General features: G+C 40.9%; 1 protein-coding gene across 1 annotated transcript; it reads right to left on the bottom strand.

The window, feature by feature from the left end:
* Positions 1 to 59,400: 59,400 nt before the first annotated feature.
* Positions 59,401 to 127,904, bottom strand: LOC131478742 (histone-lysine N-methyltransferase PRDM7-like). The gene is given in 7 exon segments (XM_058659315.1): positions 59,401 to 59,549; positions 59,552 to 59,604; positions 62,585 to 62,652; positions 63,358 to 63,629; positions 63,826 to 63,933; positions 64,653 to 64,809; positions 127,557 to 127,904. Coding segments are annotated over 7 exon segments (1,155 nt in total).
* Positions 127,905 to 144,179: the final 16,275 nt, after the last annotated feature.

Here is a 144,179-nt window from a genome sequence, read left to right as displayed (position 1 = left end):
ATGCTTTGGAGTACTTTAAGAATTGATTAGGACAACTCTATACCAGATTATTTTTTATATATTGCTGTTAAATCAAGTTGCAGAATAAATTCTTTCCTCTATCTCTTTTAAAATAAATGTTAATTTGCTTATCTCTTACCACACCCATCTTGGCTAAGGGACAGAGATGGGACTGAGAGCTAGAGAAAATTTAGGCCCTGAGAGTGGTTTGCTGAGATTAAGCCAGAAGAAACAGGGAGAGCAGGTTAGCCAGAGGGCTAAAATGAAGAAATGGAAGATTTAAGCATAGAAGATCTCTGTCTCCTTGCCATTGCAGAAGTGGAAGTTATCTAACATGGAAAATTTGGAGGCCACATTAAAACTCAGATACCCAGTGAAGATAGGAAACAGAGACCTTCAGACATAGGGCAATGGGATTGAAAGAAAAGGCAAGAGGGTGGACAGAAGGATAGGTGGCACCAAGGACTGCAGGTGCAGGAGGATAAGATACAGGTTTTTTAGTGAATTGGAAATAGCAAAAAGAAGCCAGAGAGATAGTGGAAGCATGTGGCACCATAGTCCTGGAAAAGGGTGCTGGGATTTCCTACTTCATGATTAGAAAACTAAGGAAAAGACAGAGTAAAGAAGGAATGGTAGTTTCCCTCCCAATTTTTCTGAATGCATACAGTTGTTAATTTGATCTTGGAGTATATCTGACCCAGAGAGCCATTGAATAGCCACATGGAAGAGCTAGCTAGGCAATGCTGAGGCCGATTCACATTTTAGAGCCATACTAGAGTTTTATGTTTTAGGTAATGAGCAAATTCTGAGCAAATTTGCCCAAGGGGCTAAGGAGAGGAAACATGGCTCCCATGGTTAACACTCAGAGCAATGACACCAGTGGACCCAATGGTCAATGGAAATGACCCAGTGGTCAGGGAAATATTTAACCCAGTGGTCAAAGGGAAAAAAAATCACTCTCATAAATGGTCATCACCCTCTGAGTAAGGGGTGAGCCGAATCCCAAAAGGCCTCCTGTGTCCAATGCTGTCACTTGTCTGACTAAAAGGCCCCTGGGGGCGACCCAGTGATCCAGAGAAGAGTGGATCAGTGGTCTGGGAAACAGAGGAGATGTGCACCCAGCTGAGGTTTACAGAACTGATCATCTCAAAGTGGAAAATCAGACCTGGTTGGGGAAGTACAAACATGCCAAGCTGCACCCGGATCTCAAAGCGCTGAGGAAAGAAACCCTTCTTAAAACAGTGTTCGAATGCAAAAATTTAGCATTCAGAAAGATGGAGAATATGATTGGTAAAGTGTGCTCCATGTGGAGATGGACACCAGCAGCATGTGTTTGGGTTGTGTCTTTACTGAATGCAGGCAGAAGTAATGGATTCTGGAGCTGGCAGGTGGAAGCAAAGTCTGAAACTATCTGTGTCTCCCGTCCTGCGGAAGAAATCACCCGATACTGGAGAGCGTTTCAGAGGCACTTTTATTTCAACCTTCAGTTCCTTCTTTGGGGCAGAAGCCCCTGGCTTATATATCCCTCCTATCCGTTAAATCCGTTACCCAGAAGCCTTCAGTTAAGTCAGTTAAGTCCGTTATTTCCGTTACACAGAGAACCTCCTCACCCCTCCCCCGAGGCCCCTGGCTATCTCTCAATCCTCCAATCAGCTTACACGCCTGAGGCAAGCAGTAAAGGGCCAATCACAGGACACTTCCTGAAACCTGTCTCCAAGAGGAAGTAGGGTCCAGGCTCTCCTTAGGGCAGGGCACAGGTGCAGTGCTCCCAACAACTCCCCCTTTTTGTTTTATTAAGCAAGGGACTGTGCCTGTCTTAGGTGTTCCGAGTCCAGGCTCTCCTTACCCGTCATGGGCAAACCACGTGGCTAGGAACGTGGCGCCTGTCTTAGTTGGTAAAGCCTTTTCGGATACTTACCCGTCTCTGACTACCAGTCCAACATGCCTAGCCAGATTTCTGGGGATTCTCTGTTGTGAAGGGCAAGCACAGCTTGCACTAGCAGCCGCTGTATGAAGCGTCCGCTGACCCCAAAGAAATAATTAATAAGATAAGGCCCAGGCCTACTATACCGGCCCATTGGCGTGCAAAAGAAAGACCCTTTAGTATCCAATTTGTCCATTGCTCTACCGTGGCAATCTCTACTTTGGTGCTATTTATAGCGAATAACTCTCTGGGCAAATTCAATGCTCGGGACCCATTGGTGACAATAGAAGGAGTAACACACAATCCAGGTAAATGGAGCTTGTACACATACATAAATAGCATTATAGATAACATCACAACTGCAATTAACTTTAACATCTTCCCATATTCTAGAACTATTACTACTATAATTACAATTTTTTATCACTACCTTATCAATAAATGCAAAAGCTGATATATCTGAACATCTGTCCCTACTGGTGCACAATACCCAAGCATTCCAGGGCAGGGCAGATACAGATTGAACAGGATTACCATATGTATAATTATATCGAACTGAACATCCCGAGTCCCATACAAATAAACCGTGTAAATTATCAAACTAAACATCTCAAGTCCCATTCAAATAAACTGAAAGGCTTCTAAATAGATCAGCTGCAAGTTGGAAACTGAGAGGACCTCAGATAACATGTCCACCTGTTCTTAAGTCAAGTCCACTCAGCAGTTTATGATTAGCAAGCCAGTCCAAACATGTTGGTTAAACTGCTCCTGTGTCTGAAGAACCACAGAGATCTGCCACGCCAGGGCGTACACAGTCATAACCTCCGGTAGCTATTGCTGTTACAGTGGCAGCAGTAACCCTGAAGTCATACTCTGGCCGCAGGTGGACTGACAGGTCGTTTTCTTTAACTGTCATCAGTCTGGGAAAATAGGTGGGCACGCACATCACCACAGCCAGTGGGTACTCGGTTGAATTCCAACATTCTGAAAGAAAGCAATCTATTCCACAAGTTAAGTTAATCTCTACCTGACTAGCATTGCTAAAAAGAAACACAAACGTACCTCAGGCACACAGGAGTGGGCCTAAAAGAAAAGCAATGCAATTAACCACTGCCACCATGCTGTCAAAAGTATCATTACCTGAATAAAAGTAAAAGCAATTCTGCAACTGGCCTCCAAAAATCATGGACATTGCTGCTTCCACAGCAGAAACAGAGGCTTCACCTCAAAAGAATTCATGGTTATACTCCGCATAGGATTTTAGTAGGAATACTTATGTCCTCTAAATGTACTGTTTTTATCTGTGAGAAAATTTTTGGAAAAGGTAAAAGAATGGCCACTATTCCTAAGGTTTAATTAGTCAATACAATGCAGGGTGACGGTACAGTAGAATAACTAATATTAACACTCACCTGAAAAAATAATAACTAGCTTGTCCTTTGGGGATCTATATTGATCCCTATTCCCCCTTTCTGTTTATATAGCATAATTTTAATTTTTTTTTCTACGCTTCCATAGCTTTATTGCTTCTTGGCGCCATGTTTTAGCCTGTTCATACACTAACTGCTTTACCAAAGGCATTGCTGACTCCACCTCACCAAAAATTCTAGAGGCAGTTTGAATAAGTCTAGCTACAAAATCAACATAAGGCTCATTGGCTCCTTGAATAACCTTGGAGAGACATCCTTGTAGATCCCCACTGCCTGTTCTAAATTCCACTGGGGGTTTTCTGCAGCAGCATTACGCTGCGCAGTGTCTGAACAAAACTCTTGGTATGTCACCTTCCAAGAAAAAGCATGGGCAAAAATTGAGCTATTTATAAAAAGAGCTCCAGACCCCCAACAGCTGGGGTCACACACCAGACAATCTGATAGTCTGGTTTAAGGAGAAACTGGCAGAAAATTTCAGGACCTAAATGCTTAACAAATACTGATATATAATATATAAAAGCCTAATATACTTGCTTGTCCCGTCGATCTTCCAATTGAAATGCCATCATCTTGGCCACTACCCGAGCTTTCACAAGACTCAGCAGCAGGAGCTTGCCGTACAAGCCTCTCAGGAATCCATCTCGGACCATTTTCGTTTTTTGTGAAAATATAGACAGATCCTTGTCTTCAAATGAGGACGGGATCTGGGCCTTGGGTCTGAGGTACCAGGTTGCTTACTCTTACAGGGTTAATATAAAGTGAAAAGTGTCAAATAATAGCTTTACTAAACATTTATCCCAAAGGCCTACTTCCTGTTATAAATGAGGCAGGAATACAGGTTAATAATAAATGTATCAATGATATAATATACTTTAAAAAATAATTATTAGTAATTTAAATTACATAAATTTAAGAAATCCATGTTAACTAGTAATCTTATTCAAAGTAAATGAATTTGTAGCAAAGGTTTAAAATCACTTAGATATTTTTACAATCCTATCAGAAAGCTCTGGGAGTATCTGCAGAATTCAGAGCTCAAGGCAACCTGCTTTTGCTGTTGATATGCAAATTATATGTATGCATTAATTTACCTGCTTTTTAAAATGTTTCCTACAGGAAGTTCAAACTTAATTCACAAAAGCTAGAATATTTTCTGACCAACAAACAGACAGTAACACATTATAACAATTTTAAGCAATTTATACAGATGACAAACATTAAGACACACATGTGCGCGCACACACACACACACAAACACATGCTTTTGGAGACTTAAAAAAAAATTATTCTCAATCAAACTTAGTAATAGTAGTGTTCTCCAGAAACCAGTAGCTGAAAAATCATCAAGTAAATAGTCTTGAACAAAGACCTTAAGAAAGAAAAGTCACCGTTATGAAATCTTTTCACCATTGCAAACTAAAATTTAAACCTTCACAACTCCATGGATGTATACAACAGTTTGACACGACAAAATTTTACTACATTTGGCAATAATATTAATCCAATCAACCTGATTAACTGTCTCCACAAAACGGGAGATAAATCCATTGGCATTCTTGAGGCCTCATAAGAATACCAAGGGAAACCCTAGAATTGGAAACTTTTGGGGATGCCCCTTTAAGGATGGCTAAAAATATCTGGAAGAAGGTTTTTGTTGTTGTTAGTATAACACATTATAGGTTAGACTTCGTTATTGACATGAAATCATCACTCAAATACCTTTAAAACAAATACAAAATCTTTACCAATTTAAAGCAGTGAGAAGTTTGATAACCAGCCGAAAACACAAGAATTATTTTAAACTCTAAAAATGCTTTATATAAAATAAATACCACATTAATTTAACTTATACCTTGAAATAATTTAATAGTGAATTACAGTTAACTTCTATAACAAATTATTTGCAATAAAATTTTATATTTTTGAAAACATCACAAATGCAACCTTAAGAATTACAAGAGATAAAATCATTTTTTTTTTCTTGACCTTTTCCTTCGGATCATACTAAAAAGATATTTAAAAGGTAGAAAACCAGGCAACAGAAAACTTAGGGTCAGGTAATGGAGGTCTGAATGAATCAAAAAGCGGCCACCTGTAGCAATATAAGGCCTGACTAACAAAATCAGCATCCCAAGAACTACTATCAGAGCAAAGCATTTAGCCAAGCTTTTAATGGTTGGAGGATCCTCAGAAGACTCACTTCCAGAGGCCTCTTCCTTATCCTCCGAGTTTGACTCTCCTGACTCACTTAACAATCTCTGCAGCAGGTGCTGCATGTGCACTGTGGAGGACAAATTCCCCATTGCTCTAACTTTTCTCTAGTCACTCAAACGTGAACCTTCTTGTCGCCAACTGCCAACCTTTTTATTTTTGTTTTTGTTTTTCTTGTGGCTAACCTGCGAACCTGACGTGCACGTCCCCGCCTAGTGCGGTTTCCTGAGCAAAAGGCTCAGTTGTAAACTAATTCCCGCTGTAAGCGGCTCCCTGAGTGATCTGCTCAGCTACTTACCTTCCTGGTATTCCAGCTAACTTCTGTCCGAGTCACGGTACCAGATATCTGTGTCTCCCGTCCTGCGGAAGAAATCACCCGATACTGGAGAGCGTTTCAGAGGCACTTTTATTCCAACCTTCAGTTCCTTCTTTGGGGCAGAAGCCCCTGGCTTATATATCCCTCCTATCCGTTAAATCCGTTACCCAGAAGCCTTCAGTTAAGTCAGTTAAGTCCGTTATTTCCGTTACACAGAGAACCTCCTCACCCCTCCCCCGAGGCCCCTGGCTATCTCTCAATCCTCCAATCAGCTTACACGCCTGAGGCAAGCAGTAAAGGGCCAATCACAGGGCACTTCCTGAAACCTGTCTCCAAGAGGAAGTAGGGTCCAGGCTCTCCTTAGGGCAGGGCACAGGTGCAGTGCTCCCAACATGAAACAGTCTGTTGGAATTGGATTCTCAAACCAACACACAGATGGAGATGGATTCAGAGAAATGCTAATGGGTCTCAGATGTGCAGGTGAAAATAGTAATAGCCAGATCACAATGGATTCTCACGGATGGTTTGGGTACCATTAGTGGCTGAAGACCCTAAGGCCAAGCAGCCAAGTGCCGAGGTGAATCAACCGGACATGGCACCAGTGTTAGTTATTTGAAGCATTGACAGTTCTTAAATTATTACATTGTTATGCTTAGCTAATTCCCTCAGCCAAGTTTTTACCATGAATCTAAAACACAAGACATAACAAAGCACTTTAGGAGGCTTACTTTGAGCAGGGCAGGAATGGGACAGAGACGGTGGGAGAGAGAAGAGAAAGAGGGGGGAGAGGGAGAGAGAGACAGGGAGATACCTGGAGGTGGGGGCTTTATGTCATTCCGATGAACTCACAAGTTATGGGAGGTGGAGATTGGGAGGGATTGAGGGCAGTTCCCAAGTGCATTGGTGCCTAAGACTGACACATATAATTGTCTAAGGATGATCGGTAACGGGTTGGGTTGGTGGACGGGCTGAGAAAATCTTTCTTCTCTCCTCTTCTCTATATATCTGACTTTCCAATCAAAATAATTAAACCTTTAAAGACAACAATAGAGTCTGACATGGTAGCTTTGCAGCTAGTATCCTCAGATTGCATGCACTGTGACCCCATATGGAAAATAGCCCTGCTTCTCATCCAGCTCAATGTTTGTGGCCTGGGAAAATAGCTGAGGACTGCAAAAAGCCTTCGTATCCTGCACCCAGGTGAGAGACCCAGAAGAGGATCCTGGTTCCTGGCTTTGGATTGGCACAGACCCACCACTTGGGGAGCGAATTAGCAGATGGAAGATCTTCAACTGTGTGTCACCTCCTCTATGTACATCTGGCATTCAAATGAAAATAAAATAAATCTTAAGAATAGTAAACAGAGTAGAATTAACAATCTACTATCATGTGATCCCAGAATTTTCATTTACTTTGAATGCGCATGTGTGTGCTTGTGTGTATTTATCTCAAAAGATCACTGTATGCATTTATTGCATACATACATTCAAGAAATAACAATATCCATATACTGTCACATGAACTAAGGGAAAAACAGCAAGGTTTTAGAGGGTTATCAACTGCACTTGTCTTGGATGAAGAAAAAATAGCTAAAATATTAAATATCTAAAAAATTAAAAAATATTCAGGCATGAAAGAGATACAGAGAAAGACCAACAAGGTTTTAGAACAAGTAATGTACAATGCAATATATATTTGCAAGGAAAAGCAATCTGGATGTTTGGTCACAACCAAAATCTAGATGGCCCACTTATCTTTCAAGGTAGGTATATTCTATTTCCAATTTTGACAGTGGAATGGAGGGCTTCTTGGATTTTACCATAATTTAAATATACATTGCGAAGTTTGAGTTTAGGTTCTGAACACAGAGTATGTTTAGCTAAAATATATATATATATATATTGGGCATGCTCCGACCCATTGGTGTGGCACAGGCAACAAACATGGAAGTCATGCCAAGTGATGTTGTGAGGAGATAGCAGAGAGATAAGTGGTGGGAGAAGAGAGCAAAGGAAAGAGACAGTGATGAACTGCTTTTTGGTGGGAGAGGGCCTGGGACCATTTTTGCATGGCAGGTGACCATGAGGGAAATGTAGGTATTTTCGGTGGGAAATGGGAAAAGTCAGCAGTTCCTTGGTTTGCACATGGCTTGACTGTGATGTGTCATCTAGGTGAATGTAGATCTTCTGCATAGATTCAGCATTTGAAACATTTCTGAGTGGAAGTTTCTGCTTGACATCAGCAAAAAAAGTTTGTAGGCTAGTGAAGCCCTCTTGTTGTTAAAGGCCAGAGTGAGGCAGGAATAAGAAATAGCACTGGGACTTGGTCTGGCATTTGAGTTCCAACAGTGTCCAATTTGTGATAAGTTTTCTTGTTCTCTGATAGCCTCAGCTGCTTCATGAGTTGCTTCTGCTTGGCCTTACATTCCCTGTACCTGTTTAAAATATGTTTTACCTACATTTGTAATACTGATTTATATTTTAAAATTACTTTGCCTATATGTCTATATTAGGTATATTTGTAAAATATACCTATATTTACATATTTCTAAAAAACATAGCATTCTAATTTTATGAATAATGCAAAAAACAATCACTTCGATGTGAGTGCAGGGTCCCAAAGCTTTGGGCTGTCCTCTCCTGCTTTCCCAGGTCACAAGCAGGGAGCTGGATGGGAAGTAGTGCTGCCGAGATTAGAACCGGCACCCATATGGGATCCAGGGGCTTTCAAGGCGAGGACTTTAGCCGCTAGGCCACGGTGCCGGGCCCAAGGAGCCTTAATGTTAAAAGTATATGGCAGAAGGCGGATAAGAAATCACATTTACTTTTAACATATTGGTTACTCATTACTATGTCAATTAATTCCATAATGATGTAAATTTTTGCTGATGGTATGTTGGAGCTTTTAATTGATCGGGATGATACTCTGCTGGCTCTGTCTTCAGACCAGAGAGGGTATACCTAAGAAGCCGTTGAACTTGACTAGACAATAAGATGCTGGACTCTATGTTTGGTATATGCTTGCCATGGGGGAATCTCAACTGAACTTGAACTGTGGTTATGCAACAAGGTGGAGGAATCCACCATGGTGGGAGGGTTTGGGGAGGGGTGGGGAGAATCCCAGTACCTATGAAACTGTGTCACATAATACAATGTAATTAATGAATTTAAAATAAAATTAAAAAAAAAGTATATGGCAGAGACTTATTCAGGAAGATGGCCGACTATAGAGAGCTGGTGTAGGGCAGAGTGGGGACAGAGGGGAACCGATCCAGCACAGGAACAAACCAGGAGACACAGAATTGTGGGGATAGGTGTAGGAAGGTCACTGGAGTTCGCTGAAGTAAGAAGATCTACACAGCGTGGAGAGACAACTGTAAAAAGGAAAAAAGAGGAGACAGCACGTCGCGAGAATTTTGGTGATTTGCGATTCCAGTCAGGGGGAAGACGGCAGAATCTTAGCCGTTCCAGGGAGGACAAAGGCTGTTGGAAGGACAGGCATCCACACCGACAGAGGCACCGACCACTGGAGTGCAGGAGACCCTTAAGGAGGCTACTGGATTGAACAAAGGGGGCATCAAACCACGAAGATAAGCAGGGGGGGGGGGTTGCCCAGAAATGTGCCTCCCAGCAGGTCAGCAGCTTTGAGAGAGTGCAGAGGGGACTGGAACTGCACTCTGGGACCGGGGTACAGTAATCCCCAACTCAGCTCCGAATGGTTGACTAGCTGCAAGAGACTCCAGTGGAAACTGTTGCTGGGCTCAGCCTGAGCACTAGGAATGGGGCAACATTCGGCAGAGCCTCCCTGGACAGAGGTGCTGGCTGGTGGGAGCACGACTACATGACTCCCATAACTCTGCTTCCAACGGTGGAACACCTTTGAGAAAGTGCAAAAAAAAAAAAAAAAAAAAAAAAAGAGAAAGAAAAGCCTGTAAATGGGGCAGGGCAGGACTGTGAATTCGAGCAGATCCCCTGCTGTGCTCAGCTCAGTAGGAGACCCCGAAGCAAAGCCATTTCTGCAGAACTTTGGGGCAAGTTCTCCCAGCCGATAGAAGCTGGATGCTGCTCAACAAAGCCTGCTGGCCTGGCAGCAGAGTCGCTGTAGTACATCTCCCAGTGGGACAACTCTTTTGAGTGGGAATTCCAGGGAGAAGAACTTGATGGATCTTTCCAACCCAGCCTAGGGTGTAGATTCCAAACCACAGGAGGCACGGGCCCAAGACAGAGACCCCCACAGTGTGCAGCACGGGTACCCAGCCCAAGAGGCAAGACGCGGCTCTACGGACCTGTGGCCTGAGGTGAAACAGAGGCCCCAGCTACACGCGGCTCCTGCCCCAAGCCCAAGAGGCAAGACGCGGCTCTTCAGACCTGTGGCCTGAGGTGGCACAGAGGCCCTGAGCCCAAGAGGCAAGACGAGACTCTGCAGACCTGTGGCCTGAGGTGGCGCAGGGGCCCCAGCTACACGCGGCTCCTGCCCCAAGCCCAAGAGGCAAGACGCGGCTCTTCAGACCTGTGGCCTGAGGTGGCGCAGAGGCCCTGAGCCCAAGAGGCAAGATGAGACTCTGCAGACCTGTGGCCTGAGGTGGCGCAGGGGCCCCAGCTACACGCGGCTCCCACCCCAAGCCCAAGAGGCAGGACGGGGCTCTGTAGACCTGTTGCCTGAGGTGGTGCAGAGGCCCTGAACCCAAGAGGCAAGATCGGCTCTGTGGACCTGTGGTCTGAGGTGGCGCAGAGGCTCTTAGCCCAAGAGGGAAGACACAGCTCAGCAGAGTCAACTAACCGGGAAGGAGGCATGGAGCAGTGTGTGTCCCAGAGGGGCAACGACTTTGAGTGGGAGCTGCACAGGGAAGGCCTGGCACTAGGGCTGGGACATAGAACTTCCTGACCCGGCTTGGGGCTATGGTCCACAAACTCTGAGCAACAAGCAGCTGGAACCTCCTACTGTGCTTAGCTAGAGCCCCAGAGTCAGTGGCACCACCCAACAGATCTCCTGAACCGGGAAGAAACACTAATTTGAAAGGTATGGTGAAAACTTCCACAATCTGTCTATTGTCTTTACTACTGAGGAAGTGAGAAGTGACTATACACATTCTGCATGTACTGTTCGAAGCCAGCCCTGCTTTACTCATCCTCTAAATTTTAAATGGAGGAACATAGTTTCTTTCTGCAAATCAAAGTATTTGAAAATTCCATTTATCACTTAAGGGATCCATGTGATTTATACTGCAAAATCATACACTACTTACTGAAAAATAATACTTAAAAAGGAAGATATCCACATGGTACTTACTGCATAATCATGACAGTATATTATCAAACAAGCATATGAAAACTCCTGGGATTCTTTAGCCACCTGAATCTAATGTGGTTAACGCACAAAGTACAACTTGGACAATAACTTTATGTTTTGTATCTTGGCAGGGTTTTAAAGAATATGAATAACAACTCAACATTACCAATAGAGCTACACTAAGTTACTAAACAATCCTGCAAAAGAGTATTCATTCTGCCATCATAACAGAATTGTTCCACAGGAAGACATTAGAAATGTGTTCTGTCCAGAAGTTAATGGCTTAGAGAACAGTTACCAATCAAAATAAGCATCTGGCGATATTTAGTGTGCGATTTGTTTGCCGTGAGACAAATGACATTTTTCTTTTTTATCTTTGTTTGTGTGTGTCATATAAAAGCCACTGGTGAATCTCTCTTTGTCTCATTTGCATCTCTTGCAGAATGCAAACTTTCACTGATTTTCACTGGATCTTACGACTTTTGCAAATAATATTGTGTATTTGATTGGCACATATTTCATGGGTTACAACAAATTATTGTTAGTAGAATGTAGAACTAAGTCATACAGTTCAATATGATTTCAGATTTGTGCAGCTAGCCGAGTATGGATACAGCACTTTGAATCTCTGCAAGAATTGATCCTATAGCATGGGTCCTGACCCTGGATAGTAAAGGTGCCCCATTTAGAGTGATATTGCAACCCTTAAGACAACATTCGCTGACACATCAGTCATGAACTTCAGTTTCATGCATGCTTTTTCTATTAATGTTATCTTTTGTCCTATGGTGTACACGCTAACAACCCTGAACTAGTGCCCGCACATAGTGAATCGGCTTACAAGTCTACGCTGTGACCCTGCACCATACAATGACTGCTACACAGTTACTCTAATCATACTCCAGAGGGGGGAAAATGGCCAACCATGGAGGGCTGATGTAAGGGGGAAGGTAGAGAGAGAGGGCCAAAAAGTGCCAGAAGAAGGAGCAAGTGCAGTTAAAAATAGTATAAGTACGTGTGCGAACCTCCCAGGACACTGCGGGATCAACAAGATCCATGCAATCTGGAGAATAAACCAATAACAACAAACAAAATACCAATGCAGTGCTCGACGGCTCGGGCAGCTCGGCTTGTCGGTTCGAAAAGGGTGAGTTAAGAACCCAGCAGCGGAATGGCCGGCTGGAATTTTAACTGGAGTATATACAGGCAACTTCAGGAAATCGTTGCACAAAGCGCCTCCAGTGGAGGCTAGAAACTGCAGGAGTGCTGACCTGTAGCACTGGTGGTGATATTAATAACCTTGGCGGGACCCAGGCAAAAATAAGGGTGGCTACCTAACACACACTCCCCCATAACTAAACGTCACGGTACTGGGAGGGCATTAGGATCCTGAAGTGCAGTAGCCAGCAGCTGTGGCAGTGAGGGTGAAATCCCCAGGATCACAGCTAATCTAAATTCTGGGCCAACCCAGTCCGGGAAAAAGAGGTGGTGGAGCGGGGTTCGCCAGATCCCGTGCCTCAGACAAAAAAACAAAGCAAAGCAAAGCAAATCAAACCAAACCAAACCAAGCCAAGAAAACAAAAACAACAACAACAAAATCCCAAGAGACGAGACCCAGGCGACTAGGCACTGAAACCTGAGGCTCTGAAACCTGAAACCCAGAAGGAAAACAAAAAAACAAAAACTCACTGGTCCAAAAGGGAAACAAAAACCTAGGCCAGCAAGACTGCAGGCCACCCACTAGGTGGCAACAGAGGTCAAGGGTGAGAATTCAGCAACACCTTGGGCCACAAATATGAGGCAAAATAAGAGAATTAGAGAAGTAGAAACAGCTAGCGCCACCCCAAAAAGCCACCATAAAGCCTGGTCAATCGCAGAAATTACAGATGAAGAAATTGCAGGCGTCTCTGATAAGAAGTTCAGAAAAATAATTATAAAACTCTTCAGAGACAATCAAACAATGGGACGAGCTCAAAAATTTCAAAAACCACATAATCACAGAAACAAAATTACTCAAAAACGAGATCATAGACTTGAAGCACAATGTTGAGAACTTAGCCAACAGAATTACAGCAGCAGAAGACAGGATATCCGAATTCGAAGATTCTCAGAATGAAAGCAGGCAGATTATTAACCAACTAGAGTCACAACTACACAAGGTGACCAAGATGATCCAGGAGATGAATTACAACATCAAGAAGTCAAATATCAGAATCATGGGGCTCCCAGAAGGAGTGGAAAGAGAGACAGGCATACCACCAGTACTTGAGGAAATTATTCAGGAGAACTTCCAAAATACCTGGAACATGAACCCAATCCAAATTCAGGAAGGTCAGAGGTCTCCCCACAGGGTTGACCAAAATGATCCTCCCCAAACACGTGGTAATCAAGTTACCCTCCAATGAATGCAGAGAAAGAATCCCAAGGTTAGCACAAACCAAAGAGAAGCTTACATTTAGGGGCAGGACCATCAGAATCACTGCTGACTTCTCAGAACAGATGCTCCAGGCAAGAAGGGAGTGGAACAAAATCTTTCAAGTACTGAAAGACAACAACTGTCAACCAAGAATACTCTACCCAGCAAAGATTCCATTTGCATTCGAGAATGAAACTAGATACTTTCACAGCAAAGAGAAATTGGAAGAATATACCAACACAAAACCAACTCTACAAAATCTGCTTAGAAATACGTTACTCCCAGAGAAAAGGAAGCAAGTCATAAGCAAGGATGGCAATCTGGGAAATCTCAATAAAGTCCAGCCACAGAAACGAAAATCAATTACCAACAACCTCAAAGATACAGGCATATGTCACAGCAAAATTATAATTTCTCAATATTAACCCTCAACGCAAATGGCTTAAATTCATCACTCAAAAGTCACCGATTAGCAGACTGGGTTAAAAATCAGGACCCACCTATATGCTGCTTGCAAGAAACACATCTAACCAGAAGAAACTCCAAGAAACTAAAAGTGAAAGGGTGGAAACCAATATTCCATGCCAATAGATGAGAAAAAAAGGCTGGTGTGAAAGTCATATTCTCAGATAATATGGGCTTCAAAGTAACAAATGTCAAAAAGCACAGGGAAGGGCGGTACATTTTGAAAGGGAGGATCCAACAAGAAACAATCGCAATTCTTAACATTTATGCTCCTAGCCCGGTTGCACCCAGCTACGTGAAACAACTACTTTTGGGCTTAAAGGGAGACAAAAATGAACATACGATAATTCTGGGAGATCTGAATAACCCACTAACACCAATAGATAGATCAACGCAGCAAAAGCTCAACAGAGAAGCCACAGAACTCACACAAACAATAGAACAACTGGACCTAGTAGACATCTATAGAATATTTCATCCTAAGGCCACAAACTACACCTTCTTCTCAACAGTGCATGGCACCTTCTCCAGGATAGACCACATAATAGGACACAAAGCAAGTTCAATTAACTACAAAAATATCAGAATCATACCATGTGCCTTCTCAGACCATGACGGAGTGAAACTGGAAATCAACAACTCAAAATGTCCCAGGAAACACGTAAACTCCTGGAGGCAGAACAATATGCTATTAAACGAACAATGGGTCAGAGAAGAAATTAAAGACGAGATCAAAAAATTTATGTAAACCAACGAAAACCCAGATACAAAAGTCCAAAACTTATGGGACACCGCCAAAGCAGTATTACGTGGTAAGTTTATTGCAATTAACGTGCACGTCAAAACCCAAGAACGGCAACAAATGCAGGAATTAAGCACACACCTCCAGGAACTGGAAAAGCAACAGCAGAAGGACTCCACAAACAAGAGGAAACAAGAAATTATCAGAACAAGACAAGAACTAAATCAGAAAGAAATTAAAAAAAGACATTCAGAAAATAAATGAATCAAAAAGCTGGTTCTTTCAGAGGATAAACAAATAGAAGACCCACTGGCACGATTGACAAAGAAAAAATAAGACAAAGCAAGAATTAGCAGCATCAAAGATGAAAAAGGCAACATAACAACAGACAGTACTACCATTAAGGAATTAATTAGAAATTATTAACAAAGAACTATACACCAACAAATCCAATAACTACTTGGAAATGGAAAGATTCCTAGACTCCCACCACTTACCAAAACTTACCCCAGAAGCAACAGAAGACCTGAATATACCCATTAACAAATCAGAGATTGAATCAGTGATTAAAGAGCTCCTAACAAAGAAAAGCCCAGGGCCAGACGGCTTCATTACAGAATTCTACAAAACATTCCAACCAGAGCTAACCCCAATACTCTACAAACTGTTCAAAACAATAGAAAAGGTAGCAACTCTTCCAAACTCATTCTATGAAGCCAATATCACCTTAATCCCCAAATTGAATAGAGAATTAACAGAAAAGGAAAACTACAGACCGATCTCTCTGATGAACGTTGATGCTAAGATTCTCAACCAAATCCTAGCCAATAGAATACAAAAAACATCAGACAGATCATTCATCCAGACCAAGTAGGATTCATCCAGGGAATGCAGGGTGGTTCAACATATGGGAATCCATAAGTGTGATACACCACATCCAAAAACTGAAAAACAAAAACCATATAATAGTATCAATAGATACAGAAAAAGCCTTCGACAAAATTCAACACCACTTCATGTTCAAAACCCTAACCAGGGTGGGGTAGAAGGAAAATTCCACAATATAATCAAAGCAATATATGAAAAACCCAATGTCAACATCATACTGAATAGAGAAAAACTGGAACCCTTCCTACTGAGATGTGGAACAAGACAAGGCTGCCCACTTTTCCACTGCTATTCAACATAGTCCTAGAGGTACTTGCAGAAGCCATAAGACAAGACAAAGAAATCAAAGGAATCCAAATGGGAAATGAAAAATCAAGCTTTCACTATTCAAAGACGACAGGATTCTTTACATAGAAGAACCAAAAAACTCAATACAAAGACTCCTAGAACTCATACGAGAATTTGGCAGAGTGGCAGGATACAAGATAAATGAACAAAAATCAACAGCCATAGTGTAAACAAACGGCCACAAGATGGAAGAAGATCTAACCAACAAGCTACCACTCAAAATAACAGAGAAAAGCATGAAATATCTGGGAATAAATTTAACCAAAAGCATAGATGATCTTTATGAAGAAAATTACTAAACACTCAAAAAGCACATAGAACAAGACTTCGAAAGACGTAACAATATCCCATGCTCCTGGATAGGCAAAATTAAAATCATCAAAATGTCTATACTTGCAAAAACAATATATACATTCAACGCAATCTCAATCAAATAACCTACAGCATTCTTCATTGGACTGGAAAAAATGATCCAAAGGTTCATCTAAAAACAAACAAACAAAAAAAAACCATGAATAGCAGGAACCACTGTGAAGAACAAGAACATAACAGGGGAAATCACAGTACCAGATCTCTGGACATACTATAGGGCAGTGGTTATCAAAACAGCCTGGTACTGGCACAAAGATAGAAAGGAAAATCAGTGGAACAGAATAGAAACAGCAGATGGAAACACACACAGATACAGTCAATCTTTGACAAAAAGACAACAATCCAGCAAATGGGAACGTCTGTTCAATAAATGCTGTTGGGACAACTGGCTGATAGCCTGCAGAAACAAAAAGATAGACCCACATCTCTCACCATACACTAAGATCAAATCTAAATGGATAAAAGACCTAAACCTACATCCAGAAACCTTCAAACTTTTGGAAGAAAATGTTGGAAACACACTGCAACACTTAGGAGTAGGCCCAGACTTCCTAAAAAGGACTCCAAAAGCACTAAAAATTGAGACCAAAATAAATAATTGGGACCTCATCAAACTAAGAAGCTTCTGTACAGCTAGGGAAACAATCAACAAAGTAAAAAAAACAACCTACAGGGAAATCGGGTGGAAAGATGGCTGACCACAGAGAGCTGGTGTAGGGTGGAGTAGCAAAAGAGGAAAACTGACCCAGCAGAGAAACAGGCCAGGAAACACAAAATTGTAGGGAGAAGAGTGGGATGGTCACTGGAGTTCACTAAAGCAAGAAGATCTACACAGCGTGAAGGAATTGCCACAAAAAGTGGGAAAGAAAATACAGCACGCTGCAAGAAACTTGGTGAGTCACGATCCCAGGCAGGGGTAAGGCAGCAGAGTCTCAACGGTCCCAGGGAAAACAGAGGCAGCTGGAAGGATAGGCGCCCACATCGACAGGGGCACCAGTACACTGGAGGGCAGGAACCCCGAGAGGAGGCTACTGGACAGATCACTGGGGGCATCGTTCCCTGCAGAAGTGGAGGACAAGCAGGGGAGATTTCTCAGAAGTGTGCCTCCCAACTGCTCAGCAGCTTTGAGAGAGTGCAGAGAGAACTGTAGCAGCGTTGTGGGACTGGGGCTCAGAAATCCCCATATCAGCTCTGAACAGTGGACTGGCTGCTACAGAATCCAGTGGATCCTGTTGCTGGGCTCAGCCTGAGCTCCAGAGGCTGGGTACTCAGCAGAACCTCATGACCTGGGCAGAAGAGCAAACTAGTAGGGGCACGGCTGCGTGCCCCTCACAGCTCTGTGCCTCTCAGGGATCCGCTTCCACTTTTGAGAAAGTGCAACTGAGAAAGTAGCTTCGTATAGGTGCCAGGGCTGTGAATTCGAAGCAGAGAACAGACACTGCCTCAGGCAGAATCCCCTGTTGGGCTCAGCTGGAGAGGCCAAACCAGAGCCGGCTCAGTGGAATCGGCCAGACAGGTTCTCCCAGCAAGAGCCCGCTCAGAAAAGCCTGCCTGCCTGGTGGCAGGAGGGTGTGATGCACCTTTCAGTGGAGCAGCACTTCTGAGTGGGAATTCCAGAGAGCAGAGTTCAGTGACCCTGAGGCCAGAAGAAATTTCCAACCCAGCCCAGGGTTGGGGATTTCAAGCTTCGCGGAGCAGAGGCCTCTGCTGTGCTAACTTCAAGCCCTGAAGGAGAGTCTCGGCTATTCACTGAGGCAGAAATCCCCGCTGTGCTAGGCTTGTGACTCGGAGCCGAGGTGCGGCTCGGCGGAGTGAATCTCAGTTGGGCAACGCCTTGGAATGAGAGCTGCAGGGGGAGGGGCCGGCACTAGGGCTGGCCCACAAAGCCTCTGACCCAGCTCAGGGCTGTAGATTACAAACTCTGAGATGCAAGCAGCTGATAACTCAGGCAGCACCCCCTGCTGTACTCAGCTGGAACCACAGAGTTGGTGGCACCACCCAACAGATCTAGTGAACCAAGAAGAAGCACAGGCAAGCAGGGCAACAAGGCAAAACATTTTTGAGGTTTAGGCTGGGTGTAGAACTGCAAGCTTTACAACTACACAGAGCAAAGACAAGAAGTCCAAGGTTACAAATTCTTTTTTTTTATTAATTATTATGCATTATGTGACAGTTTCATAGGCTCTGGGAATCCCCCCATCCCTACCCCACCCCTCCATCCTGGTGGATTCCTCCACCTTGGTGCAGTATTACAGTTCAAATTCAATCAAAATTCTTTCCTTGAAAACGTATACCAAGCATAGAGTCCAGCTACTTATCGTCCAGATGGGTTGAACAGTTTCTTGGGGAGACCATTCCTGGTCCAAAGTTAGAGCTGGTAGAATATCATCCCAGTCAATTAAGAGTCCCAATATAACATTAACAGCAATTTGTAACATTATGGAATTGACATGATTTTGAGTAACCTGTATGATAAAAAAAACACAAAATACAAGTTCTTAACCACAACCTATGATTTGCTCATTGACATTTCAATTTTAGTTTGTATACTATCTGTGTCTCCCGTCCCGCGGAAGAAATCAACCGATACTGGAGAGCGTTTCAGAGGCACTTTTATTCCAACCTTCATTTCCTCCTTTGGGGCAGAAGCCCCTGGCTTATATATCCCTCCTATCCGTTAAATCCGTTACCCAGAAGCCTTCAGTTAAGTCAGTTAAGTCCGTTATTTCCGTTACACAGAGAACCTCCTCACCCCTCCCCCGAGGCCCCTGGCTTATCCAATCAGCTTACACGCCTGAGGCAAGCAGTAAAGGGCCAATCACAGGGCACTTCCTGAAACCTGTCTCCAAGAGGAAGTAGGGTCCAGGCATCATCTTAGGGCAGGGCACAGGTGCAGTGCTCCCAACAACTCCCCCTTTTTGTTTTATTAAGCAAGGGACCGTGCCTGTCTTAGGTGTTCCGAGTTCAGGCTCCCCTTACCCGTCATGGGCTAACCACGTGGCTAGGAACGTGGCGCCTGTCTTAGGTTGGTAAAGCCTTTTCGGATACTTACCCGTCTCTGACTACCAGTCCAACATGCCTAGCCAGATTTCTGGGGATTCTCTGTTGTGAAGGACAAGCACAGCTTGCACTAGCAGCCACTGTATGAAGCGTCCGCTGACCCCAAAGAAATAATTAATAAGATAAGGCCCAGGCCTACTATACCGGCCCATTGGCGTGCAAAAGAAAGACCCTTTAGTATCCAATTTGTCCATTGCTCTACCATGGCAATCTCTACTTTGGTGCTATTTACAGCGGATAACTCTCTGGGCAAATTCAATGCTCAGGACCCATTGGTGACAATAGAAGGAGTAACACACAATCCAGGTAAATGGAGCTTGTACACATACATAAATAGCATTATAGATAACATCACAACTGCAATTAACTTTAACATCTTCCCATATTCTAGAACTATTACTACTATAATTACAATTTTTTATCACTACCTTATCAATAAATGCAAAAGCTGTTAGATCTGAACATCTACCCCTACTGGTGTAAAATACCCAAGCATTCCAGGGCAGGGCAGATACAGATTGAACAGGATTACCATATGTATAATTATATCGAACTGAACATCCCAAGTCCCATACAAATAAACCGTGTAAATTATCAAACTAAATATCTTGAGTCCCATTCAAATAAACTGAAAGGCTTTTAAATAGATTAGCTGCAAGTTGGAAACTGAAAGGACCTCAGATAACATGTCCACCTGTTCTTAAGTCAAGTCCACTCAGCAGTTTATGATTAGCAAGCCAGTCCAAACATGTTGGTTAAACTGCTCCTGTGTCTGAAGAACCACAGAGATCTGCCACGCCAGGGCGTACACAGTCATAACCTCCGGTAGCTATTGCTGTTACAGTGGCAGCAGTAACCCCGAAGTCATACTCTGGCTGCAGGTGGACTGACAGGTCGTTTTCTTTAACTGTCATCGGTCTGGGAAAATAGATGGGCACGCACATCACCACAGCCAGCGGGTACTCAGTTGTATTCCAACATTCTGAAAGAAAACAATCTATTCCACAAGTTAAGTGAATCTCTGCCTAACTAGCATTGCTAACAAGAAACACAAACGGATAAAAGCAATTCTGCAACTGGCCTCCAAAAATCATGGACATTGCTGCTTCCACAGCACAAACGGAGGCTTCACCTCAAAAGAATTTGTGGTTATACTCTGGATAGGATTTTAGGAGGAATACTTACGTCCTCTAAATGTACTGTTTTTATCTGTAAAAGAATGGCCACTATTCCTAAGGTTTAACTAGACAATACAGTGCAGGGTGATGGCACAGTAGAATTACTAATATTAATACTCACCTGAAACAATAATAACTAGCTTGTCCTTTAGGGATCTATATTGATCCCTATTCCCCCTTTCTGTTTATAAAGCATAGTTTTAATATGTTTTTCTACGCTTTCACAGCTTTATTACCTCTTGGCACCATTTTTTAGCCTGTTCATACACTAACTGCTTTACCAAAGGCATTGCTGACTCCACCTCCCCAAAAATTCTAGAGGCAGCTTGAATAAGTCTAGCTACAAAATCAACATAAGGCTCATTGGCTGCTTGAATAACTTTGGAGAGATATCCCTGTAGATCCCCACTGCCTGTTCTAAATTCCACTGGGGGTTTCCTGCAGCAGCATTATGCTGCGCAGTATTTGAACAAAACTGTTGGTATGCCACCTTCCAAGAAAAAGCATGGGTAGAAATTGAGCTATTTATAAAAAGAGCTCCAGACCCCCAACAGCTGGGGTCACACACCAGACAATCTAATAGTCTGGTTTAAGGAGAAACTGGCAGAAAATATCAGGACCTAAATGCTTAACAAATACTGATATATAATATATAAAAGCCTAATATACTTGCTTGTCCCGTCGATCTTCCGATTCAAATGCCATCATCTTGCCCAGTACCCGAGATTTCACAAGACTCAGCAGCAGGAGCTTGCGGGAAAAGCCTCTCAGGAATCCACCTCGGACCATTTTTGTATTTTGGGAAAATACAGACTGATCCTCTCCCCCAAATGAGGACGGGATCTGGGCCTTGGGTCTGAGGTACCAGGTTGCTTACTCTTATAGGGTTAGTATAAAGTGAAAACTGTCAAATCATAGCTTTACTAAACATTTATCCCAAAGGCCTACTTCCTGTTATAAATGAGGCAGGAATACAGGTTAATAATAAATGTATCAACGATATAATATACTTTAAAAATAATTATTAGTAATTTAAGTTACATAAATTTAAGAAATCCACGTTAACTAGTAATCTTATTCAAAGTAAATGAATTTGTAGCAAAGGTTTAAAATCACTTAGATATTTTTACAATCCTATCAGAAAGCTCTGGGAGTGTCTGCAGAATTCAGAGCTCAAGGCAACCTGCTTTTGCTGTTGATATGCAAATTATATGTATGCATTAATTTACCTGCTTTTTAAAATGTTTCCTACAGGAAGTTCAAACTTAATTCACAAAAGCTAGAATATTTTCTGACCAACAAACAGACAGTAACACATTATAACAATTTTAAACAATTTATACAGATGACAAACATTAAGACACACATGTGCGCGCACACACACACACAGACACATGCTTTTGGAGACTTAAAAAAATTATTCTCAATTAAACTTAGTAATAGTAGTGTTCTCCAGAAACCAGTAGCTGTAAAATCATCAAGTAAATAGTCTTGAACAAAGAGCTTGAGAAAGAAAAGTCACCTTTACGAGATCTTTTCATCAGTGCAAGAATGCGAATTTTAGTCTTCCCAGTAATATAGCTATCCTAAGAATATGTAGTGAACAACCAGATACAACTGTAGAGCTAAATCATTAAAAGTGCAAACTAAAATTTAAACCTTCACAACTCCATGGATGTATACAACAGTTTGACACGACAAAATTTTACTACATTTGGCAATAATATTAATCCAATCAACCTGATTAACTGTCTCCACAAAATGGGAGATAAATCCGTTTGCATTCTTGAGGCCGCATAAGAATACCAAGGGAAACCCTAGAATTGGAAACTTTTGAATTCTTGGATGCCACTTTAAGGATGGCTAAAAATATCTGGAAGAAGGTTTTTGTTGTTGTTAGTATAACACATTATAGGTTAGACTTTGTTATTGACATGAAATCATCACTCAAATACCTTTAAAATAAATACAAAATCTTTACCAATTTAAAGCAGTGAGAAGTTTGATAACCACCGAAAACACAAGAATTATTTTAAACTCTAAAAATGCTTTATATAAAACAAATACCACATTAATTTAACTTATACCTTGAAATAATTTAATAGTGAATTACAGTTAACTTCTATAACAAATTATTTGCAATAAAATTTTATATTTTTGAAAACATCACAAATGAAACCTTAAGAATTACAAGAGATAAAATCGTGTTTTTTTTTTTTTCTTGACCTTTTCTTTCGGATCATACTAAAAAGATATTTAAAAGGTAGAAAACCAGGCAACAGAAAACTTAGGGTCAGGTAATGGAGGTCTGCATGAATCAAAAAGCGGCCACCTGTAGCAATATAAGGCCTGACTAACAAAATCAGCATCTCAAGAACTGCTATCAAAGCAAAGCATTTAGCCAAGCTTTTAATGGGTGGAGGATCCTCAGAAGACTCACTTCCAGAGACCTCTTCCTTATCCCCTGAGTCTGACTCTCCTGACTCACTTAACAATCTCTGCAGCAGGTGCTGCATGCGCACTGTGGAGGACAAATTCCCCATTGCTCTAACCTTTCTCTCGTCACTCAAACGTGAACCTTCTTGTCGCCAACCGCCAACCTTTTTATTTTATTTTTTTTTATTTTTTCTTGTCGCTAACCTGCGAACCTGACGTGCACGTCCCCGCCTTATGCGGCTTCCTGAGCAAAAGGCTCAGTTGTAAACTAATTCCCGCTGTAAGCGGCTCCCTGAGCGATCTGCTCAGCTACTTACCTTCCTGGTATTCACCAGCTAACTTCTGTCCGAGTCACGGTACCAGATATCTGTGTCTCCCGTCCCGCGGTAGAAATCAACCGATACTGGAGAGCGTTTCAGAGGCACTTTTATTCCAACCTTCAGTTCCTCCTTTGGGGCAGAAGCCCCTGGCTTATATATCCCTCCTATCCATTAAATCCGTTACCCAGAAGCCCTCAGTTAAGTCAGTTAAGTCCGTTATTTCCATTACACAGAGAACCTCCTCACCCCTGCCCCAAGGCCCCTGGCTTATCCAATCAGCTTACACGCCTGAGGCAAGCAGTAAAGGGCCAATCACAGGGCACTTCCTGAAACCTGTCTCCAAGAGGAAGTAGGGTCCAGGCATCATCTTAGGGCAGGGCACAGGTGCAGTGCTCCCAACAGTATACAGGACCGGCTGCTATATACCTTAAAATGGCTATAAGGTGGCATTCAGCTGTCTCGTGTCTATTTCATTTTAGTATTTAGACATTTGTTGTGTTAAAGTATAATTTTACTGATCTTGGCTGATTTTAGGATAATTTAGACTGGGTTGTAACTCTAAGAAGACATTTGTCAACAATTAAGGTGCACAACATTTTTTTGGGGGGGTGTGCAGGGAAAGTCCCCAAAACCATGATGAAGAATGACTAATCTTCGTGTCCCACCCAGTGAGGCATGAGCCAATCCATGCCAGCTCTTTCCTGTCAGATTCCAAGCTCTACTTTTTGTTGTTTGTCTATTTATTTTAGGTTTTTTTAGTTTGTATGATTGTCTGTTTGCTATGAGGGGTTTTCGGAGCGATCCTGATGGTCATTGCAAGGGAGGGTAGGGGTCCAGAGGTGGATCCAGGCTCGGACCAGAGAAAGCTCTCCTCCCTGGTCCCGAAGCACGTTTATTGTTCTTCTGCTTCTGCGGACCGCTCAGGGCTTCTGGTTGTCTTTCCGATGATGTTGGTTTCTGCACGGTAGTGTTTGGACTTCTTCCATCCCCTTCGGAAGCTCCGGTTCGGAGTGGGTGACCTCAGAGTACTCGGCCTCCGAGGGCATCCAATTCCCTGTGGCCTCCTTGGCAGTTGGGCTATAGTCCTTGTTGCTCGTATTAATAGTTTGTGGTGAAGGTCTGGGAGTTTTCATGGTTGGGATCCAGGCTTTCTCCTTGCGACATGCTCCACCCTGGAGTGCCCCCCTGCTCCACGCACATGACCTCCTCCTTTTAAGAGGTTGTCAGGATCACACCCGATTCCCCCTATTGTTTAGTGCCGCTTTGAATCTGTTGTTTATGAATTACCAGATTTGATCTTGATAGGCTATATTGTACTTTTTCCTCACTCTTTTTATGGTCCTGAAAAGTTTCCCTGCATTTCCCCCCCCCCATTACGGATTAACATAGCGTATTGAGGGTATAGCAGGTTTTACAATTTTTCGATGTAGATCTTAAGTATTCTGACATTAATTGTTGGTTTATAGATTATATCACATTATCTTATTGTATTGGATACAGGTTGTTAGAGATTGCAATAACATTACAATATACAGGTACTATCTTTCAGGTTGTCATCTTATCATCTCAGATTAATGCAAACATGTGGTATTTAACCTTTTGGGATTGGTTCATTTCTCTTAGCATGATGGATTCCAGTCAGGCCCATTTGTCCACAAAGAACTGCATTTCATTTTTTTTTTAATAGCTGAGTATAGTATTCCATAGAGTAGATGAACCATAGCTTCCTTATCCAGTCTTCTATTAATGGGCATTTTGGTTGCTTCCATGTTTTAGCGATTGTAGATTGTGCTGCTATGACGATAGCCGTGCATGTTGGTTTCTTGTGTAGGAGATATTTTGGATATATCCCTAGGAGTGCTGTTGCTGGATCATATGGCATGTTGATTTTCAGTTGTTTGAGTATTTTCAAACTGATTCCCATAGAGGCTGTACCAGTCTGCAGTCCCACCAGCAGTGGAGAAGGGTTCGCTTTTCCCCACAGCCTCGCCAGCAAGTGTTGGTTGTATTATGTATGTGTGCCATCCTTACTGGAGTTAGGTGGTACCTCATTGTTGTCTTCATTTGGATTTCCCTTTTTGCCAGGGAACTTGAGCATTTTTTCATATGCTTGTTTGCCATTTGGGTTTGTTCCTTTGTGAAATGTCTGCCCATTTCCCGTGCCCATTTCTTGAGTGGCTTGTTTGTTTTGACATTTTGGTTGTTTTGTAGTTCTTTGTATATTCTGGAAATTAGCCCTCTGTCACCTATGTCGTGCGCGAAGATCTTCTCCCATTCTATGGGTTGCTTTTTTATTTTGTTGATTGTTTCCCTAGCTGTACAGAAGCTTCTTACTTTGATGGGTTCCCAATTGGTTTTTTGGTCTCGATTTCTACTGCATTTGGAGTCTTTTTTAGGAAGTGAAGGCCTACTCCTAAGTGTTGCAGTGTGTTTCCAACATTTTCTTCCAAAAGTTTGAAGGTTTCTGGATGCAGGTTTAGAACTTTTATCCATTTAGATTTGATCTTAGTGTATGGTGAGAGATGTGGGTCTATCTTTTTGTTTCTGCAGGCTATCAACCAGTTGTCCCAACAGCATTTATTGAACAGACCTTCCAATTTGCTTGAATTGTTGTCTGTCTTTTTGTCAAAGATTATTTGGCTGTATTTGTGTGGGTTCCCATCTGGTGTTTCTAATCTGCTCCATTGATCTTTCTCTCTATCTTTGTGCCAGTACCAGGCTGTTTTGATAACCACTGCCCTATAGTATGTCCAGAGATCTGGAACTGTGATTCCCCCTGCTAACTTCCTGTTCTTCAGGATGGTTCTGGCTATTCATGGTTTTTTGTGTTTCCAGATGAACCTTTGGATCATTGTTTCCACTTCCATGAAGAATGTTTTGGGCAATTTGATTGGAATTGTGGTGAATGTATATATTGCCTTTGGCAATATAGATATTTTAATGATATTGATTTTACCTATCCAGGAGCATGGGATGTTACTCCATCTTTCTAGATCTTGTTCAATTTCTTTTTTAAGTGGTTTGTAGGTTTCCTCAAATAGGTCTCCTACATATTTGGTTAGGTTAATTCCCAGATACTTCATAATTTTCTCTGTTATTTTGAATGGTATTTTTCTGATTAGATCTTTTTCCAACTTAGGGCTGTTTGCATACACTATGGCTGTTGATTTTTGTTCATTAATTTTGTACCCTGTCACTCTACCGCACTATCAGATAAGTTCTAGTAGTCTCTGTGTTGAGCCTCTTGCTCTTCCATATAAGGAATCATGTCATCTGTGTATAATGAAAGTTTGACTTCTTCATTTCCCATTTGGATTCCTTTCATTTCTTTTTCTTGTCTTATGGCCTCACCAAGTACCTCTAGAACTATGTTGAATAGTAGTGGAGAAAGTGGACATCCCTGTCTTGTTCCAGATCTTAGTAGGAAGGGTTCCAGTATATCTCCATTCAGTATGATGCTAGTTTTGGGTTTTTCATATATTGCTTTGATTATGTTGTGGATTTTTCCATCAATGCCTACCTTGGTTAGGGTCTGCAGCAGGAAGTGGTGTTGAATTTTTTCAAAAATTTTTCTGCGTCTATTGATACTATCATCTGACTTTTGTTCTTCAGTTTGTGGCAGTGGTGTATCACATTTATGGATTTCCTTATGTTGAACCACCCCTGCATTCCAAGGATGAATCCTACCTGATCCGGATGAATGATCTGTAGGATGATTTTTTGAATTCTATTGGCTAGGATTTTGTTGAGTATCTTAGCATCAATGTTCATCAAAGAGATAGGTCTGTAGTTGTCTTTCTCTGTAGGATGTCTGTCTGGTTTTGGGATTAAGGTAATGTTGGCTTGATAGAATGAGTTTGGAAGGATCACTTCCTTTTCTATTGTATTGAAGAGTGTTTAGAGGATTGGGGTTAGTTCAGTTCGGAATGTTTTGTAGAATTCTGCAGTGAAGCCATCTGGACCTGGGCTTTTCTTCGTTTGGAGATCTTTAATCACTGATTCAATCTCTGCTTCAGTTATGTCGTTTATTCACATCGCTTGTTGCCTCTGGGCTTAGTTTTGGCAGGTGGTGTGAGTCTAAGAACTTTTCCATTTCTTGGTGGTCTTCTGATTTGTTGGAGTACAGTGCTTTGTAATAATTTCTGATTATGTTCTTACTGGTTGCAGTGTTTGTTGTTATGTTTCCTTTTTCATCTTTGATGCTGTTAATTCTTGCTTTCTCTTGTTTTTTCTTTGTCAGACGGGCAAGCGTGGTGTCTATTTTGTTTATCTTTTCAAAAAACCAACTTTTTGATTCATTGATTTTGTGTATAGTTTTTTTTGGTTTCTATCTGATTAATTTCCTCCCTTGTTTTGATGATTTCTTGTTTCCTGTTGTGTGTGGAGCTCATCTGCTGCTGCTTTTCTAATTCCTGGAGGTGTGTGTTTAGTTCCTGTATTTGACACCTCTCTTGGGCCTTGACATGGGCTCCAATTGCGGTGAATTTGCCCAGCAGCAATGCTTTGGCCGTGTGGCATAAGATTTGGAATGTTGTGTTAGAATTTTCATTGGTTTCCAAAAATTTTTTGATCTCATCTTTAATTTCTTCTCTGATCCATTGTCGTTTAATAGCATATCGCCTAGCCTCCAAGAGTTTCTTTATTTCCTTGGGCATTTTGATTTGCTGATTTCCAATTTCATTCTGTGTTGGTCTGAGAGGGTACATGGTATGATTCCTATCTTTTTGAAGTTATTTAGGTTTGCTTGGTGTCCTATCATGTGGTCAATCCTGGAGAAGGTGCCATGTACTGCTAAAAAAATGTATAATCTGTGGCCATGGGGTAAAAAGTTCCATAAGTATCTACTAAGTCTAGGTGTTTTAAAGTTTGTATTAGCTCTGTTATTTCTTTGTTGAATTTTTGTTTTGTTGATCTGTCTGTTGTTATTAGCGGGGTGTTAAGGTCTCCCACTATTATTGTGTGCATATCAATGCCTCCTCTTAAATCTGTAAGTAATTGCTTCATGTAGCTAGGCGCGTTGGAATTTGGTGCATATATATTCACAATGGTGATTACTTCCTGATTTATCAGTCCCCTCACCAGTAAATAGTGACCTCCCCTGTCTTTTTTGATGTCTGTCAGCTTGAAGTCTATATCATCTGAGATTAGGACAGCTACCCCAGCCTTTTTTTCTCATCCATTGGCATGAAATATCTTTTTCCATCCCTTTACTTTCAGTTTCTTAGAGGCTTTTCTGGTTAGATGTGTCTCTTGTAGGCAACAGATTGATGGTTTCTGTTTCAGAATCCAGTCTGTTAATCTGTGCCTTTTGATTGGTGAGTTTAGGCCATTTGTGTTTAGAGATAATATTGAGAGAAATTGATTTTGAGCTGCCATGAGTGTGTGTAAGTGTGCAAGTGTGTATTTGTGACTATTAGAGTCTCTGCCTGGTTGACAGTCCTCTTATGAATATTAGTGGGGAGGTCTTCCCATTTGCCATCTTTGATTTTGGTTTTCATTTTTTTCTCTCTGGGTTAAGCACCTTCCTGAGGTGGTTGTCTAGGGTTGTTTTCGTGCTAGTGTATTCTTCTAGTTTCTCTTTGTGGTTGAAATATTTAATTTCATTCTCAAATATAAATGAGAGTTTTGCCGGGTACATTATTCTCGGTTGGCAGTTGTTTTGTTTCAGGATTTGAAAGGTTTTACCCCACTCTCTTCTTGCCTGGAGTATTTCTTCTGAGAGATCTGCTGTGATTCTGATTTGCCTTCCTCTGAAAGTAATCTTGTCTTTTTTTCTTACTTGTCTTAGAACTGTTTCCTTGTATTCGCTTGAAGGCAGTTTGAGGACCACATGTCTGGGTGAGGATTACTTTGGGTCGAATCTATTGGGCGTTCTCTGACCTTCCTGGATTTGTGCTGGATTTATATTTCCTGTGTTCTGGAAGTTCTCCTGTATTATCTCATTGAGCACCTGTTGCAAACCTATCTCCTTTTCCACCCCTCTGGAAGACCTATTATTCTAATATTTGACTTTTTGAGGTAGTGTTTCATTTCCTGTATGGACCTATTGGCTTTCTCCAGATTTGTCTCCAACTGTTTGATGAACTGTTGCCTTTCATTCTGAATGTCTTCCAATTCTGATATTCTGTCCACTGCTGTGTTCATTCTGTTGGTTATGCTTTCAATTTTATGTTCTATATCAAGGATTCCCTTTTTGACTTGATTTATTTCTGCAATGACATGGTTTTTGAATTCCTTGGACTCTTCCCAGCACTTCTCGCTGTCTCTGATGAATCTCATCACTAGTTTCTTAAATTGCTTCTCTGGTAATTCCTCTATGTCATCATCTTGCATCTCATGTATTGAGATTAGTTTTTGGTTGTATTGGGAGTGAGTGCTTGATCTTTCTTCTGGGTCATTACCTTTTCTGATATTTCTCCTCATGGTGTTGTTGTTTCTTGCCATTTTGGGATATTAGCCTCTGACTTGCTTGTCCGGAGCCGTTGCCGCAGTGCTGGAGATTATAGAAAGTGTGACCCAGCAACTGCTGTATGGAGTGTTGGCCGAAGTATAGCTAAGCACAGCAGGGGGTTCCAGCTGCTTGTTGTTCGGGGTTTTAGGACCAAAGCACCGAGCTGGGTCAGGAGACTCTATGTTCCAGCCCTAGTGCCAGGCCTGCCCCCTGCAGCTCTCACTCAAAGTCGTTGCCTCACTGGAAGCCACACTGCTCCACGCCACGGTCTGAGTTCGTTGACTCTGCTGAGCTGTGTTTTGCCTCTTGGGCTCAGAGCCTCTGGGCCACCTCAGGACACAGGTCTATAGAGTCGGTCCCGCCTCTTGGGCTCGGGGCGGGAGCCGTGTGTAGCTGGGGCTTCTGTGCCACCTCACGCCACAGGTCCACAGAGTCTCTTCTTGCCTTTTGGGCTCTAGGCGGGAGCTGGGGCCATGGACGCGTGTAGTAGGGGCCTCTGCGCCACCTCAGGCCACAGGTCTAGAGAGCCAGTCCCGCCTCTTGGACTCGGTGCGGGAGCCGCATGTAGCTGGGGCCCCTGTACCACCTCAGGACACAAGTCTACAGAGCCGTGCCCCGCCTCTTGGGCTCGGGGTGGGAGCCACGTGTAGCTGGGGCCTCTGCGCCACCTCAGGCCACAGGTCTACTGGGAGAACTTGCCCAGCAGTCCTGCAGAACAAGGTTACAAATTTTATCATCTACACTCCACACCTACTGGCACACGTAGGACAACTCCTAACCAACTAGCTGCAACGGTGCCAGGTGGCAGAAATATAAACCCAGGTGCAAATGAAACAGCCCAACAACAACCCCACCATCACCTGCTGTCCCCAATTGAGTAAGAAACATAACGCTTATGCCAGTACCCCATACAACAGCAGCTAGATCACACCTCCTACAGATTACAGCACTGAGGGCAATGGCTGTGGACAAATAAGTCAGACGCTAAAATCCCAAAACAACAAGAAGCAAAAACACAATGAGGAGAAGTATCAGAAAAAGCAATGACACAGAAGAAAGATCAAGCACTCACTCCCAATACAACCAATAACTAATCCCAATATCTGAGATGCAAGATGAAGACATAGAGGAAATACCAAATAAGAAATTTAAGAAACTAGTAATGAAATTCATCAGAGACAGTGAGAAGCGCTGGGAAGGGTCCAAGGTATTCAAAAACTATGCACTGCAGAAATAAATCAAGTCAAAAAGGGAATCCTTGATATAGAGCACAAAATTGAAAGTCTAACCAACAAATGAACACAGCAGAGTACAGAATGTCAGAATTGGAAGACAATCAGAATGAAAGGCAGCAGCTCATCAAACAGTTGGAGACACATCTAGAGAAAGCCAATAGGTCCATACAGAAAATGAAAGACAACCTCAAAAATCAAAGATTAGAATAATAGGCCTTCCCGAAGGAGTGGAAAAGGAGATGGGCTTGCAATGGGTGCTCAATGAGATAATACAGGAGAACTTCCAGAACACCGGAAATATAAATCCAGCACAAATCCAGGAAGGACAGAGAACGCCCAATAGATTCGACCCAAAGCAATCCTCACCCAGACATGTGGTCCTCAAGCTACCCTCAAATGAATACAAGGAAACTATTCAAAGACAAGTAAGGAAAAAGGAGAAGATTACTTTCAGAGGAAGGCAAATCAGAATCACAGCAGACCTATCAGAAGAAACACTCCAAGCAAGGAGAGGATGGGGTAAAACCTATCAGATCCTGAAGCAAAACAACTGCCAACCAAGAATAATGTACCCAGCAAAGCTCTCATTTGTATTTGAGAATGAAATCACATACTTCAACCGCAAAAAGAAACTCGAAGAATACATCAACACGAAACCAGCTCTGGAAAATCTCCTCAGGAAGGTGCTAAACCCAGGGAGAAAAAATGAAAACCAAAATCAAAGATGGCAAATGGGAAGACCTCCGCATAAAAATCCATACAAGAAAAGTCAACCAATCAGAAACTCTAATAGTCGCAAATACACACTGGCACACTTAGACACACTCATGGAAGCCCAAAATCACACCCTCTCAATATTATCTCTAAACACAAATGGCCTAAACACACCAATCAAAAGGCACAGATTAACGGAATGGGTCATCAAACAGCACCCAACTATCTGTTGCCTACAAGAGACACATCTAGCTAGAAAAGCCTGTAAGAAATTGAAAGTGAAGGGATGGAAAAAGTTATTTCATGCCAATGGATGAGAAAAAAAGCCTGGAGTAGCTGTCCTAATCTCAGATGATCTAGACTTCAAGCTGACAGAAATCAAAAAGGACAGAGAAGGACAGTATATGTTGGTGAAGGGATTGATCCACCAGGAAGTTATTACAATCGTGAACATATATGCACCTAATTCCAATGTGCCTAGCTACGTGAAGCAATTACTTACAGACTTAAGGGAGACACAGATATACACACACTAATAGTGGGCAATCTTAACACTCCGCTAACAACTATAGATAGATCCACAAAATAAAAACACAACAAAGAAATATCAGAGCTAATACAAACTTAGAACACCTAGACTTAGTAGACATTTATAGAACTTTTTACCCCATGGCCACAGATTATACGTTTTTTTCAGCAGTGCATGGCTCCTTCTCCAGGAACAACCACATAATAGGACACAAAGCAAACCTAAATGACTTCAAAAAGATAGGAACCATATCATGTACCCTCTCAGACCAACCACGAAATGAAACTGGAAATCAGCAAATCAAAATGCCCAAGGAAATAAAGAAACTCTTCGACGTTGAACAATAGGTTGTTAAACGAACAATAGGTCAGGGAAGAAATTAAAGATGAGATCAAAAAATTTTTGGAAACCAATGAAAACTCTAACACAACATTCCAAATCTTATGCCACACGGCCAAAGCATTGCTGCGGGGTAAATTCATCGCAATTGGAGCCCATGTCAAGGCCCAAGAGAGGCGCCAAATACAGGAACTAAGCACACACCTCCAGGAATTAGAAAAGCAGCAGCAGATGAGCTCCACACACAACAGGAAACAAGAAATCATCAAAACAAGGGAGGAAATTAATCAGATAGAAACCAAAAAAAAAAAAAACTATACACAAAATCAATGAATCAAAAAGTTGGTTTTTTGAAAAGATAAACAAAATAGACACCACGCTTGCCCGTCTGACAAAGAAAAAACAAGAGAAAGCAAGAATTAACAGCATCAAAATGAAAAAGGCAACATAACAACAAACACTGCAACCAGTAAGAACATAATCAGAAATTACTACAAAGCACTATACTCCAACAAATCAGAAGACCACCAAGAAATGGAAAAGTTCTTAGACTCACACCACCTGCCAAAACTAAGCCCAGAGGCAACAAGCGACGTGAATAAACGACATAACTGAAGCAGAGATTGAATCAGTGATTAAAGATCTCCAAACGAAGAAAAGCCCAGGTCCAGATGGCTTCACTACAAAATTATACAAAACATTCCGAACTGAACTAACCCCAATCCTCTACAAACTCTTCAATACAATAGAAAAGGAAGCAACCCTTAAAAACTCATTTTATGAAGCAAATATTACCTTAATCCCAAAACTGAATAGAGAACCAAAAGAGAAAGACAACTACAGACCTATCTCTTTGATGAACATTGATGCTAAGATATTCAACAAAATCCCTGCTAATAGAAATCAAAAAATCATCCTACAGATCATTCATCCAGATCAAGTAGGATTCATCCCTGGAATGCAGGGATGGTTCAACATAAGGAAATCCATAAATGTGATACACCACATCCAAAAACTGAAGAACAAAAGTCAGATGATAGTTTCAATAGATGCAGATAAAACCTTCGACAAAATCGAACACAACTTCCTCCTGCTGCAGACCCTAACCAAGGTAGGCATAGATAGAAAAATTCCACAATATAATCCAAGAAATATATGAAAAACCCAACGCTAGCATCATACTAAATGGAGAAATACTGGAACCCTTCCCACTGAGATCTGGAATAAGACAAGGCTGCCCACTTTCTCCACTGCTATTCAACATAGTCCTAGAGGTACTTGCTGAGGCCATAAGAAAAAGAAATCAAATGAATCCAAACGGGAAATGAAGAAGTCAAGCTTTCACTATACGCAGTTGACATAATTCTTTATATGGAAGAGTCAAAAGGCTCAACACAGAGACTACTAGAACTTATCTGATAGTGCGGTAGAGTGACAGGGTACAAAATTAATGAAAAAAAAATCAACAGCCATAGTGTATGCAAACAGCCCCAAGTTGGAAAAAGATCTAACAGGCAAAATACCATTCAAAATAACAGAGAAAAGCATTAAGTATCTGGGAATTAACCTAACCAAATATGTAGGAGACCTATTTGAGGAAACCTACAAACCACTTAAAAAAGTAATTGAACAAGACCTCAAAAGATGGTGTAACATCCCATGCTCCTGGATAGGTAAAATCAATATCATTAAAATGTCTATACTGCCAAAAGCAATATATAAATTCAACACAATTCCAATCAAATTTCCAAAAACATTCTTCATTGAACTGGAGACAGTGATACAAAGGTTCATCTGGAAACACAAAAAAACACGAATAGGTAGAACCATCCTGAAGAACAGGAAGTTAGCAGGGGGAATCACAGTTCCAGACCTCTGGACATACTATAGGGCAGTGGTTATCAAAACAGCCTGGTACTGGCACAAAGATAGAGAGAAAGATCAATAGAGCAATAGAAACACCAGAAGAGAAACCAGACAGATATAGCCAAATAATCTTTGACAAAAGGACAAACAATAATCCAGGCAAATGGGAAGGTCTGTTCAATAAATGCTGTTGGAACATCTGGATGATAGCCTGTAGAAACAAAAAGATAGACCCACATCTCTCACCATACACTAAGATCAAATCTAAATGGATAAAAGTTCTAAACCTGCATCCAGAAACCTTCAATTTTGGAAGAAAATTTTGGAAATACTCTGCAAGATGTAGGGGTAGGTCCTCACTTCCTAAAAAGGACACCAAAAGCAATAGAAATCAAGACCAGAATAAACAATTGGGACCTCATCAAAGTAAGAAGCTTCTGTACAGCTAGGGAAACAATCAATAAAGTAAAAAAAGCAGCCCACAGAATGGGAGACGAGCTTTCGCGCATGATGTAGGTGATAGAATGCTAAACTCCAGAATATACGAAGAGCTACAAAACAACCAAATTTCCAAAATAAACAAACCACTCAAGAAATGGGCATGGGAAATGGGCAGACACTTCACAAAGGAACAATCCCAAATGGCAAATAAACATATGACAAAATGCTCAAGTTCCCTGGCAATAAGGGAAATCCAAATTAAAACATCAATGAGGAACAACCTAACACCAGTAAGAGTGGCCCACATGAATAAAAGCACCAACAACACATGTTGACGAGGTTGCAAGGAAAAGGGAACCCTACTCCACTGCTGGTGGGGCTGCAGGCTGGTACATCCTCTATGGAAATCAGTATGGAGAACATTCAAACAACTCAAAATCAACATACCGTATGATCCAGCAATAGCACTCCTAGGAATATATCCAAAACGACTGTTTTACCAGAAACCAACAGGCACTTCTATGTTCATAGCAGCACAATCAGTAATTGCAAAAACATGGAAGCAGCCAAAATCCTCATCAACAGAGGATTGGATAAGAAAGCTACGGTTCATCTACTCCATGGAATACTACTCAGCTATTAAATAAAACACAAAATGCAGTTCTTCTTGGCCAAATGGGCCAAACTGGAAACCATAATGCTAAGGGAAATGAGCCAATCCCAAAAGATTAAATACCACGTTTGCCTTAATTTAAGATGATACGATGTTATGTATAACATGTTATGTATGTTATATGTGGTGTATAAACTAAATTTGAAATGTTAATGTGGTGGTCACAGAAGGTGGTTAAGAACTTGCATTTACTTTTAACATATTGGTTACTCATTACTATGTCAAATAATTCTATAATGATGTCAATTTTTGCTGATGATATGTTGGAACTTTTAATTGATCGAGATGATACTCTGCTGGCTCTGTCTTCAGACCAGAGAGGGTGTACTTAAGAAGCCATTGAACTTGACTGGACAATAAGATGCTGGACTCTATGTTTGGTATATGCTTGCAATGGGGGAATCTCAACTGAACTTGAACTGTGGTTATGCAACAAGGTGGAGGAATCCACCATGGGAGGAGGATTTGGGGAGGCGTGGGGAAAACCCAAGTACCTATGAAACTGTGTCACATAATAAAATGTAATTAATCAATTAAAATAATAAGTAAATAAATAAAAGAAATAAGACCAAGATTTCAACTTGTGCAATGGGCAATAAAAAATTGATTTATTGAAAAGAGTGGTAAATCTGTATGCAATTGGTGGGTTATCATTATTTAAATAAAATTATAAGTAAGTTTCTATAATAAAAAAAAGGAGCTACAGAATGGGATTAGATCTTTGCACACTATATAAGAGATAGAGGGCTGATTTTCAGAATATACAAAGATTTCAAGAGAAACCAAAACATCTGAACAAACAAACTTCTCAGGAAATGGGCACGGGAAATGGGTAGACATTTCACAAAAGAACAAACCCAAATGGCAAAAAAGCAAATGAAAAAATGATCAATTTCCCTGGCAGTAAGGAAAATCCAAATGAAGACAACAATGAGCTACCACCTAACCCCAATAAGGATGGCACACATACACAATACAACCAACAATTGCTGGCGAGGATGTTGGGAAAGGGAACCCTTCTCTATTGCTGGTGGGACTGCAAACTTGTACAGCCTCTATGGGAATCAGTTTGAAAATACTCAAACAACTGAAAATCAACATGCCATATGATCCAGCAACAGCACTCCTAGGGATATATCCAAAACATCTCCTACACAAGAAACCAACATGCACGGCTATCGTCATAGCAGCACAATCTACAATCACTAAAACATGGAAGCAACCAAAATGCCCATCAACAGAAGACTGGATAAGAAAGCTATGGTTCATCTACTCTATGGAATACTACTCAGCTATTAAAAAAAATGAAATGCAGTTGTTTGTGGTCATATGGGCCCGACCGCAATCCATCATGCTAAGGGAAATGAACCAAACCCAAAAGGTTAAATACCACATGTTTGCCTTAATCTGAGTTATCTGTGTCTCCCGTCCCGCGGAAGAAATCAACCGATACTGGAGAGCATTTCAGAGGCACTTTTATTCCAACCTTCAGTTCCTTCTTTGGGGCAGAAGCCCCTGGCTTATATATCCCTCCTATCCGTTAAATCCGTTACCCAGAAGCCCTCAGTTAAGCCTTCAGTTAAGTCAGTTAAGTCCGTTATTTCCGTTACACAGAGAACCTCCTCACCCCTCCCCCATGGCCCCTGGCTATCTCTCAATCCTCCAATCAGCTTACACGCCTGAGGCAAGCAGTAAAGGGCCAATCACAGGGCACTTCCTGAAACCTGTCTCCAAGAGGAAGTAGGGTCCAGGCATCATCTTAGGGCAGGGCACACGTGCAGTGCTCCCAACATGAGTTGAAAAGAAGACAACTTGGAAAATAGTACCTGTATGTTGTAATATTAGTGCAATCTCTAACAACCTGTATCCAGTGCGAGAACATAATGCGATATAATCTATAAACCAACAGTTAATGTCAGAATACTTAAGATCTACATCGAAAAATTGTAAAACCTGCTATACCCTCAATACGCTATGTTAATCCGTAATGGGGGGGGGAAATGCAGGGAAACTTTTCAGGACCATAAAAAGAGTGAGGAAAAAGTACAATATAGCCTTTCAAGATCAAATCTGGTAATTCATAGACAACAGACTCAAAGCGGCACTAAACTAAACTAAAACTAAATAATACTAACTAAATAATACTAAACTAACTAATACTAAAACTACTATATCAATGCATGAGGGGGGAATCGGGTGTGATCCTGACAACCTCTTAACAGGAGGTCATGTGAGTGGAGCAGGGTGCACTCCAGGGTGGAGCAGGTGGTAAGGAGGAAGCTTGGATCCCAACCATGAAGACTCCCAGACCTTGACCACAAACTATTAATACAAGCAACAAGGACTATATCCCTGCCGGAGTCCAGCTCCAACCTGGGTTTCGGACCTCGGGAAGGGTGCGTGGATGAGGTGCAGAAAGAAACAGACGGGACACTAAGATTCCATGATGATAGTGGACAATGCAATAAAGCCGTCCGCTTTATTTATACAGAATCAATCAAACTCTGGCTCAGACCTTTTACGTCATGATTAAATGGGTGTTTCTAAGGACAACCCTGCCACCTGTTTTACACAAAAACAATAGAAGTTCCTACTACAATTCTTAGTCTACAACTTAATCTTGTATCACAAAGAAAAGGAGAACCTAAAGATTAAGGAAAGAATGAAACCCTAAATACAGGTCCCTTGATTAGCATAAGGTGAATGGGGACAGCCAAGACAGTAGGAATAATAGAAGGCCCTTTTGTAAGACATTATTATTGACATTAACCTCCAAGCTCACATTGTGTAAAAAGCCAGTCTCACAGTAGCAAAAATGCCTGGACAGATTAGAATTCTTTCGCAGGGTGGTCCGGTCCATGCAAAAGAAGGTGGAGCTGCATCCAGGTGGCTATAGATATCCGCTAGGCCCTGCCTCAGCGAGAGGTTCCTTGCGGCCCTGCCAGCAATGGAACAATGTCTTCACACCCTCGTGTCCCCCACATCCACTGCACGGACCCCAACATATCCCAACTGCCAAGGAGGCCACAGGGAATTGGATGCCCTCGGAGGCCGAGTACTCTGAGGTCACCCACCCCGAACCGGAGCTTCCGCTGGGGATGGAAGAAGTCCAAACACTGCCGTGCAGAAACCAACATCATCGGAAAGACAAACAGAAGCCCTGAGCCTTCTGCAGAAACAGGGACCAGGGAGGAGAGCTTTCTCTGGTCCGAGCCTGGCTCCAGCTCTGGACTCCCACTCTCCCTCGCAATGACCATCGGGATTGCTTCGAAAACCCCTCATAGCAAACAAACAATCATCCAAACTAAAAAATTGTAAAATAAATAGACAAACAACAAAAAGTAGAGTTTGAAATCTGACAGGAAAGAGCTGGCATGGATTGGCTCATGACTCGCTGGGTGGGACACAAAGATCAGTCACTCCTCACCATGGTGTTGAGGATTTCCCTGCACACCCCCCCCCAAATAAAAATGTTCTGCACCTTAATTGTCAACAAATGTCTTGTTACAGTTACAAGCCAGTCTAAATTATCCTAAAATCTGCCAAGATCAGTAAAATTATACTTCAACACAACAAATGTCTAAATACTAAAATGAAATAGACATGAGACAGCTGAATGGTACCTTATAGCCTTTTTAAGGTATATAGCAGCCAGTCCTGTGTACAAACTAAAATTGAAATGTCAATGAGCAAATCATAGGTTGTGGTTAAGAACTTGCTTTTTTTTTTTTTTTTTTTTTTTTTTTTTTTTAACATACAGGTTACGCAAAATCATGTCAATTCCATAATGTTGCAAATTGCTGTTGATGTTATATTGGGACTCTTAATTGACTGGGATGATATTCTACCAGCTCTAACTTTGGACCAGAAATGGTCTCCCCAAGAAACTGTTCAATCCATCTGGACAATAAGTAGCTGGACTCTATGCTTGGTATATGTTTGCAAGAAAAGAATTTTGATTGAATTTGAACTGTAATACTGCACCAGGGTGGAGGAATCCACCTGGGGGAGGGGAGGGGTAGGGATGGGGGGTTTCCCAGAGCCTATGAAACTGTCACATAATGCAAAATAATTAATAGTAAAAAAAAAAAGAAATGAGATATGGGCATCTTAACTGCAAGGCTGGACATTTGCATTGCAAATGATCTTAAAATCTGTTTTACGTTAAAGGATGCAAAGAGAACTTGGTTTTTCAGTACATATATCACATATGAAATCACTCACAGTGGCACTGTGGGCTGCATTGGGCTAAGAGAGGTTAGCCAGTTCCTTTCTGGAAGGGAGCACAAAGCAACCATTTTGGGTTTGTGGGCCATATGTTTGGTTGCAACTACCAAGCTTGTCCACAGTAGCCTGATGGTGACTGTGGACACAATGTAAAACTTCACAAAAACAGCCAGCCAGCTAATTCTGGCTCCGGAACTACAGTTTAAGGACTCTTGAACAAAAACATAGTTTAACAGTAGTCTTATTTTTTCATCTCACACCCCCGCCCGCCTGTGAAAGAGGTTTTTTTTTTTCTTTTTTTAATATTTATTTATATATTCTTTTTTTAATATTTATTTATTTTTATTACAAAGCCTATAGACAGCTGTATAGCAGCTGGGGCTGAGTACAAACAGAAAACTGAAGGGTCAATGAAGCAATCATAGGAGGTGGTTAAGAACTTGTGTTGTTATAATGTATTTATTACTCAATACTATGTCAATTAATTCTATAATGTTGTAGAGTGTTGTTTATGTTGTGCTGGGGCTCCTAATTGATCAGGACGATATTCTGCCAGTTCTACCTTCAGACCAGAGAAGGTCTCCCCAGCAAATTGTTGAATTGATCTGGACAATAAGATGCTTGACACTCTTTGCTTGGTATATGATTACAACGAAAGAATCTTGACTGAATTTGAACTGTAATACTGCAACAAGTTGGAGGAATCCACCAAGGGGGAGGGCATAGGGAGGGGATGGGGGAATCCCAGAGCCTATGAATCTGTGTCACATGATGCAATGTAATTAACAAAAAAAAAAGCTTAAAAAGTTTTCCGTCACTCCAGTGAAATTGGTGGTATTCAGTGCAAGAAGAGATGTGGATAGGAACAGCATGCTCTTTTTTCAACAGGAAGAGAAGTATGCAGGACAGGATAGGATCACATCGCCAGTTACCTGTCACTCATGTCCAATATCTAGTCTCTGAGAAACATCTCACCATTGATGTTAGCTCGATATTCCTTAACAATAACTATGTTAGAGAAATAGGGATTGCTGCGGAAGAACAACCTGATCATGATGCAATTCTTGGGAAGCTGGAGTTTGGCCACCTGCTAGGAGAAGATGGAGCAGCTCCTTTGTGGATTTCAGTGGCATGTGCAAGGTGAATATCTAGTCTTTCAGCCTTCACACGTTGCCCGTGTGTTCCTCTTTTATGCTGTCTCTGTTACTTTCTCTTGTTGACAAAGAATCAACATTTTAAAAACATAAGGCATTTAAAGGAATTAACATTTTAAAGAATTAACATTTCAAAAACATATTCAAGAGATAGAATATTTACTTGCTTTAGTTTGAATTTATTTTCTCAAGGCAACAGCAGTTATAATCTTAAGACACCTTTCAGTTTGTTTTATTGTGATGGAAGCTTCATCTCGAAAGTCTACAGGGAAGTGTTGCCTGGAGAAATTCAGAAAAGAATATGCAGAAACCTTAAATACTGTTAAGAAATACCATGTATTTATAAATTGGTAAGCAGAAGTCCTAGCGTATTTTTAAATTATTGAGGATATTGACATAAAGACAACTGACTTTGAATCTGGTGTGTTGGCCCAATAAGTAAAACCATACTTTGCATGTGCTGTGATCACACATGGAAGCTGGTTAGTGACCTGGCTGCTGAAATTGCCACTGAGCACCCTGTTGTGATCTTGGAAAACAGTACTGGATGGCCCAAAGCCTGTGACCCTGCTCCCAAGTGGGAAATCAGGAAGAAGCTTTGAGTTCTTGGCTTCAGATTGGCTAGATTCAGCTCTGGATATTGGGGCTTATTTGGGACTGAAGCATTTGATGGTCAATCTTTCATTCTAAATCTCCTTCTCACTGTAAATCTGCCTTTCCAATATAAATAGATAAATAAATAGTTAAAAGAGACTCACCAGTCTTCATATATTACTGAAACTATAAGCATATTATTATTCTGAGGCAATCATCATGCTTTGTTCCTATGATGCTACAACTGATAGAAGGAGACATTTTGAGAAGCAGCAGTTTAGCCAGTTTGTCTATTCTGCTGCTAAAACTACCAATCCTATTATGTTCACTGATAGAGGCTATTTTCTGCTGAATCTTATGGCTATTCCTAATCAGCTTAATCAACTTACTGTCTTTTATTGATATCTTGGATTGATTTTCTTGTCTATTTGCCCTTCTGTTTTGCAACTCACTGAGTTTCCTTACAGTTGCTATTTTGAATCATGCAATTGTTCTTTCATTGAGACGTTGAGAGATTTGGGAGCACTCGTGCAACCCTGTTTCTATTTGTTTCATGTGTCCTCGTCATAGTCTGCTCATCTAGCTACATGTCCAACTTTTTAGAAGGAGTTGGTTTTAGGATTCGTGAGTTTATCTCTCTTCATCATACTTGAATTGGATTGGGTTTCTTTCGCAGTCATAGGACTGCTTGTATATCAACGTTTGCTAATTTCAATGTGATGATTTTTTACCTAACAATTCCCCTAAACTTTCCTGCGAACACTAATAGTAGTCTTATGGAAGTCTGTATTCCCTTTTGCAGAAAATAGTTTGATGTGCCCCAAATATTCTCCTGACTTCCTCTCTTACACTTTGTATCCACTTGATTTTCATTTCGTTGATTAAAATATCCAGGATTCTATTTGCTAACAGGAATGAAAGAGTGCATTTTCCTTGTCTCAGGATCCTAGCATATATCTACAGATTTTTCCCTATTCAATATGATATTGAGCTACATGTGTTGAAAGTGTCTGGAGCACTGCACGTGTGCCCTAAGATGGCGCTGATACCTCTCCCCCCGAAGCTTTGCAGTACACAGGTTTCAGGAAGTACCTTCTGATTGGCCCAAAGCTGCATGCTTAGCACCTGTGCTACGCGTGATCAGAGCTATGATTGGCATGCCTGCCGCATGCATTGGTGACCTTTAAGCTGATTGGACTAGGATTGTATTTAGCGGTAGGGTTTCAGGAAGACGGGGACCAGGACAGGAAGACAGAGACAGATGGATGAACTGAGTACGACTGGGACGGACGAACAGACAGAAGTAGACTAGGGGCAACGAGGAGACTGGGAAAGGAAGCAGAGAGCAGCGGAAGAAAAACTGGAGGTAGTAGAAGTCCAGTCGACTGGCTGGGAAATGGACTGATTAGAAAAATAAAGTTGCTCAAGAAAGAGAGCCTGGAGAGTCGGGTGAATTCTTCTGCTGGACGGAAAACCCTGACAGAAAGCATTGCTTATTTTGAGAAACATTGTTCATTTCCAACTTTGCTTTATGTTGTCACAACAAAAGCCTATTATATTACAACCAATGTTTTTCCAGCATCTATTGAGTTAAGCAATGCTTTCATTCATTTAATAGGTTGTAGTCTTGTGTAATATTTATTGATCTTATAGAGGAATAATCCCTGCACAACTTTCATACATTCTCTAAGTGGGTAATGTTCTAAGTGGGTAAATGAGGGATATGATTAGCTAGTACTTGTTGAAAATTTTCACAATTCAGTTAATCAGGGATAGTATTGTGTCTAGTGTCATCATTTACACTTTTGATTAAGGTTTATGTGGCATTAAGAGATCATTTATTTGTTACTTTTCTGATTATCAATATAGGTATTAGTTTATCTTATTCATTTTTGGTTGCAAGTTGTGACGTGCTGTGTTGTTATCTTCATTCACTTCCAGGGATGTTTCAGTTTTTCTTTTGATATCTGCCATGGCCAGTTATTCTTCCTGGAGCATGTTATTGCAGTTCTCTTTCTTTGCACACTTCCTACAGTTTCATTAGCTGTTGATTCCTTTTCATTTAATCATGGTCACAAAGTAAACATTCTACAATTCAACTTTTACAGTCTTATGTATCTTTTTCCATAGTATATATTATTTCTCTGGTTTTTGATGTGTGTGTATGTGTTCGTGGGTGGGTGTGATGAAGCTGAAATATCTAAATGTTTGACGATAGTTGTATTGAATCCTTTGTCCTACTTTACATTTATTAACAGATGCTTTAAATAAGGTAATGCCATAATGTGGGTCCATATAAACCTTCTAAAAGCATTTCTCTATATTGAAGTATTGCATTATATGTTATTGAAACATGACATCATTTCTTCTATGATTTTTTTCTGATATCTGAATGACTGATGTCCGTTTTTCTCCATTGACATGGAATTTCTCTACCACCATTTCACTCTGTATCTGTGTATTTACATTGGTGAGTTGCAATACTTAGAGATAGCAAATGGACTGTCTTATTATTTAATATGTTAGGTAAGTATAATCTTTTGGTTTAAGACTTTAAAGGCCATTTGCATATGGGTTTATTATTAAAAACTAACAATCGGATATCATTGTTCCATAACCATTTCAGTACCTAATTTGTGTCCTTTGCACATTGATCAGGGAGAATTTCTTCCCACATTCTTCTTGCGAAATGATTGTAATTCTCCATTGTTGAGTGCAGCACTTGGTTAATTATTATTTGTGTCTGAATAGGTACTGGTCATTTCCTCAAGTTGTTGATTATTTTGGATTATTTTCCTACCCAATTTTCATTGTGTTTTCTTTCTGCATTCAACTGGCTGCCATAGATGTGGGGTGTAATTTTTGAGCTGGATTTTGATTTTCAGAATCTAAGTGTTGAAGGGGAAAGATGACAGTATAAGGTGCAGACAGGTTTAACTGAAGGAGAATCATTAGTAAGGGTGAAGCACAAAGGGAAGATTCCAGGAAAAGAAATCTGGCCAAGAGCAGAGGAATACCTGGAATCCCCTGCATACAGCGGAAGTGACAAGAGCACAGCAGCACAGCAGAAATCAGATATACATGTGGCAGTCAACAAACAGACATGCCATCCAAACTCCAGAGATAGTCAAAATGTCAGCAGCGGCCAGGTTAGAGATGAAATTCACTGGGAGCTTAGGAATTGAACACAGAAAGAGAATGGTCATTCTCTTGATGCTTTTGACTGGATAATGAGCAGTCACAGATGGAAAAGGTCATTTGGTATATTTGGCATGCACCTTACATTGTATGCTTTCACTTGTTGTTAGTTTATATCATCATTCAGGTGTTTATAAATTTTACCCAACTTTGTTCCAGTGTGTGTCTTGTGTGGTAATCTCTACTACACAGATGCCTTCCTCTCTGGAATTTTTCATCCTTACTGTTAAAATTTCTACAAGTGTTCTCTATTTCATGCTATTTGTTTATTTATACAAACGTATGCAAACATAGCCAAAACTGTGTTTTTGCCCATTTCTGAATCTATCTCCTATTGAATTTGACTATTTTCATCTCATAGATTCAAAAATCTTTGGAATTTGAGTTTTATGTTTTAGTAGTATAATGCATTTGTTGTGGTCAAGACATAAAATGGCATATTGAGAGAAGTGCACTAGGCTGATAAGATGGATGCCTATGAAACTTGAGAACAGTCTTCCTACAGTATCCACAGGGGCTGTGTGACCTTGAGATTTCAAAGTGTGAGGCAGAAAACTGGAGTATGATTTGAGTAACTGTGTAGGAGTCCTTGTATGGTGCAAAGTCACAGCATAGACTTGTAAGCCGATTCACTATGTGTGGGCACTAGTTCAGGGTTGTTAGCGTGTGCACCATGGGACAAAAGATAACATTAATAGAAAAAGCATGCATGAAACTGAAGTTCATGACTGATGTGTCAGCGAATGTTGTCTTAAGGGTTGCAATATCACTCTAAATGGGGCACCTTCACTATCCATGGTAAGGACCCATGCTATAGGATCAATTCTTGCAGAGATTCAAAGTGCTGTATCCGTACTCGACTAGCTGCACAAATCTGAATTCATATTGAACTGTATGACTTAATTCTACGTTCTACTAACAATAATTTGTTGTAACCCATGAAATATGTGTCAATCAAATACACAATATTATTTGCAAAAGTCGTAAGATCCAATGAAAACCAGTGAAAGTTTGCATTCTGCAAGAGATGCAAATGAGACAAAGAAAGATTCACCAGTGGCTTTTATATGACACACACAAACAAAGATAAAAAAGAAAAATGTCATTTGTCTCACGGCAAACAAATCGCACACTAAATATCGCCAGATGCTTATTTTGATTGGTAACTGTTCTCTAAGCCATTAACTTCTGGACAGAACACATTTCTAATGTCTTCCTGTGGAGCAATTTTCTTATGATGGCAGAATGAATACTCTTTTGCAGGATTGTTTAGTAACTTAGTGTAGCTCTATTGGTAATGTTGAGTTGTTATTCATATTCTTTAAAACCCTGCCAAGATACAAAACATAAAGTTATTGTCCAAGTTGTACTTTGTGCATTAACCACATTAGATTCAGGTGGCTAAAGAATCCCAGGAGTTTTCATATGCTTGTTTGATAATATACTGTCATGATTATGCAGTATGTATCATGTTGATCCCTTACTTTTTCAGTATTATTTTTCAGTAAGTAGTGTATGATTTTGCAGTATAAATCACATGGATCCCTTAAGTGATAAGTGGAATTTTCAAACACTTTGATTTGCAGAAAGAAACTACATTCCTCCATTTAACATTTAGGGGATGAGTAAAGGAGGGCTGGCTTTGAACAGTACATGCGGATTGTGTATAGTCACTTCTCACTTTCTCAGTAGTAAAGACAATAGACAGATTGTGGAAGTTTTCACCATACCTTTCAAATTAGTAAATATTAAATACTACAATAGATTTTATCCAATCCTCTGCTGATGGGGATTTTGGCTGCTTCCATGTTTTTGCAATTACTGATTGTGCTGCTATGAACATAGAAGTGCATGTTGGTTTCTCATAAAACAAGTGTTCTGGATATATTCCTAGGAGTGCTATTGCTGGATCATACAGTTTGTTTATTTTGAGTTGTTTGAATGTTCTCCATACTGATTTCCATAGAGGCTGTACCAGCCTGCAACCCCACCAGCAGTGGAGTAGGGCTCCCTTTTCCTTACAACCTCGTCAACAAGTGATTTTGGTGCTTTTACTCATGTGGGCCACTCTTACTGGCGTTAGGTGGTACCTCACTCCATGGAATACTACTCAGCTATTAAAAAAAACCAAAATACAGTTCTTATTGGCCAAATGGACCAAACTGGAAACCATAATGCTAAGGGAAATGAGCCAATCCCAATAGGTTAAATACCACATGCTTGCCTTAATTTAAAATGATATGATGTTATGTATAAAATGCTATGTTATGTATGTTATATGTGGTGTATAAACTAAAATTTAAATGTCAATGAGGTGGTCACAGAAGGTAGTTAAGAACTTGCATTTACTTTTAACATATTGGTTACTCATTACTATGTCAAATAATTCTATAATGATGTCAATTTTTGCTGATGATATGTTGGAGCTTTTAATTGATGAGATGATACTCTGCTGGCTCTGTCTTCAGACCAGAGAGGGTATACCTAAGAATCCATTGAACTTGACTGGACAATAAGATGCTGGACTCTATGTTTGGTATATGCTTGCAATGGGGGAATCTCAACTGAACTTGAACTGTGGTTATGCAACAAGGTGGAGGAATCCACCATGGGTTGAGGATTTGGGGAGGGGTGGGTAGAATCCAAGTACCTATGAAACTGTGTCACATAATACAATGTAATTAATGAATTAAAATAATAATTAAATATTAAATACTATAATAATCTCTTCCTCTTGTAAAATTTAATTTTTTTCAGTCACTGTTGTCTTTTGCTGTAAGATCTCTCTGTGAAATAATTCTTTGTTGCCATTAAATATCCTTCATTCTCATCCCACATCCCTATTTAAATTTGGGTCTGCCTATTTCTTGGACATTTCATATAAAGAAAACTCATCTTTTACGTCCTGCTGCTCTATTTCTGAGTCAGGTCCCTGCTAACGAGCATGGGAAGGCAGCAGATGATGGCTCAAGCCCTTGTGTCCTTAAATCCACATGAGAGAACTGCAAGGAGCTCTGGGCTCCCAGTCTCCTAACTGCTCAGCTCTGGACATTGCAGTGATTTGGGGAATGAAGCAGTACTTGGGAGATGACTCTGACTTTCAAATTAGTAATTTACACTTTAGAAACACAGAAAGAAACTATACATTCAACACTGAAAAGACAAATTAAAAAGAAAAAAAAAATATCTAAACAGCTACTCAATTACAAGGTTTGCAGCTTTCCAGGAAAGACACAAAGCAACAGTCAACATCCTTTCATAAGGAAAAGATACACAGAAAATACAGCAGTAATGCACACCAACCAAAAGAGTCAAGAGCACTCCTAACACAAATTAAAACTTCAATAAAGCATGACGGAAATAGAAATTCTCACACATTGCTGGTGGGACATGTAATAGTTTGCTGGTTTGGAAGAATATTAAGCAGTTTTTCCCAATGTTAACCTGAGTCTCAGCATATTCTCTAGCACTTTGGAAACCATAAATCATAAAATTTCAAAAATAGTTTGAAGATGGTTATCCAAATAACATTAAAATGTGATAGAATTTAATTCATACACCAAACAACAGGAGAAATTGCAATGCCCTTCAATAGATGGGAAAATGACAAAATCTTTTTAGTGGTTGAGTAATGTTCTGTGGTGTAGATGTTTCACCTTTTGTTAGATGTGCTAAAGAAAGAAAATACCAACTAAGTACAAACAGACCTTTATTATGCAAAGAGAAGTCTGTTCCTGGGCCTATGCCTTGTGGTGGAGGAATGCACAGAAGAAGAGAGCGTCTCAAGTGGGAAAGACAAGCAGGGTAGTGGAGACAAAGGTTTTATACCCCCACTGACATGGGTGTTGGCATCAGCCCTGCTTGAGCTCTGATAGGAGAGGGCATGTTGACCTTTGTCAAGCATCGGCCTGTACATGGCATTGGCGACCTTCGGATAGTGCCAGATCACTGACAGAGCTCACTGTGGTGTCCACCCATTTTCTGTAACCAGATAATTAGGTCATGCAGAGTTTTTTGCTTTTTGCTTTCGTTTGTGTGTTTGTTATTCAGGTGAACTGGCGTTTTCCTAATCTTGGGCACTGAGTGATCATAGAAATCAACTCGCAGATATGCAGGTAATTCATATTAGGAATCTGCATTAAGGAGAAGAACCTACCAACCAGAATGGCAATGGCAAAAGATAGAAGAAAAGACAGAGGCACTGTGACTGTTACTGAAGACGCTCCAGCAAAGGAGCATTCTACAACACAATCAGAGCAATATACAAGAAAACCAATGCCAGCATCATACTAAATGGAGAAAGACTGGAAACCTATCCACTAAAATCAAGAATTAGAAAGGGATGACATCTATCACCACTACTCTTCACCATAGTATTGGAAGTCCTTACCAGAGCCATCAGACAAGAAAGAAAAGACTTAAAGGAATCCAAATTGGAAGTGATGAGCTGAAATTATCGCTACTTGAAGACTACATAATTCTCTACATATGAGAACCAAAAACTCGGTCAAGAGACTGTTGGAACTCATTAGAGATTTTGGCAGAGAAGCAGGATACACAGTTACTGAGCACAAGTCAATGGCACTGTGTACGCAATTTCAAGGCTGAGAAAGAAATTGTAAGTACAGATCCCTTTAACATAGAAGAGAGCAACCTTAAATGCCTTAAATGGGACTACATCAAACTAAAAAAAAAAAAAAATCTGTGCAGCAAAGGAGACAGTTAACAATGTGAGGAAGTAAACAACAGAGGCAGAGAAATATTTGCACACCACACAAGTGATAGGAGACTAATATCCAGGATTTACGAAGAGCCACAGAATCCCAGGGACAATAAAAAACAAACAAGCAAACAAGTCTGTCAAGAAATGGGCAAAGGATTGAGCAGACATTTTTCAATAGAACAGACTCAAATAGCTGACTGACATATGAAAAGATACTTAGGCTTTCAAGCCATCAGAGAGATCCAATTGAAAGCCATGTTGAAGTACCAGCTAACTCCAGTGAGACTGGCCTACACTCAGAACTCAAGTAACAATACCTGCTGGCAAAGATGTGGGGAGAAAGGTAGTCTCTTTCACTGCTGGTGGCAGTGTAGGCTAATGCAACCATTGTGGAAATCAGTATGGAGAGTGTTGGGAGAATTGTAAACAAGTCTACCATATGATACAGTTCTCCTGCTCCTACGAATATACCCAATAGGAATAAATTCATTTCATAGGAATGAAATCTGCATATGTGAAGAGGATATATAAGCCTATATTTGCAGAAGCAAAATCTACACTAGCAAAGACATGGAAACAATCCAGCTGTGCTCCCAAAGAAGAACAGTTAAAGAAGCTGTGCTACTTCTACTCCATGAAATAGTATTACCTATTAAGAAGAATAAAATTATGCCATTTACAACCATGTGGTCCCAAGGAGAGTCCGTTATGCTCAGTGAAATGTATTAATCCCAAAAGAATAAATACATATGTTCTCACTAATATAAAGAAACCATCATGGAAAGCATAACTTCAATTACCTGATCCATACTGGGTTTTATTTGTTAGCTTGTTAGTTTTTGACTGTTTTATTCATTATTTTTTGCTGCATCCCATCTTTTGCTGTTTTAGATTTCAGTTTCATTTATTCCAAATACATTCTTTCCTTTTTTTGAATTCCTCACTGCCTTGTGGATTACATGGTGGAATCATTTTTCCCAAGAGACTTTTTTTTTATAAAGATTGGTTAATTTTTATTGCAAAGTCAGATATACAAAGAGGAGGAGAGATATTGAGGAAGATCTTCCGTCTGATGATTCACTCCCCAAGTGAGCTCAAGGGCCAATTCTGTGCTGATCCAGAGCCAGGATCCAGGAACCTCCTCCAAGTACTCACACGGGTGCAGGATCCCAAAGCTTTGGGCTATTCTTGACTGCTTTCGCAGGCCACAAACAGGGAGCTGGATGGGAAGTGGAGCTGCCGGAATTAGAACCGTTGCTCATATGGGATCCCAGCAGGCTCATGGTGAGGACTTTAGCCGCTAGGCCACGCTGCTGGGCCATAAGAGACTTTTGTGGTTTTTTTTTTTTTTTGGTTGTTGTTGTTTGTTTGTTTGTTTGTTTTGTCACACTTGTGTTGTTTAATCAGTGGTGGTTTTTCCATGGTGTTGTAATTGCTGTGGTGATTCCTGTTGCTGTTATTCTAATTCATACCAGTATTTGACCTTGTTTCATGGCTTCTCACTTATGGAAATGTATAGAGATGAAGTACTGGGACATACCATATCCAGATATGGGGGAACAATGCAACATTCATTCCTGCTTCCAAACAAATGGTGGACTCCCAATAAAATTATGAAAATATGTAGACAATGGGTTGCTGAACTGTTTGACATTGTCTGTACCAGCAATGCTTGGGCACACTTCAATAAGAGACTGATGGAATTATGGCATAATTATGGAATTATGGGGAAGTTTTTTTGTGCTGTGGGGTAGAATCCAAGTCTATACAATATTGAACCACAAAATTCAAAAATTTCAAAATAAAAATATATACAAAAAAGCAAAAGAATCAGCTAATGAGAAGTACAATGTTCAAGAGTAAAAGCAGAGACCAAATCACAACATAGATAACTGAAGGCTCCCCTGCCAAGGAAGAAAATCCTTTAGCACCCTCAGTGATAAATGAGGACTACATTGAGAAAATGGGGCTACAGAATGACAGTGGCATAAGAATAATCTCAGAGTTCAAAGATATTTCTTATTACAATGGGAAAACAATTAAAAGGTGGAAGCAGAGCTGGGTAAAGCTATAAAAGAAGAAAAGGTATTTAAGAAGTAAGACACACTTTTAAAAGGTCCACATAGAAGAGTTATAGAAATCCTAGAACGCGCAGAAAGAGAAGTTCTGTTTAAAAATGCATTCAATGGGCCAAGCAGCATGGGCTAGCAGCTGGGTTCCTCATCTTGGAGGCGCCTGGGGTCCCGTGTGGGTGCTGGTTCTAATCCTGGTAGCTCCATGTCCCATCTGGCTCTCTGCTTGTGGCTGGGTAAGCAGTCAAGGACTCAAAGCTCTGGGATCCTGCAGCCATGTGGGAGACCCAGAAGAAGCTCCTGGCTCCTGGCTACGGATTGACTCAGCTCCAGCTGTTGCACTCACTTGCAGAATGAATCATCGGACGGAAGATCTTCCTCTCTGTCTCTCTTCCTCTCTGTATAACTGACTTTGTAACAAAAATAAATAAATCTTTATCAAAGAAATGAATTCAATGGGCCTGGCATGGTAGTCTAGCATTCAGAATCATCATTTTTCATGCATCAAGTACTCATAGGACACTAGTTCTAATACCCACGACCCGACTTACCCTACAGCTCCTGGCTTGTGTCCTTGGAAAATGGTGAAGGATGGCCCAAACCATGCGATGCTGCACCCAGACTGGAGACCTAGAAGAGGCTCCTGGCTCCTGTTTTCGAATCAACTCAGCTACTGCCATCAGTGATGCTTGGGAAGTGAGTCAACAGGCAGAAGATCTTCCTCTGACTCTCCTGCTCTATATATTTGACTTTCCAATAAACATAAAATAAATCTATTTTAAACAACAAATTCAATGAAATCACAAATGAGAAATTTCATAAACTGCAGACAGAATGGACATTAACACCAGGAAGCGCACAGAACTCCCTACAGGTGTTTTGACCAATAGTAATCTTGACCACAATGCAAGATAATCAAGCTCTAGTCAATGGAACACAAGGAAGAAATCCTTCAATGCGGTCGAGAAAAAAAAAAAAAAAACAGATCAATTGACATATAGAGGAAGTACAATTAAATTCATAGCTGATCTCTCACAGGAGACTACAGGTCAGAAGAGAATGGTGTGGTATATTCCAAATTCTGAAAGCAAAGATTGTGAGTTCAGGATAACATCTCAGCAAAGTTTTTCTTTGTCATCTTCTCCTATTTTTTGATTTTTATTTATTTTCATTTTTGGTGATTTTTACATAGGTGATTAGGATGAATACGGTCAAGGGCTACAGGACATTGGGTGAGATCACAATTTCCACGTTCTCTCTTTTTTTTTTTTTTTTTTAATTGCTGAATCTGGAGGAAGGGAGTAGTCAAGGAGAGAAGTCACATTCAGGCTCCTTTATTGAAAAGGCAAATAAACAGAGAGGAGGAAAGACAGAGATCTTCTGTTCAATGATTCAGTCTCGAAGTGACAACAATGCCCAGAGCGGAGCCGATCAGAAACCAGGAGCCAGGAGCTTCTTCTAGGTCTCCCATGTGCATGCAGAGTCCCAAGGCTTTAGGCCATGCTCGACTGCTTCCCAGGCCACAAACAGGGTGCTGGATGGGAAGCAAAGTGGGCCACTGGGATTAGAGCCAGCACCCATATGGGATCCTGGCCTGAGCTAGTGAGGACTCTAAGCTACCGTGCTGGGCCTGGCTTTGTTTTGTAAAAATGAAGATTCTTCCACAGTAAAGAAAAAAGAATATGCCTTGACTGCTCTCCATGAGCCAGCATGATGGTGGAGCAGTGGGCAGGCCTTCCAAAACCAGAGTGTCTTTGGGAGGAAGAAATGTCTTTGCTTTCACTATATGCCTTATACACAAATCATCTGGCTCCAATTCTATGAAATTTGCGAGATTGTTCAGTGCACAGCTGTTAGCCAAGAGGAAGGAAACTTACAACTGACAGTTCAATCACAACATGCACTTTGCCCCCATGGCGATTCTCTGGTTTCATGGCCCCTACAGAGAAGAGCATCAGGATTATTTAGAAGGAGGAGCAAGTGCATGTAAAGAAGCTGCACGGAAATGGAAGCCAAGGAAATGAAGGGAAATAAGTAACAAAAAGAAATAGTGTTGGCCTATGCAGAGGGAACCTCCTTTGCAGAGACTGAAAGGAGCATGTGTAGTTCTTGTCCACGTTGGAGGATGTTCCTGGTACTCAGTGACGTGCCTTGGGAGAACACAGTCATCTCCATGCTGAAGCCTCATGCAATTAAAATGTGACAGTTCTCCTCAGCATTCTCATTCTGCAAAATCATTCTGGTACTGGGTTTGTGAGCTGATGTTTACCTAATAGAATGAATTGCCTAGTGAAATGATTCCATCAATGAATATATGATTGTCCTATGACTTACTTTAGGGTGGATATAGAATGTTGTAGTAGTGGGAGGTGGGGGGCAGCCTCATTACATGACTGGTCGGAGAATTCCCACCTCACTCACTTTTTATTTCCCAAATAACTTAACCCTAATCTTCTTTGACCATCAGCCTCTGTCACCCACGCCAAGATACAAAAACTCTACAATTCCCCACCTACGTAGCCCTTTGAGAATAGCAAGTAAGATGAATGTGTGTATTAAAGGAACTGCCTGAGAAGAGAATATTGAACACCAAAACACCAACCTACGAAAAAAAAAGTCCTAGATCCATGATAATGTGGTGATTGCCAAGTGAAATATTCCCTATTACATAGAACACTGAATCCTACAGGTGACACTACTATTACATATGATTGTATTAAATGCTACAAAAGAAAAAGCCAGACTTTGATGAAAATGTGAATGGATGTCTAGATGGGTCCAGAGGCAAGGTCCAAACCTCATCAGTTTAAGAAAAAATTCCCTAATGAAATATTTAAACTGAACGTCAAAGGATCAATGAGTACCGGATGAATAACAGTTGCTCTAGTGGTTAAGACACTGGTGGAGGGGTCAGCACTGTGGCCACTACCTGTAACTTAACCTGTAATTTAAGCCATTACCTGTGATGCCCACATCCTGCATGAGCATGGGTTGGAGTCCTGGCTGCTCTACCTCTGATCCATTTCAAATAAATATTGGTAACAAAAAATCGCTGAGACATCAAGCTCCGTATCAGAGTTCCTTCAGTATGACACAGAATGAATCATCCAGACAGAAAGCCAGCAAACATAAATTGAAGTCAAATAATGCTATCCAGCAGATGGGCTTCACAGACAGTTTCCATAATATATGACCTAATATCTACAAACTACACACTCTTCTCATCAGCATTTGGAAACATTTCAGAATTAGACCACATATCATGCCCCAAATCAAGTCTCAGCAAAAGTCAAAACTACTTTCTCACCCTAACCATTGAAAAGCTGCCATGTAATACTGTCCAAAGCTTCTCTGGGTTGCCAAAAGGAGTACTGCTTCCCAAGCACTTGTACTACCTGAGATATTCTCCACTTAGACCTGGAACTGGCACCAACTCATCTGTAGTTCTGTGCAGCCCCTCCTGGGAGCCACAGGTGTCCCTGTACTGGGTGTAGCATCTGTGTAGATGGATTCATAATTGTAGTGTGTCTACCCATGACTGGTCAGGCCCTGAAACTTTGGACCTTTTCTCACTGTTTCTCCCCAGCCCCATCAGACACAATATGAGCTCTCTACCCTCAGACACACCCATCCAGCAAATGTTACCGGGGTCCTTGCAGTCTCAGGAGCATTGGCTTCTCCTATAATTAGCATATAGGAGAGACACACACATGAATATGTGTTACTCATGATCACAGGCACATACATACATATGTCATTACAATTCCCTGACACGCACACAGGTGCACATTTCCATGACACCCACATAGTCATGAAAACACCTACATGTAAGTGCACCATACATCTGTTGGTCTTCAACACTGAAGGTATAGAGCCTGGAAATAGCAGGTGGAGGAACCAGAAAATGCCATTTCTTGCAACAATATCAGAGCCAAAGTCAAAGAGAGGCCATCATGCTTCTCTGGAGATAAGATTCCTCTCCTAAACCCAGTGTGTATTTAACAACAGGTTTCTCTCCCACAGTCCGTGAACAGATCCGACTTTCATATACCCAAAAGAAATACAGGTTTACAGCTCCATGAAGTCTTAAGGAAACCTGATCTAGAACCTCTGTCCTAAACCGTAGTAGCAGTGGTGGCGTGTAACTTGGTCTTCTGATGTGTATGCAGACAACATTCATTAGCATGAACAAAACAGGTTGGTGAAAGATGTGTCTAAGGGTCACAAGTCAACATCCCCCAAAAATCTCAGCAACACTTCTCTGTTTCTCTAACCCATTTCTCATCATGAAAGTGGAAACGTGCTTAAACATTTCTTCAGTCTGTACACTGTTGGAGAAATTCATGACTCGAATATCTCAAGACCTCTCTGAACTAAAGGCTGCTGGCTTGTGTTGGCTGTTAGATGATTTTATCTCTTTTACTCTCCTTCTCCACAAACACGCTGATTCTTCCCACATGTGTTCTCTAGTAAGCTGATGAGTGTAGTCTCAACCACACTCCCTGCAAGCATATGGCTTCTACCTTCTGTGTCCCCTGGTGTGTGATGAAATGTAACTTCTGTGTGAAAACCCTCCCACACTCCCTTCAAATTGAGAGCTTCTCCCTTGTGAGTCTTTCGGTGCCTGGTGAGGTGTGATTTTTGTGTGAAGCCTTGCCTACATTATTTGAACTCTTTGGGTTTCTTCCCAGTTTGCAAACTCTGCTGACAGATAATAATCTGTGACATATCACTGATGCCCTACAAACAGTTGCCATACTCAGCCCCTACTCTGTTTGGGAATGCTACCTCTCACAGAAGATTTGAATGCTTCCTCTGCATTCACTGCCTAGCCTCTTGTGGGATCATCCTCTTTTTCTCACTCTCACTCGAGGCCTCCACTGACTTTTGGGTGAAGGCTGTAAGAAAAAACGAATGGCCCTTATTTCTCCCTCTGCTTTTTTGTTTTCAAAATGGGTTTGGAATTTTTATGGGCCTCTCCTCCTTAACTGTGTCATGGCATCTATGTGGATCAGTTGGTGCCCATCCCCTTGAGAATGGTTCACTGGTTACAGGAGCTGTCTTGCAGATATTTCTGAGAAGTCCCAAGAGCAGTAACTAAGGATGGCATGTCAAATGAGGGACTTGTGAATGAAGACGACAAGTGAGCATAGATAACCAGGATGGATCTCTGACTACATTGTGTCTTCTAAAATAAGATGGTTTGAGGTTAGGACAGATACAGACAAGCAGCCTGGCTACCTGCTTTCACTTGGGTTAAGCCTTCCTACTATTTGTTCCTCATGTACTAGCAACAGCTGGCATCCACCAAGTGATCCTGTGTTTTACATTAATCATCTTTTTTTTTTAATTTTCTATGACAGTTTTAGAAATCCAAAAAGTCTATATCAGCAGACCTTTTCACATTTGAACCAGTCCAATGCAACCCAACTACCATTCTGTAGTTTCACTCTTAGACTTCTTTCATAGCTTAGACCTCAGGGACCTCTACCACATCCGTTGAGGATGTCCTCTTCATTCATGTTTCCCTGTACTTCTCTGTCCCCCACAGCCTTCACTTGGATCTCTGGCACTTTGTCTGAAAAGTTACTTGAGGCTATCTTCTTGTGTTGAAAAGAACTCTGATCACTCAAGGTAGAATTTCCTTCTTGACACTCTTTATGAACAGGAAGAGCTCTATGAAGGAAGAAGCCACACAACAGGAGATCTACAGATTTGGAAGAAACATTTTGTATAAGATGAGCACCTGTCAGTAGATCTGTGTTTATCAACCCAAAATAAGTGCAACTTGATGTTTTGTGTTACTACTCTGGCTAGGCAAGGGACAGTAATGCCCATTCCTGAGTCTGAGACAACCTAACTACTACTGCCTCATGCCTACACCAAGGATTGCTTTTCCTCCCTGTCACACAAATCATGTGAAAGACTATCCTCAGGTGTCCTGCCTGTCTGTATTGACCAATCTCAATGTTTGCCTATTTTCCATGCATTGGAACTTCCCACTTCAAAGTCCCTCCATTGACTGGCTAGCACTCTGACCCCAATTTCAGATACCCACTGCCCTCTGATAGGTTCACACATAAGACTCTATCAACCTCAGTTTGATGACCCAAATCTCCACAAAGTCTCTTTTTATCAGGAAAATCTAGACGGGGGAAAAGAGCATGGTGGTGAGGTGCATTAAGCTTCAGACTGCAGTGCTGCCAGTCTGTATATATGATTGCTGGACTCGTAGCTATGCTGCTTCTGAGCAACCCCCGCGAGAGTATATCTGGGAAAACATCAGACTATGGCCTTAGTTTGTAGATGCCACTATGTGCGAAACCTGAAAGAAATTCTTTGGCGCTGATCTAAATCTGGTCCAGGCCTGGTTGTTGGGGCTATTTGGGAAGTGAGCCAGCAGATAATGGATTTCTCTCTTCTATCTTTGTAGATTTTCAAGTAAATGGAAAAGTCTTTCTAAAGAGGCAAACACACATGAAAACCAGACCTAATCTGAAACACTTGGCTGTGCTCATACTCATATTTCACTCAATTGTATTATTCAGCAAATCTCCATTTCCATGGACAGTCTTAAGCACAGAATTCACATGACAACATCCCATTGAAATAATGACTAAATAGAAACATATGCCTTTTTGGGGGGTGGCAGGGAGCATGGGGAAAATGTAAAATAAACTGTTCATGATCCAGAAGGAACTTCCATAGTAGAAGAGCTGCAAAGTGACCAAGAACTTCTTTTTTTTCTTGGGCCCTCTCCAAAAGGGGTGTTGTGGGATATTTTGTGCACCAAGTATTTAACAAATAGAAGAACTAAATGAAACTGGTATCAATTGTTCCCAGGAGTAAAAGAAATAAAAAATGGGTCAGTATTAGGTTACACTGGTTTAAATCAATGACTATGACACTAGTATGCCGTAGAAGCACTCGATTGAGCTCTGTCTGCTCCATGTCCAATCTCCTGTGGGTTAATGTACCCAGGGAAAGAGCACAAGATGGTTCAAGTGCTGAAATACATGGGAGACCTAGATGCATTCCAGACTCCTGGCTCAAGCCAGTGATAGTCTCGGCACGTGCAGCATTAAACCTAATTGTATATATATATACAAATCATATATATATATATATATATATATATATATATATATATATATATATATATATATACAAATCATATATTTATATATATATACAAATCATATATTTATATATATATACAAATCATATATTTATATATATCATATGCTGATACATGATTGGCGTAGAGACAGAAAGGAATCTTCTGTCTTTTGATTCACCACCCAGTGGCCACAATAACCAGAGATGTGTCCATTCAAAGTCTTGAGCCAGGAACTTCTTCCAGGGTCCCCCATGTGGGGGTAGGATCCCAAGGCTTGAAGCCATCCTCACGTGCTTTCCCAGACCACAAGCATGATTGTGGAAGGGATGTGGAGCAGTCAGGACATGAACTGGTGTCCATATGGGATCCCAGCATGTCCAAGGCGAGGACTTTAGCCATAGGATGCCATACTATGCCCTAGTGCAGCTTTGGGGGAATAAAACAGTAGGTGGTGATCTCTCCATTCTATCTCTCTCTATCTTTGTGCTTGAGTCTCTTTATGACTCTTTCTTTCCTTTGATAAGTAAGTCTTTGTTTTTGCTAAATGGAAATCACATTTGAATTGAACTTTGGCAGCACTTACGATACATTTGACTCCTTAGAGTTGAATCACAAATATTCCCAAGGGGACTCCTTTGCTTATTTCAAAACAACAGTGCTATTTACCTCTCACTGTTGTGAGCTCTTCCTTTTTCTTTCCTTCTTTTTCTTCTCATTGCTTCCCTTAATACCCAGCTTCTGGCCATACTCATCCCCATACCATATTAGCAGCTCACAGCCTGGTTTGATGACCTGGCAGGTGTGGTAAAATATCTGCTGTGGTACTGGAAGGCCACCAAATTCTGCTCATCATTTTGGGCACAGTTCACATACCTGGGGTGGAGATAAATACTAAGTTTGCATGCTCTGTCACGTTCAAATCTCATGTGTTCTGTAATAGCCTCCACCCTTCTTGAAACCCAATTCTGCAAGAGCTCTCCCTGCAAACATATACCTCTCTCATGAGATCAGTGAACTCCCAGCTACAAGTTGTAGATACAGTGTTCATTGTGATAAACATGCTTTCTTCCTTCCTTCCTCATTAGTCATCCTCAAAACCCAAGCCCACCTAACTCCCACCTTGACTGCCATGAAGCACACAGAGTTTTCCTAAACTCCAAATTTCATTCAGTTTTCTGTTACAGAATTTGATGAGTGGACACACTGCTTACATCTAGCTTTCCACACATGCTCTACAACTCAGCTTTCCCAAAGGCAATCCTTTGGAGTCCTTTCTCTTGGATCTTTCTCCTGGATCTTGGGAGTCCAAGATCCAGATCCAGAAATGTAGAGGAGTCTTCATTGTTTCTTATCCTCTCACAGAACTGCTCACAGAAACCCTTGTCCAGATGCAGCTTCCTTCTCTCTTCCACATCCCAGGTTTGGTTTTGTTTTGCTTAGTTGATAAAGGTTAGCATTTTATTTTTATTTGAGAGGCAGAGAAGCAAAGAGGACAAGGGGCAAAAGACAGAGATGCCAGGAGAACGGGTGGAGTGGGGACACAGAAAGGACACAGTGGCAGGCAGGAGCTTCAACCAGGGCTTCCACTTGGGCACAGAGGTCAAAGATTGAGGACATTCTCTAAAATTTCCCTGGTTGCATGGAGGAGCCACTGGTTTGGCAGTAGAGCAACCAGTACTTGGGATGCAGGCTTCACAGTCACTGTCTTAGCCCACTGCATGTCAATGCCTGTCCCCAGAACCCGGCTGTTTCCTTTTTTTTTTTTTTTTTTTTTTTTTTTTGCCTTCATTGTCTCATCGATTGAAGGTCTTATGTCTGAAGTTGTTCTGACAGTGTATAATTGTCAAAAGACTAAGAAACATTACTGCCAGGCACCAATTTCATGGAATCTCCATGTATTTAGGAAATTTTTGACACTGGAAGGGCTTAATCAATGCTGATTAGAGAAAGAGTGAGTCTAATGTCCCCAGTTGATCTAGATTCCTCAACGCCCATCTTTGTGTTATGTTTATCAAGCATAGTGATTTATGTTATGATAAGAAAGCAAGAATTTACACCATCAAAGATGAAAAAGGCAACATAACAACAGACACTGCAACCATTAAGGACATAATTAGAAATTACTACAAAGCACTGTATTCCAACAAATCAGAAGACCAACAAGAAATGGAAGAGTTCTCAGGCTCACAACACCTGCCAAAACTTAGCCCAGAGGCAACAAATGAACTGAACAAACCCATAACTGAAGCAGAGATTGAATCAGTGATTAAAGACCTCCCAACAAAGAAAAGCCAGGCCCTGATGGCATCGCTACAGAATTCTACAAAACATTCTGAACAGAACTAACCCCAATCCTGTACAAACTCTTCAAAACAATAGAAAAGGAAGCAACCCTGACAAACTCATTCTATGAGGTCAACATAACCTTAATCCGAAAACCAGACAGAGAACCAACAGAGAAAAAAAACTACAGACCTATCTCTTTGATGAATATTGATACTAAGATTCTCAACAAAATCCTAGCCAATAGAATTCAAAAACACATCGGACAGATCATTCATCCAGATCAAGTAGGATTCATCCCTGGAATCAGGGGTGGTTCAACATTTAGAAATCCATAAATGTGATACACCACATCCAAAAACTGAAAAACAAGAATCACATGATCATATCAATAGACGCAGAAAAAGCTTTCGACAAAATCCAACACAACTTCCTGCTAAAAACCCTAACCAAGGTAGACATTGATGGAAAAATCCACAACATAATCAAAGCAATATATGAAAAACCCAACGCCAGAATCATACTGAATGGAGAAACACTGGAACCCTTCCCACTGAGATCTGCAACAAGACAGGGATGTCCACTTCCTCCAATACTATTCAACATAGTCCTAGAGGTACTCGGTGAGGCCATAAGACAAGAAAAATAAATCAGAGGAATCTAAATGGGAAACAAGTCAAGCTCTCACTGTACGCTCTCACCATACACTAAGATCAAATCTAAATGGATAATCGATCTAAACCTACATCCAGAAACCTTGAAACCTTTGGAAGAAAAGGTTGGAAATACTCTGCAAGATCTAGGGGTAGGTTCCGACTTCCTAAAAAGGACACCAAAGGCAATAGCAATCAAGACCAGAATAAACAAATGTTTTTTCATCAAACTAAGAAGCTTGTGTACAGCAAGGGAAATATCAACAATGTAATAAAGTAACCCACAGAATGGGAGAAGATATTCACGCACTACATAGGTGATAGAATATACAAAAAGTTACAAAACAACCAAAATGTCAAAACAAACAAGTCACTCAAGAAATTGGCATGGGAAATGGGCAAACACTTCACAAAAGAACAAACCCAAATGGCAAAAAACATACGAAAAAATGCTCAAGTTGTCTGGCTTTTAATTGATTGGGATGATACTCTGCTGGCTCTGCCTTCAGACCAGAGAGGGTATGCCTAAGAAGCCTTTGAACTTGGCAGGACAATAAGATGCGGGATTCTATGTTTGGTATATGCTTGCAATGGAGGAATCTCAACTGAACTTGAACTGTGGTTATGCAAAAAGGTGGAGGAATCCACCATGGTGGGAGGGTTTGGGGAGGGGTGGGGAGAATCCAAGTACCTATGAAACTGTGTCACATAATGCAATGTAATTAATGAACAAAAAAGAAATAGTATTTACATAGAATGTGCTTTTAGAAACTGGTCATGACATTCACAGGTCATTAGAACAAACATGAAAGAGGACATATGATGCAAACGTCACTGAGGAAATTAAAGGAAAAAGGAAAGTGATCTTGTCTTGGAGAGAAATATCCTCTGTAGTTGTAACATGCCATGGCTCTTACCTCATCCAGTTGGCCAAAGAATTATCCTTTCCATCCACGTACTCATAGCTGTTCCTGCCCTTGGCTATCTGAGTTTCAAAAAAAACAGGTTAATACGTTTCTGAAATGGGGGTAGTTCAGCAGAATTATTAACAACTCTATCCTCATGTTCTGTGACATTACATGAGTTCAACACATGTTGAGACTTTACATAGTGTTGGTACACATTTATTCTGGTTTATTTCCCTGCAGTAGAAGCCCATAGAGCAGATTGTCACTGCTTTATTTTTAACAGCCCAGTGATCTTCTCTAGGCTAATATTTATTTATTTTTTGGAATTATTTATTTTTATTACTAAGTCAGATATACAGAGAAAAGGAGACAGAGAGAGAGAGAGGAAGGTCTACCATCTGATGGGCCATTCCCCCAACTAACCACAGTAGCCAGTACTGTGCTGATCCAAAGCCGGGAACCAGGAAACTCTTTGGGGTCTCCCATGCAGGTGCAGGGTGCCAAGGCATTGGGTTGTCCTCAGCTGCTCTCCTAGGCCACAAGCAGGGAGCTGGATGGGAAGTGGAACTGCTGGGATTAGAAAAAGTGCCCATTTTTTATCTCAGCAGGTTCAAAGTGAGGACTTTAGCCACAAGGCCAAGACGCCGAGCCCTATGCTAATCTTTACAGCCTGATTGATCATGTTGGCTCAATACATGCTATAATGTGTAGAAGGACACATGAACCAGTCTCATGCTAGGCAGGTGAAAAGCCATCAGACAGGAAAGGGATGTGCTTCTTACCTGCCAGCTGTACCCACTGTCAGCTTCCTCTTCCACTTCTGTGATCTTGCCCTCAAAAGGACCAAAGTGTAGCCCCAAAGGCAGATCAGATGCCTCATTAAATACTCCAAGCCCAGCCTCCAGAATGCTCGATGGGTCAATTCGAAGTCCAGTGGGCACACTGAGGAGAGCACGATTAGGATGTCCCTTTTCCACTGGATTGTCCTTTAGAAACACGGGGTGTCCATGAGCAGCACAGCTCTTCAGGAAGCATATCTGACACTTCTCACAATCTGGAGATGAGAGTGGAAGAGATTAGGAAAGTATACCAAACGTTGCTGGGCATAGAGAGCATCAGAGGCAACCAAGTGCTCACATCACTCAGCACCCCAAGTTACCAGAAGACAGAATGATGTAAGACCAAACTACAAGTGGAATTTAAATTCAGACTATGGGATTTTTCTTTATGGATGTGCCAAAGGGTCACTTACACAGTCTCACTGAACTCAGTCTCACTGAACTCTTTGTATGTCTGACCCTTTCTTCCTTTCAAGTTGTACATCTGAAATTCTTCATTCTCATCCTTTCTTCTGAGTTCTGAGATGGAGAGACTAAGTCAGTGAAGTTATCAGTTCTTTTGGGTTTAATGTTTCAAATAAAATAGAGGGCTTTCAAGACAAGGAAAAACTGCATGGACATTTGTTTTTCATTACAATCTCTGGTTTTAATTCATTTTCCCTGAAGTTTGAATATCTATTTATTTAAACAGCAAAGAAAGACACATCTAGAGATTGACACAGCAGTTGAGAGAATCAGAGCATACAGAAGGCAGAGAGAGGTGGGGAGGTTCACTTTTTGAGTAACCTGGATAGCACCCAAATCAGTCTCAGGTCAGAAAGCTTTATTCAGTTTTCCCAGGGGGTTGTAAGACCTCAATCACTTATCTCCTCACCAAGTGTTACTAAGTTGTATATCAACAATTTGCTAGAGTCAGAGATGGGGTCATTTCTGGAACCCAGGTACTCTGCCATGGGAAACAGGCATATTAACTAGCATCTTCACTCCTAGGACAATTGACTTCTTCTCCATGAAGTGTTTGCATATACGCTAAGTAACCTGATCCCATCTTTTTTTTTTTTTTAGATCATCCCCAAAGAGCTTAAAATGTAATCATATTTCTAGAGGCTCTATTTTGTGTTGAGTGTGACCCAAGCATGCAATTGCATCCCTCACAGCTTGACCATCCTCATCAAGCCTCACCTTCTTTGGGCTTCCTAGTGGGCCTAGAGAGACAACTCCTGAAATTATTTTCTTACCAAGTTTTTGTGTAGAGTGCTGTCCTGAGCTGTTTGATTCCTTAGGATGGAACACTGCTTTCCGGCCCTTCTTTGAGCCAGTTGTGTTTAGTAAGTTTGCTGTTCCTGATGATTCCTTCGTACGGATTTCATTTGGTAAAGGCCCGCTGGACTTTCCCTTTAATGAGAAAGTAACTTTTTTTAAACTCACTGTTCAGTCCAGTTGTCCTTTGGGATTACAAAGTGTTTTCAGGTACATGGCATTCTTTAAAGTATCAGCAAACATGGGAACATATGAGGTGATTGAATACTGAAGAGAAAAGCAGTGTCTGTGTTTTTAGTGTATCTGGGGATAGATCACATCATTTGAGCCTTTTTCTTTCCAGATGGTTTTCAATTTCCTCTGCACAAATGAAAGTGGAAAAGGAGAGAGCATTTAGAAAGATAATCTGGAGAACAACATTTGTAAAAGCAGGTCGGTAGGGCTTCTTTAGGAAAGTATGTCTTATCAACCTGTGGACCGTGAAGGGAAAATATAGCAAAGCACAGACAGGATGAAATACAACTGGAGAATTTGTTGGCATACATGAGGTTAGGAAGAGGTGAAATCAGATGATTTTTCAAAAAGTAAGATGGTGATAAAAGCTGCAAATGACAATATCCTGAACATATTTGATTTGGGGATTGGATATGCTGGTGCCTATATCAATTGGCTTGAACCCAGGTGTTCTGTTAGGTACTTCTCCACAGCTACTCTTCTTGACCTGTAAATTGGCATACATGTAGCTAAAGTTCATTTTGAGATATTACATACTCATTAATTTGATTTAGTAATATCTAGAGTTCTACTACCAGTTTATCATGTTTTTATAGCTGAAACCCAAGTCATACATACATATATCATACATATGATACATATAGCAGATATATATAAGATATATATATCTTTAGAATTCCTTGGACTTGCTTTTCTGTTTCATCAGAAAATGTTGAATGAATTTTCCAGAAAATTTGGGGAAGTTCTTCATGACCTAAACTCTGCCAAAATTTTGGAGAAATATTTGTAATCAACTGGACACTCAAAAGTCACGTTGTATTGTCAAAGCAACAGGAAACAAAAATAATTGCAAACATTGGAAGGACTGCCTACTTAGTACCCAGAGAAAGAGGAGGTTGTTTTGTCCTACAAGAAGGAGGATATGAGTTTAAGATACAATTCTTTTTAATGTATGAGTGAACATAGAGGGAAGTTTAAGTTACTGCCTGTTTGATACATTCTCAGCATTAAAGCCTGGAGTCTTCAGGCTTGGAGGTTCTCTCTCTCTCTCTCCAGTAAGATTTTATGTTTCTTCGTAAGGAACATTTCCAGAGGGAAAGAGAGACAAATATTATCTGTCCACTGGATCATTCCCAAGTGATGGCTACAGCCAGAGCCAGGCTGATCTGAAGCCTAGAACCAGGAGCCTCCTCTAGGTCTCCCACGTGGTGCCATGGTCCTAAGGCTTTGAGCCATCCTCCACTGCTTTCCCAGGCCATCAGCAGGGAACTAGATGGGAAGTGAAACAGCTGGGAAATGAACTGGCTTCCTCATGGGACCTCGGGGTGTGCAAGGTGAGGATTTAGCCACTAGGCCCTTGGAGACTTTCTATGCTCTAAATAAAGTCCCTATGAAGGTGTGGACACCCACTCTTATCTCAAACACCTAACAGTACTATGCCTCACATCCCTCAACCTTTAAATGAGTGTATTTCAGTAACTGATTCGTAGGTTTTTTGGAAGGTTTAACTGTGTGTGTTGATGATAAACCTTACAAAGTCGGAAATACTGTGAAAACAACACAACAAGTAGCAATTATTTGGCTTGTCTTGTTTAAGGTTCATGATCATGTTAGCTATTATGAAAGATCATGACAGGAAGAAGACAGTTAATAGTATACGGTGTCCTTTCTTTTCTTACCTGTGAGGGACTTAAGAGGATCATTATTTATTGATTTATTATTTTCTTTTAGGGAAAGGGTTTTAAGAGCTACTCACCTTCTGCTGTCTGGTGTGTTTCTTTTTGCAGGTCATACGATGAGGTTTGGCTAGAAGGTGACAAGAAAGCTTTCATAAATATTTCCAAACTTTGCAAACTCTTACCAGAAAACAATTTTGAATCAGAGAGTAGTGATTCTACCTGTGATCCAGATGTGACATGAAAATATCTTTTAACTATCACTAAGATGTATGTGTATGTGTTGAAGATTTTTATCTTTAAAACAGACCCAAAAAAGCAAAAGAAATCCTTCATTTCCACCTCACCTCTGACTTATGTCTATTGTGTTCAATTAAATGAAGTAATTTGATTTTCAGAATGTAACTGATGAACAATTTAGGAATGGAAGAAAATTTCTTTGAAAAGAAAATAAAAATCATATGGAAAAATCTGTAGTTAGTAGCATACTCAGTTTTTAGAAATTGAAAATCTTTTCTCTAAGATCAGAAACAAGGAATGGTTTCTACATACTTGCTACTATCATTTGATCTGAAACTTTTTCTAGACAGAACAATGAGGCGAGGAAATAGTTCTCCAATTTGGAAATGAAGCAACATGTTGTCTACATTCACATTTGGCATGAGCTTACACATGGAAAACCCTGAAAATTCCATTAACAACCTGTGAGAGTCAATAAATAAATTAGCACAGTCATCAGAAAGAAAGAAAGTCAACACTTCCAATGAATTTTTGGGTGACAGTTTTAGTTGTCTGCAACATCAGCAACTCCATTCTTGAGCACTGGTTTCTGTTCCACCTGTCACTTTCACTTCATCACCTGGTGGTGCAATTGGGGAAGCAGGAAGTAATGGCCCTAATACTTGGGATTCTTCTAACCAAATGAAAGCTTCCAGTCTCTAATGTTGACCAGGTTCATCTGCACAGACTAGGGAGTGAATAAAAGGGTAGATCTCTCTGTCTCTTTTTTGCTCCCTTTCTCTGACTTTGAACAACATACACAAACCACTTATGTGCATGCTTGGTTGTAATTCTGTCTTGAATTAGTTAGTTCATGTTAATTGTTACTGTTCATACATTTTCCACTTTTTGTCTGATAAATAGCATAGTTATTGTTGTAGGATCTTAGGTCAGCAGCCTCTGACGGGCACTGTTTTGAAGATAGTAAATGGTGTTAACCAACTATTGCTGAGTTTGATCCCAAGAATGGTTTTCAGTTGCTGCTTATTTCTCCTGGCCCTCACTTTCTTTACTAGGCCTCTATTCTCAAAAGCATCAGGGTTGTCCAGGGGCTGTGAGTGCCAGCACTCATGAGAAAGCCAGTTGAGGGGGCTCTCAGAGTTAGATTACAGCAAAATCTTCCCTTTAGGCAATACACCTAGAAGGAGAAATGGAATTCAAAGCAATTCATAGCACTCCCAGCATGCACTGGGAGTATTGAGTACAGGTGAGAGGTCTGCATAGTCAGAAAACAAACATCCTTGTCCATATTCATCCCTGAACAGGTGGGACAAAGGGAGGGGAAACACACAGGCACATGGGCTGTTGCTGCAAAGGCTTGTGTGACTTGCATGCTATATTTCCACTTCATTTTTTAAAAGTAGGTCTTCTCTGACTTGCCAATCTATGCACACTATTCCTTGGAGATCTACATGGAAATTTTTTGGAAGGCATCTTGGAATGTTAGAAGACATGAGAGGTTGCTGTGTAATCACAGTGGCCACAGAAGAACAAGGTATCAGCCATGTCCTCTGGTCTCAATACAGTTGTCTACTCTGCCAATGCTAAAAGTCTGTCCTGAACCTCCCGTGCCAACCTCACTAACACAGCAATGTGCCCGAGGCTCTCACCTCCAGATTTCCCAGTGCTGAAGCTGGGTGTGTCCAAGCTTGCTTTGGCAGGAACCTTGACACATGTAATTCTGGTATCCCACTCCAACTCCTCTGAGTCTGTCATTAGGCAAGAATTCTGAGAGAGGGAAAATGCAGGGGCTTGCTGTGAGCTAGGTCCGAAAACCAGGAACCCAGCCATGGGCTGTGGCACCAGCAGGATAGTGATCAACAGGCAGGCTCTGCACTCACTGAATTCCTACAGCTCTAGACATCTGCTGTCTCAACAAAGAGAGGTGCGTCGTCATGGAAACCAGAATGTGGGGCAGACAGGCAGTTAATGGAATACTGGAATTCAGGGCTCCTTGGGGATGGGGAGGGGGCCAAGCATGTCAACTTGCAGACCTTCAGGTTTGTACTGAAGAATGATGGGCTTTCCCACAGGTGGATAAAGTTTTCGGTCTCAGGTGAAACAAGGTTGGAGTCTAAGATGGGAAGCTTATGAGCCTGACTGAATAGTATGTGCCTTTGCTACTTTGAGGTTACTGAATCCTGGGTAAGTGTATGCACTATTTGAGGCTGAGCATTTGTGTGAATGAGGCTTGGGATCTCTCAAGTTGGGCAGTTTAGGACTGGCCCTGGACTTTATTCAAAGGGCAACTCTGTGATTGGTGACATGCTGGGTGGGGGTTATTGCAGCACACCAGGCTCGAGGCCAAAGGGCTCTCTCAGGCTAGTGGACATGGTCTCTCAACTGCAAAGGACCCATACTCTATCACCCTGAGGAGATTGGTAGGTGCTCAGGGTGAAGGGGCCTGTGGCACAGGCTAAGGTGAAAGGGGTCTCACTACAATGCCACGGCCTGGGCTCTGGTCTATTATTCCTGCTCTCCCAAGTGCTGTTAACCATTGCTGTCCCCTCCTGTGACACGTCTGGGATTACAGAAAATGCCAGTATGGAGTGTTGATGTTCTGTATGGTACTGGCTCTCTGATGATGCTATGATGAAAGCAGTAGTGCTGGTTGGCAATCTAGAAAATGATGGTGCAGGGCAGAGGAAGGAGCCACGACTATCAGTCATGGTTACCTCAGCCTTGGGTCCTGTTGGCTTGGGTGGAGCTGAGTTTATTCGCACCCAAGTCCTGGCCCTATGCACAGCACATCTGTGTCCTACTCAGGGAATAATAAGACCTCCAAGAGTCAAGCTCAAGTCAAGCTTCAACTTCAGGATGCTGCATTTATGCTGGGCCTTTCTGGAACCAAAGCCAGACTTGTTTTCAATAGCTCAATTCCAGGCAGAAGCAGCTGTGTCCTGAAAAGTCAAAAGTCATGTTGTGTATTGTGTCCTGGGTATGCTGAAGCACATGTTGGCTGTTTCTGAGTGTGCCATTGTCTATGTGTGTGATGGTTCCTGTGAGTTCAGGCTGTATATATGTGGTATTTTCTGAAATGTCAGCATCTGAACTAATGCATATTCTTTGGTGTTCAGCACCTCTCCATGTGTACTGCTTTCTGAAAGGCTAGGGGCAATGTGTTAATTATTTTATTGGAGGCAGGGCTCTGAGGTAGGCACTTTCCCTTTGAACCTTGGGATTAGATGTATCTTGTTTCCTTGAATTCTGGAGACTGTGCATGTGTTACTTCCTAGGAGTGTGCGGTGATAGCTCTCACTTGTATTCCTCTGGCAGTGGTATTGGTCTCATTTTCAAGTCCTAAGCCATTAGTTATAGCATTATGATTGTATCTGTGAGTTGTGGAGTCTATTTTCTGTTGTTAATATCACATTGCCAGGTCTGTGTTGTAGTGAATGTGTACCTTTGCTAACCATGATGAATCAATTCATTAAAAATTAAAATGATAAAGAAATGAAATTGTATTGCTAGGAGAAAAATGAAAAAACAGTGAAGCAGAATAAGGGAGAGCTTTACAGTACAGAATCAAAACAGAAAATACATATATTTAATACTTGAATCTATAGCAGAAGGGGAAGATAAAGTATTAGAGACAACAAAAGATAACGTCAACTTAGAGAAAGATACAAATTTGAATGTCTTTGCCATGAATAACCACAAAAGTGTTCAGCAGAAGAGAAAAATTAAATTCAAGAGATGTATTAAATGTCACAATGAGCATAGAGAAACATACCAAATGCTAAATTTTTTAAAAACCATATTTTTATTGCATTCCCTTTTTTTTAAATTAATTACATTGCATTATGTGATACATTTTTTTTTATGTACTGGGATTTCCCCCGCTCCTCCCCAAACCCTCCACCCACGGTGGATTGCTCCACCTTGTTGCATTTCCATAGTTCAAATTCAGTTGAGATTCTTTCATTGGAAGTTTTGAGCAATCATAAATTCCAGCATCTTATTGTCCTGGTAAGTTCAAAGGTTTCTTGGTGAGACCAACTCTGGTTTGAATGTAGAGTCGGCAGAGTATCATCCCAATCAATTAAAAGCCCCAACATAATATTTCCAACCATTTACAACATTATGGCATTCATTGACATGGTATTGATTAACCAATATGTTAATAGGAAAATGCAGGTTCTCAACCAAATCCTGTGACTTCTTCATAGACATTTCAATTTTGGTTTACTTTCAACCATGTTCTATACACCTTAAAATGGCTTAGATTGCTATCCAGCTGTCTCATGCCTATTTTAATTTTAGTCTTTAGCAGTTTATACCATTGAAGCATGTTTTTGCTGAACCTGGCTGTTTTTCAGGTGGTCTAACTCTATAATTCTAACTGGATATATGTCAACTGTTTAGGTGAGCATGTTTAGCAGGGGTGTGCAGAGAAATGTTCCATACCCTAGTGAGGAGTAACTAATCTTTGTGTTCCACCCAGTGAGTTATAAGTGCATCCATGCTAACCGTTTCCTGTGTTTCCAAGCTTTCCTTGTTTTCTCTATCTATCTATTCTAGATTGGTTTGTTGGTTTGTTTGTGTGTTTGTTTTGAGGGTTTCTGGAGCCCTCCTGATGGTTATTACGAGAGGGGGTGGGGACCCAAAGTTGGAAGCAGGCAAGGACCAGAGAAAGCTCCTCTCCCTAGTCCCGAAGAAAGTTTACTGTTCTTCTGTGTCTGCGGACCACTCAGGGTTCCTGGTTGTTGTTCCGATGACCTTGGATTCTGCAAGGCAGGATATGGGATTCTTCCATCCCTTGTGGTAGATCCAAATGGGGGTGGTTGACCTCAAAGTTCTTGGTCTCCGAAGGCACTCCATTTCCTCATGGTCTCCTTGGCAGTAGTGATGTAGTCCTAGGTGCTCCTTGGTACTGATAGTCCTTAGTGAGTGTCTGGGAGTATTAAGGGTTGGTATAAAAGCCTCCTCCTGTCCGCCTGACCACTCTGGGGTCCCCCCTGCTCTATGCATATGACCTACTATTAAGAGGTTGTTAGGATTACTCCTGATTCACCCATATGCCTTTGTATATTTACTATTGCCTAATGCTAATTCAAGTCTGTTGTCTATGAGTTACCAGTTATGATCCTGATAGGTTATATTTTCTGTCTGCCTCACACCTTCTAGTGTGATGTAGATTTCTCTGTTCTCCCTCCCCTTTTCCAAGTATCATGGGGCCTTACAAGTACATTAGGTTTAATTTTCTTGTTTTTTTTTTTTTTCTTGCCCTAATGTTTATGTTTACTATTGTTGGGAATCACCAGAAATTTATCTCTGACCTACACTGGGAGCCCTTTTGGGCACCATTTTTAATCCCAGTGGCCCTGCTTTTCACCCAGCTCCCAGCTTGTAGCATGGTAAGGCATTCGAAAGACTTGGGACTCTACATCTATGGGGGAGACCTGGAAGAAGCTCCTGTCTGCTTGCTTCGGGTTGCCTTAGCTCCAGACATTGCAGCTGCTTAGGGAGTGAATCAGTGAACCGATGATCTTCTCCCCTGTCTCTGTGTCTCTCTGTGTATCTGATTTTCCAATAAAAATCTCTTTTGAAAAGATATATACATATACATATATATACATATACATATATATACATATACATATATATATATATACATATACATATATCATTATAGATTTCTGGTTCTGTCAAAGTTATTTTGGGAATTTTTCAAAGGTAAATGCAGAATAACCTTGTTTTCCAGCTGTCTTTAATTTACGTAATTACCAAATCAGGTCTAACCCAATACAGTAACTTCTTGCTTCATGAGAATGCTTACTTCCTGAGAAACACATTCTCATGCAGTTTTCTGTGTGTATAAATACCATGCTGTGTGCTCAAACTAAGATGATTACAATGTTTGTGGGTGATGAGATCACTGTTTTCTGAGAACTTGCTAAATTGTGTAATACAGTGCTTGTTAAGTTGCTTGCTATACTCAACCATGTGCATGCATATCCATATAAAAGCCCTATCCATTGCAACAAAAAGAGGGACACTCTTCTAGGGTTTTTCAGTGGTGAGCAGGTGCACCAATTATGGCATATCTGTGCAAGAGTACAGAAAAATAATGTCATTGGGAATGGAGCTGAAAGCTTTTTATTTTATGCTGCCATATATTTTTGAATCTGTGTATAAATTAAAGCCATTTGTTTTTATTAGAAAGAGTAACGTGGGGCCTGGAAAGGGAGGAGGAAGAATAAGGTAGGTAAGGAGAAAGGGAGAGTGGGAAAGAATAGACGGGCTGGGGTAGGATACAGGAAAGTAGGTCTCCCATCTGCTGATTTAGCCCGAAATCACTACAAAAGCCAGGAGTAGGCCATTATGATGTTCCCTGCATGTGTGTAGGTGCCAGAGCACATTGGCTATCTTCCACTATTCTGTCACATTAGCAGGAAGCTTGATCAGAAGAGGAGCACCAAGCCTCCAATCATGTCCCAAATGAAATTCTAGGATTGTGGGTGATGCTTTACCGATGCCAGACCTGGCCCTGGAGATACATATGTCATTTCACATTTTCTATAGATGCTTTGTCATATTCCCACACAGTGTTGAGTCATGCCAAGTGGAGCAAAATGCATAGAGTAATACCGTGCATTAACATCCTACAGCCAATTATTAACAAGAGAGGACATGCACTTGGACTGGAAGGCAAGATGTCCTGTGTGAAGGGAAATTAGTTTCCCTCTGATCCTGCTTCAACATATCTACTAACACATGAACTGGGAGGCAGCAATTGGTGGCTCCTGAGTCTAGATGTCTGTCAGCTGCCTGAGAAATGTAAATGGAATTTTGATTCCAGCCTTTGGCTTAGACTAGCTGTGGATATTGCACATATTTTGAGAGTGAAATAGTGCCACACAGAAGCTCAGCTGCAGGGAGAACAGGTCTGCATTGAGCAGGTCACAGAACAACTGCAGGGCTGACTGCAGATGCACATCTCTGGTTTTCCTTTGGAGGAGCACACAGAGTAGATAGCCCATCTCTCAAAGTGGGGCCAACTGTGGTCATCTTTAACCACGTCTGTCCCTGGTGTTTTGCGTATTCTTAGAGGCAGCCCAATAGTCACATTGTGTACCATATCCACTTCTGGGAGAAGCAACCTGATAGATTTGTTTTCATACACAATTTTAAAAAAATGTAGTTTAATATTTTTTTGTGATGCAGTTCCATAGGCTCTAGGATTTACCTTCCCTCTTACCCGTACTCCACAGCCTATTTTTGCCTCTATCATCACAATAGTGTTGTCCTTCCAAAATAGTCATTAAGTTCATTACTCTGTATTTAAGTATATCCTGACAATTTAATATGAACAATGCCTTAAAAGGAACCATTATAAATACTATATTATAATACATGTTATATCTTGTATAGTATATATATGTATTTTAATTATATATATATATATATTTTTATACTTTAAACATTTAATTTTTATTTAGATTTTTCCTGGCAAAACCATAAGTACATGTAATTTATGCAGTATTTTATTTATTTTTTTTTTCAATTTTTTTTAAATTATTTATTATTTAACTTCAGTAATTACATTGTATTATGTGACACAGTTACATAGATACTTGGGTTCTCCCCACCCCTCCCCAAACCCTCCCACCATGGTGGATTCCTCCACCTTATTGCATAACCACAGCTCAAGTTCAGTTGAGATTTCCCCATTGCAAGCGTATACCAAACATAGAGTCCAGCATCTTATTGTCCCGTCAAGTTCAACGGTTTCTTAGGTATACCCTCTCTGGTCTGATGACAGAGCCAGCAGAGTATCATCCCAGTTAATTGAAAGCTCCAACATACCATCAGCAAAAATTTACATCATTATGGAATTAATTGACATAGTAATGAGTAACCAATATGTTAAAAGTAAATGCGGGTTCCCAGCCACCTTCTGTGACCACCTCACCTATACTTCAATTTTAGTTTATACACAACATATAACATTCAAAACATAACATGTTATACATAACATCATATCATCTTAAATTAAGGCAAACATGTGGTATTTAACCTTTTGGGATTGGCTCATTTCCCTTAGCATTATGGTTTCCAGTTTGGCCCATTTGGCCACAAAGAACTGCATTTTGTTTTTTTTAATAGCTGAGTAGTATTCCATGGAGTAGATGAACCATAGCTTTCTTATCCAATCCTCTTTTGATGGGCATTTTGGTTGTTTCCATGTTTTTGCAATTACTGATTGTGCTGCTATGAACATAGGAGTACATGTTGGTTTCTCATAGAACAAGTGTTCTGGATATATTCCTAGGAGTGCAATTGCTGGATCATACGGTATGTTGAATTTGAGTTGTTTGAATATTCTCCATACTGATTTCCATAGAGGCTGTACCAGCCTGCAGCCCCACCAGCAGTGGAGTAGGGTTCCCTTTTCCCCGCAACCTCGCCAACAAGTGTCGTTGGTGCTTTTATTCATGTGGGCCAGTCTTACTGGCGTTAGGTGGTACCTCATTGATGTTTTAATTTGGATTTCCCTTATTGCCAGGGAACTTGAGCATTTTTTCATATGTTTATTTGCCATTTGGGTTTGTTCCTTTGTGAAGTGTTTGCCCATTTCCCGTGCCCATTTCTTGAGTGGCTTGTTTGTTTTGACATTTTGGTTGTTTTGTAGCTCTTTGTATATTCTGGATATTAGCCCTCTATCACCTATGTCGTGTGCGAAGATCTTCTCCCATTCTGTGGGTTGCCTTTTTACTTTGTTGATTGTTTCTCTAGCTGTACAGAAGCTTCTTAGTTTGATGAGGTCCCAATTGTTTATTTTGGTCTTGATTTCTACTGCATTTGGAGTCTTTTTTAGGAAGTGAGGGCCTACCCCTAAGTGTTCCAGTGTGTTTCCAACATTTTCTTCCAAAAGTTTGAAGGTTTCTGGATGTAGGTTTAGATCTGTTATCCATTTAGATCTGATCTTAGTGTATGGTGAGAGATGTGGATCTATTTTTTTGTTTCTGCAGGCTATCAACCAGTTGTCCCAGCAGCATTTATTGAACAGACCTTCCCATTTGCCTGGGTTGTCGTTTGTCTTTTTGTCAAAGATTATTTGGCTGTATCTGTGTGGGTTTCCTTCTGGCGTTTCTATTCTGCTCCATTGATCTTCCTCTCTATCTTTGTGCCAGTACCACGCTGTTTTGATAACCACTGCCCTATAGTATGTCCAGAGGTCCGGAACTGTGATTCCCCCTGCTAACTTCCTGTTCTTCAGGATAGTTCTAGCTATCCGTGGTTTTTTGTGCTTCCAGATGAACCTTTGGATCATTGTTTCCAGTTCCATGAAGAATATTTTGGGCAATTTGATTGGGATCGCGTTGAATGTATATATTGCTTTTGGCAGTATAGACATTTTAATGATATTGATTTTACCTATCCAGGAGCATGGGATATTACTCCATCTTTTGAGGTCTTGTTCAATTTCTTTTTTAAGCAGATTGTAGTTTTCTTCAAATAAGTCTTCTACATTTTTGGTTAGATTTATTCCCAGATATTTCATACTTTTCTGTTATTTTGAATGGTATCTTGCTGGTTAAGTCTTTTTCCATCTTGGGGCTGTTCGCATACACTATGGCTGTTGATTTTTCTTCATTAATTTTGTACCCTGCCACTCTACCAAACTCTCGTACAAGTTCTAGCAGTCTCTGTATTGAGTCTCTTGGCTCTTCTACATAAAGAATCATATCATCTGCGTATAGTGAGAGCTTGACTTCTTCGTTTCCCATTTGGATTCCTCTGATTTCTTTTTCTTGTCTTATGGCCTCAGCGAGTACCTCTAGGACTATGTTGAATAGTAGTGGAGAAAGTGGACATCCCTGTCTTGTTGCAGATCTCAGTGGGAAGGGTTCCAGCTTTTCTCCATTCAGTATGATGCTGGCGTTGGGTTTTTCATATATTGCTTTAATTATGTTGTGGATTTTTCCATCTATGCCTACCTTGGTTAGGGTTTTTAGTAGGAAGTGATGTTGGATTTTGTCGAAAGCTTTTTCCGCATCTATTGATACTATCATGTGATTCTTGTTTTTCAGTTTTTGGATGTGGTGTATCACATTTATAGATTTTCGAATGTTGAACCATCCCTGCATTCCAGGGATGAATCCTACTTGATCTGGATGAATGATCTGTCTGATGTGTTTTTGAATTCTGTTGGCTAGGATTTTGTTGAGAATCTTAGCATCAATGTTCATCAAAGAGATAGGTCTGTAGTTTTCCTTCTCTGTTAGTTCTCTGTCTGGTTTTGGGATTAAGGTAATGTTGGCTTCATAGAATGAGTTTGGAAGGGTTGCCTCTTTTTCTATTGTTTTGAAGAGTTTGTAGAGGATTGGGGTCAGCTCTGTTCGGAATGTTTTGTAGAATTCTGGAGTGAAGCCGTCTGGGCCTGGGCTTTTCTTTGTTGGGAGGTCTTTAATCACTGATTCAATCTCTACTTCAGTTATGGGTTTGTTCAGGTCGTTTGTTGCCTCTGGGCTAAGTTTTGGCAAGTGGTAGAAGTCTAAGAACTTTTCCATTTCTTGGTGATCTTCTGATTTGTTGGAGTACAGTGCTTTGTAGTAATTTCTGATTATGGCCTTAATGGATGCGGTGTCTGTTGTTATGTTGCCTTTTTCATCTTTGATGCTGTTAATTCTTGCCTTCTCTTGTTTTTTCTTTGTCAGTCGGGCCAGTGGAGTGTCTATCTTGTTTATCTTCTCAAAAAACCAGCTTTTTGATTCATTGATTTTGTGTATGTTTTTTTTTTATTTCTATCTGGTTGATTTCCTCCCTTGTTTTGATGATTTCTTGTTTCCTATTGTGTGTGGGGCTCTTCTGCTGTTGTTTTTCCAGTTCCTGGAGGTGTGTGTTTAGTTCCTGTATTTGGCGCCTCTCTTGGGCCTTGACATGAGCTCCAATTGCGATGAGTTTACCCCGTAGCACTGCTTTGGCAGTGTCCCACAAATTTTGGAATGTTGTGTCAGAGTTTTCATTGGTTTCCATAAATTTTTTGATCTCATCTTTAATTTCTTCTCTGATCCATTGTTCGTTTAGTAGCATATTGTTCAGCCTCCAAGAGTTTCTGTATTTCCTGGGGCATTTTGAATTGCTGATTTCCAGCTTCATTCCGTGGTGGTCTGAGAGGGTACATGGTATGATTCCTATCTTTTTGAAGTTATTTAGGTTTGCTTTGTGTCCTATCATGTGGTCGATCCTGGAGAAGGTGCCATGTACTGCTGAAAAAAAATGTATAATCTGTGGCCTTAGGGTAAAAAATTCTATAAATGTCAACCAAGTCCAGTTGTTCTATTGTTTGTATGAGTTCTGTTGTTTCTTTGTTGAGTTTTTGTTTTGTTGATCTGTCTATAGTTGTTAGTGGGGTGTTAAGATCACCCACTATTATTGTGTGCATATCTATGTCTCCCCTTAAGTCCGTGAGTAATTGCTTCACGTAGCTAGGTGCGTTTGAATTTGGTGCATATATGTTCACAATGGTAATTACTTCCTGATGGATCAGTCCCTTCACCAATATATAATGTCCTTCCCTGTCCTTTTTGATGTGTGTCAGATTGAAGTCCACATCATCTGAAATTAAGACAGCTACCCCAGCCTTTTTTTCTCGTCCATTGGCATGAAATATCTGTTTCCAACCTTTCACTTTCAGCTTCTTTGAATCTCTTCTGGTTAGATGTGTCTCTTGTAGGCAACAGATAGTTGGGTGCTGTTTGATAATCCATTCTGTTAATCTATGCCTTTTGATTGGTGAGTTCAGGCCATTTGTGTTGAGAGTTAAAATTGAGAGGTTGTGATTTTGCCCTGCCATACTTGTTTTTGTGGGTGTTGATATCTGTGTTATTGCCCTTCCTTGTGTGGACTTTAGTGGGGAGACCTTCCTGTTTGCCATCTTTGCTTATGATTCACCTCCTTTTTTTCTGGAATTAGTGCATTTCTAAGGAGATTTTGTAGAGCTGGTTTTGTGCTGGCATATTCTTCTAATTTCTCTTTGCTGTGGAAGTATTTGATTTCGTTCTCAAATACGAATGAGATCTTTGCTGGGTACAATATTCTTGGTTGACAGTTGTTCTGATTCAGGATTTGGAAGATCTTTGTCCATTCTCTTCTTGCTTGTAAGGTCTCTTCAGAAAAGTCAGCCGTGATCCTGATTGGTTTTCCCCGGTATGTGATCTTTTCTCTGCTTCGTACTTGTCTCAGGATTCTTTCTTTGTCTTCGTTGGAGTGGAACTTGAGCACCATATGTCTGGGTGAAGATCGCTTTGGGTCATATCTGCTGGGAGTCCTCTGACCGTCCTGGATTTGAGCTGGATTCATGTTCCAAGTGTTTTGAAAGTTTTCCTGTATAATTTCGTCGAGCACCATTTGCATTCCTGATTCTTTTTCCGCTCCTTCAGGAAGGCCAATAATCCTAATATTTGATTTTCTGAGGTTGTCTTTCATTTCTTGTATGGTCTTATTGGCTTTGTTCAGACTTGTCTCCAGCTGTTTCATGAACTGGGTGTGTTCGTTTTGTGTGTCTTCCGTTTCAGAGATCCTCTCTTCTGCTGTATTTGTTCTGTTGGTTAGGCTCTCAATTTTGTGCTCTAAGTCAAGGATTTTACTTTTCATTTGTTGTATTTCTGAGGCTATGTGGTTCTTGAATTCAATTTATGCAGTATTTTAAATTGCAACAATTTCTGTGCTTCTGTTATATAACATATAACATATAACATATCAGTTAACATATCATATAACATATCAGTTAAAATTATCCACTGTTTTCCTAACATAGGGATTTTCTGAAGAAAAATTCTGAATCCAGGATTACAACATTCATCTGACAATTATTCATGTTAATTCTGCTTTACTTTATTTCAATCTCATTTTGGTTACCCTGTCAGTGAGGATCAGGCCAGCAACTTACAGAATATTTCACCTTTTTTATTTTACTTTTTATCCCCCCTACTTCCTTATATGTTAATTTTTATTTAACAGAGTCATTTATCCCTCCAGAATTGTCTGCTTTCTTGAGAGGCTGCCGTGTGTTAGATTCTCGCTTCATCCCTAGGAGTGTGCAGCAGTATGCAGGATCTTGAGGATCCATGCTTTGGTTTAGTTTGAAGAATAAGAAATTTAGAGCCAACAGGTTTTTGCTCTGTTACTCAGACATACAAATAGGGGGATAAATCTGAAAAATTAGATTTCTTGTAAAGTGGAATGACTTGTAAGTGTGTTTTGAGTAAGTTCAATTCTGCTAGTTACTCTGATTCATGACATAGTTGAATGAGTCTGAGAAATGTAAAATTTTCTCCATTCAGATTTCTCACAGCCAATAAGCTAAACTGTATGGTAAGTATTTCAGAAAGATATGAAAGCATGCTGTGGGTTTCTATCAGATCATCATATACTATACTTGAAGAACACCTTAGGATCCTTTGTTGTCGAGAGGATCTTCTGTCTAGGGTGATAATATATAGGAGAATCTTAGCAAAGCACGAAACATTAGATTAAAGTCTAACAAACTCTGAGGTTAAATGGAATATCAGTGTCTAGTTTGTAAAATTTGTTTTGCAAAGATCCCTTAATTCCATTGTTAAGTTTTTTTTTCGAGGTATTTACGTAGTTCTCTCAGCTTTGTGAATGGGACACTATCAGGCATTTCATGTCTCTTTTCATATTCTAGTTTTGAAGAATTGCTGTGTTCCTTTTAGGGAGTCTTACTCACTTCAGTGTTTTTGTTTCTTGTATTTCTGTATTTATTTTTAGGCATATCTAGAAGTACTTTTTGGTTTTTCCTCTGATGGCTTTTATCTTTGAACTACTCTCTGTGACTTGGTTGCGTGACTTATTCAGTGAAGATCTGGGGGTGTATGGATAGAGGGAATTATCAAGACTGTTAGCATAATCACAGCATCACATCCTCTCTTTCCAGAAGAGCAACAGCCATGATTAGCCCATAGTGGCTACAACTGTCAGCACTTGCACCACACAGAACCTCAGTGTAGGCATGTAAGTGCAGAGCCCTGCAATGATCCACCTTGGATACATAGAGATCTTTTAGCCTTGATGTCAGACATGTTGAATGCCCAAGGACCCAGCTTTACACCATACACTGTCTTGCAGTCACACCATTCCCATAGTCTTTGCATAGAAGATTCCAACAGTCACAAAATGTTGGGGATTCTCTTGTTTCTGTGAATCTGCCCCACCTGCAGGGTGAGGAGTGGTGTTCCCAGCGCCAGTTATGAATGGCCTGCCTTCGCAGTTTGTGCCCAAGAAACTGGGCTCAAAGTCAGTGAGGAACATGCATTATCCTTATAATACAATTACCTAGCAGTGCTCTTGTAGAACTAGGTGTGCACCACAGCCACTACAATCCCTGCTGATCTCAAAGTGGTGGTTTCTCCTGAATAAACCAGGGCACACCAAAGTGACACTGTCTCCTACTGGCCCATATGAGTTATATATTTTTAATTATATATGTATATATACACACATATACATTATACATATATGTTATATGTATATTATTCATGTAGTATACACACATTACATATATACATATACATACATACACATACATATGCATATACATGTACATATACATATACACATATATTATACATACATTATACATATACATTATACATATGCATTATATGTGTGTATATGCATATATATTAAAATATATGTATTTTTAATTATATATTACATATTGTAACATATATAAATTTTGAACAACTATTCAAGGGAAGAAGAAATTGAGAGAATGCAAGAAAATATTTGAACGTGATTAATTGAGTGTGAGTCTGTATGTATCAAGTGTATATGAGCTTCTCAAATAACATATCTATAACAGCAGCAACAGAAGAAAAGCAATGAATTTATTAGATGCTTGTGCACATTTCTTAAAAGAAGAAAGAGGGATTATAAACAGAGAATGAATCATGCTCTCAAATATTGATAGTTTTGTAAATAAACGTGATTTTCTAGCACTTTGTGAATTTCCTGAAGAAGGAAAACTCAGTACATCTAGCTTTTCACTTGAACTGCTCTTTGAGTCCCTGAACATCAATTCTGAGTTGTGAGGAAGCACATTTTTGCAGTTCAGTGTTACCCACATGATGTAGGACATTGATTGTTATTGAATTCATTATAAGGCCATGTGCAGCTGAAACCACATGCCAAGGTTCACATGTTAAAATGATATCTTGTTTTTATTTGAACCACCAACATGGAAACAGAATGAATGACCCTGTGTGGCTGATTCAGCAGATTGTTCCAAAGAACAATTCAAAGTATAGCCCACATAATTTGGTAGAGAAGACAATCTCCTCATCCAAATTAGAAAATTATCAGACATGTAAGATTTACAATGCTGACAAATCACTGCATCAGTTGTGAGTAAAGTTAATTTAATCTGGCGTATTTTCCCTTGTGTATGGCAAGTAATCTAACCAGAATTCCCCACATATTAACTTGTGACATATTGATGATAAAGAACTTGGTATTTTCCTGTAATCTGAGTCAAATGTACATTTCATCCTATGGTCAATAAAGGAATGCTGTTGTCTTCATAGAATAATTCTCTTGAATTTTTAGTTTTTCTTGACATTATAGTCTTGTAATATATGCAAGGACAGGTGTATGTTGGAGATTTGAAAATTGGGAGGAGAACTATTTTCTCATTTTTTCTTCTGTGTCATTGCATATTAATATTCCACATATTTGCAACAGAATATTCTGAAAAACACATACTAAACTTTCAGAATTGCCTTTGAAATTTGGATAGGATAATTTAACTACACAGATGGAAGAGAAGTTGAATCCTAATTGAATATATATAAAAAGTGAATCCAAACTTGAGTTATCTTATCATCTTATTTTGATACATTTCTCCTAACATTGAAATAAATTATTTAGCATGTTGAACATATATGTTCTTTTAAAGTTTTGTCTTCAATAGAGAAATTGGGAAAGACATATATCAGTGAAATTCCTGAATCAATGACATGCTCTACTGGAATTTTTCTTGTCTTGCCATATACCTCTTTGGATCCACAGTTTTATAGTTGTGCACCCTAGAAAGGAATAGGTGATGGCCAAGAAACATATTTCCTGCTGTTCATGAGGAAGTTTGAGTTTGAGTTTCTTTCTCACACAAATGACTGACCTAGTCCTGATGACTGTAAAAATCTCAACAAATGCTGCAAGTTTGCCTTGTGCATCATTGGGGAGAAGAACAGTCAAAAAGAAAGGGGCAGGGGTCTTTGCCTGGAGAGCTATCAAGATTTATTTTCAGGGTTTCAGTTCTTACATACTTATAAAGCAATAACTCAAACACAACTCAGAATTAGATCATAAATGTAAGCAGGAAGTTCAAAGAAAATTAACAAGGGAGATTTGTCAAAGCACTATTAAAATGCAGAAGAGATAAAGAGTACTGTCTGCCCTTGGTTAACTGATTAGACCGACCAAGGATGTTCGCCTTTCCTCAAGGTGTGCATGAAAACAACTAGGAAGACTCAGTGGTGGTACAATGTATGCTGGGTGAGAGGCCCTGTGCCTCCTCTTCCTGGATCCTCTTTTTGACACATCCCCAACCTTGAATCTGTCACCCCTGTTTTACCTTGTTGGATGCATTCCAACAACAAGCACGACCTCACCACATACATTGAAACACTTACCCACAGACTTCTCATATCTAATAATAGGAGTTAACTGATGGAGAATGTCAAAGGAAACTGGAAGATAGACTTAGATAAAAGTGAGAATAGCGTTCTTTTGTAGAATTATAGTATAGGCTGATTTAGTTGCTGGGCTCCATGCAGCAGGTTTGGATAACACAGCAACTTCAAAGGTGTGAAGAGAACAGATCCCTTGTTTGGCAGGACCTAGGGTAGCTGCCAGCAGTTTGGCAGGGTCTGGTGGGTGTCTCTCTAACCACCTTGACACAGTTTCATCCCCTTTTTGCACAGACACTCAACCACTGCACTAAGAATTCTGTAATTGATTGAGGCATTGCAGTGCAGATCTGCTGTGCAGTGCCAGTTATGGCTTATTTTGCTTGCCTTTACCTAGTTAATTATTATTAGGAACTTGTAACTGGAATAAAGGTTATACCACATCTTCTAGTTTGACTGTTGCAACCATAACCATTAAATATTTTGGAGAGTATAAACCAGATAAAATAATCTCTCTCACTTCCTTACACTTACACTTACATAGTGTAAAACTTATTTCAAAGTCAACAGATGGTTAATGAAAGAAAAGCTTTGGCCAAGGTAAGTTACATGGAATACAAATTACTTGAGAGTATGTCACTGAAACATAAGTCCACATAATACAGACCAAAGGGAATTGGTTTAAACGAAGTATTTCAAGATTATTTGTGATGAAATTGTGCAGTTTTAAGACCCTGTTGTCTTGCAAAAGACTGTTTCATAGAAAAGATAAGAGTAACATTTTTCTAAATACCTTTACATTGTTTAAGTTGAACAGCAAAATGTTCTCATTGCCAGACTGTTTTGATGGCACTGCTCTGTTCTATCTATGTCTTGTGTGGAATTGTGGTCACTTCAGCTTTTTTTTTCCTCAGGATAGATTTGGCTATTCATGATCTCTTTTCTTTTCTGAGAAGATTGTTGTTTGGATTTTGATTGGGTGTTCTTGAATTGCTTCATTACTTTTAGTAATATAGACCTGTTCTTTAATTATTTATATGCCTTTTAGTGCACAGTCAGATAAAAAGAGAGGAGGAAAAACAAAGAGGAAGATCGTCCCTGTGCTGATTCACTCCCCAAGTGGCAACAACAGGCAGAGCTGAGATAACCCAAAGCCTGGAACCAGGAGCCTCTCCCTGGTCTCCATCATAGTTGCAGCGTCCCAAGGTTTTGGGCCATCATTGCCTGCATTTTTCAGGCCATAGGCATGGAGCTGGATGGGAACCAGGATTAAAATTGGTAGCCATAGTGTTTCCTGACATGTGTAAATTGAGGATTTATTTGTTAAACAACCACTCTGGACCCAATATGGACATTGTCATGATGCTGATTATACAAGTCTAGAAACATGGTGAATTTCTCCATGCTTTACTTTCCATATATTTCTAATTTGGTTTGTTTTGATTTGGTTTGATTAGATTTGATTTGATTAAGGTTAGCTTAATTAGTATTCTATAATGTTCATCATAGAATTATTTTGCCAGAGTCCAGCTCCATTTGAGTTCAGAATTCAAGAAGGCTGCATGGGTGATGCACAAAGAGGAATGAAACAGACCACCACAATTCCAGTATCATAATGGACAATGCGGGAAAGCTTCCCCCTTTATTTTGCAGAAGCAATCTCAAGTTCTGACACAGATTTTTGACATCAATGTCAAAAGGGTGTATCCAAGTGTAATTCTGCCATTGGTTTCACCTAAAAACAACAGTAGTTCCTAGTACAAATCTTATACTATAACTAAATCTTTTATCACAAAAAAAGGAGAACCTAAAGAACAAGCAAAGAATGAAACCCTAAATACAAGTCTCTTGATTAACATGAGGTCAATGGAGACAGCCAAGGCAGTAAGCATAATAAAAGGCCCTTTTGCAAGATATTATCATTGACCTTAACCTCCAAGCTCACACTGAGTATAAAGCCAACTTCATAGAACCAAATAATGCCTGAAAGGTTTAGAATTCTTCATCAGGGTGGTCCAGTGTGTTCATGCAAAGGAAGGTAGAGCTGCATTCAGGTTGTAGAGACATCCACCGGGCCCTGCCATAGAGCAGGTAATTGCTTGAAGCCATGCCTGCAATGGACAAATAATCTTCACAATTTTGTCCCCCACATCCACTGCATGTACCCCACCCAGCACTTCCCCTACTCTTATTATTAAATTTGAGTGTGTGGAGTTCTCTGCGAGTGTTTGAATCATGGAGCTCAATCATTGGAACATGAATGGGCCAAAAGACAATACAAAGAGGAGAGCAATTAGTGTGATTCTGAAAATAAGAGAAAATGGAGGAAATATCTGGTCAGAAATTAAAGATGAAAGAGATTGCAAAAATTGATTAGCAACACATCCCATTTAATGGCCTGAAGTTGAGAGTGAGAGATGGCAGAAATCTGGGCATTTAATTTGTGGGTGCAAAGACTAGGAGATGTGTCACTCCATACACCTTGGAGGTGAACTTTAATATCACTCTGAGAGACAATGGAGTCATTATAAGGGAGAGGAGTGACACAAATCGACTTGTAAATACTGTGGCAAGTGGTACCAAATCTGGTTTTTAAGTGTTGAATTTCATTGCCAATGAATGATGATATAAGCTAACAACAAGTGAAACCAAACTATGTAAGGTGCATGCCAAAGATACCAATGATCCTTTCCATCTTTGGCAGAGAATATCATTTCCCATCCAAGGCTTAGCCATTCTTATCCAGCAGCCAGAGACAAGAGTAGCAACTTTGCACAGTTTTGGCAAGCTACAGGTGAGGTTCGTAATTTTTAATCTGACATCTCCAAGCATTGAAATAATTTACATTAGCCTACACAGAAGATGAAATGGTCTCTTTACTTGGAAACTTCATGAATTAACATTACGGTAACACTCACTGATACAAACATGCAGTAGAGTCTGTGTGAGCTGCTAAGAGTGATTTTTTAACACATGCACATGGGTATGGCTATGAATTTAAACAACTAGAAATGTTACCGCAAAATTCCATATCTAGGATCATCTATGAACAGTGAATAAATGTGCATATATGGTTTTGCTAACTGGAAATTTAATAGCTTCATGTCTCTAGTGCAATATTTCAGTCTGTTTGTTCATTTCAGCTCATGGTGTAAAATCCATGGAACAGACACATTCTATCACATGAAGTCCCACAAATAGCTGGACTTGATCTACATTACTTTTCCCAGTCTGGCACAGAATCACTGAAACACACATGACATATATGTAACAGAATTTGTTGCTTATTCAGTATTATTAAATTAACACATTTTTTTACTACAACTTTCACTATGACCTCTGTATCTCCCTTCAATTGTCATGGCAGACAAGGTCGTATGATAAATGCCAGAATTCTGAGCATTTTTACACATCTCCAACAGATCAAATTCTAAATTTAAAGCACTCTGGAGCACACCAGTTTATATTGACATGCATTCTGTCAGAAGAGCACTAAATATGTTTCAAACTGTCAAGGATCTGCATAGAAACCTAATCCAACCCTCATGTGTGGGCTTTCATTTAATGCCCCCACAAAAGATCAAAATCTGTTTCCTCAGGACCAGCATGGTAGCATAGTGGCCAAAGTTCTCACTTTGTATGCTTTGGGATCCATAGAGGTGCCAGTTCTCATCTGAGCAACCCTGTGTCCCATCCTGCTCCCTGCTTGTAGCCTAAGGCAATGCTCAAGGATGGTCCAAGCCTTGAGATCCTGCACTCACTTAGGAGACCCACAAGAGGATCTTCCTTTTTGGCTTCTGATTTTGTCACCTGCGGCAATTGCAGCCACTTGGGGAATGAATCATTGGATTGAACATCTTGCTTTCTATCTTTCTTCCTCTCTGTGTATCTGACATTCCATTAAGGAAAAAAAAAAAAAAAAAGCTTGAGACTGATATAACCAAGGGTTCTAAAATTGAGGGACAGGAGCAGTCTGAAGTGAGCCTGAAAGGAAAAGAACGCGGGGAACATTGTGGGAAATTTCCCACAATCCCCTGGACTGAAAAAGGTGGCACACAGCAGAAAAAGGAAGGCAAAATACTAGGATCAGAAACATGAGAAGGACAAAGAAGTAGTCCTGGGCTGCAGAGACTCAGGTGAAATTGGCGAGCAAAATATGGGGAGCAAACCCTGGTGAGTTGCTAACACAGGGAAATGCCCACCCTTAGCAGGAGGCCAAATCAGGTGAGCAAAATGCTGGGAGGGAACATAGATGAGTCGCCAACACAGGGAAGTGCCCGCCCATAGCAAGAAGAACCTGGGACAAAAAACATGGTGAAATCCAATCAAATCTGGGCAGATTTGGATCTGGGCAGACAGGTCGGAGAGGGCAACAAGGCACTGAAACAGAGAACCTGGGCGATCCTGGTAGCTGGAGCTCCCAGCACTGGGTGGTGCCAATCCCAGGGCCACAAGAAATTCACAGAAGGGACATTCAAAAGCTACTGTAGGGCCCGGTGGTGTGGCCTAGCAACTAAAGTCCTTGCCTTGAATGCAACAGGATCCCCTATGGAAGCCGGCTCTAATCCCAGCAGCTCCACTTCCCATTCAACTTCCTGCTTGAGACCTGGGAAAGCAGTTGAAAATGGCACAAAGCTTTGGGACCCTACACTCACATGAAAGACCCAGAAGAGGTTCCTGGTTCCCTAGCCTTAGATCGGCAAAGCACCAGACATTGCGGCTAACTTGGGGATTGAATCTTCGGACAGAATATCTGCCTCTCTATCCCTTCTCCTCTTTGTATACTTGACTTTGTAATAAAACTAAATAAATCTTTCCAAGAAAAAAAAAAAAGCTAACATAAATCCCAGTTTTAAAGAGCCCACAAAATCACAGACCTAAGTAGGGGGAGGGGAATCCAGATGCCACAAAGAAAAAAGAAATCTAGGTCTGCAAGACCTCAGGTCAGCCACTAAGTGGCAGCAGAGGACATGGGATTGAAGCCAACAATGCCCATTATCACATAGACATGAGGTGAGGTCACAAAACAATAAATGAGTCAGAGGAAGGAGCCAGTGCCACCACAAAAAGTCACTGAAAGGCATGGCCAATCGCAGAGATTGCAGATGAAGACATTGAAGACCTATCTGAGAAGGAGTTCAGCAAAGTAATGATGAAACTTTTCAGAAACAATGAAAAACGATGGGAGAAAATTAAGGAATTCAAAAACCACATAATCACAGAAACAAAATTAGTCAAAAATACGATCCTTGACCTGAAGCACAGAATTGAGAGCTTAGCCAACAGAATTATAGCAGCAGAGGCAGGATATCCAAATTGGAAGATTCCCAGAATGAAAGCACGCAGATTATTAGCCAACTAGTGATACAACTGAACAAAGCCAATGAGGCAATGCAGGAGATGAATGCCACATCAAGAAGTCAAATATCAGAAATATAGTCCTTCCAGTAGGAGTAAAAAGAGAGACAGGCATACAATCGGTGCTCAATGAAATTATACAGGAGAACTTCCAAAACCCTTGGAACATGAGCCGAGTCCAAATCCAAGAAGGGCAGAGAACATCCCACAGATTTGACCCAAAAAGATCTTTACCCAGATACATGGTAATCAAGCTCCTCACCAACGAATACAAAGAGAGAATCCTGATTTTAGCACGAAGCAAAGGCAAGCTTACATTTAGAGGCAGGTCCATCAGGATCACTGCTGACTTCTCAGAATAGACACTCCAAGCAAGAATGGAATGGAATAAAGTCTTTCAAATCCTGAAACAGAATAATTGTCAACCAAGAATAATGTACTCAGTCAAGATCTTATTTGCATTCGAGAATGAAATTACATACTTCCATTGCAAGGAGAAATTAGAAGAACATGCCAGCACAAAACCAGCTCTACAAAATCTCTTTAGAAATGTGCTAGGCAGAGAAAAAGTAAGAAAACAATAAGCAAGGATGGCAAATGGAAAAACGCCCACACTAAAGTCCATGCAAGGAGGGACAATTAGATACCAACAACCTGAAAAAACACACACAACGCAGGACAAAATCGTAATCTCTAAATATTAACCCCTAACGCAAATGGCCTAAATGCCTCAGTCAAAAGACATAGATTAACAGATTGAATCAATAAACAGGACCCAACTATGTTTTGTCTACAAGAGACGCATCTAAGCAGAAAAGATGCTAAGAAACTGAAAGGGAAGGGATGGAAAAAGATATTTCATGCCAACTGATGAGAAAAAAAAGGCTGGTGTAGTGGTCCTAATTTCAGATGATATAGACTTCAACGTGACAAATATCAAAAAGGGCACACATGGGCATTTTATACTTTTGAAAGGAAAGATCCATTAGGAAGTGATTATCGTCCTTAACATTCATGCTGCAAGTACAGATGCACCCAGCTATGTGAAACAATTACTTATAGACACAAAGGGAGATAGAGATGAACATGCAATAATCCTGGGAGATCTGAACACCCCATTGACACCAATAGATAGATCAATGAGACAAAAGCTCAACAGAGAGGCTACAGAGCTCACACAAACAATAGAACAACTGGACCTAGTAGAGACATACAGAACAGTTCATGCCAAGGCCGCAGATTATACAATTTATTCAGCAGTTCATGGCACTTTCTCCAGCATAGACAACATGATAAGACACAAAGCAAGTCTAATTACCTTCAATAATCAGAATCATACCATGTACCTTCTCAGGTCATCACGGAATGAAACTGGAAATCAGCAATTCAAAATGCCCCAGGAAATACATAAACTCTTGGAGGTGGAATAATATGTTATTAAAGGATCAATGGGCAAGAGAAGAAATTAAAGATGAGACACAAAATTATGGAAATCATTGAAAACTCAGATATAGCAGCCCAAAACTTGTGGGACACCGCCAAAAAGTGTTGCAGTAAGCTTATTGGAATTGGTGCTCATGTCAAGGCCCAAGAAAGATGTCAAATACAGGAATTAAACACACACCTCCAAGAATTGGAAATACAGCAGGATCGACCACATGATAGGACACAAAGCAAATCTAAATAACTTCAAAAAGATAGAAATCATACCATGTACCCTCTCAGACCACCACGGAATGAAACTGGAAATCAGCAATTCAAAATGCCCAAGGAAATATAGAAACTCTTGGAGGTTGAACAATATGCTATTGAACGAACAATGGGTCAGGGAAGAAATTAAAGATGAGATAAAAAAATTTATGGAAACCAATGAAAACTCTGATACAACATTCCAAAACTTGTGGGACACTGCCAAAGCAGTGCTACGGGGTAAACTCATCACAATTGGAGCTCATGTCAAGGCCCAAGAGAGGCGCCAAATACAGGAACTAACCACACACCTCCAGGGATTGGAAAAGCAGCAGCAGATGAGCCCCACACACAACAGGAAACAAGAAATCATCAAAACAAGGGAGGAAATCAACCAGATAGAAATAAAAAAAAACATACACAAAATCAACAAATCAAAAAGCTGTTTTTTTGAAAAGATAAACAAAATAGACACCCCGCTGGCCCGACTGACAAAGAAGAAACAAGAGAAAGCAAGAATTAGCAGCATCAAAGATGAAAAAGGCAACATAACAACAGACATTACAACCATTAAGAACATAATCAGAAATTACTACAAAGCACTGTACTCCAACAAATCAGAAGACCACCAAGAAATGGAAAAGTTCTTAGACTCACACCACCTGCCAAAACTTAGCCCAGAGGCAACAATCAACCTGAACAAACCCATAACTGAAGCAGAGATTGAATCAGTGATTAAAGACCTCCCAACAAAGAAAGCCCAGGCCCAGACGGCTTCACTCCAGAATTCTACAAAACATTCCGAAAAGAACTAACCCCAATCCTCTACAAACTCTTCAAAACAATAGAGGCCATAAGACAAGAAAAAGAAATCAAAGGAATCCAAATGGGAAATGAAGAAGTCAAGCTTTCACTATATGCAGATGACATGATTCTTTATATGGAAGAGCCAAAAGGCTCAACACAGAGACTACTAGAACTTATACGAGAGCTCGGTAGAGTGGCAGGGTACAAAATTAATGAACAAAAATCAACAGCCATAGTGTATGCTAACAGCCCCAAGTTGGAAAAAAATCTAACCAGCAAGATACCATTCAAAGTAACAAAGGAAAGCATGAAGTATCTGGGAATTAACCTAACCAAAAATGTTGGAGACCTATTTGAGGAAAACTACAAACTACTTAAAAAAGAAATTGAACAAGATCTAGAAAGATGGAGTAACATCCCATGCTCCTGGATAGGTAAAATCAATATCATTAAAATGTCTATACTGCCAAAGGCAATATATACATTCAACGCAATCCCAATCAAATTGCCCAAAACATTCTTCACAGATCTGGAAACAATGATTCAAAGGTTCATCTGGAAACACAAAAAACCACGAATAGCTAGAACTATCCTGAAGAACAGGAAGTTAGCAGGGGGAATCACAGTACTGGTTTTATGGACATACTACAGGGCAGTGGTTATCAAAACAGCCTGGTACTGGCAAAAAAATAGAGAAGAAGATCAATGGAGCAGGATAGAAACACCAGATGGGAACCCACACAAATACAGCCAAATAATCTTTGACAAAAAGACAAACGACAACCCAGGCAAATGGGAAGGTCTGTTCAATAAATGCTGCTGGGACAACTGGTTGATAGCCTGCAGAAACAAAAAGATAGACCCACATCTCTCACCATATACTAAGATCAAATCCAAATGGATAAAAGATTTAAACCTACATCCAGAAACCTTCAAAGTTTTGGAAGAAAATGTTGGAAACACACTGGAACACTTAGGGGTAGGCCCTCACTTCCTAAAAAAGACTCCAAATGCAGTAGAAATCAAGACCAAAATAAACAAGTGGGACCTCATCAAACTAAGAAGCTTCTGTACAGCTAGAGAAACAATCAACAAAGTAAAAAGGCAACCCACAGAATGGGAGAAGATCTTCGCACACGACTTAGGTGATAGAGGGCTGATCTCCAGAATATACAAAGAGCTACGAAACAACCAAAATGTCAAAACAAACAAGCCACTCAAGAAATGGGCATTGGAAATGGGCAAACACTTCACAAAGGAACAAACCCAAATGGCAAATAAACATATGAAAAAATGCTCAAGTTCCCTGGCAATAAGGGAAATCCAAATTAAAACATCAATGAGGTACCACCTAACGCCAGTAAGACTGGCCCACATGAATAAAAGCACCAACAACACTTGTTGGCGAGGTTGCAGGGAAAAGGGATCCCTACTCCACTACTGGTGGGGCTGCAGGCTGGTACAGCCTCTATGGAAATCAGTATGGAGAATATTCAAACAACTCAAATTCAACATACCGTATGATCCAGCAATTGCACTCCTAGGAATATATCCAGAACACTTGTTTTATGAGAAACCAACATGCACTCCTATGTTGATAGCAGCACAATCAGTAATTGCAAAAACATGGAAGCAACCAAAATGCCCATCAACAGAGGATTGGATAAGAAAGCTATGGTTCATCTACTCCATGGAATACTACTCAGCTATTAAAAAAAACAAAATGCAGTTCTTTGTGGCCAAATGGGCCAAACTGGAAACCATAATGCTAAGGGAAATGAGCCAATCCCAAAAGGTTAAATACCACATGTTTGCCTTAATTTGATATGATGTTATGTATAACAAGTTATGTTATGAATGTTATATGTTGTGTATAAACCAAAATTGAAATGTCAATGAGGTGGTCACAGAAGGTAGTTAAGAACTTGCATTTACTTTTACCATATTGGTTACTCATACTATGTCAATTAATTCCATGGTGATGTAATTTTTTGCTGATGGTATGTTGGAGCTTTTAATTGATCGGGATGATAGTCGGCTGGCTCTGTCTTCAGACCAGAGAGGGTATACCTAAGAAGCCGTTGAACTTGACTAGACAATAAGATGCTGGACTCTATGTTTGGTATATGCTTGCAATGGGGGAATCTCAACTGAACTTGAACTGTGGTTATGCAACAAGGTGGAGGAATCCACTATGGTGGGAGGGTTTGGGGAGGGGTAGGGAGAATCCCAGTACCTATGAAAATGTGTCACATAATACAATGTAATTAATGAATTTAAAATAAAATTAAAAAAAAAAAAAGACACAAAGCAAGTCTAATTACCTTCAAAAATCCAAATCATACCATGTACCTTCTCAAATCATCACGGAATGAAACTGGAAATCAGCAACTCAAAATGCCCCAGGAAATACATAAACTCTTGAAGATGAAATAATATGTTATTTTTATGAGATTTTTATTCATTAATTACATTGTATTATGTGACACAGTTTCATAGGTACTTGATAGTTATTAAAGGGTCAGTAGGTTAGAAAAGAAATTAAAGATGAGATACAAAATTATGGAAATCATTGAAAACTCAGATACAGCAGTCCAAAACTTGTGGGACACCGCCAAACACTATTACAGTAAGCTTATTGCAATTGGTGCTCATGTCAAGGCCCAAGAATGACATCAAATACAGGAATTAAGCACACACCTCCAAGAATTGGAAATACAGCAGCAAAACGATCCCACAAACAATAGCAAACAAGAAATTTTCAAAGGAAGTGAGAAAATTAATCAAATACAAATAAAAAAAAACTATACACAAAATCCATGAATCAAAAAGCTGATTTCTTGAGAAGATAAATAAAATAGACACCCCACTTGCCTGAATAAGAAAAAGCAATAGAAAGCAAGAATTAGCAGCATCAAAGATGAAAAAGGCAATATAACAACAGACAATGCAACCAATAAGAAAATAATTAGAAATCACTACAAAGAATTGTACTCCAACAAATCAGAAAACCACCGGGAAATGGAAAGGTTCCCAGAATCCCACCATTAAGCAAAACAAACCTGAGAGGCAACAGAAGATCTGAATAAACCCATAACCAAAGCAGAGATAGAATCCACGATTAAAGATCTCCTAACAAAGAAAAGGCAGGTCCAGATGGCTTCACCATAGACCTCTACAAAACATTGCATTCAGAGATAACCCCAATATTCTACAAATTCTTCAAAACAATAGAAAATGAAGCAACTCTGACAAACTCAATCTATGAAGCCAACATCACTTTAATCCCAAAACCAGATAGAGAATTAATACAAAAGGACAACTACAGACCAATCTCCCTGATGAACACTGATGCTCAGATTCTCAACAAAATCCTAGCCAACAGAATTCAAAAACACATCAGACAGATCATTCATCCAGACCAAGTAGGATTCATCCCGGGAATGAAGGGATGGTTCAACATTTAGAAATCCATAAATGTGATATACCACATCCAAAAACTGAAGAACAAAAACCATATAATAGTATCAATAGATACAGAAAAAGCCTTCGACAAAATCCAGCATCACTTCATGTTCAAAACCCTAACCAAGGTAGGCATAGAAGGAGCAATCCACAACATAATCAAAGTAATATAAGAAAAACCCAACGCCAGCATCATACTGAATGGAGGAAAAGCTGGATCCCTTCCCACTGAGATCTGCAACAAGACAGGGATGTCCACTTCCTCCAATACTATTCAACATAGTCCTAGAGGTACTCGCAGAGGCCATAAGACAAGACAAAGAAATCAAAGGATTCCATATTGGACGCTCAAATGGGAAAGGAAGAATTCAAGCTTTCACCGTTTGTAGGTGACATGATCCTCTACATAAGAACCAAGAGACTCAATACAGAGACTCCTAGAACTTCTGCAAGAATTTGGTAAAGTGGCAGGGTACAAAATTAATGAACAAAAATCAACAGCCATAGTGTATACGAACAGCCCCAAAATGTAAGAAGATCTAACCAACAAGATACCATTTCAAATAACAGAGAAAAGTATGAATCATCTAGGAATAAATCTGACCAAAAATGTAGGAGACCTTTATGAAGAAAATTATAAAATGCTTAAAAAAGAAATTGAGCAAGACCTCAAAAGATAAAACAACCTCCCATGCTCCTGGGAGGGCAAAACAATATCATTAAAATGCCTATACTACCAAAAGCAATATATACATTCAATGCAATCCCAATCAAAATACCCAAAACAGTCTTCATGGAACTGGAAAAATGATACAAAGTTTCATCTGGAAACACAAAAAATCACGAATAGCTAGAACCATTCTGAAGAAAAGAAACTTAACAGGGGGAACACAGTCTGGGATCTCTGGACATACTATAGGGCAGTGGTTATGAAAACAGCCTGGTACTGGCACAAAGATAGAGAGGAGGATCAATGGTATAGAATAGAAACACCAGACAGGAACCCACACAGATACAGCCAAATAACCTTTGAGAAAAAAACAGAGGATAACCCAAGCAAATGGGAAGGTCTCTTCAATAAATGGTGTTGGGACAACTGGATGATAACCTGTTAGGATCCAGAGACTTATGGGCCTTGGACTTGGCCTACCTGACAGCCTGTTGCATTTCAAAAGCCTGTAAGTAGGGCTACAGCAAACAGGATATTAAGCCAAAACATCCTCCGTAGAGCAAGCAGAATAGAACCTCCATCCTTGTTCCTTTCAAATAATTAGTTCTTCTCTTGTTTCAATATAGCTTATTAGTTCCTTCCCTGATTCAGTGAAGATAATTACTCCCAGGACACCCCTCCCTTACTATCTTATTAAAATACTATCCCTTACTACCCCTTACTATCCCTTACTAACTCACTATCTTTAATTGATATCTTAGATTGATTTTCTTGTTTATTTGCCCTTCTGTATTGTAACTCACTAACTTTCCTTACAATTGCTATTTTGAATCATGCAATTGTTCTTTCATTGAGAGTTGAGAAATTTGGGAGCACCCGTGCAACCCTGCTTCTATTTGTTTCATGTGTTCTTGTCATAGTCTGCTCATCTAGCTACATGTCCAACTTTCTAGAAGGAGTTGGCTTTAGGATTCGTGAGTTTATCTCTCTTCATCATACTTGAATTGGATTGGGCTTCTTTCGCAGTCATAGGGCTGCTTGTATATCAACGTTTGCTAACTTCAATGTGATGTCTTTCTACCTAACAGTTCCACTAAACATTCCTGTGAACTCTAGTAGTAGTCTTATGGAAGTCTGTATTCTCTTGTGCAGATAATAGTTTGATGTGCCCCAAATATTCTCCTGACTTCCTCTCTTACACTTTGTATCCACTTGATTTTCATTTCGTTGATTAAAATATCCAGGATTCTATTTGCTAACAGGAATGAAAGAGTGCATTTTCCTTGTCTAAGGATCCTAGCATATATCTACAGATTTTTCTCTATTCAATATGTTATTGATCTATGTGTGTTGAAAGCATTGCTCATTTTGAGAAACATTGTTCATTTCCAATTTTGCTTTATGTTTTCAGCACAAAAGCCTATTATATTACAACCAATGTTTTACTTTCATTCATTTAATAGGTTGTAGTCTTGTGTGATATTTATTGATCTTATAGAGGAATAATCCCTGCACAACTTTCATACATTCTCTAAGTGGGTAATGTTCTAAGTGGGTAATGTTCTTAGTGGGTAAATGATTGATATGATTAGCTAGTACTTGTTGAGAATTTTCGCAATTCAGTTAATCAGGGATAGTATTGTGTCTAGTGTCATCATTTACACTTTTGATTAAGGTTTATGTGGCATTAAGAGATCATTTATTTGTTACTTTTCTGATTATCAATATAGGTATTAGTTTATCTTATTCATTTTTGGTTGCAAGTTGTGACGTGCTGTGTTGTTATCTTCATTCACTTCCAGGGATGTTTCAGTTTTTCTTTTGATATCTGCCATGGCCAGTTATTCTTCCTGGAGCATGTTATTGCAGTTCTCTTTCTTTGCACACTTCCTACAGTTTCATTAGCTGTTGATTCCTTTTCATTTAATCATGATCAGAAAGTGAACATGCTACAATTCAGTTTTTACAGTCTTAGGTATCTTTTTCCATAGTATATATTATTTCTCTGGTTTTTGATTTGTGTGTGTATGTGTGGGTGGGGGTGTGATGAAGCTAAAATGTCTTAATATGTGACTATAGTTGTATTGAATCCTTTGTCCTACTTTACATTTATTAACAGATGCTTTAAATAAGGTGATGCCATAATGTGGGTCCATATAAACCTTCTAAAAGCATTTCTCTATATTGAAGTATTGCATTATATGTTACTGAAACACATCTTCATTTCTTCTATGATTTTTTTCTGATATCTGAATGACTGATGTCCATTTTTCTCCATTGACATGGAATTTCTCTACCACCATTTCACTCTGTATCTGTGTATTTCCATTGGTGAGTTGCAATACTTAGAGGTAGCAAATGGACTGTCTTATTATTTAATATGTTAGGTAAGTATAATCTTTTGGTTTAAGACTTTAAAGGCCATTTGCATATGGGCTTATTATTGAAAACTAACAATCTGATACTATCATTTTTCCATAACCATTTCAGTACCTAATTTGTGTCCTTTGCACATTGATCAGGGAGAATTTCTTCCCACATTCTTCTTGCGAAATGATTGTAATTCTCCATTGTTGAGTGCAGCACTTGGTTAATTATTATTTGTGTCTGAATAGGTACTGGTTATTTCCTCAAGTTACTGATTATTTTGGATTATTTTTCTACCCGATTTTCATTGTGTTTTCTTTCTGCATTCAACTGGCTGCCATAGATGTGGGGTGTAATTTTTGAGCTGGATTTTGATTTTCAGAATCTAAGTATTGAAGGGGAAAGATGACAGTATAAGGTGCAGACAGGTTTAACTGAAGGAGAATCATTAGTAAGGGTGAAGCACAAAGGGCAGATTCCAGGAAAAGAAATCTGGCCAAGAGCAGTGGAATACGTGGAATCCCCTGCATACAGCGGAAGTGACAAGAGCACAGCAGCACAGCAGAAATCAGATATACATGTGGCAGTCAACAAACAGACATGCCATCCAAACTCCAGAAATAGCAAAATGTCAGCAGCAGCCAGGTTAGAGTTGATATTCACTGGGAGCTTAGGAATTGAACACAGAAAGAGAATGGTCATTCTCTTGATGCGTTTGACTGGATGATGAGCAGTCACAGATGGAAAAGGTCATTTGGTATATTTGGCATGCACCTTACATTGTATGCTTTCACTTGTTGTTAGTTTATATCATCATTCAGGTGTTTATAAATTTTACCCAACTTTGTTCCAGTGTGTGTCTTGTGTGGTAATCTCTACTACACAGATGCCTTCCTCTCTGGAATTTTTCATCCTTACTGTTAAAATTTCTACAAGTGTTCTCTATTTCATGCTATTTGTTTATTTATACAAACGTATGCAAACATAGCCAAAACTGTGTTTTTGCCCATTTCTGAATCTATCTCCTATTGAATTTGACTATTTTCATCTCATAGATTCAAAAATCTTTGGAATTTGAGTTTTATGTTTTAGTAGTATAATGCATTTGTTGTGGTCAAGACATAAAATGGCATATTGAGAGAAGTGCACTAGGCTGATAAGATGGGTGCCTATGAAACTTGAGAACAGTCTTCCTACAGTATCCACAGGGGCTGTGTGACCTTGAGATTTCAAAGTGTGAGGCAGAAAACTGGAGTATGATTTGAGTAACTGTGTAGGAGTCCTTGTATGGTGCAAAGTCACAGCGTAGACTTGTAAGCCGATTCACTATGTGTGGGCACTAGTTCAGGGTTGTTAGCGTGTGCACCATGGGACAAGAGATAACATTAATAGAAAAAGCATGCATGAAACTGAATTTCATGACTGATGTGTCAGCGAATGTTGTCTTAAGGGTTGCAATATCACTCTAAATGGGGCACCTTCACTATCCATGGTAAGGACCCATGCTATAGGATCAATTCTTGCAGAGATTCAAAGTGCTGTATCCGTACTCGACTAGCTGCACAAATCTGAATCCATATTGAACTGTATGACTTACTTCTACGTTCTACTAAAAATAATTTGTTGTAACCCATGAAATATGTGTCAATCAAATACACAATATTATTTGCAAAAGTCGTAAGATCCAATGAAAACCAGTGAAAGTTTGCATTCTGCAAGAGATGCAAATGAGACAAAGAAAGATTCACCAGTGGCTTTTATATGACACACACAAACAGAGATAAAAAAGAAAAATGTCATTTGTCTCACGGCAAACAAATCGCACACTAAATATCACCAGATGCTTATTTTGATTGGCAACTGTTCTCTAAGCCATTAACTTCTGGACAGAACACATTTCTAACGTCTTCCTGTGGAAGAATTCTGTTATGATGGCAGAATGAATACACTTTTGCAGGATTGTTTAGTAACTTAGTGTGGCTCCATAGGTAATGTTGAGTTGTTATTCATATTCTTTAAAACCCTGCCAAGATACAAAACATAAAGTTATTGTCCAAGTTGTACTTTGTGTGTTTACCACATTAGATTCAAGTGGCTAAAGAGTCCCAGGAGATTTCATATGCTTGTTTGATAATATACTGTCATGATTTTGCAGTAAGTACCATGTGGATATCTTCCTTTTTCAGTATTATTTTTCAGTAAGTAGTGTATGATTTTGCAGTATAAATCAAATGGATCCCTTAAGTGATAAGTGGAATTTTCAAACACTTTGATTTGCAGAAAGAAACTATGTTCCTCCATTTAAAATCTAGGGGAGGGATTTAAGGAAGATGGCCGACCATAGAGAGCTGGTGTAGGTCAGAGTGGGGACAGAGGGGAACCTATCCAGCAGAGAAACAAACCAGGAGACACAGAATCGTTGGTTTATGTGTACGAAGGTCACTGGAGTTTGCTGAAGTAAGAAGATCTACACAGCGTGGAGAGACAAAGATAAAAAGGAAGAAGAGGAGACAGCATGCCGTGAGAATTTTGGTGAATCGCGATCCCAGCCAGGGGGAAGGCGGCGGAATCTCAGCCGTTCCAGGGAGGACAAAAGCGGTTGGAAAGACAGGCATCCACACAGACAGGGACACAGACCACTGGAGTGCAGGAGACCCTTAAGGAGGCTACTGGATTGAACAAAGGGGGCATCAACCCATGAAGATAAGCAGGTGTGGTTGCCCAGAAACTTGCCTCCCAGCAGGTCAGCAGCTTTGAGAGACTGCAGAGGAGCCTGGAGCTTGCTCTTGGTCTGGATTAGAGTAATCTTCAACTCAGCTCCGAATGGTTGACTAGCTGCAAGAGACTCCAGTGGAAACTGTTGCTGGACTCAGCCTGAGCACTAGGAGCAGGGCAACACTCGGCAGAGCCTCCATGGAAAGAGGTGTAGGCTGCTGGGAGCACGGCTACATGACTCCAATGGTTCTGCTCCCAACAGCAGAACACCTTTGAGAAAGTGCCAAAAAAAAAAAAAAAAAAGAGAAAGAAAAGCCTTGTAAAGGGGGCAGGGCAGGTCTGTGAATTCGAGCAGATCCCCTGCTGTGCTCAGATCAGCAGGCGACACCGAAGCAAAGCCAGTTCTGCAGAACCGCGGGGCAAGTTCTCCCAGCCGATAGAAGCTGGAGGCTGCTCAACAAAGCCTGCTGGCCTGGCAGCGGAGCCGCTGTAGTACATCTCCAAGTGGGACAACTCTTTTGAGTGGGAATTCCAGGGAGAAGAACTTGATGGATCTTTCCAACCCAGCCTACGGTGTAGATTCCAAACTACAGGAGGCAGGGGCCCAGGACAGAGACCCCCACAGTGTGCAGCATGGGTCCCCAGCCCAAGAGGCAAAATGAGACTCTGTGGACCTGTGGTCTAGGTGGTGCAGAGTCCCCTACTGCACGCGGCCATGGCCCCAGGACCAGTACCGAGCCCAAGAGGCAAAACGAGACTCTGTGGACCTGTGGCCTGGGGTGGCCCAGGGGCCCCACCTACACACGGCTCCTGCCCCAAGCCCAAGAGGCGGGACCAGCTCTGTAGACCTGTTGCCTGATGTGGCGCAGAGGCCCTGAGCCCAAGAGGCAAGACGAGATTCTGTGGACCTGTGGCCTGAGGTGGCACAGGGGCCCCAGCTACACACGGCTTCTGCCACAAGTCCAAGAGGTGGGACAAGGCTCTGCGGACCTGTGGCCTGAGGTGGTGCAGAGGCCCTGAGCCCAAGAGGCAAAACACAGCTCAGCAGAGTCAACTAACCGAGACTGAGGCGTGGAGCAGTGTGTCTCCCAGTGGGGCAATTACTTTGAGTGGGAGCTGCAGGGGAAGGCCTGGCACTAGGGCTGGGACATAGAGCCCCCTGAACCAGCTCGGGGCTGTGGTCCACAAACTCTGAACAAGCAGCTTGAGTCTCAGGCAGAAACCCCTGTTGTGCTTAGCTAGAACCCCAGAGTCAGTGGCACCACCCAACAGATCTCCTGAACCGGGAAGAAATACACGCAAGCAGGGCCACAGCACGCGGTCTCCCAACAGAGGAATGCATATTTGATGGTATAGTTGGGTGTGGAAAAGCAAGCTTTACATCTACCCAGAGCAACAGAAGAGGCCCAAGGATACAAACTATATCATTTACACCCTATCCACATTGGCACATATAGGACAAAACCCAACCAACTAGCTACAACGGATACAAGTGGCAGAGCTATAAACCCAGGTGCAAACGAAGCCAATCAACACCCAACTCACCATCATCTGCTGTCCCCAATAGATTAAGAAGAAGTATACTTAGGCTAACACTCCATACAGCAGTTGCTGGGTCACACTTCCTATAAGCTACAGCACCGAGGGCAATGGCTCCAGACAAGCAAGTCAGAGGCTAAAATCCCAAAATGGCAAGAAACAACAACACAGTGAGGAGAAGTATCAGAAAAGGTAATGACCCAGAAGAAAGATCAAGCATTTTCCCCTAAAACAACCAAAAACCAATCTCAATACCTGAGATGCAAGATATTGACATAGAGGAATTACCAGAGAAGGAATTTAAGAAACTAGTGATGAGATTCATCAGAGACAGCGAGAAGTGCTGGGAAGAGTCCAAGGAATTCAAAAACCATGTCATTGCAGAAATAAATCAAGTCAATAAGGGAATCCTCGATAGAGAACACAAAAATTGAAAGCCCAACCAACAGAATGAACAGAGCAGAGGACAGAATATCAGAATTGGAAGACATTCAGAATGAAAGGCAGCAGTTCATCAAACAGTTGGAGACAAATCTGGAGAAAGCCAATAGGTCCATACAGGAAATGAAACACAACCTCAAAAAAATTAAATATTAGAATAATAGACCTTCCAGAGGAGTGGAAAAGGAGACAGGCTTGCAACGGGTGCTCAATGAGATAATACAGGAGAACCTCCAGAACACCAGAAATATAAATCCAGCAAAAATCTAGGAAGGTCAGAGAACCCCCAATAGATTCGACCCAAAGCGATCCTCACCCAGACATGTGGTCCTCAAACTGCCTTCAAGCGAATACAAGGAAAAAATTCTAAGACAAGTAAGAAAAAAGGACAAGATTACTTTCAGAGGAAGGCAAATCAGAATCACAGCAGATCTCTCAGAAGAAACACTCCAGGCAAGAAGAGAGTGGGGTAAAACCCTTCAAATCCTGAAACAAAACAACTGCCAACCTAGAATAATGTACCCAGCAAAACTCGCATTTGTATTTGAGAGTGAAATTAAATATTTCAACATCAAAGAGAAACTCGAAGAATACACCAGCACAAAACCAGCTCTAGACAACCTCCTCAGAAAGGTGCTAAACCCAGGGAGAAAAAAAATGAAAACCAAAATCAAAAATGGCAAATGGGAAGACCTCCCCACAAAAATCCATAAGGGGATAGTCAACCAGGCAAGGATTCTAATAGTCGCGAATACACACTTGCACACTTACACACACTAATGGCAGCCCAAAATCAATTTCTCTCAATATTATCTCTAAACACAAATGGCCTAAACTCACCAATCAAAAGACACAGATTAACAGACTGGATCCTGAAACAGAACCCAACTCTCTGTTGCCTACAAGAGACACATCTAACCAGAAAAGCCTCTAAGAAACTGAAAGTAAAGGGATGGAAAGAGATATTTCACGCCAATGGATGAGAAAAAAGGATGGCATAGCTGTCCTAATCTCAGATGACCTAGACTTCAAGCTGACAGACATCACAAAAGACAGGGAGGTCATTATATATTGGTGAAGGGACTGATACATAAGGAAGTAATCACCATTGTGAATATATATGCACCAAATTCCAACGCACCTAGCTACGTGAAGCAATTACTTACAGACTTAAGAGGAGACATTGATAGGCATACAATAATAGTGGGTGACCTTAACACCCCGCTAACAACAATAGACAGATCAACAAAACAAAGACTCAACAAAAAACAACAGAGCTCATACAAACTATAGACAACTGGACTTGGTAGACATTCATAGAACTTTTTACTCCAAGGCCACAGATTATACGTTTTTTTCAGCAGTACATGACACCTTCTCCAGGATCAACCACATGATAGGACACAAAGCAAACCTAAATAATTTCAAAAAGATAGGAATCATACCATGTACCCTCTCAGACCACCATGGAATGAAACTGGAAATCAGCAATTCAAAATGCCCAAGGAAATACAGAAACTCTTGGAGGCTGAACAATATGCTATTAAGCAAACAATGGGTCAGGGAAGAAATTAAAATGAGATCAAACAATTTATGGAAACCAAAGAAAACTCTGACAAAACATTACAAATCTTATGGGACAAGGCCAAAGCAGTGCTGCAGGGTAAATTCATGGCAATTGGAGCTCATGTCAAGGCCCAAGAGAGGTGTCAAATACAGGAACTAAACACACACCTCCAGGAATTAGAAAAGCAGCAGCAGAAGTGCCCCACATACAACAGAAAACAAGAAATCATCAAAACAAGGGAGGAAATCAAACAGATAATAATTAAAAAAGTATACAAAAAATCAATGAATCAAAAAGCTGGTTTTTTGAAAAGATAAACAAAATAGACACCCCGCTGGCCTGACTGACAAAGAAAAACAAGAGAAAGCAAGAATTAACAGCATCAAAGATGAAAAAGGAACATAACAACAGACACCACAACATCAAGAACATAATTAGAAATCACTACAAAGAACTGTACTCCAACAAATCAGAAGACCAACAAGAAATGGAAGAGTTCTCTGACTTACACAACTGCCAAAACTTAGCCCAGAGGCAACAAATGACCTGAACAAACCCATAACTGAAGCAGAGATTGAATCAGTGTTTAAAGATCTCCCAAAAAAGAAAATCACAGGCCTAGATGGCTTCACTACAGAATTCTACAAAACATTCTGAATAGAACTGACCCCAATCCTCTACAAACTCTTCAATACAACAGAAAAAGAGGCAACTCTTCCAAACTCATTCTATGAAGGCAACATCACCTTAATCCCAAAACCCAACGGAGACCCAAGTTAAAAGGAAAATTACAGACCTATCTTTTTGATGAACATCGACGCTAAGATTCTCAAGAAAATGCTAGCCAATACAATTCAAAAAATCTTTCAACAGATCATTCATCCAGATCAAGTAGGATTCATCCCTGGAATGCAGGGGTGGTTCAACATAAGGAAATCCATAAATGTGATACGCCACACTCAAAAACTGAAAAACAAGAATCACATGATAGCATCAATAGACGCAGAAAAAGCTTTTGACAAAATTCAACACAACTTCCTCCTAAAAACCCTAACTGAGGTAGGCATAGATGGAAAAATCCACAACATAATCAAAGCAATATATGAAAAGCCCAATGCCAGCATCATACTGAATGGAGAAAAACTGGAACCCTTCCCACTGAAATCTGGAACAAGACAAGGATGTCTGCTTTCTCTGTTGCTGTTCAGCATAGTTCTAGAGGTACTCGCTGAGGCCATAAGACAAGAAAAAGAAATGAAAGGAATCCAAATGGGAAATGAAGAAGTCAAGCTTTCATTATACGTAAATGACATGATTCTTTATATAGAATAGCCAAGAGGCTCAACAAAGAGACTACTAGAACTTATACGAGAGTTCAGTAGAGTGGTAGGGTACAAAATTAATGAACAAAAATCAACAGCCATAGTGTATGCAAACAGCCCCAAGATGGAAAAAGATCTAACCAGCAAAATACCATTCAAAATAACAGAGAAAAGCATGAAGTATCTGGGAATTAACCTAACCAAAAATGTAGGAGACCTATTTGAGGAAAACTACAAACTACTTAAAAAAGAAATTGAGCAAGACCTCAAAAGATGGAGTAACATCCCATGCTCCTGGATAGGTAAAATCAATATCATTAAAATGTCTATATTGCCAAAGGCGATATATACCTTCAACGCAATTCCAATCAAATTGCCCAAAACATATTCATGGAACTGGAAACAATGATTCAAAGGTTCATCTGGAAACACAAAAAAACATGAATATCTAGAACCATTCTCAAGAACAGGAAGTTAGCAGGGGGAATCACAGTCCCAGACCTCTGGACATACTATAGGGCAGTGGTTATCAAAACAGCCTGGTACTGGCACAAAGATAGAGAGGAAGATCAATGGAGCAGAATAGAAACACCAGACAGGAATCCACATAGATACTGTCAATTAATCTTTGACAAAAAGACAGACAATCCAGGCAAATGCGAAGGTCTGTTTAATAAATGCTGTTGGGACAACTGGTTAATAGCCTGCAGAAACAAAAAGATAGACCCACATCTCTCACCATACACTAAGATCAAATCTAAATGGATAAAAGACCTAAACCTACATCCAGAACCTTAAAACTTTTGGAAGAAAATGTTGGAAACACACTGCAACATTTAGGAGTAGGCCAAAACTTCCTAAAAAAGACACCAAAAGCATTAGCAATCAAAACCAGAATAAACAAATGGGACCTCATCAAACTAAGAAGCTTCTGTACAGCTAGAGAAACAATCAACAAAGTAAAAAGGCAACCCACAGAATGGGAGAAGATCTTCGCACATGATGTAGGCGACAGAGGGCTAATCTCCAGAATATACAAAGAACTACAAAACAACCAAAATGTCAAAACAAACAAGCCACTCAAGAAATGGGCACGGGAAATGGGCAGACATTTCACAAAGGAACAAACTCAAATGGCAAGCAAGCATATGAAAAAATGCTCAAGTTCCCTGGCAATAAGGGAAATCCAAATGAAGACAACAATGAGGTACCACCTAACTCCAGTAAGAATGGCACACATACATAATACCACCAACACTTGTTGGCGAGGATGTGGGGAAAAAGGAAGCTTTCTCCACTACTGGTGGGACTGCAGACTGGTACAGCCTCTATGGGAATCAGTTTGAAAATACTCAAACAACTGAAAATCAACATGCCATGTGATCCAGCAACAGCACTCCTAGGGATATATCCAAAACATCTCCTACACAAGAAACCAACATGCACGCCTATGTTCATAGCAGCACAATCTACAATCGCAAAAACCTGGAAGCAACCATAATGCCCATTAATAGAAGACTGGATAAGGAAGCTATGGTTCATCTACTCTATGGAATACTACTCAGCTATTAAAAAAACAAAATGCAGTTCTTTGTGGACAAATGGGTCCGACTGGAATCCATCATGCTAAGAGAAATGAACCAATCCCAAGAGGTTAAATACCACATGTTTGCATTAATCTGAGATGATAAGATGACAACCTGAAAGATAGTACCTGTATATTGTAATATTATTGCAATCTCTAACAACCTGTATCCAATACAAAAAGATAATGCGATATAATCTATAAACCAACAATTAATGTCAGAATACTTAAGATCAATACTGAAAAACTGTAAAACCTACTATACCCTCAATACGCTATGTTAATCCATAATTGGGGGGGGGGGAGGGAGTGAAGGGAAGCTCTTCAAGACCATAAAAAGAGTGAGGAAAAAGTACAATATAGCCTATCAAGATCAAATCTGGTAATTCATAGACAACAGACTCAAAGCGGCACTAAACAATAGTAAAACTACTATACCAATGCATGAGGGGCGAATCTGGTGTGATCCTGACAACCTCTTAACAGGAGGTCGGAGACTGAAAAAGATGGCCGACTGCAGAGAGCTGGTGTAGGGTGGAGTAGGGAAGGAGGGGAGCCGATCCAGCAGAGAAACAGGCCAGGAGGCGCGAAACTGTAGGGAGAAGAGCAAGAAGGTCACTGGAGTTCACTAAAGCAAGAAGATCTACACAGCGTGAAGGAACAGCCACAAAAAGTAGGAAAGAAAATACAGCACGCTGCGAGAAACCTGGTGAGTCACAATCCCAGGCAGGGGGAAGGCGGCAGAGGCTCAACCGCCCCAGGGAAAACAGAGGCGGCTGGAAGGATAGGCGCCCACACCGACAGGGGCACCAGTCCCCTGGAAGGCAGGAGCCCCCAGAGGAGGCTACTGGACTGATCATTGGGTGCATTATCCCTGCAGAAGTGGAGGAAAAGCAGGGGAGATTTCCCAGAGGCTTGCCTACTCGCTGCTCAGAGGCTGAGGGAGAGTGCAGAGGGAACAGGAGCGGCGCTGTGGGACTGGGGCTCAGAGATCCCCGTATCCGCTCCAAGCTGTGGACTGGCTGTGGGAGAGTCCGTGGATCTTGTTGCTGGACTCGCCCGGAGCCCCAGAGGCTGGGCAACGCTCGACAGGGCCTCACGTCCTGGGCAGAGGAGCAGACTAGTGGGGGCACATCTCACCTCAAGGGCTCTGTGCCTCTCAGAGATCCGCTTCCACCCTTGAGAGAGTGTAGCTGAGGAAGTGGCTTCTTCAGGGCGGAGTCCCCAGCTGGGCTCAGCTAGAGAGGCCAGACCAGAGCAGGTTCAGCTGAACTGGCCGGACAGGTTTTCCCAGCAGGAGCCCACTCCGAAAGACCTGCCTGTGGTGTTGCAGCCCTCGGCGGAGCAGCGCTTCCGAGTTTGGCACTGGGGCCACGGAGATCTCCAGCCCAGCACAGGCCGGGGTTGGGGATTTTAGACTCCAAGCAGCAGGAGCCCTTGCTGTGCTAACCTCAAGCCCTGAAGGAGAGTCTCGGCTCAGCACTGAGGCAGAGACCCCCGCTGTATTAGCCTTGTGACCCAAAGCCCAGGCGCAGCTAAGCAGAGTGAATCTGTAGGGCACTGCCTTTGAGAGGGAGCCACAGGGGAAGGGGCCTGGCACTAGGGCTGGCCCACAAAGCCTCCTGACCCAGCTCGGGGCTGTGATCTACAGACCCTGAAAGCAGCTGGTGACTCAGGCAGTAAGCCCTGCTGGGCTCAGCCAGAGACCCCAAACCAGAGCCGGCTCAGCTGAATCACCGCTAAAATCTCAAAACAACAAGAAGCAAAAACACAATGAGGAGAAGTATCAGAAAAAGCAATGACCCAGAGGAAAGATCAAGCACTCCCTCCCAATACAACCAAAAACTAATCTCAATATCTGAGATGCAAGATGAAGACATAGAGGAACTATCAGATAAGGACTTTAAGAAGCTAATGATGAAATTCGTCAGAGAGAGTGAAAAGCGCTGGGAAGAGTCTAAGGCATTCGAAAACCATATCACTGCAGAAATAAATCAAGTCAAAAAGGGAATCTTCCATATAGAGAACAAAATTGAAAGCCTAACCAACAGAATGAACACAGCAGAGGACAGAATATCAGAATTGGAAGACAATCAGAATGAAAGGCAGCAGCTCATCAAACAGTTGGAGACAAATCTGGAGAAAGCCAATAGGTCCATACAGGAAATGAAAGACAACCTCAAAAAATCAAATATTAGAATAATAGGCCTTCCCGAAGGAGTGGAAAAGGAGACAGGCTTGCAACGGGTGCTCAATGAGATAATACAGGAGAACTTCCAGAATACTGGAAATATAAATCCAGCACAAATCCAGGAAGGACAAAGAACCCCCAGTAGATACGACCCAAACAAATTGTCTCCCAGACATGTGGTCCTCAAGCTACCTTCAAGTGAATACAAGGAAACCATTCTAAGACAAGTAAGAAAAAAGGATAAGATTACTTTCAGGGGAAGGCAAATCAGGATCACAGCCGACCTATCAGAAGAAACGCTCCAAGCAAGGAGAGAATGGGGTAAAACCTATCAAATCCTGAAACAAAACAACTGCCAACCAAGAATAATGTACCCAGCAAAGCTCTCATTTATATTTGAGAATGAAATCAAATACTTCAACAGTAAAGAGAAACTCGAAGAATACATCAACACGAAACCAGCTCTGGAAAATCTCCTCAGGAAGGTGCTAAACCCAGAGAGAAAAAATACAAACCAAAATCAAAGATGGCAAATGGGAAGACCTCCCCACTAAAATCCATACAAGAAAAGTCAACCAATCAGAAACTCTAATAGTCGCAAATACACACTTGCACACTTACACTCATGGCAACCCAAAACCAATTCCTCTCAATATTATCTCTAAACACAAATGGCTTAAACTCACCAATCAAAAGGCATAGATTAACGGAATGGATCATCAAACAGCACCCAACTATATGTTGCCTACAAGAGACACATCTAACCAGAAAATCCTGTAAGAAATTTAAAGTGAAAGGATGGAAAAAGACATTTCATGCCAATGGACGAGAAAAAAAGGCTGGTGTAGCTGTTCTAATCTCAGATGACCTAGACTTCAAGCTCACAGACATCAAAAAGGACAGAGAAGGACATTATATATTGGTGAAGGGACTGATCCATCAAGAAGTAATTACAATCGTGAACATATATGCACCTAATTCCAATGCGCCTAGCTTCGTGAAGCAACTACTTACAGACTTAAGGGGAGACATAGATACACACACAATAATAGTGGGCGATCTTAACACCCCGCTAACAACTATAGAGGGATCAACAAAACAAAAACTCAACAAAGAAACAACAGAGCTCGCACAAACATTAGAACAACTAGACTTGGTAGACATTTATAGAATTTTTTACCCTAAGACCACAGATCATACATTTTTTCAGCAGTGCATGGCACCTTCTCCAGGATCGACCACATGATAGGACACAAAGCAAATCTAAATAACTTCAAAAAGATAGGAATCATACCATGTACCCTCTCAGACCACCACGGAATGAAACTGGAAATCAGCAATTCAAAATATCCCAGGAAATACAGAAACTCTTGGAGGTTGAACAATATGCTATTAAACGAACAATGGGTCAGGGAAGAAATTAAAGATGAGATCAAAAAATTTATGGAAACCAATGAAAACTCTGACACAACATTCCAAAACTTGTGGGACACTGCCAAAGCAGTGCTACAGGGTAAATTCATCGCAATTGGAGCTCATGTCAAGGACCAAGAGAGGCGCCAAATACAGGAACTAACCACACACCTCCAGGAATTGGAAAAGCAGCAGCACATGAGCCCCACACACAACAGGAAACAAGAAATCATCAAAACAAGGGAGGAAATCAACCAGATAGAAATAAAAAAAAACCATACACAAAATCAACGAATCAAAAAGCTGGTTTTTTGAAAAGATAAACAAAATAGACACCCCGCTTGCCCGTCTGACAAAGAAAAAACAAGAGAAAGCAAGAATTAACAGCATCAAAGATGAAAAAGGCAACATAACAACAGACATTACAACCATTAAGAACATAATCAGAAATTACTACAAAGCACTGTACTCCAACAAATCAGAAGACCACCAAGAAATGGAAAAGTTCTTAGACTCACACAACCTGCCAAAACTTAGCCCAGAGGCAACAATCAACCTGAACAAACCCATAACTGAAGCAGAGATTGAATCAGTGATTAAAGACCTCCCAACAAAGAAAAGCCCAGGCCCAGATGGCTTCACTACAGAATTCTACAAAACATTCCAAACAGAACTAACCCCAATCCTCTACAAACTCTTCAAAACAATAGAAAAGGAAGCAACCCTGACAAACTCATTCTATGAAGCCAACATTACCTTAATCCCAAAACCGGCAGAGATCCTACAGAGAAAGAAAACTACAGACCTATCTCTTTGATGAACATTGATGCTAAGATTCTCAACAAAATCCTAGCCAACAGAATTCAAAAACACATCAGACAGATCATTCATCCAGATCAAGTAGGATTCATCCCTGGAATGCAGGGATGGTTCAACATCCGGAAATCCATAAATGTGATACACCACATCCAAAAACCGAAAAACAAGAATCACATGATAGTATCAATAGATGCAGAAAAAGCTTTCGACAAAATTCAGCACAACTTCCTGCTAAAGACTCTGAGGTAGGCATAGATGGAAAAATCCACAACATAATCAAAGCAATATATGAAAAACCCAATGCCAGCATCATACTGAATGGAGAAAAACTGGAACCCTTCCCACTGAGATCTGGAACAAGACAGGGATGTCCGATTTCTCCGCTGCTATTCAACATAGTTCTAGAGGTACTCGCTGAGGCCATAAGACAAGAAAAAGAAATGAAAGGAATCCAAATGGAAAATGAAGAAGTCAAGCTTTCACTATATGCAGATGACATGATTCTTTATATGGAAGAGCCAAAAGGCTCAACACAGAGACTACTAGAACTTATACGAGAGTTCGGTAGAGTGGCAGGGTACAAAATTAATGAACAAAAATCAACAGCCATAGTGTATGCTAACAGCTCCAAGTTGGAGAAAGATCTAACCAGCAAGATACCATTCAAAGTAACAAAGGAAAGCATGAAGTATCTGGGAATTAACCTAACCAAAAATGTAGGAGACCTATTTGAAGAAAACTACAAACTACTTAAAGAAATTGAACAAGATCTAGAAAGATGGAGTAACATCCCATGTTCCTGGATAGGTAAAATCAATATCATTAAAATGTCTATACTGCCAAAAGCAATATATACATTCAACGCAATCCCAATCAAATTGCCCAAAACATTCTTCACAGATCTGGAAACAATGATTCAAAGGTTCATCTGGAAACACAAAAAACCACAAATAGCTAGAACCATTCTCAAGAACAGGAAGTTAGCAGGGGGAATCACAGTTCCGGACCTCTGGACATACTATAGGGCAGTGGTTATCAAAACAGCCTGGTACTGGCACAAAGATAGAGAGGAAGATCAATGGAGCAGAATAGAAACACCAGATGGGAACCCACAGAAATACTGCCAAATAATCTTTGACAAAAAGACAAACGACAACCCAGGCAAATGGGAAGGTCTGTTCAATAAATGCTGTTGGGACAACTGGTTGATAGCCTGCAGAAACAAAAAGATAGACCCACGTCTTTCACCATATACTAAGATCAAATCCAAATGGATAAAAGATTTAAACCTACATCCAGAAACCTTCAAACGTTTGGAAGAAAATGTTGGAAACACACTGGAACACTTAGGGGTAGGCCCTCACTTCCTAAAAAAGACTCCAAATGCAGTAGAAATCAAGACCAAAATAAACAATTGGGACCTCATCAAACTAAGAAGCGTCTGTACAGCTAGAGAAACAATCAACAAAGTAAAAAGGCAACCCACAGAATGGGAGAAGATCTTCGCACACGACTTAGGTGATAGAGGGCTGATCTCCAGAATATACAAAGAGCTACGAAACAACCAAAATGTCAAAACAAACAAGCCACTCAATAAATGGGCATGGGAAATGGGCAAACAGTTCACAAAGGAACAAACCCAAATGGCAAATAAACATATGAAAAAATGCTCAAGTTCCCTGGCAATAAGGGAAATCCAAATTAAAACATCAATGAGGTACCACCTAACGCCAGTAAGACTGGCCCACATGAATAAAAGCACCAACAACACTTGTTGGCGAGGTTGCGGGGAAAAGGGAACCCTACTCCACTGTTGGTGGGGCTGCAGGCTGGTACAGCCTCTACTGAAATCAGTATAGAGAACATTCAAACAACTCAAATACAACATACCGTATGACCCGGCAATAGCACTCCTAGGAATATATCCAGAACACTTGTTTTATGAGAAACCAACATGCACTCCTATGTTCATAGCAGCACAATCAGTAATTGCAAAAACATGGAAGCAGCCAAAATGCCCATCAACAGAGGATTGGATAAGAAAGCTATGGTTCATCTACTCCATGGAATACTACTCAGCTATTAAAAAGAACAAAATGCAGTTCTTTGTGGCCAAATGGGCCAAACTGGAAACCATAATGCTAAGGGAAATGAGCCAATCCCAAAAGGCTAAATACCACATGTTTGCCTTAATTTAAGATGATATGATCTTATGTATAACATGTTATGTTATGAATGTTATAGGTTGTGTATAAACTAAAATTGAAATGTCAATGAGGTGGTCACAGAAGGTGGCTGGGAACTTGCATTTACTTTTAACATATTGGTTACTCATTACTATGTCAATTAATTCCATGGTGATGTAATTTTTTGCTGATGGTATGTTGGAGCTTTTAGTTGATCGGGATGATAGTCGGCTGGCTCTGTCTTCAGACCAGAGAGTGTATACCTAAGAAGCCGTTGAACTTGACTGGACAATAAGATGCTGGACTCTATGTTTGGTATATGCTTGCAATGGGGGAATCTCAACTGAACTTGAACTGTGGTTATGCAACAAGGTGGAGGAATCCACCATGGTGGGAGGGTTTGGGGAGGGGTAGGGAGAATCCCAGTACCTATGAAACTGTGTCACATAATACAATGTAATTAATGAATTTAAAATTAAAAAAAAAAAAAACAGGAGGTCATGTGCGTGGAGCAGGGGGGCACTCCAGGGTGGAGCAGGTGGCAAGGAGAAAGCCTGGATCCCAACCATGAAAACTCCCATACCTTCACCACAAACTATTAATACGAGCAACAAGGACTATAGCCCAACTGCCAAGGAGGCCACAGGAAATTGGATGCCCTCAGAGGCCGAGTACTCTGGTCACCCACCCCCAGCTGGAGCTTCCACTGGGGATGGAAGAAGTCCAAACACTACCGTGTAGAAACCAACGTCATTGGAAGGACAACCAGAAGCCCTGAGCGGTCCGCAGAAACAGAAGAACAATAAATGTCCTTCAGGACCAGGGAGGAGAGCTTTCTCTGGTCCGAGCCTGGCTCTACCTCTGGACCCCCACCCTCCCTTGCAATGACCATCAGGATCGCTCCGAAAACCCCTCATAGCAAGCAAACAATCATACAAACTAAAAAAAACCTAAAATAAATAGACAAACAACAAAAAGTGGAATCTGACAGGAAAGAGCTGGCGTGGATTGGCTCATGCCTCGCTGGGTGGGACACGAAGATTAGTCACTCTTCACCATGGTGTTGGGGATTTTCCTGCACACCCCCCAAAAAAAATGTTCTGCACCTTAATGGTTGACAAATGTCTTGTTAGAGTTACAAGTCAGTCTAGATTACCCTAAAATCTGCCAAGATTAGCAAAATTATACTTCAACAAATGGCTAAATACTAAAATGAAATAGACATGAGACAGCTGAATGGTACCTTATAGCCATTTTAAGGTATATAGCAGCCAGTCCTGTGTACAAACTAAAATTGAAATGTCAATGAGCAAATCATAGGTTGTGGTTAAGAACTTGGTTTTTGTTTTTTTTAACATACTGGTTATGCAAAACCATGTCAATTCCATAATGTTATAAATTGCTGCTAATGTTATATTGGGACTCTTAATTGACTGGGATGATATTCTACCAGCTCTAACTTTGGATCAGAAATGGTCTTTCCAAGAAACTGTTCAACCCATCTGGACAATAAGTAGCTGGGCTCTATGCTTTGTATATGTTTGCAAAGAAAGAATCTTGATGGAATTTGAACTGTAATACTGCACCAGGCTGGAGGAATCCACCTGGGGGAGGGGCGTGGGGAGGGGTGGAGGGATTCCCATAGCCTATGAAACTGTCACATAATGCATAATAATTAATAAAAAAATAAATTAAAAAAAATAAAAAATAAAATATAAAAATATTCGGAATGTTAAAAAAACACTAATACATACATAAAACAGAGAATAAAAAAATTACTCATTGCAATAAGTAAAATTTATCATGGGGCCAGTACTCACTAAAGTGCAGATGATTAAGGGAATCAGAGATCTGTTCCAGTTACAATGCACCAATATTAATCTTAAGAATACATAGACGTTCTTTGAAGCTTTCTGTGACATATCCCCATGGTTTACTCTCCTTGTAGCCACGTTTTTCCCACTGGCACTTGGTAAAAAATAAGTTGTCATCCCCACAAATGGTGGTGCAATCCTTCCTTGAAAAATTATTCACATGAAGATTTAGGGAATCAAGCACAATAAGACAATGAGAACCACAAGCCAGGGTAAAAAAGAAGAAACTCCAAGCCAGACAAAATCTGGAGAAATCTCGTGAATATAAGTGGTCCCCTTATGAGGAGGAAGAAAGGGAAGAGGATGGAAGTGAGTCTTCCAAGGATCTTCCACCCATAGAGCATGTGCTCATAGAGTGTGTGATGAGCAAAAATTTCTTTTGACCAGAGACAGGGCTCTCTGCACCACCTGTACCATCTGCGCCATTAAATATTAGCATAGCTGTGAAAGATTTACAGGAGTAAGACCAGTGTCTCTCCCTTTAGTTGAGGCAGGAACAGGGCAGGCACACTGCTGGAACTTGTGTTGGACCCTCTGCTTTCAACTTCCCTCTCACCTGTGGGATGTGCAGTACAGCAGGCACAGGAACAAGGAGACACTGAGGAAGCTGCCCTTGCTAGGCGATTAGCCTTCCCAGTGGTTGAGGCAGAAGATCAGCAAAGGCAAAGAATGAGGCAACACATGGCATTATCTTTTAAGAACAAAAAGAATCTGAGGGATGCTGTTGCCACATATGGCCTGTACCTCCTTCTTCACCATTTCATGATTGAATCCTAGGCACCTACCAATTATACCCCACCCATTGGAAGCTTGGTTGAATGCTTTGCTCAAATAGCAATTCTTGGGATGCTGACTTTGTTAGTCAGGTGTTCTATTGCCAGCTTTTATAGCCACTTTTGATTCATACAGACCTTCATTACCTGACCTTAAATTTTCTGTTGCCTGGTCACCCACTTTTTAAACATATTTATAAAATTATAATAAGAAATAAAGGGCTAGGAAAAAAGAAGAATTTTACAGAACTTATACTGTGGGCTTGCAAATTTTACTTTGGAAGGCAGTTTGGAGTGATAAATGTTTAGCAAGTTAATTTCATCTGTATATCCATGGAAATTTTTAGAATTTAAGATTCAAGGAAGTATTTTGTCTTTTGTAACTCTTAAGGTTTCATTTTAGATATTTTCAAAAATGTGAAATTTTATCACAAATAGTTTGGTATAGAACTAAGGTCCATCAGAATTAAATTGTTTCAAGGTATAGGCTACATCAATGTAGTATTCATTGTATACAAAGCATTTTTGTATGCTAAAGTTATTCTGTTCTTTCAGCTGGTTGTTGGGGGCACTGCACGCATGCCCTGCCCTAAGATGGTGGCTGGTTCAAGGCCAGGAGACAGCAGGAAGACAAGAGGTCACATGTGAGGCAGATCTGCCTCCTTTCCAGTGTCTGGCCAGCCAGGTAGCACCCAGCGGACCCACGGGAATGCAAGTGATGGGAGTGAGAGCTGAAACTGCTATGGCAATAAATATAGTTATTATTATCCCATAGGCTAGCCTATCTTCGCAATTTTTTGGAGCATAAGAAATGTAGCTGTTTTAGCCGCTTTTATAATTTTTTTGCTAGAGGAATTAAGGATGTTTTATTAAGAAAAATGTTTTTAATTATTGTTTCATTGTTTATGGGGTTGTGGGGTATTTAATTGTAGGGGGATTAAATATTTGTAATTTTTGTTTTTTAGAATTATATTTTTTCCCTTGTAAACTATTTTGCCATTGAATAATGAGCAAATTGTAGAAATAGAAATGTGGTAGGAATGTATTACTGATTAGCCGGTAACCACATGTGCCTTGGCATTGGAATCCTGGCTGCCTCTCCATAGCTACTGTTAAAGAATGAATAATGGCTTGCTTTGAAGAATATGAATACAGTGTTTTAAAGAATTATCTCTAGGGGCACCTGCTTAGCCTTGAAGTGTGGACAGAGTGACCAAATGTCTGTACATGCCCCCTTAATCTTGAAGTAAAAAACAGAACAATTAGTTGCTTGTGCAAAAGCTGTGAGGTTTTGAGTAAATAAAAAGGACAGCTTTTTCTTGAGCTGTTGTGAGAATGCACCAAGTGTCAGTGTTTGTGACTTTGTTTATCGGCGACTCCACGCACCCTTCCTGAGCTCCGAACTCTCGGCTGGAGCTGGACTCCAGCAGCTGGTTATCAAATTCCTCACTGCTTTAAACTGGTAAAGGTTTTATATTTGTTTTAAAAGTATTTGAGTGGTGATTTCATGTCAACAAGTGTAATCTCTAATGTATTGTGCCAACTTCCACAACAAAATATCTTGTTTCAGATGTTTTTGGCCATCCTTAAAAAGGCATCTAGGAATTCAAAAGCTTCAAACTCTAGAGCTTCCCTTAGTGTTTTTACGAGGCCTGAAGAATGCCAACAGATTAATTTCTCATTTTGTGGAGACATTGTTAGGGTCTGGTTTTGTCAATTTCCCATGAATTGCACAAAGCCTTACTGATAATGAAAAAGCAAACAGACTTTCTTGTGCCAGCATGCTGGGTTCTGACTGATCTTGGGGCATGCAGGCCAGGCAAGAAGGGGTCAGACCCAGTACTAGCAAAAGGCTAGAGATTATATATGCCCCTTCAGTCATTACAGGCGTCATAGCCTGTGCAAATTCAAACACAGTGATCAGACACATCATCTCTAGGGCTTCCAGATGCAAATAGTCCACTTTGTTCCCAGATACATTATCTTTAAGGCCCCTGGGTGTAGAAAGTTCATTCCATTCCCACCCACATAATCTTTATGGATCATCCTATTCCTGGGGCTGGATGATTGTGGCACTGTCCTGCACCTGGGTGCATTCTATAGATAAAGCTTGTGACACTTTTCACAAGGTCACAGAATAACAACATTTATTGCTAAAGTGGAGTTTTCCCTGCTCCAGACACATCCCGACCTAGCAAAGCAGCAGCTTCTTGGCACAAAAGGGCCTAACATTGTCTAATGCTAACATTCTAACATATTAACATTATACTAGGAATCTAGCAATAGTAGATCAGGTTGATTGGATTATATTCAGAATTATTATCAAATGGACTAACACACATTCCAGAGTATGGGACACTAAAGAATGTGCATATTACAGTCAATACTTGCTGTAGAATTATTTTAGCTATTCCTCAGAAAGGAGTAAAAGTCAGGTATTCTCTAATGCTTTGCTATGCATGTTTTTTCATATGGGAACTCCCAAAGTTATTAAAACTTACAATGGTGCCTGCTATACCAGCAATAAGTTTTGTGATTTTGCTGCTTCCCATTATATACAACTACTTTCAAGTGTTTCTTATGATCCTTAAGGACAAGGTATTGTAGAACATGCCAACCATATTATTAAGGGTTATCTTATTAAAACAATAAAATGGGGAGTATAACACTCCCCAAGATCATTTGAACCTTGTGTTGTTTTTCTTAAATTTTCTAGGATTAGATGCTGAAGGATGGTCTGCTGCAGATTGTTATTGGAATCTGTCTCAGAAGCACCAGGTTTACATGTTGTGGGAGGATCCCTTGATTTGTCAGTGACAACGACCAGATCCTGTCCTCATATGGGGGCTAGGAGTGGTTTGAATTTTTCCAGAAAGTAAAAATGGCTCACAGTGGATTGCTGAGAGACTTACAAGGCAAGTTCCTGCTGCTGAGTTTTGTGAAAGCTCAGTTACTGGCCATGGTGATGGCATTTGAGTTGGAAGATCAACAGGACAAGCAAGTATATTGTGCCTTTGTTATGCACCCCCATTTTGTTTTCTTCCTATAAGCAACAAGGTCCCAATGTTTCCTGTCTTTTCTTTGTGACAACTTTGTGGAGTATGGGCATGCTTTGGCATGCACCCCCTTTCCCATACTCAGGTAGGCAAATATTCCTATGGAAATTATCAGATCAATCACTCCTCTGGATTTGAGGACTCACTCACATGGTGGAACCTTACTTAGCTTCTTGAATTTTAAACCTGTGTCTGCCTGTGTTATCCCCCCAATTTTTCTCTCTTACATGCAGAAAACGTTTCCGAAGTGAATTGCACTGAGATCAGTTGCACCCTAACAGAATGTGAGAATGATAATTGAGATATTGTTGGGTTTTTTTTTTATTATTATTTAACTTCATTAATTACATTGTAGTTGTAATGTGGCTGCCCAGAATACTGCCTGTGCCTGTTGCGGCTAATGGAGAGGCCTCTGTTGCTCTGATAAGGCAGAAAAAAGAGTTTGGTGTAACATTGACCATTGTAGTCAGCATTGTCTTGGCATTGGCAGCCATCTCCACAGCAGCAGTGACCTTAGGACACTCTACAGCTACTGCGGGGATCTGGCTGACCTATAGCACAACAGAACTGTATAGATTAACATGTGAGGCTGGTCATACTTATTTTGTAACAGTGTGTTGATTTGTTGGCAGAAAAGCAGCAGATGCTGTGTGATGTGGTCATGGCCTCTTGTTCCCCATCAAATGTCTTTATGCATGTAATACCTGTGCAATTGCAAAATGTTTCCCAAGCCCAGGACTGCTGTCTGCTTCTTGCTACTGAGCTAAAGATACTCTTAGCCATGGAACAGGGTTACCAGCCTCCCCAAACATGGTTTGTGCAGCTTCAGGAGGCAACACATTGAGTGGAAGCTGGTGACAGGTAAGATGGATTGCACACTCACCAATCTAAGACAGGAGCTCCATCATGCTATGGAGATTCCCAATGATGAGTAAGGCTCAGGGTCTGATAGTCCACAACATAAAACAGGCACATTCGAGTCTGCTTTAAACAAAAAAGGGAGACTTGCTGTGGGCTAGAGAGTTGATTAGCTTTCATTGGGCTGGGCAGGAACAGGAACTGGGCTTGCAGCTAAAAACACCTAAATTAATTGGACTCATCTGTATCCATTTTCCTAACTAAATTATTTCTTGGGGGAAGAGTATATAAGGAGAGGTGAAGGAGCAATAAAGAGAGATTTCACAGAAACTTCTATCATCACTGGTCTCCTGTTGGTGCTTCCTCCCCAGACTCTCTCCCTGTCTACGTTTCTGGCTGTGCTGGTTGGAGCAATGTGTGGGTAAGTCAAGTGGGATACCTGACAATTAGACTGCTCTGCTGTAAAAATCTTTTAAATGTGTTAGCCACGACTGGGGCAGGCTTTGTAGATGTTATTGAGAGCTGTTGCAATATGCTGAGGTTCTTGCTGGTGTACATATTGGACAAGAATGTGGTGGGCAGAATGGGCTGGGTCATAGCATTCAATGGTTTGCATGGGGGATGAGTCTGGGCACAGAACAAGACTGAACATGGCTTAACCCACACTCTGTTCTGGTGCTCGGATTCACCAGTGAATTATATGAATTGATTCAGTCTGGTCTGCCCCTGACCCATGCCAACATTTGGCTTTTTAATAGTCTCTTTTAATTCTTGATTTTTTTTTTTTTTAGCTTGACCTAACTCTGCTTTCCCCTGTGACAGCAAATATCTTATAGTTCTGAGATTCTTTCTGTTCTTTCATTCATTCCATTTTGGAGACTCTGCACTGTACTTTTAATTTGCTCAACTATATTATTAATCTGATTCATTACTATTTGATTTATTTTGTATACAGCATATTACTTAAAATTCTTGAAATCTAATATTCCGTGCTTTTTCTTGTTGATAAGGAGCTATATAACAGGTGTTTTGAATTGTGTATCCTCCATTTTTTTCACTGTATTCTTCAGTTAACTGTAAGAGATTGGTCAAGGTTTTTGCACCTTTGCAAGGAAGTTTGCAGTGATATTGCACCTTTGTCTCTTATTTTTATCATTAGTCACTGTACTTCTATTTAGAAGATTCTTCAACTTGGGGCAGGTTTCTAAGCTGTGTCAATCACAGATCCAAAACTTGATTTTGCTTATTGTGGTTGGTACACTGCTCTTTGCTTGCAGTCAGTTGTGCCATTCCCTTCAGCAAATTTCAGGTCTGTGTTCTTATGTTAGGCTTTCTTTTCTATTATTATTATTAATCACATTGCATTATGTGACAGTTTATAGGTACTGGGATTCTCCCCACCCATCCCTCCATGGTGGATTCCTCCACCTTCCTGAATTACCACAGTTCCATCATTATCTCTGTTTCCCCAGTTCTTGGCTCACCAGTCTTTGCATCCTACCATTCCGAGACTGCACCTTTGTTTATACAGACTTTATTCCAATTCTGGTTAGACAGTTCCCAGGATTAGAGTGACACCAGGTTCCTATATAGTTAGGTTGTTGGTGGTACTGATCTTGCTGGAACCTGTTGGCCATTAAGTTTGAGTGCCTACCAGGCTTCACTTGACCAGTATGATGCCAAAGTTGGTATTATTTTCTTTGTGGGAGTGGTGCAATGCACCAAACTGATTGAATTCTCTCCCAGCTCAGGACATTCACAGCTTACTCTTTTCCCTGCAGTCTGATAGCTTTTGCTACATTGTACAAAATAGTGCCTGGTGTGCCACTGCTAGAGTTCTGGATCTGCTGCCTGTCAGTTCTGAAGGCTACACAAGACCTACCATGGATGGAACCTGTAGTACACAGAGTTGTGACAGTTCACTGAGCCAGAAATGAATTCACTCTCAGCTCAGTGCATGTGCAGTTGTGTTCCATAGCCAATGATTCCCTACACAATTTGACATCTGATTCAGCTCTGGGGGCAGACTGAGCTGTGAAATCTACCATGTTCCCTCACTGCCCATCTGGTACCTGCCACTCTGTCTCTGCCTCAGGTCAAATCAAAGAGAGCATCAGGTTGGGCAGTTCTTTGTCCAGATTCACATCCTGAGCTCCTGGCGAATGCCCTTCCAACCTTGTTGCTGGTAAATTCCTGCCACTGGTGCAGTTCAGATCACTGTTTGATGAATGTCTTTGTGATATTGGTCTCTGCAACACCACACCATTGTGTCGATTGCTTTTCCATGTCTGTCAATCTTCAGGTGCCCATTTGTCCTCTCCTATTTCTTGGATTGTGCCTTCTCTTCTTTATGCTGGCTAATGTTTCTCCATCTGTTTAAGAATGCTATTACCTTATTCTGCATCTTGACTCTCCCAAGAATATATAGATTTTCACTGAAGTTCAACATAGCGTTGGAAAACTTCACTAGCACTATTAGTAAAGAAGAAAAATATAATTGCAAGACAGGAAAAAAAGGTAATCTTAGTTGTAGATGACATGAATATATACATAGAGGAAACGAAAGACCCAATCAGGAGACTGGTGAGAATGATAATAGAGTCCATCTACAAGGAAGTGGAGTACAAATATATGAACATAAATTGGTGACACATGTATGTACAAAAACTGCAAAGTCTTGGAAAGAACTTTAAAATCATACTGACCCTGAAAATAGTGAAGAAGAATCTGAAATATTTTGAAATAAACTTAAGTAAAGATGTGGATGACATCTTGGAGGGAGTTTATAAAACATTAATTACATTAGCATAAATTAAATTCAATTAACCTGAACTAAATGAATTTACCTCATACATAGACATCAGAAGATGAAGAAATTTAAAATATTTATAGATAGATACAATCAATATTGTCAAAACATCCATGTCCTCAAAAAGAATGTAACAAATAAAGACACTCTGCTAAGTTTGAAAAAGCATTTGTCTCAGAACTGGAAAAGATGATACCATCTTTTAATGGTTCTTCCATTAACCTAAGAGACCACAATAGCTAAGCTAAAATAAAGCTGGAGGAATCACAATTCCAGACCTCAAGGCACTGGTAACCAATCAATCTTGTACAGAAATGGAGAAAATTTATTTTACAAAGTGGAAATGCCAGAAATGAGCACTCAGATGTAAATTAAACTGATCATTTAGAAAACCTGAGCTTATTCCAGGGAAAATGTTTGATTTTTCACAAATGCTGCTGACATAATTGGATGCAGCCTGCAATATAAGAAGCAATCCTCACTACTTATATCTGTCTCTTTATTAAAAAGTTAGCTCTAAAGGGACACTGGACCTTAAACTGCACCCAAAAAGGATCAGACCCTTAGAGAAAATGCTAGGAAACACTCTACAAGAAGGTAGGCATGGGTATGCACTACTGATCCCCTCCTGGTAGCTGTTTGTGTGGGATACGGGTGTGCAACTGCCATTATTTGACATAATCCTATGCCTGGAACAAGTATGACTTTAACCAAAAGAGACTCAAAGGCTTTCCGATTGTATCAAGAATGACAGTGCTTTGTACAATATATACACTCTTGACATTTTAGACATAAATTTGGATTTATATGAGATGCACTGTTGTGGCCAGGATTTATTCCCAGCCATGGACAGACAACCTCCACATGGAACAATACTAAACCAAATAGATTTTATTATTAGCTTAAGCTACTGTCCAAGTCTCATCCAACTCAATGGAGTCTTGATAATGTCTTGGCCCTCATATCTTACACAGTTTATACAAGGTTTTGGTTACATAGTGCTAAATTCCAAGAATAAGTTATAAATTCTGTGATTGTTCCACCTATATTGCCCATGACCAGCTGTTGACCAGGAAATTTCCAGGTCTCTTCTGATTGGTTAAATCTGCCTAGGGTGGGTGGAAACCCACTTAAGAGAAACAAGTTCATCAATTCTAGGAAACTGAAAATTAGACCTCGGCTGTCCTAAGGCCTGTCATGGTTTTATCCTAGTTCTTATTGCATCAAACAAAGCACTTATTACAGGAGCCAAAATCAGCTGTTAGATTAATAAACTCTACTTAAAATGGATTAATAATGCTCTAGCCACACTGTGTCTGTGTTATAATGAATACCACATAGTCATCTATTTCAATATTGGTTCTGGCAGCCACAATGAAATTACATTAGTCAGTTTTTCATTTCTATTTCAGTAGAGCTATCTGCCAATAAAGTGGCATGATATAAAGGGGGCACAATGTCATTACACATTTTAGTAATTTCCAAAACAGCTCTTACCTGCTGTTCTTCTTCAGGACTTTCTGGCATTTTTTGATAGCATTATCCAAAGCCAACATCCCTAAATCCATGCGCCTGTATTTTTCCAGGGATTCAGTTTTTTGTAGCATTAACCCAAGTGTAGAAATACAAAGTACATGTATTACATTCATCACCTGTTTGTTATCCATGAAAGAATATTAGATTCTCCTAAATACTTTATCCTTTCCCATGCTTGGAGAGAGCAGAATTTTCTCTGAATAATGGCTTGGTCATTTTCATTAAGCAAGGATTGTGTTTCAAGTTAGCATCCTATACCCAAAATTGTGTTCCCTATAATATTAACAGCTGGGTACACATTTTAATTTTGGATTTACTATTGTTGAGATTTATTTTCCAACAATTGAAAACTTACAGATATTCCCTGGAAGAGACACAATGTCTAGTCAAGGGATCCAAGTCATATTAAGCCTCTCTGAGTCACAAAAGAATTATAAAGTTGCACGAGTATGTGGAGCATTAGTGCCAAAGTGCACCATGAGGGAACTTAGGAACTGGATTAAAATCCTAGCTCAGCCCTGCCGCTAAGATCTTGCAGCTGGGCGAGTTTGGGAGGGGTTTGGGCCTTGCGGTTGGGGACAACAGCAGCTCTCTGCAGTGTGGCGGCTCTGGGTGGTGCCCCTGCCAAATACACTGCTGGAAGGCAGTGTACCGTTCCTTGGCTTTTCCCCCCCAGGACCCAAAAGAGCTCTTCCAGCAGGGTGAGTACACCATGAGGGCACTTAGAAACTGGATTAAAATCTTAGCTCTGCCATGCAACTAAGATCTTGCAACTGGGCAAGTTTGGAGGGGTTTGGCCTTGGGGTTGGGTGCAACTGCAGATATCCCTGCAGGTTTCTGGCTGTGGGGGGTGCCCCTGCTGGTTCGGCCCAATTGCCTGGGGCACACAGCATCTTATCATGCTACTATATTAGACACAAGAGTGAAAACTAATGGATTAGGGAATGAAGATGAATGTCAAATGAGACAGTGGTATATAAACATAAGCACACAATAAGGCACAATTACTTTGAATGAAAATCAAGATGCTTCCCAAAAAAGTTGGAAGACAGACAGACTGAAATGAGGACAACACGATGCCCTCAAAGAAATCATTTGCCAGCTCATTGAGGAGAATTTCCCAGCCAAAAACAGGCCTCAAAGAGTTGGGAGCCAGTGGCTCTGGGTCATGGTGGAATGAATTGCATCTGTGGCACTGACATCCCATATGGGCTCTGCTTCTGACCCAATCCCTTGCCGCACCTATGCCTAGTTAAAGGGAGATCAGACTAGAGATTTTGCTATGGGAGGCATCTCTGCCAGTGGCAACCAATCATCCAATTTCAGTGTTGCTGGAAAGTTCCTGGAGCTGGCCCTGTGGCTTTGCAAGCAGAGCCACAGAATGTGAGGCTGATGTCCCATACAGATGCTGGTTTCTATCCCAGCTGCTCCACTTTCCATTCAACTCCCTACTGATGATACACCTAGGAAATCATTAGAGAACAACTCAAGTGCTCCAGGCTTCTGCCTTCCTACCTCTGACTTTTATAGCCACTTGGGAAATAAACTAGCAAGTGACTGTAAAATAAAAGCATTTAAGTCTTTTTTTTTTCTTTTTTTACAGTTTCTAGAGCCTGATATGATAGCTAATTGACTAATCCACCTCATGCAAGTACTGGGGTCCCACATGGGGGCCGGTTCAAGCCCCATTTTTTTCCAATTTCCCTGATTGCTGTCAAAACCTAGAGGAAAATGGCCAAAAACCTTGGGAATCTGAACTCTTGTAGAAGGCTGAGAACAAGCTCCTGTGTCCTGGGTTTGGATTGGTTCAGTGGTGGCATTTGCAGCCCTTTCAGGAGTGAACCAATAGATGCAAGATCATTCTATCTCACCTTCTATCTGTAAATCTGGCTTTACAGCAAACCACTGAATCTTTTTTTTTTCTTTTTTTTATTAATTATGTTGCATTATGTGACACAGATTCATAGGCTATGGGATTCCCCCATCCCCTCCTCAGGTCCTCCCCCATAGTAAATTCCTCACCTTGTTGTAGTGTTACAGATCAAATTAAGTCCAGCTTTTTCCTTTGCAAACTTATTCCATGCATAGAGTCCAACATCTTATTGTCCAGATAAATTGAACAATTTCTTAGGGAGACCTTCTCTGGTCTGAAGGCTGAGATGGCAGAATATCATCGTGATCAATTGAAGGCCCCAGCATGACATCAACAACAATTTACCACATTATGGAATTAATTGACATGGTATTGAGTAATCAATATGTTAAAGCCATGCAAGTTCTTATCCGCATCCTGTGACTACTTCATTGACATTTTTCACCCTTTGATTCTCTGCAAATGATATGAAAGTCTTTTTACTCTGTTTTTTAAATATTTATTGCATTGCATTATGGACACAGATTCATATGCTGTGGTATTCCCCCAATCCCCTTCCTGTGCCATCCTCCCATTGTGGATTCCTCCACCTTTTTGCAGTATTGCAGTTCAAATCCAGTCAAGAATCTTTCAGTGCAAACATAAACCAAGCATAGAGTCCAGCATCCTATTGTCCAGACAAATTCAACGGTTTCTTGGGGAGAACTTCTCTGGTCTGAAGATAGAGCTGGCAAAATACCGTCCTGATCAATTTGACGCCCCAGCACAACATCAAAAACAATTTACAACATTAGAGAATTAATTGACATCATATTGCATTATCAATATGTTATAAAAGTGCAGGTTCTTAACCACCTTCTGTGACTACTTAATTGGTCCTTCAATTTTGGTTTGCACACAGAACTGGTTGCTATAAATCTAAAACTGGCTAAAGGGTACCATTCAGCTGTCTCATGTCTGTTTTCATTTTAGTATTTAGCTGTTTATTGTGATGATGCACAATTTTTCTGACCTTGGTAGATATTAGGATAGTCAAAACTGGCTTATAAATCTAACAAGGGCGGGGCTCGGGGTGGGTGCCTCTCAAGCCAGGTACACACACGCCTGCTATCAAGTACGTACACATGGTGAGCAGCTCCCGGGCCTGCCAGAGTCCCGGTGACTGCCCTCTTTGGGTGTGAGTTTCGGGGATCTGTGAAGCAGGTCTGGGCCTTGCCACTGCTTGCCATGCAGCTTGAGCTGGGGGAGGACCCAGGGGTGCTGGGCCTTGGGAGTCAAAGCTCTGGCAGCCACCTGGCTTTTGGGGGCCTTGGGATCAGTGCCTCTCAAGCCTGGAACACACATGCCTGCTACCATGTACATATATGTGGTGAGTGGATTCCAGGCTTGCCGGAGCCCAGGCGACTGCCCTTTTTGGGGTGAGTTTCGGGGGTCTGTGAAGCAGGTCTGGGCTTTGCCACTACTCGCCATGGGGCCAGCAGGCAGAGTCTGATGCCAAATGGCGCACTGGCTGCCCGGCCAGGGCGTTCTGTGATTTTGGTGCTTTAATATGCTGCTTTGGTAGCTCTTGATGGACCCACAGTGCTTTGCGGGCATGGATTAGTCCTAAAGATTCTCAATGGCATTAAATGTTCCTCTGAAGAACCTATAATCACTTTATAATGCAGACTCTCTAACACCAGTTCATTCAAGAACCAGGATTCCGGTCGTGTCCAGCAGGATGTCCCCATTGCCTAACATGATGAGAGATCAGCAGAGTGGTCACAGTAGGCAGGACCATGACTTTGACTGGCATTCGAGAACCATATCCAGGAGTAGAATGTGTTGGGATGCATGGGCCAAACCCCATGAGAATTCTGACCCCACTGGATGAGGCAGGAGTCACGACAGGCTATGGGATGTGCTCAGCTGACCCAGAGCAACCAATGGCATGCTTAACACTAGCTGGAAACAGGCCCGGACGGGGAGCTAGGGGAAGCTCTGACTGGGTGGAATTTCCCACTAAGGAACGCAGGAGCTGGAATGGGGCTGTGTTCTGGTCGGAACACAGTTGTAATCTCCCTTGGAACAAGTGTAGACTGGGACTTGACGCGCCAAGCCGGGTTAGACTGCAGCACACTTTGGCATTCTGGAGGACCAGGGTAGATGTGAGATGGACAAGGCTGGATTTCAACCTCAACTGAGCCATATATGAGCTATATGTGGGTATGGACGAGCCATAGCTGGGCTGAAACTTCCAAAAGCAGGAACCAGAATGGGTTGAAGGCCAGTTAAGAAAGGCAGCTGCTCCTGCTGGGACAAGAGGTGAAACAAGCAGTGCTGTCCCATGGACCCCTTGGTATGCGCAAAACCTGACACCAGGAGGGGGTCTGATGGAGAAACCTGAGCAGCTCCTCTGACAGGACACTAACCCTATAAATAAGTGCAGGTATCATGGAAGTAAACAACTCAGAAGAGGTTATGGAAAGTGTCCCACTGGCATACATTTGGCATGGGTGGGGGGCAGACAAGGCTGAGTCAGTTTGCATCATCCACTGGCAAGTCTGAGCACCGGAGCTGAGTTTGGGTCAGACCAGGTTCGTTTGCGACAAAAGCAGTACACAACACAATATGCTAAGGTGAGGCTGCCTGTGCCTGATGGAACCACAGCACCCAACCAGCACACCTCCCACTGGTTTGGGTGAGGGCCAAGTGTGTGATAGGCAGAGCCAGGATGGACAGCAACACTCATTCGTTCCAGTGGAAGTCGGGGCTGAGAATAGAACCAACCCAGCGGTTGCAGCTGATCAGGGTTATGGACTGAGGTGGAAACTATGCTTGCTAATACATATAAGGATCTGGTCTGGGACTACTTCAAAGTTTCTTTGGGGATCCCCTCAATTGAAATGGAGGAATCAAAACATTAACCAAGATGGAAGATAGAGTAGATCAATCAACCACCTCAGCTATATGTCGGCAGCGAAATGCTGGACGAGGGGAGACTCTATGATGGACTATGTCAATCAGTAGACTCTGCACCAGCCTCATCATACCTGGAATGGCGAGATTGGCAGGGACTTATGACTGAACTATCAGAACCACTTGAACAAGGTTCTCAGAGATGTATAGAACCCGTTGCATAAAAACTAAAATTGAAATGTCAATGAAGTAGACACAAGATGTGGTTAAAAACTCGCATTTATTTTTAACATATATGTTACTCAATACTATGTCAATTACTTCCATAAAAATTGTTGCTGATGGTATGTTGGAGCTTTTAATTGATCAGGATGATACTCTACTGGCTCTACATTGAAACCAAAGAAAGTCTCCCTAAGAAGCCGTTGAACTTAACTGGACAATAAGATGCTGGATTCTATGCTTGGTATATGTTTACAGTGAAGGAATCTCATCTGAACCTGAACTGTGGTTATGCAAGAAGTGGAGGAATCTACCAAGGGGGGAAGGCTTGGGGAGGGGGTGGGTGGAATCCCAGTGCCCATAAAACTGTGTCACATGATATAATGTAATTAATAAATAAATTTAAAAAAATCTAACAAGGCCTTTGTTAACAGTTGAGGTGCAAAACAGTTTTAGGAGGGGTGTGCAGAGAAATCTTACATACCCTACTGAGGAGTAGCTAATCTTTGTGTCCTATCTAGTAAGGCATATGCGGATCCACGCTGACCATTTCCTGTTTGGTTCTAAGCTTTCCTTGCTTTTCTCTAACTATTTATTCTACTTTTTTTTGGGGGGGTGCTCTGGAGCAATCCTGATAGTCATTGCAGGTGAAGGTGGGGATCTAAAGTTGGAACTAAGTAAGGACCAGAAGAAGCTCCTCTCCCTAGTCCTAAAGGAACTTTGCTGTTCTTCTTTTTCTGCAGATCTCTCAGGGCTCCTGGCTGTTGCTCCGATGACCTTGGGTCCTGTGAGGAAGGATTTGGGCCACTTCCATCCCATGTGGTAGATCCAGGCGGGGCTGATTGACCTCAGATTTCTTGGCCTATGAAGGCACTCCAATTTCCCATGTCTTCCTTGTCTGTTGGGATGCAGTCCTTGGTGCCCATACTGATAGTCCTTGGTGAGGAACCGAGTCTTCAAGGTTAGGATACAAGCCTGCTCCTTCCCATCAGCTCCACTCTGCAACCCCCGCCAATGCTCTGTGCATATAACCTCCTGTTAAGACGTTGTCTGGATCATTCTGGTTCCCCCTATATGTCTTTGTCATTTAACTATTGTTTAATGCTGATTCAAGTCTGTTGTCTATGAATTACCTGCTATGTTTCTGATAGGTTATACTTAACGTCTTCCTCACACATTCTAAGGAGATGGAAGACTTCTCTGCCCTCCTGCCACATTTCTGAGTAGCCTAGGGCATTAAGAGTATATTAGATTTTACAATTCTTTGATATTGAACATAAGCAGTCTGATTCACATTAATTGTATGTTCATTGAATATTTCACAATATCTTAATGCATTAGACACAGGCTGTTTGAGCTTGAAATAATATTGCAATACATGGGTAGTATTTTCTGGATTGACATCCTTTCAACTTATATTAAGGCAAATATATGATATTTAGCCTTTTGGGATTGGTTCATTTCCCTTAGCATAATGGTTTTCATTTGGGCCCATTTTGCCACAAAAAAAAAAAAAAAACACTGCATTTTGTCTTTTTTAATAGCTGAGTAGTAATCTATGGAGTAAAAGAACCACAGCTTTCTTATCCAGTCTTCTGTTGATGGGCATTTCGGTTGCATCCAAGTCTTTGCAATTATTGATTGTGCTGCTATGAACATAGGGGTGCATGTTGGTTTCTCATGTAAAAAAAATGTTTCAAAGATATTCCTAGGAGTGCTATTGCTGGATCATGTGGTATGTTGATTTTCAGTAGCTTGCGTGTTCTCCATACTGATTTCCACATAGGCTGTACAAGTCTGCATTCCCACCAGCAGTGGAATAGGGTTTCCTTTTCCCACATCCTGACCAGCAAGTGTTGTTGGTGGCTTTTTGTATGTGTGCCATCTTTACTGGCATTAGGGGGTACCTCATTGTTGTCTTCATTTGGATGTCCCTTTTTGTCAGGGAACTTGAGCATTTTTTCATATGTTTGTTTGCCATTTGGGTTTTTTCCTTTGTGAAATGTCTGCCCATTTCCCATGCTCATTTCTTAAATGGATTGTTTATTTTGGTGTTTTGTTGTTCTGGAGATCTTTGTATATTCTGGAGATTAGCCCCGTATCACCTATGTAGTGTGCAAAGATCTTCTCCCATTCTGTAGCTTACTTTTTACTTTGTTGCTTTTTTCCCTTGTTGTACAGAAGCTTCTTAGTTTGATGAGGTCCCATTTGTTTATTTTGGCCTTGATTGCTAGTGCTCTTGGTGTCCTTTTTAGGAAGTCAGGTCCTACATGTAAATCTTGCAGTGTGTATCCAACATTTTCTTCTAAATGTTTGAAGGTTTCTGGGTGTAGGTTTAAGTCTTTTTTCCATTTAGATTTGATCTGATTCTATGGTGAGAAATGTGGGTCTGTCTTCTTGTTTCTACAGGCTATCAATCAGTTGTCCCAACAGCGTTTATTGAAGAGATCTTCCCATTTGCTTGGATTGTCCTCTGTCTTTTCATGAAAGATTATTTGGCTGTATCTGTGTGGGTTTCCTTCTGTTGTATCTATTCTGCTTGATTCTGGGTCTTTGTGTCAATATCAAGGTGTTTTGCTAACCACTGCGGTATAATATATCCAGCGTTCCAGAAATGTGATTTCCCTTGCCAAATTCCTGTTCTTCAGAATGGTTCTAGCTATTTGTTTTGTGTGTGTGTGTGTTTCCAAATGGACGTTTGTATCATTTTAACCAGTTCAATGAAGCATGTTTTGGGTAATTTGATTGGGATTGCATTGAATGTATATATCACGTTTGGTAGAATAGACATTTCAATGATATTGATTTTGCTATCCAGCAGCATGGGATTTTTGCTCCATCTTTTGAGGTCTTGCTCAATTTCTTTTTTAAGTATTTTATAATTTTCTTCAAAAAGGTCTCCTACATTTTTGGTTAGATTTATTCCTAGATACTTCATATTTTTCTCTGTTATTTTGAATGGTATCTTGCTGGTTATGTCTTTTTCCAACTTTGGGATGTTTGCATACGCTATTGCTGTTGCTTTTTGCACATTATTATCTTATCCTGACACTCTACCAAACTCTTTACATAGAGTCTCTTGGTTCTTCTATGTAGAGAATCATGTCATCTGCGTATAGCAAAAGTTTGACTTCTTCATTTCCCATTTGAATTCTTTGATTTCTTTTTCTTGTCTTATGGCCTCAGCGAGTAACTCTAGGAATATGTCGAATATCACTGGTGATAATGGGCACCTTTTTCTTGTTCCAGATTTCAGTCTGAAGGGATCCAGTTTTTCTCCATTTAGTATGATACTGGCATTGGGTTTTTCATATATTGTTTTGATTATGTTGTGGATGGTTCGTTCTATACCTACCCTGGTTAGGGTTTTTAGCATTAAGTGATGTTGGATTTTGTCGAAGGATTTTTTTGCATCTATTGATATTATTATGCGGTTTTTGATCTTCAGTTTTTGGATGTGGTGTATCACATTTGTGGATTTCCAATGAAATCCTACTTGGTCTGAATGAATGATCTTTCTGATGTGTTTCTGAATTCTATTGGTTAGGATTTTGTTGAGATTCTTAGCGTCAATGTTCATGAAAGAGATAGGTCTGTAGTTTTCCTTCTCTGTTAATTATTGATTTGGTTTGGGGGTTAAGGTGATGTTGGTTTCATAGAATGAGTTTGGAATGGTTGCTTCCTTTTCTGTTGTTTTGAAGAGCTTGTAGAAAATTGGGGTTAGCTCTGTTTGGAATGTTTGTAGAATTCTGCTGTTAAGCCATCTGGGCCTGGGCTTTTCTTTGTTGGGAGATCTTTAATCACTGATTCTATCCCTGTTTCAGTTATGAATGTATTCAGGTTTCTTGTTGCCTCTGAGGTAAGTTTTGGCAAGTCGTGGGAGTCTAGGATCCTTTCCTTTTCCTGGTGGTCTTCTGATTTGTTGGAGTACAGTTCTTTGTAATAATTTCCAATTATTTTCTTAATGGTTGCAGTGTCTGTTGTTATGTTGCCTTTTTCATCTTTGCTGCTGCTAATTCTCACTTTCTTTTGTTTTTTCTTTGTTAGTCAGACCAGTGGGGTGTCTGTTTTATTTATCATCCCAAGAAACCACCTTTTTGATTCATGGTTTTTGTGTATACCTTTTTTTTCTATTTGATAAATCCCCACCCCTGTTTTGATAATTTCTTGTTTCCTATTGACTGTGGAGTCATTCTGCTGCTGTTTTTCCAATTCTTGGAGGTGTGTGCTTAATTCCTGTATTTGATGCCTTTCTTGGGCCTTGACATGAGCATTAATTGCAATAAACTTACCATGTAACACTGATATTGCAGTGTCCCACAAGTTTTGGACTGTTGTATCTGAGTTTTTATTGGATCCCATAAATATTTTGATCTCATCTTTAATATCTTCTCTAACCCGTTTCTCATTTAATAGCATATTGTTCAACCTCTAAGAGTTTACGTATTTCCTGGGGCATTTTGAATACTGATTTCCAGCTTTATTCCATGATGGTCTGGGAAAGTACATGGTGTTATTCTGATTTTTTGAAAGTTTGTTAGATTTTCTTTGTGTCCTATCATGTGGTCTATCCTGGAGAAGGTGCCATGCACTGCTGAAAAAAATGCATAATCTGCAATCTTAGGGTGAAACGTTCTGTATATTTCTACTAGGTCCAGTTGTTCTATTGTTTGTGTGAGCTCTGTAGCTTCTCCGGTAAGCTTTTGTCTTGTTGATCTATTTATTGTTGTCAATGGGGTGTTCAAATTTGCCAGGATTATCATATGTTCATCTATATCTCCCTTTAAGTTAATAAGCAATTGTTTCATGTAGCTGGGTGCATCTGGACTTGGAGCATAAATGTTAAGGATGATAATCACTTCCTGATGGATCTTTCCTTTCAAAAATATGCCTTTGTGTGTCCTCTTTAATGTTTGTCACTTTGAAGTCTATATCATCTGAAATTAAGACTGCCACACCAGCCTTTTTTTCTCATCCATTGGCATGAAATATCTTTTTCCATCCCTTCATTTTCAGCTTCTTCACATCTTTTTGGGTTAGATGCGTCTCTTGTAGGCAGCAGATAGTTGGGTCCTGTTTGTTGATCCAATCTGTTAATCTGTGTCTTTTGACTGATGAATTTAGGCCATTTGTGTTTAGAATTAATATTGAGAGTTTGCAATTTTGTCCTGGGTGAACATGTCTTGGGGTCAAATCTGTGGGACATTCTTTTGCCTTCATCGATTTGTATTCAACTCACGTTCCAAGTGTTTTGGAAGTTCTGTATAATTTCATTGAGCACCAGTTATATATCTATCTCTCTTTCCGCTCCTTCTGGATGGCCTATAATTCTGATATTCGATTTCTTTATGTTTTCGTTCATTTCCAGTATTGCCTCATTTGCCTTTTTCAAATGTATCTCCAGTTGGTTAATAATCTGCCTGCTTTCATTCTGGGAATCTTCCGATTTGAATATCCTGTTCTGCAATAATTGTTATATTGGCTAAGGTCTGCAATAATAATTCTGCTGCAAAAATTCTGTTATCTAAGCTCTCAACTCTGCTTCAGTTCAAGGATTTCATTTTTTACTAATCTTGCTTCTGTGATTATGTGTTTTTTTTTAAATTACTTAAATTCCTTCCATCATTTTTCTCTGTCTCTGAAGAGTTGTATAATAATTTCTTGAATTCCTTGTGTGATAGCTCTTCAATATCTTCATGTGTAATATCTGTGATTCACTAGGCATTTTGGTGACTCTTTGGGGTGGCACTGGCTTCTTCCTCTGACTTATTTTCCTGTAACTTTTCCCCATGTCTATGTGATGTAAGGTGTTGCTGACTTCAAACCCTTGTCCCTTGCTGCCACCTAGTGGATGACCTGAGATCTTGCTGACCTAGATTTTTTTTTTTTTCTTCTTTGTGGTGCTTGAATTTCCCTCCCCCTGCTTCTTCAGTCTGTACTCTTGTGGATTCTTTACAACTGGGAGATATGTTTGGTAGCTTTTGAGTGTCCCTTCTGTTGAGTTGTCTTGGCCCTGGGATTGGCGGTTCCCAGTGCTGGGGAGTTCCAGCTTCTAGGATCGCTCAGGCTCTTTGTTTCTGAGCCTAGTACCATTCTCCGGCCCATCTGCCCAGATTGAAACCTGCCCCAATCCGAGCCTGCACAGATCTGAGCCAACAGCTCAGAACCCTTTCACAGCGTTTTCTCCCAAGTTCCTTCTGCTAAGGGCGGGCACTTCCCTGTATTAGCGACTCACTGAGGTTCGATCCGCGAATTTTGCTCGCCTGATTTCGTTTGAGTCTCTGCAGTCTAGTGCTCCCTCTTAGTTCTTCTCAGGGTGCTGATCCCAGCATTTCGCTATTGTTTTGCTGATGTGTGCCACATTTCGCAGTCCTGGAAGGACTGGAGAACTTCCCACAGCGTTTCACGTGGATCTTTTCCTCTCGGGCTTACTTCAGACTGCCCCTGTCTCTAACTTTTATTACCCATGGTTACTTCGGTCTAACCCCATTGACCATTTGACTCCTCCAAAAATAACTAAATCTTAAAAAAATAAAGTTTTATCGCCAACAGATGACATAGTTGTTCAATGATTTAGCCAGAGTGTGGTGCTGCTAGTGCAGCCAACTGCTCCATAGCCAGTCTTGTGAAAGGAAAGTTCTTAATACATGGTCATGAACAAGTGTGTCCCTGTATCGATGTTCTTACAGTCTGCAGTGGTTTTGTATGTTTTGCTTCTAATATAAGCACATTACATCGGCAGCAGCAAAAAAGCAATTGTGTCTCCTGATGGCAGTGAGGGGAGCTGAGGGATGATGGAGCTGGACTCTCTAGGATATGTGGATGCCTTTTGCGATGTCTACACAAGGCTGGGGCTGCTGTGGCATCATTCCCTGACCACAACGCACCCCCCCTTTAAGAGTCATACAACTGTGTGGGAGGCAGTATAACATTCCAACAGAGGCAGGATTTTAAGAGGATGTGCAATGTGACCTTTTGGTTTTCATTTAAAAAAAATATATTTGGGGTTAGTGTCATGGCTTATCAGGCTAACCCTTTGCCTGAGGGACCATTATCTCATATGGCACTGGTTAATGATCTGGCTGCACTACTTCCCATCTAGCAGGTCCCTGCTTGTGACCTAGGAAAATAAATGAGAATGACATGAAGCCTTAGGACCCTGGACCTACATGGGAGATTGAGAAGAATTCCTCTCTTCTGGCTTCGGACCAGCCTGGCTCTATTTGTTGTGACAATTTGTGAAGTGAATCAGGTAATGAAAGATTCCTGTGTGTCTCTTTCTCTTTCTGTATATCATTAAAAAAATGTTTAATTCAATCTTTGAATACCTGTACAAGAAAGCTAGGGCTAGGTGGTGGGGCTGCCTGTTAAGGCCAGGCCACAGTTCTTGTCAGTGACTATAAGGGCAGGATTAGCCAGATTAGCGTGGATTATGACACTAACTGACAAGTAAGAGAACTAGGTTTGGGGGCAGGGTCTGTGAATGACTTGTGTTCTCATCCCTTTGGAATTACAGTACCCTCCAGTTTGCTTAATGTTGATCATAGTGATAGGCCTAGCTAGGCTTGGCCACAGAACCCGACAATACTCATAGGACCTGGGGTTGAAAACAGGCTAGGTTGGCCTATGCTGTAGCTCCTACAGGTGCACCCAAGAATTGAGAGTAGGGTGGGCCAGCTTGCAACATCTTCCAGCACACAAAAAGACCAAGACTTTGACCTAGCACCTGAAATACGTGAGAGCTGGTCTGGGAATGGGCATGGTCACTAAACTGTGTCTCCTACGTGAGTGCAAGAGTCAGGGCTGAGTATGCATCAGGCCAGGCAAGGCTGCGTCACTGGTTGACAGATATGTGAGCTGTCTATGGCATAGACCAGACACCCTCCTAGTTAGAGTACACACTGGCATTTGTGGAGCCAAGCCAGGGTGAAGGCCAAGCCATGCTAGGCTGCCATATCCAACCAATTGCAAAAGCTCCATGTATCAAGGTAGACTGGGCATGCCTAGGCGATAGCATCCATTATTGATAGCTTGGACTTGGGGCAGGCTGGTCCAGGCAAGGCTACAGCATCCAATGGAAAGGGCCAACACCATGCCAGGCCATGTTGTAGCAACCAGCGTCATGCGTAGAATCAGTAGTACTTGGAAGCAAGCCTGGTTGGGCAGCAAAATGGACTCCCTTGCTTGGATTCAGTTCACAGTGTTGAGAGTGAGAGCTGTAATAGAGAGTGTAGACTGGGCTGGATATTGCTATAGCATTTCTTGGAATGTATGTCGGCTGGGCCTGTGGATGTCCCAGACTGGGTTTGGGGTTGACTCCAGCACCTGCTGCTGCTCAAGAGACAAATAGGTGTAGGATGTGCAGTGCTAGGTTGCAGCAACCACTGATCCACATGAGAACCATGTCTGGAGTGTACTGTAAAGGAGCTGGATGTAGCACCCACAAGCAAGAGGCAGAATAGGTGTGGGACAGTTTTACAAGGCTGCTGTACCTACCAGTAAATGCTGGGCCAGCAGACAGGCAAAGTTAACCTGGTCCAGGATACCACTGGTCTGTGTGAGATCTGAACACCAGGCTATTATAGCCAGTCCATCTGCAACCAAGTCACAGCTAATACATCTGGGATAGTAGCAGAAGACAGGCCAAAGGCTAGGTTGTTGCACTCACATGGGAGACCTGGTAGAATTTCTGGTTCCTGGCTTTAGTCTGATCCAACCCTAATCATTGCTGTCACTGGAAACATGAACTGAAAATGGAAGATCTCTCCATCTTGCCCTCCCTCTACCTTTTAAATTTGTTTAAAATTGTGTTCAGTATTTCACAGATTTAATTGAGTTCACAGAGAGCTAATAAACTTTTTTTCTGATTATAGCAGAATCTTCCATACAGTTTTCAAATTAGGCTCACACTCATGAATGACATTTGATATGTATTGCAAGGATAAGTTGATAAAAGCTGAAATGCTCCAGGGTTTTTATTGAAATGATTTTGCAGGGACTTTGGCACTTTGTGGGGACTTTGGCACTTGGTGCCAGGTGTCTCCATGGAGGGTGTCCAGCTAGGACTGCAGGGGGAAGAGGAAGAGCTAGGCAGAACCAGGGGAGAGGAAGAGGAAAGGAGAGACCTTCCTCCTGAAGCCCCCATCCCCATGGCCTCTGTGCAAGCAACTCCCTGGGCGAACTGGATGTGTGGGAGCAAGAGAGGTGCAGACAGAGTGATTTTACATCCATTGACACATTTCCCAAGAAGCTGCAATAGCTGAGGCAGCTATAGGTGATGGCTTTATCTGATATGATGTAAGGCCAGCTGTAAGCCCAGCCCCAAAGAGGTGAATTTCTAAGGTTCTATTCATGTCCAGCAGCCAAGTTAGGTTTTCAAGTTAAGAGTTGAGGTGACAGTGTTGTAGCATAATGGGTTAAGCCACTATCTGTGATGGCAGCATTCCACAGGATGCCAGTTCAGGAGCCAACTGCTGTATATCTGATCCATCTCACTGCTTGTGGCCTGGGAAAGCAGCAGAGGATGATCAGAGTCCCTGGAGAGACTCTGGAGACCCAGGAGAAGCTCCTAGGATCTCCCATGGCTCCTAGCTATGGATGAGTCCTGTTCTTGTCATCATGGCCAATTGCAAAATGAATCAGCAGATGGAAGATCTTTCTAACTCTCCTTCTTCCTGTAAACTGCTTTTCAAATAAAAACAAATATGTCTTAATTCCTCCAACCCCCGTCAACTGTCCCAGAACTGATTTTTACAGCAAAATGTTGCAGCTTTAGTCATGCAGGTCCTGCCCAGCTGACTCTTCTCCTGTGGCCTGTCCCCACTCTGGCCTTACGGGCCATGGCCTTGTCACCTTAGGAATGGCAGGCAGTTGCAGGGGCTGGGACCCCTTATGTCCTGCTCCCCTGGGTCTGCTCCTTACAAGAAGCTCGAGAGTGAGGCCAAGAGCCTCAGAGCTCAATGCTGATAGGTGATGGTTAAGGCAACCCAGGGTGTTGACTCATGCCTTGCTCAGCACCCAACTAAGGCCATGCCCCAGGGCTGTCCTGCTTGGAACAAGCCAGTACTCTGTGAGGAGACACTGGGAGTGTGTGGGTGCATCCAGTGTGCTTGTGGCTGACCCTGTTACTGCTTTATGTTTTACCTGTGTGGATCCCTCTCTGCTTGCCATAAATGGTGTTTTGCAGATTTTCAGAGGGACTTGCCTGCGCGTGGAAGTCAGACATTTCACACCAAGATGCCTAACTTGCTGGCCTATCTTTGTCAAAAGGGTCAGTGATTGCTTGGCCCAGTCCCCAGATGGCAGCAGGCACAGGCCAAGGATTTGTTCTCCCAGTTGATGGAGAACCCATCATCCTGCCATTCTCCTCCTAACTCTGTTGCTCATTCTCACACCTGATTGGCCATGCCCCCAGGCTCTGGTAACCATTTACCCCAGGTGATGCACACACTCACTGTAAAATCAGCCCTGTAAATCCTTGAATGTTTAAGACTGAAGAACAAACACAAGACTTCCCATTCATGGAGTTGTAGGGCTTTATGATGGAAAGGGGGATGTTGTGCCTGGGCTCCCAGAGGTGCCCTTGGTTAAGGAAGAGAAGGCACTACATGCTCCTAGGGCTGTCTGCTTGTACTCAGTACCCCTGCTTTTAGTGTGTGTTCCTCTGAGCTCCTGTATCATCCCCTGCACCCAGCACCCCTCCCCTCAGAGTACATTCCTCTGAGCTCCTGTGTTACCCTCTACACCCAGCACCCTTCCCCTTGGTGTGCATTGATCTGAGCTCCTGGGTCACCCCATGGCACCCAACCTCCTACACTCAGCCTGTATTCCTCTGAGCTCCTGGATAATCCCCTGAAGCCATCACCTCTCCCCTTAGAGTCCATTCCTCCAAGCTCTGGGGTCACACCCTGCAAGCAGCATCATTCCCCTTCGCATGCATTCCTGTGAGCTCCTGATCATGTCCTGCACCCAGCACCCCTCCTCATGGTGCGTATTCCTGTGAGCTCCTGGGTCACCCCTGCACCCAGCACCCCTCCCCCCAACATGCATTCCTCTGCATTCCCTTGCTCTCAAAGTGGATCCTGATGGAGAATGAACTTGGATGAGTTCACACAGCGCACTTAGCCTTAACCCCCTAGAAAGGGCATCAAGGTCCTAATCCTGACATGTGGCTGGATTTGAAGACAGTCTTTTTTTTTTTTTTTTTTTTTTGTAAAACTGTGACAGTCACTAAACCTTTTCCTTGCAGCTGCTTGGATGCCATATGGGCACCTGTTCATATCCTGGCTGCTAGACTTCACCTGCAGCTCCCTTCACCTGCAGCTCCCTACTTCTGGCCTGGGAAACCAGCAGAGGATGGCACAAAGCCATGGGACTGTGCATTCACATGGGAGAAACCCAGAAGTTGTTACTGGCAATTGGTCTCAAGGCAAATTTTCTTGGACCTGTCCATTGAAAATGTTGTGCCGGATTTTGATCCCCAGAATATCATCAAGTCTGAAGTCAGTGCTATGGCATAGAGGTAATTTATTCAGGTTAGCCTAGGTCTCCCAGTCACCTCCCCCAGCCCATCAGAGCTGGGCAGGGGAGGGGCAGCCACAGCCGAGTTTGCAGCAGGATCCACAGGGAAAGCAAAAAGAGAGAGCTCTAGCCAGAGAGAGTGAAAGCCCAAGCCCCCCCAGTTCTTACACACTTCAGGCTATTAATTATACAGTCATGATTTAGCAGCCTTCTATTGGTTGGTTTGAAACAAGCAATCTTCAAAAAGTACAAATTGATGGGCTATAGGGTGGTGAATCTTATCCAACACCAGGGACATCCTTCTTGAGGAGTGGTCTGCATACATGACCTGCCAGGTGTCCTGCTGGTGTCAGGTCTATCAGGCCTGGAATTAACATAGCCTCCAGCCAAGCCATTAAGACAGAATTACATGGGCTCGGCGGTGTGGTCTAGCGGCTAAAGTCCTCGCCTTGAACGCCCTGGGATCCCATATGGGTGCCGGTTCTAATTCCGGCAGCTCCACTTCCCATCCAGCTTCCTGCTTGTGGCCTGGGAAAGCGGTAGAGGACTGCCCAATGCTTTGGGACCCTGCACCCGTGTGGGAGACCTGGAAGAGGTTCCAGGTTCCCGGCTTCAGATCGGCGCACACTGGCCAGTTGCGGCTCACTTGGGGAGTGAATCATTGGATGGAAGATCTTCCTCTCTGTCTCTCCTCCTCTCTGTATATCTGACTATAATAAAATAAATCGATCTTTTAAAAAAAGACAGAATTACAAAAGTCAGAGAACATTGAGGTTCTTCATTCCCCCTCTTTCTAGTAACTAACCAAATCTATGATTAGTAACATAGCTAGTAATGCAATTAGCAATATACAAATATTGTTGAAAATATTAACATGCAAGAATCTCTTAGTGCTAAGATGTTACATGTATATAAAACAGTTTTACCAGGAACCAGAGACCCTAACTTCTTATCATTACATCTGGCTCCTACATTTCCGAACAGAGGACTGGACCCAACTGCTTTTCAGGAAAGGGTTCGTAGTTGTCTGGTCTTGGCTGCTTCCTGCTGAGAGGGGCTACAGTTGAGTAACAGCAGCAGTAGGGGGTCCATCTAACGGTTTCCGATAGAAGGTAGAAGTCATCAGGAGTTCAATGTACAGCCTGGGACTTGAAAGGTTACTCTTTGATGAAGTCTAGATAACAAAACATAACATAGTTATAATTCTTCTCAACCTAGTATGTTGTGAATTCAGTTACAAACTTCAGTTTGAAAACTTAACCTGTAGGTAGGTGATATCTACCACACTATTTACAGAAGGGCGGAGTTTGCCTACAACCAAACCTGGAATGGATGGCAAAATTCTGGTGGGACCCCTCAGGTTGTGAAGCCACCATTGCACTAATGAGTGGCACAAGCCCATATCATTCCACTAAATGGCTGAGACGACCCTCATTTCAGTTTGCATGTCAAGGAGAGTCCAAAAAGGTTCCTTCCCCACATCTTTTATGCTGTTCTTCCTCCGCAGCCTTTAACTTCAGGTCTGTCTGTCCGCTGCATGGGAAGGGAAGGGAAGCCATGACCATGGTTCTCTGAAACAAAGGCCGTCCAGATTTCCTTTACATACTTGGCAGAGCTATTCGTTTCCTGGAAATTGGTGAGTCTAACAGTAGGGAACAGACAAATGTTAGATTTTTCTCAACAATTATACTTTACCAATCATTGTAAGCAGTTGGGTCCAGTCCTCTGTTTGGAAACATAGGAGCCAGAGGGAATAAGAAGTTAGGGTCTCTGGTTCCTGGTAAAACTGCTTTATATACATGTAACATCTTAGCACTAAGAGATTCTTGCATGTTAATATTTTCAACAATATTTGTATATTGCTAATTACATTACTAGGTATGTTACTAATCAAAGATTTGATTAGTTACTAGAAAGAGGGGGGAATGAAGAGTTTCAGGATGATACATATAGCCTAGAACATAAAGTACAGCACTGAGAACATTCTGTTGCAAGACCTACTAGTCACACTGCAGATGCAAAAGATTTAAACAGGTTTTCATTTACAGTAACACAGTAGTTTGTAGCATTCTAATAAGAATTTTCAGAACTTTATACATTTTAAGGCAGAGGCAAGCAATCTGTTAGTTATAGTCTAACAAGCCACATATTTGCAATTGAAGAACACAAAATCTTAAGTAGAGGAGCAAAGAGATCCCAAACATTTTGGCAAGTGAGGAATTCATGAGCTCTGCTTCAGAGCATTCAGGGTGTACTACCCCGATAAGGCTTAGTTGTGGCACTGGTTGAGCAGTCATAGGTCAACTAACTAACTTACACTGTATTCTAAGCTCTTCTTACGACACTACTTGGAAAAATCTATGAATATAAATAATATATCTTTCTAGTATAACTCTGAAGATACAGGTCCTGCATGGCAAGTCAGTACACAGTGATTCTAGTGAATTTAATAAATTAGCACTATTATGTGTGACATCAGTGATCACCTAAGGCTTCTGATACATGATGCTTAGGCTGTGGAAGCCTCTGGAACCCACAGTAATTCCATGAGTCATTAGATGAGGCCACACACAAAGTGGAAGTTTTCTCCTCCATTAAGAAAAGAGCATAATCATCTTTGATGGCTGCTTCTTTGTACTGGGGCATGGGCCACTGAGGTTCTTCATAGAGAGGAGACTCTTTCCAGAATGCCTTCGGGCTGATTCTGAGGCCATTGAGTGCTACCCAAAATTTTCAGTCTTTGAGTCTGCTGTAAGAACTGTTTCCCATATTGGAGCATTTTAGCATTTCCCAACATTTGAATTAGCATCAAAAACTTAACTACATATACCCATATATTTTCTCACCTAAGTCTCATGGGGATTTGGCATCCCATGGCCAGTTTTGAAACTGTACCCTTAGCAGTAAGTCCGTTTGAATACATGTAGAACTATTCAGCTAAACAGACTTTGTAAGCCCTGAGGAAACAAGCAGACGTGACTCTCCAAGAGCTTAAATATGCATCCATATATTATTTTCAAATCGATTTAGCTTAGCAATTCTTATTGATCTATAAGTCAATTAAAATAGACTACATAGCTTGCCACATTCACATAGCACAGCAAA

Source organism: Ochotona princeps, chromosome Y, assembly GCF_030435755.1.
Source record: "Ochotona princeps isolate mOchPri1 chromosome Y, mOchPri1.hap1, whole genome shotgun sequence".
In the NCBI taxonomy this organism is placed as follows: domain Eukaryota; kingdom Metazoa; phylum Chordata; class Mammalia; order Lagomorpha; family Ochotonidae; genus Ochotona; species Ochotona princeps.
The sequence above is the reverse complement of the archived record's forward strand: the minus strand, read 5'-3'. Positions and strand labels throughout refer to the sequence as shown.